Here is a 144179-nt window from a genome sequence, read left to right as displayed (position 1 = left end):
CCGAAATGCCCATGCACCTGGGCCTTGTGAGTGACGCGTGGCTACATCTGTGTCGACGCACCAGCGCGCTGGTGAAGGCCGCCCGCCGCACGGTGCACGAGAAGGGAAGTATGACGGTGATCGGCCAGTCTGAAGGTAACACGCGCGTGCACTTAGGCAAAAACCCAAGGTAAATATCCTCCCTGTGCGGCTGCTTGAACAGGCGAGTTGCATTTGACACGAAATTGACAAAAATATAATGCCCTAAAAGACCTTGGCTAACGGGTGGTATGTGCATTATGGAATTTCCATCGTCTTGCACATTTCCACGCTTGAACCGCTTGTTTTCGTTGGCAATTCCACGCTATTTACAACCCAATCGGAACGTCCACAAGGTTACTTTACTCAGCAAATCCCTGCTTTTTCGAAAATTTACGGCAATGTTGACATATGCGGCAACAGTTGCAGTGGAGGTACCGCATCTCTTCGACTATGGGCAGCTGCAGAAAAGTTGTATTTTCACTAGTTACTGTTTTTATTAAAATTCGACATACTTCACAGGATGCTCCAAAATTGAACAAACCCCTTCAAAATATACATTATCATCAACTTAACAAAACAAACGAAAGCCAAGAAACAAACCAGCAAAAAAAAACTGCGAGACAACAACGTGCACGAGTCTCTCTATTCTATTGATATAATGGAACGTGGAATGTCCGGTGTATAAACAAAAACGTAGGGCCTACTACAATCATGTAATATCATGCGGGTCAGTTAGCTCAAGGAAACATTTCACTTTAGTCTTAGGTAAATCTAATGATGAAATGCACTAGTCCCGCACACAATTTTTTGTGTAAGGAGCATGATTGTGAACCGGTCTGGTGTCAAGTTCACCCAGGATGTCAATTCGTCTGACCGCTTGTCGTCATAATCCCTTCCATCATGTTAGTTGTGACGGTACACATGTGGTATGCGAGCACGAGACGCGAACTAACTTGCCACTGGGGATAACTTTGCTGTTAGCATCATTCCTGTGCATTGCATTGGTTGGTAAAACGCTTCGAGAACATGAATATATTCTGTCAGACAAGATGTTGGACGTGATTTGCTGTAGACAGGGAGTAGAAGTGAACGCATCCCGCTAGTTTTGGAGACATCTGGAAATGATTGGTCTTTATAAGACTTCCTCTTCCTTGATAGTTAAAATCTTTCTACGAGATTGAGTTTTGTGACTTTAATTTGAAAATCACACATGCCCGCAGTGAAGCAAGCTGTTAGTAAGCACGTGTAATCGAAAAAGCAGCAGAAATCTGGTGTTGGCTTGACGAAGATTTTTTTGTATAATTTGTATATTTCTGTATAATCGTAATGACGGTAACAGTGATATAGTGATGATACTAGTACAGATAATGGTGCTGATAACATTTGAATAATGATAATAAAAATGGTAATAACATTGCCATCATCAGTATGGTTGGCACAATTATCATCATTATCTTCATCAATTGTTACATTGATCATTATTATTAGCAGTATAGTAGTAATAGACTTATCGACACCAACTATAACTGAAACTGACTGAAGACGTCATCCTTATCATCGAGGGACAGGGGACAGTATTACTGTGATGATAGTGGTGTTATTATTATTATATGATTATCATTATAGTCATTATCACCGTATTTCATAAGCAACATCATTACCATCATTACTCTGAACTTATGCTATCATTATCAAACAAACAAACAAACAAACAAACAAACGACACCTATGCCAGACTAGTAAAACATCCATCTTATATACAGAATGGCAAGTGGACCCTAATCGAAGAAAACAGGAACGATTGTATAGAAAGACAACCAAGAATTGTGTGTGTACGTGTGCTTGTGTTTTCGTGAATGTGAGATTTATGTGTTTCTGTGGGCTTGCACAAATGTTTTCTCAGCAAATGTATATTGACATCACTGCATTCTTGAAAGCACTTTCTACAATCACACAATTGACACTCTCACACAAGACACACACACCTACACGCACACACACACAGACACACACACATGTCCGTCTCTGAAATCGAAATTGAAAGAAATTTTTAAGACACGACATCTCAAATCCAAGAAAGAACGAGACAGAATACAACCTTTTTCATCCCCTGAAGAATATAAACAGAATCTTGTTCTGGTATTCTTTCTTTTCCTCTTCGTGTGATTCCAGAAAATGTGACTTGAGAGACAAAGAGAACTGAAAAAAGGGTATTAAAGTTCACGCATTTTGCCAATAGTATAGAAAGATGACGTTTTTCTTCTCGATGTCGTGGAGACGTGCCGTTCCTACAAGCTTCCATTTTCGTCTAGAAGAAAAAAAAATCAAAATGTTCAATTTTCGCCACATGAACAAAGACACATCTACTGAGATGTACGTTATTCACATTATGGGCAGGCATGATTTGATATTTGTTCTTCCACAATCACCATGATCACTTGTTTTCTCTAAATACTTAGATCTCCTTATATCGTTTGGATTGTTTTTTTGGGAATGGGGGGGGGGGGGGGCTACTTCGTCTCTGTTTCTGTCTTTTGCCAAAGGTTGATGTTGCTGTTTGTTGTTGTTGCTGTTTTTTGTTGTTGTTGTTGTTGTTGTTGTTGTTGTTGTTGTTGTTGTTGTTGTTGTTGTTGTTGTTGTTGTTGTTGTTGTCGTCGTCGTCGTCGTCGTCGTCGTCGTTGTTGTTGTTGTTGCTGCTGCTGCTGTCGGGAGTGAGGTTTTTGTTTTGTTCTGTTTTCTGCCAGCTGGTTTAGTATCCGTGTGTTTTTATCAAAGGTAGCCAACATTCAAAATACTTAGTATACTGCGCTCTGTGCAGGCGTGAAGCCGTCGAAAGCAACGAGTATATTCCACAGAGCAATGCATGTTCCCCAAGGAAATAAAATCAGGCATTCGGCCTCAACAATTCGACACCATGACTTTGATTGGCCGCAACCAAGTACGTAGAAACTGGAATGATGTACATACTCAAGGAATGTTATGTACATCAGTCTTACCTTATGAAGCACATAACATCAAAAATATGTTTATTATTGGCTATGATTAGACAAGACGAAAATAGACGAAAAATGCCACAGTGGTTACTGTTACACATTGCAAGCTCCTTGAATTTTGATAAAATTTCAATTGTAGACGTGGTTCCAAGAGCAGAAATGATGGTAAACATTAAGCAAAGTCTATAGTCTATTCTTGACGGAAACGAAAATACTTTACGAAATGCATTTTCATTGAGATGTTCCGAGTGACCTCCAATTGGATTTCTGTCGGATGTAAATGCAGAATTTAGCATCCAGTCTCATGACGTTAACCATGAGTTGGGCCTTAGGCCGACTCAAGCTACAAAGATGGTGCTTTTGTCTCAAACCAAACCGCCCTAAACCGTGTTTGCTAACTTAAGTATTGGCGAGTCAAAAATTCTGAAGACAAACAGAAAATTCAGGACACAGCTGCAGCGGTGGTAAAGAAGAAATCGGTAACATATAACTTATGACTTATGATGATAATAGCGAGCTTCAGATGTGCGACACGAACGCTAAGACGACGCAGCCTTCCCTGGTTGAACAATGGAAATAGCTGTCTCGCGCATGTGTAGAACATCATTTTTGTTCTCTCCAGTAGCGTTCGTGTCGCAGATCTAAAGTTCGCTAACAATGATGATGGCGACGACGTCGGTTATTATGGTAGTCATGCTCTGATTTAATTTCATATCTCAGAATTATAACTATTGCCACATAACTGACTGTCTACAAAGGAAATGACTTGAATTAACACGTAGCATATCGACCACTCATCAGCATTCTTTCCAGATATGATAATTATATTCAAGGAAACGGAATCTCATTCTGACTGCAGTGACGGCAATGATGACGGTTACGATTACGAAGAAGAGAATTATCTGCTTATTGTAACATGTTTCATGCATTTTCTCCACTAGCGTGGCATACATGCACTTTGATTAGTCTAAAAAAAGTAAACAAGAGAGAAAATCAATGACAGTGATGTAGACATTGTAACTGATAGTGAAAAATAGAGCAGGAGGATTAATTTCTTCAAATTTTTCTTCAGAGTAATCATCATAATCGCGTGCATTAAAGAGGAAATCCAGTCCAAATATAAGTTATTGCAACTGATTGACAAATTGCCCTACATCGACGTAAATAAGCACTGAATATAAGTATTATGAGGATTTGAGTCTCGGACGTAATAATTTGCGTTTGAATGAAAAACTGGAAATTTAAACATTTTATGTATCCAACTATATGGTAAGTCATGTAAGTTGTGAGGGGATGACATGCTCACTTTGCCATTTGCATTTTCATATTGACTTTTCGAGAAGTGTTTCAACCCAAAATAGCAAAACTTCAAAATGTCATAAATTCCTTATTTTTCATCCGATTTCGATCAAATTTATACCACTGAACTCGTATTTCATTATTTTACTCTTTCTTATCGGACTAATTCATATTTGGACCGGATTTCCCCTTTAATGAGCCGAATCTTTCAATTCCTTCTTGTCCCCATAATTCCCTTTTATTCTTCCGTTTCAATTGTCTCAATCTCCATCTAGATTATGTTGTCATCTTGCATTTTGTTTTCCGTTTCTCGCTCCCTCCCTCTTCTCTTCTCTTCTCTTCCCTCTCTCTTACTTTCTTTCTGTCTGTCTGTCTGTCTCTCTCTCTCTTTCTCTCTCTCTCTGAGTGTTTTTCTTCTCTTCCTGTCAAAGTTTCTCTCTCCTTTCCTACCTACCTCTTATTCATTCCACAAACACAGCGCGTAGCAACCTGAACTAAGCCAACCCGACCTCCTTTGTTTCCCCTCATTCTGGGAGGGAATATATCTTTTGTTCTTTACATAATTATTTCACTCCGTCCATGCCACCGGGCACACGGATATTTGTTAATGCATTGGTATGTTAAGTGGATACCTGCCCTGTTCGCAGCTGGTATAAATCATAAAGGTCCCAACATTGTTTCAATCGTGTTTTCCGACATGGGCAAGTGAAGTACGCTAGTGTTGTTTCTCTGTCTGTCCCCCTAATGATGATAGACCTTTGATATTAGACTGGCGATACAGACCCTGTTATTATTGTTATGATGTGAGTACTCAAAATTGAGCATTATGTTTCATACAAAAAGTAAGTCCATGTAATTTACTATGAAGTGATTTTATAAAGGAAGAACACTGTGGCCATGGAATAATTCTTCTCCACGGAGAGGCGATTTGAAGTGATCTCTTTATGCCAGAATTAAAGATAGTACACGTACTTAAAATTTTTAAGTACAAGTAGCTATGTCTTCATGCACGACCCGTGGCGTGGCTAACTGGTCGAGCAGAATAACCAATTACTCCGTCAGTTCGCTGCCCGTCAAAAGTTCGTGACAGCTATCGAGAGCCAATCGAGGCGGGCGAACGAGTGGCCACGGGCCATTCGTCCCCGTAGCAGCCGCTCCATTGGTCGATGGAGCAGGCAAGGGGAGCATGCGCGAATCTGATTGGTCGACGCGTGAGGCATAGCGAGTTTACGGCGCCCATCGGGGGGACTCCAAGTTATGGTGATACCACTTTACCAACGGGGTGATGGCCCATCCCTCCCCACGCTGGAAGACGTTACTGGATCGGCCCCTGCGCCTGACAGTTCAAAGGGATAATAACACTTGTTGCTCATATGAAACCACCCATGTACGTTCATATGGTGAATGCGCTCTTCATATATAAAGGATCTTGCTGGCCAGTCGCGAGTTCAGACTTACTTGACTATCATCCATCCCCACCACCAAACGCCTGTTCCTGGTCATCTTCCGCAAGGTGACCCAACCTCAGTTTCACCCTTGTGATGACGATTGCGCCGACTCATCCTTCCAATCATCTCCGATGAGTCAGATCTGCTCCACAAGTGACTCGGGCAGCAGCATCTCAACGACATCATCTTCCAGGGCGTCGCCACGCAACGTCGGATCCCTTTACGTCTTCCAGTCTATATTCCACATTTCATTCCAAAAAACATTCATCCAGATTGCAACAAAAATCTTCATTTAGACTACGAAGGTGTTTCTCGTTCCTTTAATGTGGTGTCGATAACCAGTCGTTTTGGTATAAGTCAGCTGCGAGAGTTTGAACTTTGCATTTGATTTCATCACATTTCCACTGAGGAGTTTGGATACCAACCACCACATTACTTCCATCATCCACCCCGCATCCCACACTCATCATGCCGCGCTCATTCCTCGTTCGCAGAGTATCCCGACCTGCAAAGGAAAAAACAGCAATGTGGGATTGTTTTGCGGCGGAGACAGCAATTCAGAGTAAGTGTTTTTAATTCCTCTACAATTCAGATGTTCTTCCAACACTAATACACGTATACCCCACCCCTCCCCTTCCGTGGTTGTAAATCCGACAAGGGGTTGCGATGCCAAATTCTGGAAATGAGTTTTGACAGGTAGTTCTGTTTATGAGATCTTTCGTACGAAGTTCGCATTTTTTTTTCCGGGGCACTCTCGTCACTCCTAGGCTTGGAAATAGCAAGGCATGAAAGTCTTCATTTTACACCAAACTTAAACAGGTTAAAAAAATGGTTCTGAGTCTCAAATGAGCCTGGCGTAACAGCACACCAAGAAAGTGTAATAATGAAAGTATTGAATACCGTCTCAGTATGCAACCGCATAGCAATAGTAAAAGAAGGCAGAACTTAAACAGAAAAACTCGTTCTAAATTTAGAATGAACTCTGAGATCAAATGGCTGCGTTTCCGAAAGGAAAACTTCAACTTTTCTCTCAATTATCGTCTAAAATTCAAAGTTTCACCTCCCAGATGGTGTACCTTTCCAAATTTGATCCGAAATTGCTTCTCGCTCCGTCTCTCCGAAGTGAAAACCCACTTACTCTGCTAATTAACTTCTTTTCTCGAAACTCATTCTGCCACAATGAGGGAAAACAAAAGGTAATCGACAAACAAAGATCATGTTCCCTTTTATTTTTTTTCCCCTCAAAAGTTCTTTCAAAATTGATGTAGTAGTTGGGCGAGTTCCGAAAGATCGACTTTTGCTGGATTCGACCAGAGATCAGGTCACACTAGAGAGAAAGTAGGCGGGGAGAGTTCGCCCCACGGGACGCGCGACAAGCCACCGACACGGCGAGCAGCCATGGTCACTGTTACCCAAGTCCACTCATCCAGAACAAAGGTCCAGACGGTCAGAGGTAACACGATGGCTAGCTTGTGGCCTTCACAATTTCTACCCGAGACATTCGGCCACGCGCCCGCATAGCTCGCCCGATTTCTGATAAACACAAGAGAGAAAGGGGAAAAAGAGAGGGGTAGGGGAGAGGTGGGGGACTGAGCTTTGCCGCATTTCATTGGTGTACAGACTGATCTCTTGTTATCTCTTTTACATCCCTGTCACAGCAAAAACACCCATTCACAGTAGATCTGCTTGTCTTTTTATCATTGTAATACAGTATATAGTGATACGGATAATAACGGTAGCAATAACAATGATGATAAATGATTACAACACTTATGATGGTAACCATAACAGTACAGTTGCAGTACCATAATTAAACAATTTTGGGGTAAGCAAATATAGGCTTACCACCCAATATACAGTATTAACAAACATGTAAAGGGAAAAAATAAAGGGTCTATGCAATTAATTAGAACTTACTACTCTTTTTAAAGATAGGTCCATTCATTATTAGTGTGTGGGGGTTTATTAAGTTAATAATAGACATGAACATAACATTTTGGGGGTTTGTGCTTTTATTTTTGGTTTATACATTTTCAAATGCATGCCCAATTTCAGTGATTACGATGTTGTTGAAAAGTTAAGTTTGAATTGCATAATAAAACGGTTCCCCATACAGGAGATAGAAATCGGAGTTAGACAGAGAGAAACATTAAGGTATAGAACTGACTAACTTTTATTTATGCAAAGCGACTAAAAAATAATAATAAATGCATTACTTTATGTTCACATGTCGGAGCAAGTGCTTCAGAAAGAAATGCTGAAGGGAGAAACTTGAACCATGAACTTTGGTATACGATTATAATTATATTCATCTAATTTGCGGCAAATGCATTTCACCGTGGAGTAGTGAATATTGCGAAATATACCAGTTGCTTGCTAGTAGCACCCTGGCCTGAATGCCACTCGTCTGCTCTTTGGACCTTATAGAACCAGATTGGCTCTATGCTCTTTTTAGCTCTTGCAAACCATCTCAGCAGCCGCAAGTCACGGGGTGGGTCGGGTTTCCAACCACTTTGATGCCGCGGCTAATCACGGCGACCTGAGGGCAGGGACCACTTCTTGTCTTTTCTAGAACCTGATGTCACAATTTCAACTACTGTTTTACAACCACCGCACCCTATACCCTCCACCCCCTCTCCGATACTCATCTCTCCCCCCCCCTCTCTCTCTCTATCTTCTCTTTCCCTATCTCCTCTCTGCCTATTTCTTTCTGTTCTCCCCATGCCTTTATCTTTTGTTTACTTTTCTTACTCTATATCTGTACATTTCTCTTTAAATCAGTCAATCTTCATATACATATCATAGACTTGTGATGGAACTTCTCTTCATTTTGCCCCATTTCCCAATATCATTTATATTAACAACGACGTTCTTCAATATATCCTGTTTTTTTTTAATCAATGTCAAAATATATAACTAATGAAAATAGTCTTTCTTCTACATGTTGGGGAATTTTTAATGTACTCAAGGACACGAAGAGGAAACTTATTTTTTCACTCTTCCAAATCAAGATCTTAACTTGTCTTTGTTTGAGGTTTTTTTTTTTTTCAAGAACGCTTTGTTGAAATAAAATTTCGTAAGAATGGGCAGATTGTGTAGAGTAATGAGGGCTATACCGCAGTTTACATTTGTCTCTTTTGTTATGGGCCTCCATGATTATTTACTAGGGTAGCGAGAGTCATTTGGCATCTCACGGTTCTAGAAATTCACCTCTGCGTTCGTAATGAGGAAATTAAGCGTCGTTATGTCGTTAACCACTTGGAAAGCACAAGTTTTGACGGCATTTTTTCCCACCGTATCCCGCGACGTTTCGGCTTTTTTTCTTGTCTCGCCGATTACCAGAACCACCTTCGAACAAGAGTATCTCGATTACGTCTTGTTAGCGGTCTCACCGGGAGCCGGTTCGTTTTGGGGCGAGCCCGAACGGGTGCACCTTTATGAACCTAATGAGTGCTTTGAAAAGTGAGAAAACTTCTCGTGTAATGAGCGATTACACCTTGGGCAAAAAGGAAAAGAAAGAAAAAAAAAAGGAAAGAAAGCGAGACATTCCAACACATTTGCGTCATAATCTCGTTTCTCCTTACTGTGTTTTGTTGTCATCATACAACTGCGACAGTTTTTCACCAGTCACTTACAAGAGCCAACCGGTGGCGCTCAACGTAACTCGATTACTCCATCCAGCTAGGTGGTCATGCACATTTACACCAGTCATTCTTGACTGTATAATTGTTTACTTGCAGTAGTTATTTCATTTTGCAAATCATAGATTCCAATCAAATGACTGTGTTCTCCATTAGTCAATTTTTCAACTTGCCTCTGTCATTGAACTCATCATTGTTTCTCAACGTAAATCGATAATCATCCGCCCATGGTAATGTGCTAAACTTATTTTCTTTCCCTTGAAAACGTCAGTATATTATATAATCGATAATGATTTTGCTATTTATGAAAACATAGATTAAGAGCTCCACAGACAGTCGCAAGAATGACAGCTAATTCCACATCTGTTTATGTTGTTCACTGTGTAGTCATCTTCACATGTGCAGTAAAGTCAGAACCGGAATATGCACGAAGTGCTTGTTGTACAGCGCTTGGGGATGTGTCTTTTTCGTATTTGATGATAGTCCTACCATCTCTTACGATCAAAACTTCTGTAATCATTATTTAATGGAGTGTTGTAAGAAGAGAAAAATGAAAGAATTCAAAGAACAAATGAAAAGTAAAACAAGGTTTTTAAGTATTTACTTTTGATGGAATATCATAAAGGAAATTTATGTCTCATTGTTTGAAAGTAGCAAAAAAAGCTGCTGAAAACTGCTTATCCAATGAAGGCGAGCCAATGAAGTAAAATGGAGTCAAAAGGGGCCTGAGCTTTCGATCCTAGCAGAATCTTCGTCAGAGGCAAAATGACCAATGATTGTTTGAAAGTGTGAAAGCATAGTCATGAAGTGTTTTCGCATTACTATTTGATAACATTTTTGAAGAAAGAACTATCCTATTAGAGTTGAGAGCAAAGTCTCGGCACCCTATTTATTCCCTTTGACCTGTCAAAATGAATTTACTCTCAATTGATTGATTCCTCGTTAGAGAAAGTGGAGCGAGAAGTGCGAAAGGAGTATTTTAGCACTTAACCTCCGCCCGTTTGGTGCACGGGCGTCAGATCTAGCACGCGGCGCCTGAATACAAAACAGGTGGAAAGGAATGTATTAGTTTCACTCGCGTCCTATGTTATTTCTTACTCAAGCGTCTCGGAGCGATCCCCCTTCGTGACATGTCTCGGGGCACCTGAGTCAAAGGACAGACACGGAAGCCCCTCCCTCCTAGCGTCTTTACAGGTTCATGACAAGTGTATTTGACCCGAGCTGAGGGGACGCATGGTCCCAGTGGAATACGGGGGGGGGGGGGGGGGGTAGAGTGGAGTGGACCGAGAGCGTCCGATACAGGGGACACATAAAGTACCACTGTCGAGCTTGTTCAGGGGAGGGAGGAGAACGGTTAAAGGAATGGTACAGTATTGGTGGAGATGAGAATTGGGCTTTTAACTTTTTGCGAGATACCAAGAAAACACTTATGATATAGTACAGAGCATACCATTTTAAGAGGAATTCAGAGTTTATTTGATGAAAATCGGGTTTGGAATGACTGAAACATCCAAAAATAAAGTAAAACAAAGCGATCGTAATGAAGTGTGGGTCCCACACTTTATTAGAATCGCTCTTTTTTGGATATCTCAGCCATTTCAAAACCAATTTTCATCAAATAAATGTTGGATTCCGCTCTTTCATATTTCATAAGAGGTTTCTCATTATCTCAGCAAACAATGTTAGAAACCTGTAATGAGATCTCAACCATAACTATACGATCCCTTTAAAAGGCGCAGTTCCAACTACCACCCTGTTTCCGTTGGCCAAGGTAGTGATGGAGTATATATTATAAGGAATAGAACAGAATTGTAGGAGATTCGTCAAATTTGGACACTGGAGTTTTGGCTTATTATAAAATCAACATGTTTTCCCCTGAATAGTGTTTATTAAATATCAAATGTAATGCAGGAGAGATAATGATACCATTTCAGCTCACATCAACTCTCCATTAGCATGTGCACAAAATATCATTTGAAAAGATTTGTTTATAAGTCGATAGTTTATTGCAACTACAACCGTTTCCCCTGTATAAGCTATATACCTGCCATTGATTATCGCTACACAACAAACCGTGATACACAGGAACAAGTTGTTGTTATTTATTCCATGTCAAATAAGAGATGTTATTATTGTATGTAAATGAGACGTAATCACCTCATCTAATTTGAATATGTTACTGAGTATCGTAACTCTGATAACTGTTTCGTGAAAACTTTGTAAGTTAAAGATTCAATAACTTTCTAAGTTTTAGGTGCGCGTCTGCTGAAACCTCTGCCATGCTGCTCATTTGATTTAGCTATTTATCAAAATCAGTTTGAGGATCGGCACTTTAAAAGATTTATCTCGGTAAATCGTGTGTGTCAGTTGGACGTGATCGCCGGCCTAACTCCGCCTCCTATCTTTTTCTTTAAGTTCAAACCTTGATTACTCCAGGTCGAAAATGCTTAACCCAGAAAGAATCGGGCTTGAAAGCACCGGGCCGTTGAGTTTAACATTAGGATCGGCACGTCCCTCTCTCTGGGTTTGCTTTTGGCTTCCTCTCAAGGCGTTTCTTGTTTATTGGAGAGCGTCTTACTTTGGGGGAAATTACTTTGTCTTATTTACTCTCTCGACGGGTGGCTAGGAAGGCTGAAAGGAATAAAGAAAAAAAAAGAACGAATCCAAAGCAAATGTTCGGCGTTTTATTACTGTGACAAAGGTATAAGGTATTTCGTCTAATGCCACAGGCGCCCTCCACATTTAAAACTGTCAGTAAACACTATGCTGTTTACCTGCTTGTGTTCAAATGTCAACCATTGCTCTCGTTTATAGTCTTATGTTATTAGCACGATGCGTTCATCACATTCTGCATAATTCATGTCCATAATTTGTACACCTATAGTGTACGACCAACTATGATAAGAGCAAGGTTTACATAGACAAATTCAAAGATTCACCCGACACATCAAACGTTAACAACGACGGCAAGTTGGAATCAGTGTTAATAATGACCTCTCTCAGTTCAACAACCTCGTAAATACAGCGATTCTTCACGATGCTCCAATGACCATGAAATAACCAAGGGGAGTTGCTTTATTGCCACCAAGTGCTGTTGAAGGAGAAAACACTGAATGGCACAATAAATGCGCATGCGCACCTGTCGTAACCACCGTCAGGCGCGCTGATGCCATCCCGACCACCAACCCCCCCCCCCCCCGCCAAAATAAGGAAGACATTGGATTGTAATGTTATAACTAACGCATGTGTAATCGTTCCTAGAAAGCAGACATTATCTGTCTTAAAGGGGAAGGCTAGTAACTGATCAGTGGGAATCAGTGGAAATGCTGGGAGATGATTGTTCCAATCCTTATGGGATTCATTCAAGAGTTCATTGTATATCTATTGTTGTGTGAAAATGATTTGCTTCAGAATGGTCTCATATTCAAGTTATGTGCAGTTTAATGCTTCCAGGTTAGCGTCCCTGGTCAGTGACGGAGCATTAATCTGCACATTACTTGAATATGAGACCGTTCTGAAGCAAATAATTTTCACACAACAATAGATATACAATGAACTCTTGAATGAATCCCATAAGGATTGGAACAATCATCTCCCAGCATTTCCACTGATTCCCACTGATCAGTTACTAGCCTTCCCCTTTAACGATCGCCATGAAGCTCGTGAATGCCTGAATAGTTAATCATCCCAAATGCACTGATTACTCATGAGAAAAGCCCTTCAACAATGCCTCACTGCTATCCAACATTGGGATGGAATTGAGTTTTGGGTCAGAGACTGTGAATCATAGGAACATAGTTTATATAAGCCATATATAACAATAATTAAACAGCGGAGTTGGTTGATGACCGAAAGCTCCTGCAATGGTTGATGTGGGGACGGTGTGCTAAGAGTGGTCGACGCGATGTCCGCATCCCTTGCCCTCTCTCCGTTTTCGTGGATACATGCAGCAGACAGGATTGGCTTCCAATTCCATTGTTGCAGTAGCAACTGTTGTAAGTTTTAAACGTGTCGACGAAACATTATTGGCATGGTTGCATGAATTCAGTGGGCAGGGGCCTACAGGGAGATATTCGAGCTTAACGCTCAGCTTCTAGGTGTAGTCAGTCAAACTTCTTTGTTGTAAATTCTTTAAAAGTGCATTGTTTCTTGCCATACAGAGGCATAGATGGTATATAAAAACACACTTTAAAAAGTACCTCTTTTATCTACTCGTTCTGAGCTCTAGTTGGTAGCCCTATCGCTCATGATGTTATGACAATTTAACCCTTTAGTATTCTCGCATACAGTGTGTTATCGTATTGATTATCCTGCGTGGATGTGAGAGCATAAAGGTTTTGGGGTTTGTGCATCAATTAACATGACAACACATAATGATATCAGCGTGAAAACACTATCTTCTTTCTAGAAAAAAAAACACAAATAAAAGATACATCATATTCTGTAGGAGCATATGGCACCGAGTGAATGATATATATGTTGCACAGAAATAAGTTCAAATATGACGCAAAAGTTACCATTCAGAACTGATCTCGAGGTGTGATAAGAGTTAACCAATGTGATCACGAACCTTACAACGGTCATTTCATGGGAGCAAAGGTTGTGCTCTATCTTTTGGAGTAAACTTTCATGTTAGTCTCTGTGCGCACTTTTATTCTGAGACGTCTCGAAGGCCTTAAAAAGACACGTGACCCCTCTTAACCAACCGCTTGTGAGTTGCATCTAACTGCATTTTGCGAGAGTGAAAAGAGAGGGCAAGATTCTACCACATGCATCTTTCGGCTTGGCAATCAGACAACATATTTCAGCCATCTGTTAAGACTAATGACTGTGCAGGGGTCTTAATTGGCGAGTGTCCTCCCTTAATGACACTCCCAACAGTAAGTTCCCCTCGTTCAAGAAGACAAAGGCTGGCCTCTATGTCTAACACCAGCCAAGAGACTCTTTGGCCGTGATTGTATGCAAATAGAAGTTCATTTACGCCATCCTGCTCTTCTTTGTGGTCGTCATTTAAGAGAAATGCACGCAATTACCATAGTTTATATTAAACGAAAGCAGCTAACACTGAAATGACGGAACAACGGGCGGAGTCTGACAAAGTTCTGGAATGACACTTCAGTAGGGAACCTTTCGAAATAACTATGAATCGCTTTTGTCGCTTGACTTCGATGTCGCATTTTGAATTCCTCTTCCGCTTGTTCATGAAATGCAATGCAGATATCTGTTCTCTGTACCCTTGTTGACCATGTTGACGTTACAAAAAAAGCCTTGTTCCTTTGAAGCCATTCGCAGCGTAAATCGGATCTTTTATTTTACCATGTTTATATACAGAAGTAGAATTTATTCGCAATGTGTCATTCGGAAAAGAATTCGACTGAATGCAGGCTCGAATTACTACAGAGATTGAAAACACTGTGTCAGAGACATTATAATGACATTATATTATGATGTTCAAGATTTTAATGGCAGGTGGAATGTGTGGCATATAATCACGAGCTCAAAGTAGAGGCAAATATTTTGAAGACTGGCTTGTGAAGTTGGGATATAGTTTGGTCTCAAGTTTGATTTGTGACTCTCCCTGATCACTGCCGATACTTTATTCTGTCTTCCGATGCCATTTTACAGAAATGACATGAATGAGGAAAGGTTTACAAATTAATGACGAATAGTACATTTCATCAACTCTCCTCAGTGGTATATGACTGGGGAGTCTTCTTCGTATCTCTGCAGATTAGCTCACTGTATCTGTTCTCATCTCTGTAACCTAATACGACTGGTGTTCATCGCTGCATAAGATGTAAGAGGAGACCCTAAGATTAGTTAACCCTTCACCATGAGTCACCAAGGGGGTAACGGCAGGGCTGGGGTTCCAAGGCAATAGGTGCTCATGGTTGAAACTAAATAGTCGCAATGTATATCTCAATGTTTCACTCGGGCTCGGGCGGTAGCATCGAAACACATTCTGAATTAGTTTGTGGATTTTAAGGCGCTGAGGAGATGCTCTTAGTATTGTCCAAGAGGAGAGTATAAAGAAAGACACGGGTGATAAAAACATACAGGGAATAATGATAACTGGGCATTGCGACAGAAATGTGGGGACGCTGAAGAGACTAACCTGGATGAAAAGACTTTTGTATTCATATATCATTATTCAAAAACGATTTCTGCCTCAGAATCATTGCTAAATCACGTGGTCTAGACCAGGAGCTATAACGAAAGTAAACTATTCGACATTAGACTTCCTTGACATGAAGAAAGAGATGACGAAGTCAACAAAAAAAGAAAGGAGTAAACTTTAAAACCTTGGATACGACTGCGGTGTCGTCATCCAAGCCTTTCATCAACCAAAGCTTTCTTGGAAGAACTTTAAATAAATGCGGAGGAGATTAGGAAGATGACACCAGGAGGAGCGGTTGCAGGTTGAAAGGCGGTGGTGCTCCCGTGGCATCAGGCCAAGATGATGATGCTGACTCGCTCTCTCAGACTGACGTTAACGTTGCCACTGGCAACCGCATCTTCTCTGACATGATGATGATGTATCAAGTGGGATTCCAAAAAGGAAGATGTTGCTCTAATTATTTTCAGTTCATAAACACATAAAAAAAAAATGCGGCCAGTTTTCATGCCACGTCTTCCCCTTATTGTAGTGCTGCCACAGGGAAATAGATACAGAGCGAAATGCCATGGGAGCCTTTTAAATCATCATACATTTCATAAGTTATCTCATTAACTTAGCGACGCTGGTGAGCAGTGTACAATATCTAATGGGGATGTAAAAATCTTATCGATGGGATGCTTGATTGGCTCTGCGGTGTCACGTGTTCATGAAAACATTAACAATATCAGTGACTTTTCTTTGATCATTCCTGTATGATGATAGTGCACAAGTCACTTTATGTTGTTGTTGTTGTTTTTTTTGGGGGGGGGTGGGTGGGGGTTGTGTGGTTCAATGCAAGATATCAAGGGAGGTCCTGCGTATTTCTTGTACTATATTTTGTCTGTTCGACATACTTTAATGGAGTAATATCTTTCCAGTGCTGTAATGATCTTGACTCACTGATTTAGGGAAGTGGGGGGGGGGGTGGACTCATCCACTACCTCTTTGCCCCCTTCGCATCTTTGAAAATCATTATAAGGTGCATGAAGTTTATTTGGGGGAAAAACAATATTTGCACGTACAATATACTAAGTCCAAACAAAGCCGACACTTGCACTCAGTGGCTAAAAAGAAAATCCTGTTTGAGCCGAAAGATGATCTCACAATAAGCTTACCAACACATAACGACTACGCCGTTTGGGCCAGAGAAGCGAAAAGGCATGTTGAAATATTTATATCCTATGAAAAGACTTGCATTAACCATTCTGTCCGCGAATGAATCATTTCTTTTTTCTTTTTATTCGTCCTGGGGATGGTAAGCGAAAGCTACCGTCGTGTGGGTTGGGTGATGGAATTCGTGACTGCGAGGTAACCGAACGAGGAGAGTGAAGAAGTCGTCAGAACGGCTCCATAAATTTAGTCTAAAATTCCTCCCAAATCCCTTCGCTGATGAGATCTTGGATTTGACTGACATTAGGGTCCTCTCCCTTCTTTTCTTTACTCTTCTATTCTCAACCCGTGTTTTTCCACCCATCACACTTTCTTTTTTTCTTTTGAGAGGACAGGACATTTACGAAAGTAAAAGCAACCACAAAACAACAAGAACTCTAGAAGGCTTTTCACTCGCTCAATCGAATCGTCTGCGGCGGCGCGGCAAAAAAACGGCCTGTTAGATTCCAACGCACTCTACTCTCAGGACGGGTGGCCGCGCTTGTGACCATATTTGGTCATTTGGTCGCGTGGCAAGTTGTCTGCTGAAGGGGGAGAAACACACAGCCACTGCACCGAGCGACTGATGCGCTCATCTCATCTCCTCGTTGCCGTTTTGATGGAGGGGAGCAGGCCGCCGACGGGTGGTGGCTGGTGGGGGAGGATGGACCGCCCGACCGATTGTCGTCACTCATCTCTCTCTGCTCACACATCTACCATTTATTCTTGTTGCAGTGTTTGTTTGTTTGTTTGTTTGTTTGTTTGTTTGTTTGTATGCTCATAAATCAATTATTATATTTGTCAAAAAATGATGGGGGAAAACGACGATAATAACGGTATGGCCAGAATCTTTGTCATGTACACGTAACTCGGCTTCATTTGAATTCCCGCAAAGGCGCAGAAGATATACGTACAGTATATAGTAATCGCTTCAGATATAACCTGTTGGAACGTCACAAAACTTTCGTGTTTGCCCTATTTCTCTTCTCATTTAAATGTGACTAGCTTTGAGCGTAGATGAGTCTGAAATTACACGTTTCTGACTTAACAAAACAAAATAAGGAATGGTTAGTTTGTAACTACAAGTTCGAAAGAGAATTTGGTTCCAGGTGTCGGTTTCAGGCAGCACCTGAACTAGGCTAAGCCCGGAAGCAAATCGAATCCCCCCTCTACAAAAGTAACTGCAGCTAGTTTGGTGAAGGTGTTGGTATATAGCTCTTCCATCACGCCTGAACCCCACCCCTCCCCTCCAATGCATTACTCTTATACTTCACATCATAGGGTAGATGCATACCGCCGTCCGCCTCCTTGTTTCATTCAGCCAATGTTTCGGCGGGTCTGCTCAGTGTGCATTTTTAGAGGATTTGCTTTATTTTCAGAGTTAGCAAATACCTTGCTGATGAATCGCTCTGCTTCCTCCAGTCCCAGAGCAACGATCAGAAATCCTCCTTCCTAAATACCAAACCAGTAAATCTGTCATGGCCCCTATCCGCGCTCTTCCGCAGCGTATTATTCCGAGAACGAAGACATTTGTATTTCGAAATCACCCATTTCGCCTCTCTTTTCCCCCCTTTTTTTCTGTTCCTTTTTCCCCTCCTTGATTCCACACAAACCGATACAAAGATGCTTGGAATAGGCGGACAAAATTGAGGTCGAAGTCATGAGACAAAAGGGGGAAGAGTATCGATTCGCCCAGCGACCCCTTTGGGGAGCGCAACTTCGTCATCACCTCGACAAAAGTTCGAGCTTCACCAGACCGCGCTATTGATTCAAGGCATGGAATCAAACTCTTCTGCCCTTTTGCAGCTCACTCTCCGCACCATGCAATGTGCGATGGTTTCAAGTCACGTCCGAGAGTCAGTGACCTCCCCCTATAGCATCATGTCGGCATAATGTCGTTTGAACAAGGCACTTGTTTTGACTATCTAACCAGACAATTCAGTGCAAAGTCGACAGTTTTCTTGAATTAACGGAAATGTTTTGAACTCTAAGTAGAATAGACAAGCGAAGAATTGTTCGCAGTGGCGATGTATGCCTATACGATTCTTGTCGATAATGTTTTTAACTTAGTTGGGGGGATTTGTCATTAGGTGTGCAGCGTTAACTATGAATTTTGTGCTGGAGCGGGGAAAGAAAAGTCGGGACCTGCCGACTGAACTTGATGAGCGTCCTTCCACGTTTTGACAAGAGCGCACGCGCCCGCTGTCAATCACGTCACATGACTTCCGGTCGCTATCCCGTGCTTCTCATCTCGATGGCTGTCAACGCGCACATCACGCCGTGAGACGGGCCGCACGCTTTCTTTTTTATTAACTAGCATGGTGGATTAGAAAAACAAGAACCAACCGGTGGTGAAGGTTCGGGTGGGGGTGGAGGTATGGACAAATATAAATTGAATTTGGATAGCAGAGATGCGACCACAGATACATATGGTCTGTCGCGTGGGTCCGGTAATTACGTTAGAATCAGATAAGTAGTCTTTGTCAAGACGTGTTCAGTAGTGGTCAACGTAGGTGCCCCCTGGTCATCTTGCTTGTAAACATAGGACTTGCGAAGCAAATCTGATCGCGATCATTAGTGTGTCTTTCCTCTTGATGTAGGCCTATCGGAATCTACACGATATGAAGCCTGGTATAAGGTGGGAAAGACATGCATCGCTGAGAGGTGTAGGATTGCTTTACCACTGTACTACCGGTAACTCGTTGGGTTTCGTGCGAGCAGAGATTGGGTGATTCGGGGGCCCCTTCGCCAGACGTCACTGCGTACGACAGGTGTTGGGCAGTGCCAGTGCTGCGATTTCTTTGGAAGAAACCCCGTAGGGAAACTCAAAATCAAGCCCATCTTTCACTGATTATGAGTTTGTCACGCAAGTTCAACAGAGCAACTCCCCTCCCTTCCTCCTCCCCTCCCCCCCCCCCCCCCCCCCCCACTGCAATTTCTGGTTCTCTGAGTCCAGGCAATAATTGTGGTGATGAATTAATTTTCCATGCTGAACATGGAGAAAATAATGTGATGTATATTTTGTCTGTAGCCACATCTCTGTGTTTGTCAGTGATTGTCGCTATTTCAGGAAATCTTCACTGTACTAGAATGAGGATGAAAGCAAGAAATAAATGTCTATAAAGAAGCTCGAATGTCATTCTTTTTAGATAGCATCGTTTACATTTTGGTTAAAGTACATTTAAAGAGACTGCAGTGAATCCAACAACGTCAATTACAGTGACTAAAATAAAACGTAAGTAAACTTCGCTAGTGAAGAAACCATTGAAGTGTAAATGATTGCATACTACAACTGTCATCACTTAAAATCTATCATAAAGAGTGAACCGTAGCAAATAACACCCCTTGATCAGTAGCACAACCTAAATCAAACCACGGAGCTACTATGATCAAATGGAGCTCGGTGCCCTCAACTCCTGCAAAACCAATTTCTGTCCTTCCGAGCAGGCGATATAAGCCAATTTTGTTCCGCCTGTGCGAGCGAGCGTTGCTAGGTCGAGTACGTGTGGGAGACGGAGGGCGGGAAATGCGACACGCGACAGTCGCATGGCGTTTGATTCGACCCATGGCAGGCACGCGCGCGAGCGTTGGTTACGCGGGTTTTCAAAATCAGATCAAATGCTACGATTATGAAGATACGAGTAAACTGTCGATATGGTGTTTACAGGACATATTCATACGAACGACAATCTCTGTCATTGGTCACTCCTATCACGTGAGGTCATCCAAGGTCAGTTTTCTTTGAATGAATAGGCTTTTAGTCATCTCACAAAGTTATCTTTTGATATTGTTGGCACAGAACAATAGTGTAGGAATCCTTATTCAACGAACGTTTATTCAACAACAAACGTATAGTCAATGGACATGAATCAAATTATGACTTGGGCAATTACATTGACCTTAATTGTAAAAACACACAAACACAACTACAAACAAACAAACAAAATAAAAGTACGATTATAACGTGTTTGTGAGGTTATCAAGACGCCTGAAGCCGCACAGACGTAGGCTATGCGGTATGTATAGCGTCTTTCTTCTATAACCTGAGGGCTTGCATACCACCTGTGAGGCGAACGAATTAGCGTGAGGTAGGGAGGGAGGGGGTAGGAGTGGCAAAGAAAACAGCGACAACCGAGGAAAAATTATGAATGAAAACCCAAACTGAAAGTCCGACGTGACCCCCGCGCGAGAGAGTGAAGCTAAATTCAGAGGTCACGGGGTCAGGCATGTCAAGCTAATCATGGACAAGTCAGGAACAAATTGAGGAGTGATGTTTAGAAAGGACGGCAGGCGAGGGGACTGTATTTACTACTAGTATTGCATCGGTGCTCGCCGAAGAAGAGCGGCATGAGAAGAGAGGGAAGGACAGAGAAGGGAGGAATGGATAAAGTGGCATAAAGGAAGAAAACAACTGACTGTAAGTTATAAAGGAAAAATCAAAAATAGAAATAAAAGAGATATGATGTCATAAATCTTATTAAAGTTTTTTTTTTTTTTTTTGTTGTTGTCATGATGATGGGGTGTAGAATGGCTGCAGTAATATCATATAATAAGTAGAACGATGCATGTACAAATTTCCAAGTCGGTACTATAATAAAGAATGTGTGTGGCAGCGCGTAGGTATATAACTAAGTATAGTAGCAGTAATAACATTTGTTGCTGTTGTAGGCAACCAAACACTCAATAAATTGACCAAGTAGTAACTATATCAAGACTGAAAGAAAAACCAGTGAAATATAGTACGATTAAAAGAAAAGTCCAGAAAAATAATTCAGCCCTTCTTCATCGGTTAAAAAAAAAAGAGAGAAAGAGAAAAGCAAAAACGAAGAGGAAGACTTGTGCCCGAAACCAGTTATCCCCAAATGATTCTTTCCAAAGTCAAGTGAGGACAGGCGTAACGCAATACGGTCAATAATCTCAAGATGGATTGTTTTCTGCGATGGTAATGGAGCAAAAAGAGAGAAAGCGGTATTTGGTGTCAGATGGAATTTTGAGTGATAAAGCCGATGACTTGCACGACACGAGTGAGCACTGGTGAAGCCAAGTGAAAGACTCCGGTAGTCTCAGTTCAAGTAGCTGGCTCGATGATACGCTTTGACTTCGCGGAGAAGCCTTGTCTGTCCTTTTGGAAAAGAAGACCACCACCACAAAAAAAAAAAAAAAAAAAGAACATAAACAAAAACCACCAAACAATCAAAGGTATTCTACTCTTAAGAGACGATAATCATCGAACACACACGACACAGGAACTTGCCGTTCAGTGGAAGCGATTACCGAGTATGAGTTGATAAAAGGTGATAATAGGATCAATAATTTTTCAGTAATACAGGCCTTACATTGAGAAACTTGCTGCATGCACGGAAACAAGTTCCTGAATATTTTCTCGGTCAGCAATCGTCACCTATCATTTTCACATCTTATACGGAGTATTAAACATGTATATTACAAATAGACTTTAGTTTCACTTTATTTAGTGACAGGAAAAAAAAACTGGACCCTGTTTCATAAAGCTGTTCGTAAAGTTACAAACAACTTACGAGCGACTGGTGATCAGTTCTGATGTGCTATACTTATCAGAATTTCCATAATTCAGCACAAGAACTGATCACCGTCGCTCGTAAGTTGTTCGTAACTTTACGAACAGCTTTATGAAACACCCCCTGTTTTTTTTTTAAATTATTATTGAGATATTTGCAATCGTAAACTGGTTCTAAAACCGTAATCAGTCTAAAAAATTGATTACCAAACCGTGCAAATGTTGACGGCGTACCAAAAAAAAAAAAAAAAGAAAAGAAAAAAGAAGCGTTTCCATTAGCCCTTGCTTACTGCGCTCTGTATCGTGCGCCTGTGCCACTCCTTGGCCGCCGAAAACTTTTTCATCTGTCACCAAGGGCGCTTATCTCATCAGTTCTCGAGGGGGCCAGCTCTCTCCATGTTTTAATTAATGGTCACATATGCATCCAAAGCCCCTGCCAAGACCGGCAGAGAAATGTTATCAATCAGATCAAATAAATATCACCACGTATTTTTAGTTCGAGGAGGAGGAGGGAGATTTCGCTCTTCTTGTGTTTCGAGCTAACCTTTGCTGACATTCAAAATAACGGCACCCGCAAAATCGCCACCCCCTGTCTCACTCAACCTTAAAAGAGAGTCCGGAGTATGGGGAGCTAGGGCATGAGGGGAGACACAAATGGGAAGGGAAGATGAGCGAAATGTGAAACCAAAGAGCCGCTTTCCGTCACAATGTTAAGATGATATCTGCGAGTTAAATGTGACGTGAAATGTATATGTGCGCCTGTCAGACAATCAACGAGTCTGTGTTTCCCAATCCACGCTTTCAATTTCGTATTAGGGGTTACGAAAAAAAAAAGAAGCAAGAAGAATCGCTGTCATGGCTTCAGTCACTTTTTACCATCCCCCCTCGCTGGGGAGAGATTGCTTACGTTAAAGAGAACACAGGTTAACGGCGAAAGAGAAGGGGAGATAGAGTGAGAAGGTGAGAGAGGAGGAGAGAGCCAGAGGAAGAGAGATGCAAAGTGAGTGTGTGTATATGTGCGTGTGGTTATGTTTTCATGGCACGTGGCTGTGAAGAAGCATGACCATATTTGGGTACAACCGGCGCGCGCCAGTGGTGGCTGAAAACCAGAGCTTCAAGTTAAGTCCTTGATCCGACGGCCGCGTTGTCTGCGCAACATATTTTCCGGCATCCTCCTAAATCGGGTCTTTTAACGTCTCTGCCATCATCCCCGTTTGAACTGTTGGCGACGCGGTGGTCATGATGACGTCTTCTCCTTCTCGTCTTACCCTAAATTGTGTCTTCTCCTTCCAAAGAAACATCGGCTCATTGTAATTTTTACTTTCTTTCCCCCGTTAAGATCAAGACAGTCTCGCCGATGGAAAATGTCTAGATGATAATTGCAAGCAGCTATCCCATAACTTTGTCTCTCTCTGTCTCTCTGTCCAAGTGCCTCCCCTTCTCGTAACTGTAACAACTTGTGTCTTTGTTGGCATTTTTACGAGGTCGGCCTGGTTCCAATCGGAAACGTTTCATTAAACTAATTCCAATCAGACATTTTGGACCTAATGACATCTACGTGCAGCCGAACCGCGCTCGATAATCATTTTGACACGCTTTTTTGCGCCACCGCTGGAACCCTGATGTAACTTGCATGTATTCTGTGGGACAATATTGTCTCTTGTACTTCGCGCGACCTTGCCCGCCAAATAAGTTACGGAATGGTGAGTGCCGGGGGACTGAGGCAGAAGTAAAATCAAAACAAGTAATTTTTCAAATGAATTGGCCATCCAGCCGCAAATCATGCTTCTTTATGCGTAAAACAGCTTTGACGTCCGTACAGTTCAAGTAATGTTCAAACATCACCATTACGAGCCTTTTCGCCCTCATGCAAATGTAGTACAACCCTTTTTAATCAGTCCCCTATCTGTAATCTATTAAGGAAAAATGCACTTTAAAAACGGACGTGTATGAAACAGGCAGCATTCAAAATGGATACATTTGACAAATCCGGCTGAAAATTTTCTTTTTGTCTCTGCCAATACATTTACGGAGTTATCATCTTTAGGACAAGAGGGCTATCCTTTTTCTTTCATGAATTGTTCTTTGTTAATTTTGTTTGGTGAGTCATCATCTTTTCGGTAGTGTACAAGAGGATTTAACTACCACAGATGCAAGCAGCTGCGATGACCCTCGTTCGCTTGCTTATGATAACCTGCGATCACGGACACTCGAATCACAATTTACTTTGCAATATTCTCAAATTCTGATGAAAGTCAAGCATTCACAAAGTTAAGGATTATGAGATTTCATGGCAGTTAATGTGAATGATTCTAAGACGTAAAAGCAACACAAGAAATACCAAAGCAACGCGTCGCGGAAGGTCTAATGTTCCATCTGTGACTGTCAGTCATCTGTAATATCATTTTTCAGCAGAATCGCGCATGAAGAGAAAACAGGCCAAAAACGGAAGCGTTTTACTTGAGAAAGAAAAATCGGCTAGATCATGTCTGCATTGCTGGCGTCTAACTTACCGGATGTTTTTTTCCAATATCTTGCTGTTAAAACCGAGTGTTACATCCCAAGACGGGACTAGTTTGTTTTATCCTCACGCTGTCGTGTCATGTATATATTCCTATATGCAATACACAAGGAGCAGGCACTACAACAAACGACTTGATATTATTTCACAAGCAAGACCTAACAAGTGGCGACAACCAACTAGCTTGCAGCATCAGTTGGTTGGAATGCCACGGCACGAGGCCCATCAGCCTGGTGTCTGCCACGGTGGACAGCGATGATAGCGATGGTGGGCGCTGGGGCCAACTGGGATAGAGACAGAGAACAATAGTCTCGCCTTTTTAGTCGCGTGCCGTCGCTTACGGCCAAACGCATGATTGTTATGATTTGAAAACCTTATTATGATATTAAATAGGATATATGTTTTTTTTCTTCCTTGACTCGTTAAAACGGAGACAAGTGAGTTGCGTGTTAATGAGAAACAGTTGTTCAAAAACCGGTCGTTACCAAAGATGTCGAGATGGTCGCCGATGTGGACTGTAAGACTAAGTAGACCATCTGAAGTCATGTATCTTTTCTGAGATGATGATGGATGTTTATCTCCTGTCTTTCTATTTCGGCCTCCCCTTGCTGGGTCCCCTCGGTTCGGCAATCAACCTTTCCAACAGCTGTGCGACTCGTATCGCATCTTCCCACTCGAAAGTCACGGGAGCTTGCGCAGTTGATTCCTTTGGTGACGTAAACCAGGCATCGTCGAGTATCAGCATGCAGTTCAATGATAGAAAGAGAGGTATAGAGTACTGAAAAGAACAACAACAACAATAACGGGAGGACCGAGCAGAGAGGAGAGAAGGGCAAACTCCTAACGAGCGACAGAACTCGTCGTCTTAACGAGATGGCAATGGGTAGTGGGTAGCTAATGATTGAACGTGTGTCCGACTCTCACTCCTTCGACAAGCTCCCTCTGTCGATGCCTACGTCATAGTCGCTTTTACTTACCAGATTTGCTTGAGGATGTGGGGGAATAATCGACGTCGACATCAGACACAGGGTTGCCGGCGGCATTGTGACGTAGGTACACCACTGCAACGTCACAGGTCTTAATGCAATAGCAATTATAGCCGTAGTATTAATACGATCGGCTGTGGTCCGTCATTGTTCTACAATCTCCCTGGGACATTCAAACGATCAATAATCATGTGTAGAATAATATAGCCATGGAGCTAGAAGAGATTAGCTCCATGATATAACCATGTGTGATAGATGAACGTAGATGGATATAGTTACAATGTATGCATAATAATGACAGGAGTAAACGATTAACTTAGTGAGAAAGTTATCAAGAAAATGTGCACAGCGTGCCCAGCATTTGTAAGTATAAAATCACAGAAATATACGTACCTTACAAGAACATTGAACTCTAGCAGACTATTTCTGGCGTTTAACTATTAAGGGAAGGGACAAACAAAACATGAATGCAATGGAATGACAGCATTTGTCGGAGGCATGAACCATTCTACAAAGCAAAATAACGTCGCCAACATTTGCTCCAGCTCTACTTTCTCTGACGCTTATTCAAAGCATTTCAGAAGGATGGATTTTTGTCCTTTAACTTGACGGATTCGAGATAGATACGTCAATATTTAAATCAGTAACCCAAAGCTCATACTAAAGTTGATAGGTCTGCATTTGTTCTTCTCATCTCTGTGAACAGAACGGGCAAAGTTTTGTGTCCTCATAGCGCTCTGGTCGTATGATCACCTTTCATCAGTTTGACGTAGAAATAAACAACCCTGTTGAAACGTTTCGTCCATTGTCGCTGGATGTTTAAGTTCTGGTAAAGTTTTTAGCCTAATATACAACATGTACATTGAAAAAAAAAAAAGTCGCATGAACTCACCGCCTCACTATTTTATTACCCTTCTGTCCCACCCCCCCCCCCGAATTTCTCTCTCTCCCTCTCTTTCAATAAGTCTCTCCCTCTTTCTCCTTTGCCTTCATTGGACGGATGAGTTGATATGTTATCGACACTCGTTCATTGATGCTGTCACACAGAAAGAAGAAAGCCGCCTTGTCACCTGGACAGTGGGAAGAGTTTACGGCCCTTTTGCCCAGGGCGACCCCTTAAGATACGGCGGGGGACGTCCCTTAACTCTGGACTGACGTGCTCCACTCGCGTGCCCCCGTTATCACCGTTATCTCCCCTCAGCCAATCACTGCGCAGAGATCATACGCCTTGTTTATTGCTAACGATGGAATGTCGAGTATTTCGGCTTATTCTTATTCTTCCCCATCCATTTTTTTTTTCTCTGTCTTTTTTTTTTTCGATCCGTCGTTGCCAGGGCTCCCACTTTGACCCCTAGTTCGCGAGCCGGGGAGTTTGTTTTCTGGGTGCGGTGTATTTGATTGATGCGCAGCGCCACGCTCCTGACAGCTGGCACGCGAGCTTGATTAACACCCGCGCGGTCCCGCTGCTACAACTCCGCCGACTCCCTCCCGTCATCAACCGAAGAACCGCCCACGGAGCAGCGAGAATTATACGGGCAAAATAGAAACTTTCGGGGTTGTCATGGCTTGTTTTCGCTCGTCTGATCAGAAACCTCGCCGTGACATTTGAGCATGATAGAATGCACAGTCCCGTTTCTTTCTCTCTCTCTCTCTCTATCTCAATGCAAGACGAAAAAGATTGGCTTACAAACAGCAAAACTCAATTTACTTGCACGCCGGATTTGCGGATATGTTAGACAAAAAAGTGTCATCGATATGCAGATTGAACATGATTAACATGAGTTACAAGCCTCATTCAATGGAATATATCCTATTCTGACGCCGTCACTTACCTACACAGATTTATAATCTCAATTGTCAAATTACAGCAACAAGCTGACTATATCAAAAGGCAATAAGTATTATCACAGTAAAGCTACTACGGAGGCTACTATTCACTTTGCCCAAAACATCCCTTTAAGTTCATCTGATCATGCTTTTCTTTGTATTTCCACTCAGCATTATGTCCAATCTTAAAATCGTACAGGTTTATCACATGCACGCAGCGTTACTCAACCTGGTTACATATGGGTGACGATGTCACTATATCACAACCTATGTTTAAAACTGATAGTCTTGTGCCTCAGTTTTCGGTTCAAAGGCATTGTTCTAGGACCAGATTTTCCAGGCATTGATGGACACATACGCCTCGGCTTATCATAACAGCTGAAGTTATGAGTGTCGGCGGCAGACATATTTTGAAGGTTACGACTTTGTATTGGAAGCAGACCCCAGGAGTCCAACTTTATGTAAACAAGGGCAAGTCACCAGCATATCGGCATGTGTTGCAGGTTTAACCTGCTATTGCGATCGAGAGCGATCAATGTTTCTGACTATTAACCGTCTCCCATTTCGATTCTTTTCTATTTCCAGGTTACTATGGTTACTCCAATGTCATTCAAATACCGTCTGCCACTCCCATCATGTCTGTGCCGTCGCCGCGGAGCCGACCTTTCCTCTTCCACGCTACCGCCGCGGTCCCTACTCAGACAACCAAACCGAGACAACGTAGAGGGCGCCCTAGGAATGATGCCTCTGCTGTCGGCAAAAAGCGGGCCCACTCCACTGCGATAACGACCCTCAACATCCCATCACCAGAGGGTCTGCTCAAGACAGTAGACTCGGCGCAAAGCGGACTCTTTATCCTCTCCAGTCTCGCAGAGAAAATGAACAACTCTGAGAGCCGATACCTTGACCAAGCACATGGACTCTTCTATCCCAGCGATCTCAGCGGACTAACCAGCCAATCATCCGTGCGACAGCCAAATGTCACGCTGAACTTCGGCGCGGTGTCGCTGACTGCCCAGGGCAGCAACGTCCAGCCTGCCGAAGGTTCGGTCCCATCGCGAGATGACCGCGCTACCACACCATCCAGTCCCATCAAGGCCACATCTCCCTCGAGTATGATCGTCGCTACTCAGATCGACAGCCAGCCTGTGAGTCCGATGTCGGCAGAGTCCAAAGCGAAGGCGACATCGCCGGTGATGGGGGCCACCATGATGCCAGGCCACTCCTGCCCAGAGTGTGGCAAGAGCTACAGCACCTCCAGCAACCTGGCGAGGCACAGGCAGACCCACCGGAGCGTGACCGACCAAAAGGCCCGGAAGTGCCCCCACTGTGACAAAGTCTACGTCTCGATGCCTGCCCTGAGCATGCACATCAGGTACTTGTCTCTTGTCAATGATGTGGTAAAAGATCAAAGCACAACAACAACAACATTACCTTGGAATAAAATCACACGGCACTTACGGGTATGGCTATCAAGAAAATCTTGAAATTGTGCAAGCGTCATGGGGAAGTCTAGGGCCAACAGGAGGGTCTCGAACCGGCATTTTCTCATCGTACTGGATTTGGGGTTATTTTCTAGACATATTATTAGTCACTGAAAGTGAAAAAGATATGACATATTCGTAAGCGTAAAATGCACTCCAGAATTTTAGCCTTACAATCTCAAAAAGGTAGCAATTCGTGGCAGACAATCAACAGGACAGTTCTCAATTTTGTTGTTGGAAATTTCATGGGCTGACTGGAAGACAGTTTTAGTCTCAAATATATTACAAACAAATTCAAAGCTACTTCTAATTCAGAGTTAATGGAGTACGATGGGTTTTTATGGGCGAGGGAAGATGGGGACTGTGAGGATAAGTGAAACCATAGTCTATTCATAGATATGAAACTGTTTCGCCATAAATATCCCGTGATTTGTGAACGAACGTCAGGTGTGGTTTAAGTTGCATAACCCATTGCTTCGTATAATGATGCATTATTTTCAGGAGATTAATTCATTTTCATTAACGCCAAAGATCATACGTCTTGCAAGCGCAAACTTGAGTAAATTGTAAATGAAGCTCCTTGAGAACCGGCAGGGTGACGAATATCCATGGAACAGAAGCGTCAAAGAAAATGTTGATAAAAACATTCACTTGATTTTAGGGTTTCAATTTCATACTTCAGAACATACTACACAGTCTGTGGAACACAAAATCAACAAACTGCTTCGCTGATATACTGAGTAACAAAATTAATCTTTAATGTTTTTATCTTCTCTTCACTTTTTTTTTTCAGGACTCACAAGCTTGGCTGCAAGTGTCACATATGCGGGAAGTGTTTCAGCCGTCCGTGGTTGCTACAGGGCCACATCCGGACGCACACGGGTGAGCGTCCTTTCGCCTGTCCCAAGTGCGGCAAGGCCTTCGCCGACAAGTCCAACCTGCGAGCGCACATCCAAACACACTCGACTGTCAAGCCGTACGTCTGCCAGAAGTGCAACAAGGCTTTCGCGCTGAAAAGTTACCTGTACAAGCATGTAGAGTCGGCATGCTACCGCGCAACCTAATGTGTGCCAACTAATGCATAATAAATGATACAATGTTTCTTTGCTGTTTCAAAATTCTCTCAATCAAACACACACACACACAAAACTATCTGACTACCACATCTCAAATTATAAACAAAGATCCAGTCATTGTACATTAGCATGATCTTCAGAGCTTCGTCGGAGCATGACAAAGGTGTCAAAACACATTTTGTCTATAATACGATTTCCTTGGACAAATCTTTAGCAGGTAATTGTGTACCTAAGGCCTAAATACAAAGTTGAGCAAGGCTATACCAGCCTGTGCTTGTCTTTTTCAAAGTGCATTTTGAACCATCTCGTAAGGTTTTCTAAATGATGAATGATAATTTTAGATTTCTTGGCGAAATTAAAAGTTGCTCACGTGTTTGTTTCGAAAGCACTGACTTTTGGGTTACCGCGTCAGGAAAAATCTGGGGAGAATCTCGCTGAATGCCCATACAAAACAATGACAATCACCAACGTTACATTCATAAATTTTAATCTTACTCAAAATCTCGATTCATTTTCCAAACATAGGTATATCATATCTCTCACACCAGTGATTATGGCTTTAAACATGTTAAAAGCTTTACTTTTTAAGCGCATTGCGGGAATTACATGGAGTATCAATTTCATATACATAGATAGCCTGGGCTGAGGAAAATATTGTTTGGGATTGGTAGTTTTGGGGGATCTTAATAATAATAATTATATAGATTTTGATTTTAGTTCTGAGGTGCTCTTTGTTCACTAAATGACAATAAGAACATCCAAGCAAAGCAAAACAAAGCTATTTTATATAAATTGTCGCTGTATCGCTCTGTCAAATATTGTTTCAAATCTTGTCAACTTGTCAAAACTTTAAAAACCATTTCCATGAATATCCATTGACGTTCCTACATATGAATTACTTTCCGTTGCGAGAGCCTATTCTTGCAACATATAAATAATAGCGAGCTTCTTTTGTAAATATTTCTGTAGATACTATTTATGTCTCATGATCGATTAATCAAAAATCGAAAACGCAACTGTATATTTTATGTATACCTGAAGTCATAGTCATGTTTACATGGAGTTAGTGTCTCATACATCTATGCGTGTCGTGAACGCGATTTTTGTTTTGTGTGGATTGTGATTCTAGATCTTTTGTTTTTAAAACTTGAATATTATGTCTTCTTTTTGAGATAAATGATCTGGAAAATAGCAATTGCCACAACGTCTTGCCGGCAAGAGTGCCTTATATGTACAGAACTATAGTTACAGTAAGAAAATGTAGAATAGATCGCGAGTGAATTTGTCGCAGTATGGTGATGTAATTCAACACGTACTATGCAATGAGTACGGTAGACATAGGAAATTATGTGTTTTGAAACTAAGGAGAAATTGATGGTCTTAGGGAGATTGTACCGATGACCACGGACAATTAAATGTATTCAAACGTTACTTATTATAGTCATTTTTACATCATCGCGGTTTGTGCGTGTCGGTGTGTGCTGCTGTGTGTGTGTGTGTGTGTGTGTGCATGTGCGCGTGTTCTTTCGAATAAATTATCAAAGTCGCTTACATTGTATAATTAACTAATACAACTCTTCTTTAATTTCACAATGCAGGAATGTAAAGCAAGTAGTAAATCATGCAAACCTTCACAAAGGACAACGGATACTATTTCCGTCTTTCGATGAAAAAAAGAAGAAGATAAGATCAATTATGGTCGTACCATGTTCTATAGTACTACAGCTACTGCAGCCTCAAAAGTTGTCTTGTACTTGCCTTCTTGGTACATCAAGTGCCTTTCTAGATTTTATTGGATTGATGAGTACGTGTGTGTATTTATATCATTGTATTTCTTGAACAATCAGCTTTAATATGATTATGTTCAGTGCCTTTTTCTACATTGTGTGGAATAAAAGAAATGTCTACCAGTAAACTTCGATCCCATGATACATGCATGGTATTTGACTATGTGTTGGTGTAGGAGAAAGAAAGACAGAGAGAGAAGGGGGGGGGGGAGAGTGAGGGAGGGGAGATGAGGACAATTAAATGGCCTACAGACGGATAATGGAGTTAGAACTTTGATATATACTCACCTTGAATATATCAGAGGAGATTATGGAATGACGTTACTTTAGGTTTAGGATACACTGTGGATTGGCGTGACACATGAATTATTGTTGTTGTTGCTGTTTTAATTTTGATATTGTCCTATCAGTTTTGTTCTTTCTCCCGCAGCCAGCACGGTTTGATTTTAATACGTAGTATTCAGGTTCAGGTTCAGGTTCAATGACATTTATTTTCAGCAAATATAAATGGAGTCAAAAGGGGCCTGAGCTTTCGTTCCTAGCAGAATCTTCGTCAGAGGCAAAAATACGTAATTTTTCCTCTGACGAAGATTCTGCCAGGATCGAAAGCTCAGGCCCCTTTTGACTCCATTTTACTCCATTGGCTTGCCGCTTTTGGATAAGCAGTTTTCAGCAGCATTTTGCTACAGCAAATATAAACATAAATAAGTACAAATAACATGAGATCAATTTGAAAACAAAATGCTTGGGGCACATCTCTATAAGTAAGAAAAAATTTTGAGATGAGTGTGCCTTTAACATAAGTGAATATGACATTTCATAGCATGCAATATGAGAAAATAGATAAATATTGATACAAGCGTAACCATAACACGCTTGAAAAAATTTCAGTGGCCTGGCGAGAGTGAAGAACAGCAGAGAGCCAAACAAATTGCAAAAATAGCTGTAATGAAGGGGAATTTTTCTCCAAAGAGAGAGAGAGAGAGAGAGAGAGAGAGGGAGAGAGAGAAAAAGTGTTCGACGTGAAGATGTGTCTGATGCCAAGAGATTGTCAGAGGTAAAGAGAGAAAACAAAGAAAAAGACAAAAACATGGAACAAGACAAAATGAAAACCATGACTCAAATATACTCAGTAGTCGAGTCACAGAAAAACAGACTTGACAGAAATTACAGAGAATTTGAATATATATATATATATATATGTATTATATACATATACATACATATATATATATATATATATATATATATATATATATATATATATATATATATATATACATGTATATATATACATGTATATATATACATGTATATATATACATATACATATATATATTTATACATATATATATTTATATGTACGTATACCCTTGTGTGTATGTTCTGCTTCAGAAACGGATTTTTAATCTAACATCACATCGCATCCTGGTCGCTGATGAAGAATGCGATAACTAACCTGTTTGGTGTCTTGTTTCAAAAACATGCGCTTTCCTCGCCAGGATAAAGCGTTTTAATGCCATTTTAGGTTTTAATCTCATATATATATATATATATATATATATGTATATATATATATATATATGAACTCTATATACAATAAAGTTATGTCTGCATTTGTTTATTATCTTTGAGAGAAGAAAAGGCACAGCAAACCTTCGACAACGACAACAAAAAATGAATATGAGATGACTGATACGAGCACTAAGACATTTCAGTTCATATTCTCTATACGTGAAACATTAAATTGCCAAACATCTCTGGAATCAAATATATCCTATCCGCAAATGATTCTAACCTTGATAAATTGTGGATGTGTGTGTGTGTGTGTGTGTGTGTGTGTGTGTGTGTGTGTGTGTGTGTGTGTGTGTGTGTATGAGTGTGCGCCTTCGCGTGTCCTTTATTCTCTTAATACGATTATGATGTTACTGAATGTTTCCTATGCGATCCGTTTTAAAAGTGGATTTTTTTTTTTCGTTCTATTCCACTAAAGATTTTGCAATATACATGTAGTTAAAATTTGTTTTTTCCTGCAACATGTATAGAATTGTACAATAGCAACAAGGGCAGGATTATTTTGTCTTTACAGTGTAGACAGTTCAATCCTGCCTTTACAATTTAGAAACGGATTACTTCTAGTGACCAAATCCAAAATTATCTTCAAGTACTTTATGCATTTGAATACTTTTTTCAACAAACTATATTATATTCATTATATATTACAATTATATTAATTGCATATTACCACCTATTTTTGATGATTTGTTCTAATTTCCATTCAATTTTCAATTGCCGTACTCAAATCATATGACAGAATAAAAACAAATGATAACTCTTATGTTTATTAGCATCAGTTTCGAGGTATCAATTTCAATTTTTTTTTTTCGGTGTTTAGCATTTTAGAGATCTCAATGGAAATGGCTAGGGATAAACTAAAAGCTTCCGTTGCGTAATTATGAGGAAGGTACATTCTTTTTTTTTTTTCTTCAGTGAGTCTATGTATTGAAACTTGAATGTTACAAATCCACCCTAGGGAAAGAGTTCCATATGTACCTCCCCCCCCCCCCCATAACGTAGGACTCCAGGGTCTGTGTTACCCTAGGAGTAGGACTGACTTTAGGACACCCAGATCAATCATCAATGTTACCCTAACCCTAACCCTAACCCTAACCCTAACCCTAACCCAACCTAAACTCCCACTAATAACCCTAACCCTAAAGCCACTTAAATGTAATCATTTTACGTAAATATTATACGTATCACTATTTTTTTTTTCTTCAGTTTTATGAGGGGTACATATGGAACTCTTGCCCACCCTAGCCTGTAATCATGTCGATATTTTCCTCTTTCATTCTTTGAGTGTTGAAATCGAGCAAAATGGCCAAAAAACTCCACTGGCCTCATCAGAGACCCAGATCGTCGGCGACCATCCGAACCGTCGTATCTGTCAGCGGTGTGCGAGAACACGTTTTCGAGAAAAACGCGTTTGAAGTTTGGGGGTCCTTTGAAGTCTAGTGTGAAGAAATTTCTTGCTTTTATTCCCGATCTTTTTATATGAAAAGAAAGGCAAATTCCAGACGATTCGTATAATATATGTATCTAAAATCATTTATGAATAAAACTAATGCTACGTTCACAAAAAGAAAGGCCTCCGCACAGGAAGAGTCGAAAAACAGGTATACGACGGTTCGGAGATCGCATTCTCAGTACGCGCGGTCATCCGAACTGACGTATCGGGGTGATACGTCAGTTTGCTGAACGCGCGTACCGAGACTGCGACCTCCGAACCGTCGTATCCTATTCTTATAACACGCGCGTCTATGCGGTATGCATAGCTCCATGGTATTTATCTATAAAACGAGTGATTTCGTGCATATTTTTGTGTGAATACAACTATGCAGTGTCATAATTTCATAAAATGTAGTACAAATACGTCCAAGGTCTAGTTTTGACATGCATGATGAAACACTGGTGGGGGAAGGGGGGGGGGGGGGGGTCCTCTGCAGATTCAGGCATCAGACGAGTGTTCCTTTGATGTAAAAAACAAACCAACAAACAAACAAACAATCAAAAAACCCACTCCATGTTTAGGACACATTATCTTTGATCAGTTTGGATCTAATTTGTATCAGGCAAAAAGTGGTTATACATATTGTATTGTGAAAGAGGTGGAGCTTATGAAATTATTGCTTTTTCATTGCAGCCTGCATCTTCTTTTTCCTCTCATTTCATCTTCTCATTGCTCTTCTCCACCTCTTCTCTTTCCCTTGCCACACTTTAACCCTCTCTCCTACTCTCCAATACTACAAACAAAAACCAAAATCACACATCCAAGCCTTGCTATTCTTTGTGATAATTCATGTCGCAATCATGACTGTAATGACCTAACTTTCATTCTTTGTAAGCTGCCATGATGGATACTGTACATTTGAACCCATGAATAAAGATTTTCTTTAACAGCTTTAATCCAGACCACATGCATGGCAGACATAATTCATGATCATTCTGTTGGATAAAACTCAATTATCAGCTTGCTCATCAGAAATAACAAGCAAAAAATTTACTTAGCCACACGTCTGTCTCATATTATTGTTGTTTTGTTTTTTTTTTTAAATACACTGTATATGATATACGTTCAGGACTCTGAAACAGATGCAAATTAATTTTCTACACAGAAACATCTACACACACAAACATGGATTGTACTTGTTCACACAAATGATAAAGGTGTATTGTCCTACAGACCCCTACAGACTTAAATGATATTCAAGTACATGTAGTACTATGAATATCATTTCACTTCCAATTAATATGCTGACATTTTAGTGTGCATAATATTATGATTTCCTCATGATATGAGATCCCAATACATAGAAGAAAAAAAACAAACAAACAAAGAAAGTGAGTCTTGACACAAGGCTGCATTAAAATGCAGCAATATTTATTTCAAAATCAATCAATATCTCACATCCAAAAAGAAAAGAAAAGGAATGAACATGTCCTTAAATACAATGGTCAAATTTCATTAAAAACTTTTACATTTACAGAATGATCAAGATGTCTGTGGTACTGTAAAATAAATATTGATTTAAATTCATTGATAATGAACATGTCCTTTAATGCAATGGTTACATTTCCTCGTAAATTTTTAAATGTACAAATCAAGATGTCTTTGGTAAAATAAATATTGATCTAAATTAATTGTTAAACTGATTTTAACATGAGAAAATTGTACACAATACAGTTTATATTGAAATACATTCTGAAACATTCATTAGATGGAAGTGGCTTAAAGCAGAGGGCCAACTTCCTCCTAATATTAGTGAATCTCTGATAACTCAGGTCTTAGGGCTAAAAAAAAAATCAGTATGATATGAGTTGTTATTATGTGCATGTTTGTGATTGTACAATGTACTTTCATTTCGATATAACAGTAATATCTACGCAATGGTCCTACAGAAATCAAATCACATTTGGAAGAGGAATAAAGCTGTTACATGTACATCTTTCACATGAAAAAATATGACAATTATTGTTAAAGAAATATCAAAGGTTATTACGATATCATAGCATATTTAATAGCTATAGAATAGACAAATTATAACATGGCGAATTGTGGTGGGGAGATAGTGCTGAGTGATAAATCATCAAAAATTTGAATACATAGACTAAATTGCTTTTGCATGCACAAAAAACTGTAGGCACCATAGGCAAGCAATAATTAGTGAGAAGTTGGTCAGAGCTGACATTTTGCTGGGATGGATTTGAGGGTGCTTCATTGTTCAATTCTGGTACAAAGTGTGTATTGGTATCTCTTGAATGCAGTCCATGTCCTTGGTGATGCCAACTGGAAATGAAGAAAACAAAAAGAAAAACAAGATACACATGGTGCATAAATATTACATTTGCATTATCATGTTTATTCAAAAACTGAATTTATCATTTCTTTGAAAGGACAAGATGTCATCCAGGTTACAACTCGTGGTGGATCCATGTGTGGACATATGGGCCCGAAGATGGTACAAATGAAACCATGGTTTAAACCATGGACAAAAACCATGGAGCGCCAAGTGTCGCATGGAATATTTCGCTACGAAATCAGTCAATTTGTCGATGAAATGATTATTTTGTAACGAAATGACAACATTTTGTAACTAAATGAACATTTCGTCCACGAAATGATAATTTCGTTAACGAAACGGTCAATTTGTCGACGAACGGACCAATTTCGTAACGAAATATTCCGTGCGACACTTGGCGCTCCATGGTTTTTGTCCATGGTTTAAACCATGGTTTCATTTGTACCACCTTCGTGAATTAGGGCCATAGGGTGTAAGATGCCCTTATCGTTTTTGTTTTTTTAAACAAAAAATCAACAGAAAAAAAAAACAAAAAACTGGAGGACGTGCGTGTGGTTCCCCCCCCCCCCACACACACACTTTACAGAATTCCTGGACCCACCCCTGACAACTGCAAAAAAAAAAATAATAATAATAGTACATATTAGCCAGGATGCTACATTCTATGCTTGTGTATAGTTGATGTCATTCTTTTTATTTGTTATTATATGACAGCAATAGCATCATGTAATCCGGGTTACTAATGCTTAATCCAACAATATTGAGTCAGCAATATCTGGCTGTGTTTCCCAATTAGATTAAGTGCTTTACAAACACTCACCAGTGAGAAGTTGGTCAGAGCTGACATTCTGCGGGATGGATATGACAGTGCTTCATTGTTCAATACTAGCATTGGTATCTCTTGAATGCAGTCCATGTCCTTGGTGATGCCAACTGGAAATGAAGAAAACAAAAAGAAAAACAAATACACATGGTGCACAAACATTTCATTTGTTTCCATCATATTTATTGAAAGATTGACTTCATAATTTCTTTGACTAAGATTAACCTTTTAATAGCACAATTTTCAGATAGCCCTTTGGAAATGTCCACAAACAAGAGTTTTTTTGCCCATCAGCAGAGATCGGACAGACTGGTGATCTGCATTAATGCGAAAGCAGTTAAACGGTACACGCATCCTCATTTGAGAATTGCTCATAGATTATCACTCTGCTTGGAAGGTCCAGGTACAATTGCCAGACAAGCTACATTCTCCAGTTGTGTGTTACCCATATCATTAATCTTGTTTGCTACAATATGACAAGAAGGATAACATGTCATCCAGATTGCAACAAGTGGTTAATTCATGTGGGGCACATCGGGTGTAAGATACCCTTTATTTTTGTCTTTTTTTTATCAAAAGAAATAAACAGAAAAACTGGAGGACATGCATGTCCCCCCCCCCCCCCAACTTTCACAGAATTCCTGGGCCCACCCCTGACAACTACAAAAAACACTGGTACATGGTAGCCAGGATTCTACATTCTTTGCTTGCGTGTAGTTAATGTCATCCTTTTTAATTGCTATTAAAGTGTATAAGACAGCAATAGCATCATTTAATCGTAATTACTAATGGATATCCCAACAAGATTAATGCAGCAATATCTGATTGGGTTTTCCAACAAGATTAAGGCTTTACAAATACTCACCAGTGAGAAGTTGGTCAGAGCTGACATTTTGCTGGGATGGGTCTGATGGTGCTTCGTTGTTCAATTCTGGTATTTGTATCTTGTGAATGCAGTCCATGTCCTTGGTGATGCCAACTGGAAATGAAGAAAACAAAAAGAAAAACAAAATACAAACGGTGCATAGATATTACATTTTTTTAAAATCAAATTTATTGAAAGATTGACTTAATCATTTCTTTCAAAGGACAAAATGTCATCCAGATTACAACCCATGGTGGATCCATGCGGGGACAAATGGGGTTTAAGATGCCCTTTTTTAAAACAAAAAAAAATCAACAGAGAAAAACTGGAGGATGTGTGTGTGGTCCCCACCCCCCCCCCCCCCAATTTGCAGAATTCCTGGACCCACCCCTGACAACTGCAAAAAATACTGGTACATGGTAGCCAGGATGCTACATTCTATGCTTGTGTATAGTTGATGTTATTCTTTTTATTTGCTATTATATGGCAACAATAGCATCATTTAATCCGGATTACTAATTGATATTCCAACAAGATTGATTCAGCAATATCTGGTTGGGTTTCCGAACAAGGTTAAGGCTGTACTAACACTCACCAGTGAGAAGTTAGTCAGAGCTGACATTCTGCTGGGGTGAATCTGATGGTGCTCCTTCATTGTTCAATACTAGCGCTGGTATCTCAGGAAGGCAGCTGGTGTCTTTTTTGATGCCAACTGTAAATGAGGAAAACAAAATATACATAACCCATGTCTATTTTATTGTTTCTATCAGATTTTTTTTAAAGAATGAATTTATCTTTTTTTTTAATATTAAGATTAACCTTTTAATACCACAATTTTCAGAAAGCCCTATTTGTCCACAAACAAGAGGGTTTTTTTGCCCATCAGCAGAGATCAGACAGACTGGTGATCTGCATTAATGCGAAAGCAGTCAAACGGTACATGCATCCTCATTTGAGAATTGCTCATAGATTATCACTCTGCTTGGAAGGTCCAGGTACAATTGCCAGACAAGCTACATTCTCCAGCTTTGTGTGTTAGCCATTTGTTACAATATGACAAGAAGGATAACATGTCATCCAGATTGCAACCAGTGGTTGATTCATGTGGGGCACATCAGGTGTAAGATACCCTTTATTTTTGTCTTTTTTTTTAAACAAAAGAAATGAATAGAAAAAAACTGGAGGACATGCGTGTGGTCACCACCCCCCCCCCCCCAACTTCACAGAATTCCCGGACCCACCCCTGACAACTGCAAAAAACACTGGTACATCGTTGCCAGGATACTACATTCTTTGCTTGTGTGTAGTTTATGTCATCCTTTTTAATTGCTATTAAAGTGTATAAGACAGCAATAGCATCATTTAAACTCAACTACTAATGGATATCCCAACAAGATTAATGCAGCAATATCTGGTTGGGTTTCCCAACAAGATTAAGGCTTTACAAACACTCACTAGTGAGAAGTTGGTCAGAGCTGACATTTTGCTGGGATGGATTTGATGGTGCTTCGTTGTTCAATTCTGGTATTGGTCTCGTGAATGCAGTACATGTCCATGGTGATGCCAACTGGAAATGAAGAAAACAAAAAGAAAAAGAAAATACATATGGTGCATAGATATGGTGCATTTCTTTGTAATCCAGATTACAACCCATGGTGGATCTGCGCAAGGACACATGGGGTTTAAGATGCCCTTTTTTTATAACAAAAAATAAACAGAGAGAAACTGGAGATGTGTGTGTGGTCCCCCCCCCCCCCCCAATTTGCAGAATTCCTGGACCCACCCCTGACAACTGCAAAAAATACTGGTACATGGTAGCCAACCATATCTGCTTGGGTTTCTGAACAAGATTAAGGCTTTACAAACACTCACCATTGAGAAGTTGGTCAGAGCTGACATTCTGCTGGGATGGATCTAACGGTGCTCCTTCACTGTTCAATGCTAGCTTTGGTATCTCTGGAATGTAGCTGATGTCCTTTTTGATGCCAACTGTAAATGAGGAAAACGAAATATACACAGTGCATATATCTTTCACTGTTGATATCATATTTTTTTATACGTTGAATTTACTTTTTAAAAAAAATTAAGATTAAACTTTTAATAACACATTTTTCAGATAGCCCTATGTAAATGTCCACAAACAAGAGTTTTTTTGCCCATCAGCAGAGATCGGACAGACTGGTGATCTGCATTAAATGCAAAAGCAGTCAAGCGGTACATGCATCCTCTTTCCACAGTCAATTGCATGTGCTTATGAAGAATACAAAAACATCATTGGAAGTGAGGCACAAAACTAGCATTTGCTAATAGGCTTACAAACTCTTTTGTTACTATAGGGCACCCGAATGGGGTCAGCAAGTCAACATTTTTTAAACTCAGCCTTGCTGGCTACACACATAGATCTTCAGTTTTGCAGCAAAACAAGGGCATTATGAAATTGGAAAAAGTAACTAACACAAAATACAAGCAGATGTGACACAGAAAAAGAAAAGATACTGATAGAAGGTCTAATCTGTTCATTAAAGTTTTTTTTTTTTTTTTTTTTTTTTTTTTTTGCAGGCATAACACTAATAAACATGAATTAAGGCTACACAAGTACACGCTCATGCCTTTATTTTGAAAACATGGTATACCAGGTTGTGCTGTATATGAGTTGACACCATGAAAACCTAATACATGTATACCAGGCACTACTTAAATGCATTCATGCAGTATGGAGTAAGCTACTTCTAACATTGCAGCACAGTTATGAGGTTACCTAGAGGCATTGAATAAACACACACACTGTATACTGTCCATACTTTTTACTACAAGTATGTATTCATTTGTGTGCGCTCAATCTTACCTAATTTCGCCAGGTAAATGTTGTCATCATCGTCATAATCAGAAGTATCATCTTCGTCACTGCTGTCTGCGGTGCTTGTGTTTCCATCATCGCTACTGCTTTCAGAATTCTCTCCCCCATACACAGCAGTAACTGTTCATTTCCACAGTTTCCTGTGCCATCGCATTGACACACGAACTCCAAGTCGTGGGAAGCTGCCCTTCCTGAATTTCAGCTGATCAACAGCTACGGTATTCCTCGTACCCATCTTTGTCCCAAAGGACTTCAACATCTGTTGGCATCCCTGAGGACAAAGACCTGTAACAAACAAAATCAAACACATTCACTACAAGTGTATTAAAAAATATGTTTAATTTTAGCAGAAATGTTTTACCTCAAGCCTATCTAGTGGTCTATTTATACTGATCATAAAAATGGAAAAGCGCAATTCAACTCATATTATAAACAGATAGAGGGCGAAGATTCCCTGTGCTTATGGCAAGTACTGCAAAACTACTCTCTAGAATGTGTGAGCACCTATAGCCTAGCTAGGCTAGATCTGACAAGTGGAACATTGCATTTAGACCTCAATTTATATATTTTAATTATAGTGGAACATCAGCGTATTACTATTAGATATCACAGGAGGGGCTTACTCAAGTACTGCCCTCTGGCCTGTTAACACACTAAAGCCTTCATTGCAGTGATTTCAATATTATGGAGACTTGGCACTCACAGCGACAGTAAAAATGCATGCGATAAAAACATATCGTACTCAGTACCGGTACCGTACAAAGCATTTGCAGTTGGCTAGATCTCTGAACAACACACATGTATTTATGGGCCAGCATGATTTAATCCTACTCCTTGAATCCTAGGAATACTAGTATCAGATAAATTTACAGACGTTGGTAAAATTATTCATTTTTACTATAGCCAGTATAGGCCCTTCTACTAGATCCTTGGCTTACATCAATTGGCAAATTCACATGAGATACATTACACTCAGATTTGGGTGTTTTTCTTTGTGTGTGTTTGCAAGCTTGGGGCTCAATCGGCCGTAGATAAAGAACCTATCATCAGAACTCTAGGGCCCTACACTCAATGATGAACCAGCGATTAGCGGCTCTAAATTGTTGGCTGTGACTACCTAACTTGTTAGACTCGTCTAGTATTCAGTAATCTCGTACTTTTTGTGGTAATTCCCAAACAACTCACCCTGAAGTGTTAACAGTTTGGCACTGTCCACATCCACTACGTATGAGGTCCATATATGGACCATAAGCACATAATAAAGCCAACTCAACGAGAACATTGTGAACGTTGTTTTTCTAGACTAAAGGGTCTATGATTTAAACCCTACTAACGTTAGGCCCCATATCCGGCCCTATATAGAGTATCCCTTTGTACCCACATATCTATCTATACACGGGACTACACCTAACAACAAAACGAAATAGTTTGGAAAACTCATGATAATCTGCGTATTTATCTTGACAAGTGACAATCTTACGGATAGAAATTGCTTGGGTCTGTTAATTTCATTTGAAATTGCATGATTTCATAGCTACACATTATAAAACTCACCGGTCCTGGGGAGGGTCCGGTTGACGCTCCATCGTCTGCTTCTGCCAGTTCTGGCGATACGACACCTTCTCTGAACGCGACTCGTAGATTCGCGCCCACCCGAACCGACGTATAGCGATACGTCGGTTCGGATGAACGCCTTCAGCCAATTCGCGTTCAGGCAAAATGACGTATATCAAATTTCTCTGTTAAAAACACAAAATCCGGCTTCAAAATTTTGTGAGTAGAAAGAGTGTGTGCTGGGCTTTCTTAAAACGGCAAAATCTGAAATTCGAAAAATTTACCAAATTTTGACATATACGACGGTTCGGATGGTCGCCGACGAGATGAATCAGGTTTTATAGATTCAGGATTGTTTGTTTGTTTGTTTATCGGTATGTTTTACTGATGGGAGATGTTTCGTTTAATTAGCATGCATACAACTTAAGATGACGCAATACAAGCATCAAAGCCCTTTTCTCTTATCACATTTTATTCAGTCATTTATTCATCTATTCACCCTATTTTTCGATGTTGTTTTCATTACAGTCGCACCATGATAAAGTGAGCGTTACAACATCTACATCAGCGCCCTCTTTAGTTGTAGCAATATCAACAAAAGAAAATGGCTACCACTCCGCGTGAGCGAAATTCTGCTGGCTGGCCCAGGGGCAGGTCGGTCTCAGATTCCGGCAACCAAAAGCTGAATGCTGGTGCTGTTCCTCGTGATCGTACTGCAATTTTGTAAGTGCCCTAATTATGATTACTGAGAGCAAACTAGATCATCCTTAAAAACCTGTAATATAGTAGCGTTCTTACTTCAAATCTCGGAGCTCGAGCCCGCGATGGGGAGTGCAGTCGTACAGGGAGATTGAGAGCCCGCTCCTTCAGGCTCTGAGCATAGGGATTTCACGTGCGTGCTGCCGTACGCTTCCCGGGAGCGTGTGTGCGTAATGAATGGAACATTTGGCGAAAGGGAAATTCGGTCACGCTTACCATGGTCTCGTAAGAGCCCCATCCGATAACACATAACGCATAACGCTATCCATGTTTATTGTTATTTGGTCTAGCATTACATATGGGCTTTTCAGTGTCAGTGCCGTGATCGTAATAAATGTGCAGAAAATCTATATTAATCATATGATATGTTAGCATGGTTAGGACCAAGTTAGGTCTAACGTTAACGTTAATAGGCTAATGTTTTTCGTTCGATTCTAACGTTCGAATGTTTTGGAATGCGTTCCAAAACATTTTCTTCGTTCATCATATTCATCAGAGCTTTATAGTGACATGAAATGATTAATGCTAACATTAAAAAAAAATCATTTTTGTAACTTTGTGTGCCCATGCCATGGCAATGTCACAATGAACATCCCACTTATATCTGTTGGGCAAGGGCAGGCCAGGGAGAATACGTAGATAACTAAAATACAAGGAATTCAATTATCGTAATCTATGATACCGGTAATCATTCAATAATCGGTATGCGATTTTTTGTTTAATTACGTCAAAAACTCACCGAAATCTGTGGCTGAAATCAGGTCTGTAAACGTCCTTATTGCTTCACTCCTCATCTGCGTGTTATTTGAATGGCATTCACTCTCGTATACTACAACGTAGGTAGTCGGAGGCGTACGTCTCCGACTATCTACGTTGTATAAATGAGACCCAACATTTCTGGTTAAAATAGAGTTTAGTATGTCTTGCAGAACTTTGCATTATGTCTCTGAAAGGGAACTTTTCCATCAATAATGACTCCGAGATCTTTTTCAATCCTGACATCTTCCAAGTTCCAATGGTCTATCTTCCATTTCATAAGTCCAATGGGGATTGTTTTTCCCTGCTGGAGTGTTTTAATACACTTTATGCATATTGATTCAATGGTACATTGTAGTTGCTAAACTCTATGTACGCTGTACATCATTTTGCTATATCTATAACAGGGCTCGACACTAACGGTGGCCCGGTGGCCCGGGGCCACCAAAAATGAAAGTCGGGCCACCAAATTTCAAAAAAACGCAAATTTGGTGGCACGCCTCGGGCCACCAAAATTTTTTGAAAAGTACGTACGTCAATTAATTCGTAACTTTTTGCGCCGGAAATTAGCAGTTATATTGTTTAAAGGATGCATGAAAAGGACTGAATGAGTGCCTGAGAGTGAGTGTTGTGAGTTTGTTGAGGCTTATTTATGAGTAGATATGTCCAACTTCCAATTCTTACTATGACTGGATAAAACTTAGATATCTGACTCATTAAAAAACAGGACTTTCATGTTTTTTTATTGGTTTTTTTTTTTCGGGGCCACCAAAATTTTTCTCTCGGGCCACCAAAAATTTGAAATCTGAGGATTTTGGTGGCCCCATCGGGCCAGCAAACAAAAAAGTTAGTGTCGAGCCCTGTCTATAAGATTGGCAAATTAACTGGGTAAATTATTTGTAAGGGACCTTTGTGTACACGCATGGTGTGGACATGCAGTCTAGCAATAGTATAATAGTAACGCTTTAATATTGAAACTCTTTTGCGAAAGATGTGCAGTCATTGTATGCACTGGTGCAGTGGTAGCAGTGTACAGTAGAGTTGTGTGAAACTGAAGTTGGGCAGTGGGTTACTTACAATCAAGAGCTTTGCAGCTTTGGCTTCTGACAATGAAGTGACAAAGATTTGTTTGTTTGTTTGTTTAACATTGGTTATTTTTCTTGGCATATTTACAGTGCAGTTGCACTTTTGATCATGCAAATGGGTTGGAATTTTGTATTGATGTGCTCTTTGGATCCTTTGTCTGATTGTGTAGCTTCACAGTTCTAATAGGGACTTTATGATTTGCATGTCCACATCCTGGACTGGGACATGTGACATCAGTTTAAACTTTGAGGCAGTGCGTATGCGTAGCAACTGTCCACACATTTTTTCCAAATCCAGAATGTGTTTTCTGTGATTTTCACATCATTCTCAATCTGCGATGGCAGCCTTATACTTTCCTGATTTTTTTTTTTTTCACCATGACATCCGCTTGCACCGACTTAAGAAATCGTTTCAATCACCTTTAATCTGCAAGAGTTCATCGTTCGAAAGGTGAATTTTAAAGAAGTACACTATATCCCAATCTTTAATTTATGTACAATTAAAATTATTTTGTCCTGCAGAATAATACATCAAATCATACATGTAGCACTTACAACTTGTATGTGACACAGGTGATAGATACAAGTTGTTCAAAGGGTAATTCATCTAGCCGATAAAGAGAAGATTTACCATTATTTTATTGTTACCATTGTTACAATTAGTATTGTTATTGTCATTCTGTTCTTAAAAAAAAAAAAAAAATGAGAGAGTTAACTTCTACCTATGCTTGTAATGACTCAACTCTTCTCCAGGTACCCTTTGACCAACTACACATTTGGGACTAAGGAGCCCCTGTATGAAAAGGACTCCAGTGTGCCGGCAAGGTTTCAGCGAATGCGGGATGAATTCCACAAGATTGGCACTCGGCGGTCGGTAGAGGGCGTCCTCATTGTCCATGAGCATGATCTTCCCCATGTACTTCTCCTGCAGCTCGGCACAACATTCTTCAAACTGTGAGTGACTTTCTGGCTCCTCCATATTTTCTGAAGTGCGCATACCCCAGTTCACTTTTTAGCACATATGTGAAAGAAATGTTTCCATCCATGACCATTTGTACTCTACATGACCATTGTACATGTTATTTTTTCTTGCAAAAACTGATGAAGTTTGTTTATATTTTTCTCCTGCCTGCGCTGTTGTACGTAGCCATGAAATTGTCTGTTGAGAATGAGAAGGTCGTTAAGTGGTCTTGAAAACTATGGGTTTAGCGGCAACTTAACGCCCTTATCATTCTCAACCGACGAAATTATGGTTGTCAGTGTCAGAAAGCCATTGTAGATAGTAACTCGCTCTCTTGCATCGGTTGTCCAATGTCTACTAAGTTTGTCTAAAGATGACATTTGGTATTCAGTACATGCTTGTGATGTTAGAGCAAAACCACATGGATTGTGGATTAAATGATGCTCCCAAATTTTATAGTCATCACAAGTTTGAGTCTTTGTTTACTTTTGGGTGTAGATTATGATTATTGTTTTTTATGGTGATGAAGTGGCTTAAATGTGATTAACACTCTGTTTTAAAAAAAAGAAAATGTGAAAGGCACACGAGGGAATTCTACATTGAAAGTGTTCCTTTGAATCAATAACATGTTAGCATGATTTGTTGCAAATATCTTTCCTCCAAGCATTTTACTGACCCACCATTATTGCCTTTTGATTGTATAAATTTCACTGCAGACCTGGGGGAGAGCTAGGAGCTGGTGAAGATGAGATAGAGGGACTGAAAAGGTTGATGACAGAGGTGAGATTTATTGTTGTATTATTGTCGTGAAACAAGTGATTCGTAGCACGCAGATGAGTCGTTAGTTCATGAAAAATTGTTTTCCTTTATAATACTGGCACCTTCTGTACATGTCTCCTGGTCATGCAAAAATCAAATCAGCAATAGCATGGGAACAGAATAATTGATTTGTTCAAAAAGATGATCTCTGTTTGGATAAAATAAAGTATGAAGTTGCATAGACGTATAATAATGATAAAGGAAAAGGAGTAGAACCATGTTTAGTGGGACCTAACATCTTGAGTACAGTGAAACCCCGTTATAACGAGGTCCGTGGGACCGGCGATATTACCTCGTTATAACCGGTTCCTCGTTATAACCGTACGCATCAAAAACAAAGAAAAACATAAGCACGACGTCATAATATACCCAACAATGAAAGTTAAGAACATCCTTTGCGTTGTTATTACACAATTATGGATCATTATTATCGAGAGAATAAAGGGAAATTATTTGTGAATTTGGCGAAAAAGTCGGGGTTGAAATAGGTTAATTCTTTATTTTTCTTCCGAAAATCTCTTCGCATAATAGTGCACGTTATGTTCTTGAGAAGTATAGGCCTATATTATATTAAAATCACATTGTATAAAATGCGTTGTGTACCGTAACTTGCGAGGTATTTTTACGCTGTTGGTGTCAAGCAGGAATGCGATAATTTCATGAATCATTTCGGCTGTATTCTTATACAATGTATGATCGTTGCGCCCGAAAGGATTAAAATGCGTTGTTTATTTTCTTCCGAAAATCTCTTCGCGTTTTGTACATCCGTTCTTGAAAAATAAGCGACATGATTGAATTTAGAATGTTGTGATCCTTTTTACGCAGATCTGTTCCTCATAGACCATTCTGAAAGAAAGAAAATCTTCATTGTGAATGCATTGTTAAAATTGTGATAATGAACAAACACAGATCTATTAAAATTGTTAAATGCGTTTGTTTCTTTTTCTGAACACCGACTAATTAACATGCGTTATTCAACTATTTTTACGCTACTGTCAACCGGCGAGATCGCGATGATTTCAGAGTAACATTCGTGCGTCGTTTAGCGTAACTTGCGGGGTATTTTTACGCTGTTGGTGCCCAGCGGGAATGCGATGATTTCATGAATCATTTCGGCTGTAATCTTATATAATGTATGTTCGTTGCATCCGAAGGGATTAAAGATGCGTTGTTCACTTTCTTCCGAAAATCTCTTCGCGTTTTGTACATCCGTGCTTGAAAAATAAGCGACAGGATTGAATTTAGAAAGTTGTGATCCTTTTTACGCGAATCTGTTACTCGTAGACCATTTTGAAAGAAAGAAAAATCTTCATTGTGAAATGCGTTGTTAAAATTGTGATAATGAACAAACCCAGATCTATTCAAATTGTTAAATACGTTTGTTTCTTCTTCTGAACACCGATTAAGTGGCTAAACATGCGTTATTCAACTATTTCTATGCTCCTGTCATCCGGCGAGATCGCGATGATTTTAGAGTAACATTCGTGCGTCGTTTACCGTAACTTGCGAGGTTATTTTACGCTGTTGGTGCCCAGCGGGAATGCGATTATTTCATGAATCATTTCGGCTGTAATCTCATACAATGTATTATCGTTGCGCCCGAAAGGATTAAAGATGCGTTCTTTATCATCTGCCGAAAATCCCTTCGCATTGTATACATCCGTTCTTTAAAAAAAAAAAAATTGCGACAGGATTGCGTTATTCAACTATTTTTACGCTACTGTCACCTGGCGAGATCGCGATTTCATTAATTATTTCGGCTATAATCATACACTCGTATTTGCTAACCATCAAAAGAACTGGAAGTCGGGACTACAAATGGAAAGGATATAAATGTTGAGTTGCACACGCATTCCAATTTCCATATTTGCCACGAGTGTCGCTACATGAAAAGTTTTTGAGTGCGTTATCTTTTTTCCCTTGTTGCGCTGTGGTCTGACCTATAACATTACGCACGCGTGTGATCTCGCGAAAAAGAAAATGAGTGATTATGTTTAATAATTTAGTAGGAACATCGAATGGTATTAATGTGTTTTTTGCGTGGTTTAGAAGAAAACATGGAAGGAACCGTTCTCTGCAAAACGGGAAAAAGACATGGATAGCGTGAATTCGATTTTCAATGTTTCATTTTGTCTCGTGTTTGAAAAGCGGCAAGTCAAGAAATGGTACCTCGTTATATCCGATTAAATTTCTTATGTTTTTCTTTATCATGATGCGCCGAAAATGTCCTCGTTATAACCGGAATCTCGTTATAACCGAACTCGTTATAACCGATTCGTTCTGTCATAGGTTTACACGCAAAGGAAAACGGGACCGACGCGATCACCTCATTATAAGCGGTTCCTCATTATAACCGAACTCGTTATAACGGGGTTTCACTGTACCAACTCAGATACAAAGTAGGAGTATGTGGAACAGTACTTGTACAGCAGGTGCAAGTGCATTTTCAAGTTGTCAATTTTCTTGCCAAGTTTTGGCAACAGGCGTATATTTGTGTTAAAACTGGGTGTGGATGTTTTGTGGTACCTTCATGTTGATGTGATAATGGAAGAAATTGGAAAGGTTTTAAATAGTTTTTTTTTTTTTTTTTTTTTTTTTTCCCCAACTGGTTCCCCAAACCAAAATCAAATGGACTGTTTTCAAGACAAAGTTATCTCCCTTATTTCAACTGAATTTTCACGAAGTTATCAATATTGATATTGCCAATCCCAAAGAACTCTTTCTTGACTAGTTATCCTCCTTGTGGAATGTCCCGACAGATCCTCGGCAGACAGGATGGGGTCCAGCAGGACTGGATGGTGGAAGATGTGATCGCCAACTGGTACAGGCCAAACTTTGAGCCCCCTCAGGTGAGATGGCAGTGACAGTGATGGAGACGTGGGGACCATCTACCCCCCCCCCCCCCCTCCCAAGAAAAGGTCACACATGCCCAGGCTGAAATGGTTTTGTCAGCTTACCTGGGCTACCAAAGGCCCAGTTGAATTATTATGATAACTCTCTGTCCGGCATCTGTTGTGCCTTGTCTGTCTTTTCGAGTCATTTTCATATTAGTGTAACACCATGTGTATTTGATGTTGATGTTCGATGGCGTATGTTGTTGGTGTTATGTGGATAATATATATTCTCGACAGCTCATTAGAAGAGACAGAGATTCAGATTGATATATCCGGTTTACTTTATTGCAATGGAATATTTGCTCCAAAGCCATATAGGAATATAATTATGATAAAGATTGTATGATGAATGTTCGATATAATAGATATTGGATATAACAGGTACTCTCCGTCTAATGGCCATTATCATTGTAGCATTTCTCACTTGGATAAACCCAACCAGGTAGAATCATCCCCTTTTTTTATTGGGGGAGGGGGGGGGGGGGGGGACTCCAGTTTGAGATTTTGACTGTACAATGTACCTAGAGTGTTGCTATTTTACTACGCTACTGACTTTTTCAGGAATGGACCAGTAAAACATGGAAAAACTGGGTACCTACTGGTCTGACAGACAGGTCGGACTAGTGTCCCTGTATTGAAAAAATGGGTTAGTGTGCATCCCTGCTTTTAGCACTGTAATTTTCACAGACATACATTGACAGGCGTGTAGTTACCAAATTTAAGAGACAAGAGTGTACAACTGTCCCATTTTATCACTAGAAGAGAAAGTAATGGCTTGTAAAATTTTAATGTGACTTTCCTGTGTAAATAGAATTACCATTGTAAATCTGGCTTAACCTTTTTTCCCCTCTCTTTTTCTCTTGTTTGGGAATGTTCAATGACAGTATCCATACATTCCAGCTCACATAACAAAACCCAAGGAACATAAACGACTGTATTTCGTGCAGCTAGCAGAAAAAGGTGAGAATGAAGACAAAGTATATCTATTTTCTTAAATTTCTTTCATTATTATGATAGTATATCTTTTTGCTTTGTCTCTTCAAATTTCAGAATAGACCAAGCCAGTGAAATACTGTATATGACATGTTTAATGGATGTGTGTTGACCAAGTGAATTTCATGCAAATAAATAAACGTAGTGACCATATGAGTGAATGAATGAATGACAAAGGTTAAGTGGGGATGAAATCAACCAAATATGGAAGCATTGACTAAATTCAGAAGATGAATAGTGGGGTCAAAATGGAGATGAAAAAAAAAAAAAAAAAATATATATATATATACAAGGCATATATACTTGCTATGGAAACATGCTAAAATAAAAGACAATAAGGAGAAAAATGTTACTGCTGTACAGCAGTGTGTGAAGCAGAATGATTGAAGTAGAGCCAAAGCAAAGATTTACATTTTGTTTTTGTGCATATGTATATGTTTAGATTTTAAAACTTGGCAATTGATAATATCCTGTATTATACAAGCTGGTATCGGGATCTGTTATATCTGCAAAGTGGGCTGCCTCTTATGATAAATTGCATATGGTTCAAAGAACAATACTTAGTAGAGGAAGTAAAAAAAGTCAAAATGAAGAAAATCATCAGAGATTAAGTGTTCTTTTGCCTCCCTTTTTACTGTGGATACATTTTAATCAATTATACTTCGCAATATCAATGTTATGTCATGTGTACCACTGGCGTAGCCAGGGGGGGGGGGGGCGATGGGGGCGGTCGCCCCCCCTAAGATTTGGACCGGGGATTTGGGAGGCGGAAAAAAAAATGCGTGTATACTGTATGCATGCACATGAAGCGGGTCTCCTTTGCAACCTTTCATCAAATAAGATATTTTTTTGAATATTTCACTCAAAGTGTGCACCAGATCGTTGAATTTCAATTCAAAATATGCAAAATCTCTCGTGCTTGGGAGGGGGTATCCCCCTCCCAAACCCTCCCCCTCTGTGCCTCTTTCCCTAGCTTAGTACACTTTTTAGATTTACAAAAAAAAAAAATGAATAATTCTGAGTGCACAAGACTTATCACTATATTCCGAAAACTCAAGGTTCCCTCATGTATAAGGGGAATTTCCCCTTTTAATCGACCCTTTCCTCCCTCAGCCCCCCCCCCCCCCCCATCAGTTTTTTTTTTTTTTTTTTTTTTTTTGTGATTTCCCAAATGTTGATTCCATCAAATATGCGTATACGAGATATCTCAATTTCAACCTTAAAAAGGCAAAAGCTCCATCGGAAGGGAAGGGTGGACCCACGCCTTCTCCCTGCTCGCCCACCCCTCCCCCCCCCCCCTTCCGCCATGCATAGAAGTAGACTGTGGCTATACCCAGATCGCTTTATTTCAATTCTAAAAACGCAAAAGCTCCGCGAGCGGGAGGGGGAATCCCCCTTCCCCTAGGCTCTACCTCACTAGACTTTATACATACACACAGATGGTGCACATTCGGAATAAGAGCTAAATTCCGTGATTTTAACACTTGATGAAAAAGTATTGCACCAAAAATTTGCACCAGATCGCTGAATTTCAGGTCTGAAAACGCAAAATCACCTTCGTGTGGGAGGGGATATGTCCCTATCTACACCCTCGTGTGCATGCTTTTTCTGTTTCATTGCTGAACTGCAGACAGCGTTCATGATATTCACTGTAAGAATTAATACACGAAGATTATTTAAATGATATACCATTTTATAGGCAAATTGTTCAATAATAATCTACACTAAAATATACTGCAACCTTAAACAAGTGGGACTGTTTCAACTCGTTAAAACACGCAAAAACATGCATTTATTGCACCATTTGCAACATCAAAATGCAAAAAGTTCTCACCGTGGGAGGGGGGACACCCCCCTCCCACACCCTCCCCTTCCCGCTCGCTCGCTCCGCTCGCTCGGGTTCAGTCGCGTTCATGATAATCAGTGAAAAGAATTAACACAAGAAGAGTATTTAAAATTGTACCATTTTATAGGCAAATTGTTCAATAGTAATCTACATCAAAATATACTGCTACCTTAAACAAGTGGGACTGTTTCTCGTCGATAAAACGCGCAAAAACATGCATCAAATTGCACCATTTACAACATCAAAATGCAAAAAGTTCTTACCGTGGGAGGGGGGACACCCCCCTCCCACACCCTCCCCTCCCCCCTCGCTCGCTCCGCTCGCTCGGGTTCAATCGCGTTCATGATATTCAGTGAAAAGAATTAACACAAGAAGTGTATTTAAATTGTACCATTTTAGTAGGCAAATTGTTCAATAATAATCTACATCAAAATATACTCCTACCTTAAACAATTTGGACTGTTTCTCGTCGATAAAACGCGCAAAAACATGCATCAAATTGCACCATTTACAACATCAAAATGCAAAAAGTTCTTACCGTGGGAGGGGGGACACCCCCCTCCCACACCTTCCCCTCCCACCTCGCTCGCTCCGCTCGCTCGGGTTCAGTCGCGTTCATGATATTCAGTGAAAAGAATTAATATAAGAAGTGTATCTGAATTATACCATTTTAAGGCAAATTGTTCAATAATAATCTACATCAAAATATACTCCTACCTTAAACAATTGGGACTGTTTCTCGTCGATAAAACGCGCAAAATCATGCATCAAATTGCACCACTTACAACATCAAAATGCAAAAAGTTCTTACCGTGGGAGGGGGGACACCCCCCTCCCACACCCTCCCCTCCCCCTCGCTCGCTCCGCTCGCTCGGGTTCAGTCGCGTTCATGATATTCAGTGAAAAGAATTAACACAAGAAGTGTATTTAAATTGTACCATTTTATAGGCATATTGTTCAATAATAATCTACATCAAAATATACTCCTACCTTAAACAAGTGGGACTGTTTCTCGTCGATAAAACGCGCAAAAACATGCATCAAATTGCACCATTTACAACATCAAAATGCAAAAAGTTCTTACCGTGGGAGGGGGGACATCCCCCTCCCACACCCTCCCCTCCCCCCTCGCTCGCTCCGCTCGCTCGGGTTCAGTCGCGTTCATGATATTCAGTGAAAAGAATTAATATAAGAAGTGTATTTAAATTATACCATTTTATAGGCAAATTGTTCAATAGTAATCTACATCAAAATATACTCCTACCTTAAACAAGTGGGACTGTTTCTCGTCGATAAAACGCGCAAAAACATGCCTCAAATTGCACCATTTACAACATCAAAATGCGAAAAGTTCTTACCGTGGGAGGGGGGACACCCCCCTCTCACACCCTCCCCTCCCCCCTCGCTCGCTCCGCTCGCGCTCGGGTTCAGTCGCGTTCATGATATTCAGTGAAAAAAATTAACACAAGAAGTGTATTTAAATTGTACCATTTTATAAGCAAATTGTTCAATAATAATCTACATCAAAACATACTCCTACCTTAAACAAGTGGGACTGTTTCTCGTCGATAAAACGCGCAAAAACATGCATCAAATTGCACCATTTACAATATCAAAATGCAATAAGTTCTTACCGTGGGAGGGGGGACACCCCCCTTCCACACCCTCCCCCCCTCGCTCGCTCCGCTCGCTCGGGCTCGGTCGCTTCGCTCCCTCGCAGACTAACCGCCCCCCCTAAGATCAAATCCTGGCTACGCCGTTGATGTGTACACTTGCTCTTTTGTAAATGATGTTATACAACAAAGGTTTGGGTAACAACAAACATTTTCGAAAGACTTGTAATGCTGGAAACAATTTGTGTTCCTCTGTCTTCTTGCACATCAGCCTTGTTTGCAGTACCAAGGAATTACAAGCTGGTTGCTGCACCTCTCTTTGAGCTGTACGACAATGCACCAGGCTACGGTCCAGTAATATCCAGTTTGCCACAACTTCTCAGCAGGTACAGTTAAAAAAAGGACAGTTGTATGCCTTGATTGCCTTTTTTATAATTTCCTTTTAGTCATTCAACATATAAGAAATATGGTACTTACTGAACCTATTGATTACTGTGCAGGCTAGTGGAATCAACACATTTACACAATTCAAAAACTTTAGACAAAGTCTTTTTCTCTATGAAATTCCTGTTTTGTAGGCAGTGCTACTATGCTGTTGATGTGTTAATATAGAACACCTTTTTTAAATAACTTTACTGAACCGTTGTAGTTGTTGTTTGTTTCTTTTACCAACTCATGTAAATACAGTCACGTATATGCACAACACTAACTACGAGCGAATGTTTGCTTGCTTCCTATTGCAGGTTCAACTTCATCTATCAATAGCAGGATGTGTATTCGAGTCCTGGGAGAATGTGAGCAAGGCAAATGCCTGGACTGCTAGAACATTGCCCAGCATGCTTTGCTGCTCTTGTGTCATTTTGTATGTAATGTTGACCCGTAGCCAGTGGAGGAACGGATGTCGATGTGGTGAGAGTTTTGCTGGAAATGTGAAGTTGTCTGCCAGGTGACCAGGGCGGGGGATCGTCGTTACTCGAAGGCAGCGACATGAGTGACCCCTGCAGATCGATGACATCACTTCCTGTGGGTACTGACACTCGTCTACCCACAAGAGTCATCAGCTGGTCATGCATAGCAACCATTTTTGTGCGTATGAGGTGGATCCCAATTCATTATCATGTGTGGCATCTCTGCTTCACCTAATTGTGATGGTGCACTTTCTTGCGCTTAAAAAAAGGGGGAAATTTGTGTGATGGGTAGCATCTTTTTTTTTTCCACTTGTAAATACACTCTGTAGTTAATATTTTGATGATTAGTTTCTTGTAAATATTGTACATAATTTGTAGATTCCTGAATAGCCAGCAGGCTTTTCACAAGTCATTGCACACCCCAAGTCACTATTAATGTTATTCACATTGAAGCTGAGATTAGTTATATTATGTTACTCTCTGTCATTGACAGCTGTGTTACAACTGAGTGGATATGAATTTCAAATGTGATGTCAGGGTTGGGATGATGAAAAGGAAGAACAATTTTTTATCTACACAGCAGTGAAGGAAGCAATATTAGGCACTATGATAGCGACAATTCTCTGATTTGATTGTAACAGATATTTTGCCATTAAAGCTATTTGAATGTTGGAAGGCTTTCCCTATTTGAAGAGTAAAAGAAGAACTTTAGCTGAAATGTCACACACAAAAGATCCCCCTGGAATTATTTTCCATGAGTTCGATACATTGCAAAAGAAATCACAAATCATCACTCATGTGCATACTTTTGACAAATGTATACAACTGTACAGGAGACTCCTGTTATAATGAAGTCCTCGGGACCGGCAGTTTTCTTTTGTTATATCGAAATTTTGTTATAACCGAACAAATTAACAATAAAAGTGCATAAAGTAGATAATGTGGAGGCCTGAATTTTTCTTCTTCGTAACCAGAATTTCGTTATAACCGTGTTATTTATAACGGGAGTACACTGTACTTGCATTGAGGGTGTGATATTCATTTTCTCTGTGCATTTTACTATCACCAATACAGACGTCAATATAAAATTTTGTCTGCATCCAATAACTATATGTTGTCTGGTGGTTATGACACGCCACCTTTTTCATTAGATTTAACAAAGCAGTTCTGTTAAAAGGGAATGTCCTTCTGGTAGAAAGTTGTTCAGCTGTAAGGTGGTGAAGTCAATTCAGGAGGTTGGTACAAGCCTATCTGACAAGTTTAAGATACAGTTTGTAGTGTTCTGGTGGATAATTCATCATGTGCATTGTCATATGGGAACTGCCATGTAGCCATCTCAATCACATTGCCATTAAAAGTGTATCTTGCTTTGTGTACATGTTCATTGTTTGTGGAAGCAAAAAGTCCTAAATATGAGTTTTTGTCATGTAGTTTTGGAAGTGATCACCTTTCTCTGGTTTAGTAGACAGAGCTATGTCATGGCGAAACATCCCTGTATACTGTACTAGTATTCGTTTTCTTGGATATAATGTGTTTTTCCAAGGCTCTGTGCAGTAGTTACTACTGAGCAGAGTCTTGGAAAAACACATTTTAATTCATGAAAACAAAAATGAGTGATATGTCATGCACGAAGAAACATTATATATGATATCTTTGTATTTGCATTCATGTGACCAAGTTAACAAGGGCAAGGGGCTCTCATCTTCTATGATGTCTTATCAATATATTCTAAATGGTAATCATCATCATATCGCTCATTATAGCTTACCGTAAAACCAGAAGATTTTGCATGCATGAAACTTTCACGAATTTTGCAAGGAGCCGGGATTTGTGGAAGAGTTAGTCTGCTCAAGGCACTGAATGCCAGTGACAATTTATAAAAGCTTCACGTTGCGAAAATGGCCGTCGACTCCAGTTTGCGGAAGTTTCATGCTGCGGATATTTCTGGATTTACAGTGTCCCCTATTTTCAGGCTTGTCTGCAAATTCAGACTTGTCCTGGAGGAAACATTCTCTATTAAAGACAGTGGAGACAGCACTAGTTATCCTCACCATGCATGTGTGCTCCTGTATTTCATGAAGTTCCCACAGACTTTGCTATCCTCGTCTCAGCCAGTACTGCGATATTACTATCTTGTTCACAACTCTCGTATGGATACATTTGTAAGAAGTTTTGGCATGGTACCCAATCGGTAAAGACAGAGTAAACAGTTTTGCATACTTACGTTCAGTGCCCTTTGCATAGCTGCCAAGTCTCACTGATTCTCCCCTGTGGGGGCGCTGTGGCATAGTGGATAAGACTCCAGACTCCCAATTGGAGGACGTGAGTTCAATTCTCACTGAGTGTTTACTTCCTTGGACAAGACATTTTTACCCACCATGTCCCTCTCGATCCAGGTTTATAAATGGGTACCTGGCAACGCTAGGGTAATAATAATGACAGAGCCCTCTGGTAGAGCAGTGGCAACACTGAAGAAACTACCCTCGATAAGTAAGACATTATTGTATTAATATCATTCTCCAGGAAGTTCCCTGAAAACTTGAGGAATCTCTTCATGTTGGGAGTTCTTTTTACCAATTGAGTTGCTGGTAAAGAAAGAGCATCTCCCCGTTCACTCCCTGGGACCTTCCTGATCGATTTTGATGTTGGTAGCCCTGTTTATTAAGTCATTCATTTTAGGATTTTGAAATCTGGAGAATAGATGTATGAGTATTAATTTGCTGAATTTGTTTACCTCTAGCTGTCTGAATGTTATTGATGTGATATACACAATGCATAAGAGTACCAAGTAGAGTAGATAGAAATGATTGATGTAAAGGACAGACCGCATGTAGAATAGGCTGCTTAGACCACATACAAAACAAAAGAATGAACAATGAATTTTCACCTTTAAAAGAGGTTTGCATGTTTGTGAATGTTTAATTCCAGCTCATACTCGGTTACACTAGAAGCTGTGTCTTGCTTTGTATGAAGGCATGAGACTTCCAGAAAGAATTAGTTTAGATTAAATGACAGAACTGAGGATACTGTCAAGTGAATTGAGTCAGTGACAGCTGCATGACCTGAATTGTAATGCCCTTATAGATAAGCCAGCAGTGTGTACTGCAAGAATGTATTACATTACACCTCATTCTTTGTGCTTTTTGTTCCAGATTGGAAGTTGATATTTTACAAGCTGATAAGTGTGAGTAAAGACATTTTTTTTTTTTCAACTTCCAATCCCGAAATATGCAGCAAATCGCTGTGATCCATAAGTTTGTGTCTCTTTTAGCATTGTAACACAGTGGTACTCTGAATTGCCAAGTTATCAATACAGTGTATAAACCAAGAACTTTCAGTGATGCAAAGATGCTTATTCTTAAAAAAAAAAACACCCTCTCACACATTGTATACTGCTGCATTCAGTGTACATGTCCTGTTACGTGGTGTACATGAATTGTTGAGATACATACCGGGGCAAATGCTTTCTATTGGCTGTCCTTATTTTTGAAAAGGATCAATCTTCCATCAGTCTATATTTTCTGATAATGGCTCTTACTTTCTTCTGATTCTAAATGTGTTGGCATGTGTTTAAGATTGAATACATATGCAAGCCACTTTTCAAATTTCTTTAATAGATATTTCCTTCTGGTCATTGATTTGTAACCATGGCTTATCATGCAATTAAATAATTGTTAATCATGATGCGACGTATGTTCTGCTTGACCCTTACGTTCTTTGTGTTTTTACCGCCCATCATTTCCAGAAATACAGTGATGTCAAATTATATAATGACTTTTAAGACTATTTGTGTCTTTATTGCTGAATTGTAGAATGTATACAATTATCCTCAGATATAGATACAATTGCAAAAAAAAAAAAAAAAAAATGGAAGAAGAAGAAGTGATTGCATTATTGAAACTGACACGGACCAAATTGCCATTTTGAAAATGAAACAGACAAAATTGTATCCATGTTACTCAATTATATGTACACATACATGTACTACAATACCATGGATGCTTCACATCCTGCACCCTATTAATTAAAGGTACTGTTTTCCATTGGGAGGAGTGATTTAAAAAATGTTTGAGATATCACATTTGATGCATATGTGTAAGTCGGTTTATCACAAAACATCCTACCATGTACAAGAATTGCAATTGTAAGCCTTAAATACATTGTATATGGAGATATCGCTATTTTTCTCAGTAAACCTTAACTGTAGACGGTTTAGTCTAGAAACATATCTATTATAACTATTGTTCACATTTTGTATATTTAACAATACTTAACATTAATTATACTGATTCAAACTTTTACATTAATTGTTTCTATCCCTCACTCACATGGATTTTTATATATCTGCAAATTTTAAATTATGCCTTTAAGGAGCACAGTATGCCATTGATTGCCTTTGAAATCTGAACATAATACATGTATTATGCTTGCCATTTTCTTCTGCATTTTAGTGGTGAAATACTTGTATGCTTTTTGCTCTAACCAGCCACATAATCATTGTTTGTATTTTTTTTTTTTTTTGCAAATTAGAAGCTTTCTTCAATTTGTTGTTTTGTAAACACACACAAACACATACATATATACTCACATATTTGAAGAATTTGATTGCAAAATTGGCTAAGTGCCATTTTTAAACATATCAAAGCAAGTCCATCATCAGATAGAACAAAATAAAACCTTTCCCCGGATACAACATGTACCTCACTAGTAACATTATAGTAGATACATGTATTCTTGAAGTTATGATTAAGAATATCCCATATTTTCTTATTATTTTTTAAGCAGGCTTAATTGCACGTATTATCTCAACTTGACAAGAATGGTGTTAACTTTTCTTGCGATCAAACTGTTGTACATGCATATATACAGAACTACAGAACAAAAATCAAGGGGGGGGGATGTTACATACTGTTGTTGCAATGTTTCGATGGAATAAACCAGTTCATAGTTCCAATTTGCTATGAGCAGAAAGAGGTCCTTCGTACCACAGGCGTGTTGGTTTTAAAATTCACCGGGATAAGCATCTGTGATGTAATGATTATTCATGTAATCCTTGTAAATGCTGCTTGACAGCACATCCACCTGACGGCAAGTGATATTTGGCAATATCAATAGAAAGAGATTCAATGCAAAAATAATAATGAAATGGATGCTTTCCTTACTGTTAATTGACGGATCATTCTAGTCATCTGGTCTACGCAAGTTCATTCTTTGTTAGAACAGGATTTATGAATCCATAAATCTTATTGTTACATAAAGCTTATGCATTATGTCGCTCTGAAATCGAGTCAAGTCCCCCTAACCGACAGAGAAAAAAAGGTCATTCGTACCAATGTGCCCATGAGCTAACTCCAAATTGGCTTATTACACCACCATTCTCTTTTACATCCATGCATTCATTGTCTGCGTCGAGTTACGTGCTGCCGTCGTGTGTCTCACGCGCGGCGTGCGTCGAAAAACTGTCCTGATCGGTGCAGCTGTCTCTCTCGTGTTGCCATGGTGATCTTGGTGCTTGTTTTGGCAGAACTTTAGATAGACAAAGCACGCCGTACTTGCGAGTATCAGGAGCACGCAGACGCCTGCACACACGCCTAGAGCGATTATCAGTCCGTCGCTAAATTGTGAAGCTTTCCCCGTATCCCCATTAGTGAAAGTGTCAGCTAGGATGGAACAAAAAGAAAGAAGAAAAGAAAATTATAGCAATGCGGTCGTAGGTCGACAATCGTCTAACCATAATTGTGCGGGTCTTCCTATTTTTCTCATGCATTACCTTTACGACAGTGCCCTATCTGATGTGCGTCCTGCATTTAATACATTGTACACGTATAACAACAAATGGTATATTGCGATTATAAATGGAGGAATATGAAGTACCCATCCAAATGCGTTATTGTAAACGAAATCAACAAGCAACACAAAACCAACAACGACAACAATGACCCGAAAAATTTAATTTTTCACGCAAGCAAGTGTCAACGAAAGGGGAGAACAATTCTTTTTCTCTGTAGATTGTAAACACTTTTCTTTCAAATAAACCAAACAGGGTATGTGCGGGTGCGTTTTTATTAACAGTTACCTCCGTTTGATTTGAAAGCACTCTAGAATGCGATGTAATTTTATCAATACCCGTGGAATAACTACGACCGGACGTGCGTTGCATTGCTCTACAGTGCGTATCAAAAAAGAAGAAGAAGAAGAAGAAAAAAAAAAATAAACCGCAACAAGATTTGATTTCAAATTTTTAAAGATTGTGTTAACTTAACACCAGCACAAGTCGAAACACTGGCCAAGTCGAAGAAAATTCTATCCCAGATGGATCTAAACATCTATGAATAAGTAGAAGTCGAAATTTACGTACGTCGAAGGATCTTTTCCCGTCATTTTGCATTAGCCTTAGGCGACATTGACTGCACATTACAGAAAGTGTCTGTTATGTTTGGGCGAACTTCACCTCAACAGGGGCGGATCCAGGAATTCCGTAAAGGGATGGAGCCCCCCCCCCCCCCCCCCCCCATTTTCATACCCCCGCCAAACGAAGTTTGAAGGGGGTATATAGGAATCAGCGGACGGTCGGGCGGTCGGGCGGTCGGTCGGGCGGTCGGTCGGGCGGTCGGTCGGGCGGTCGGTCCGTTGCAAATCTTGCGTCGCGAACTACTTCCTCAGTTTTCAACCGATTCTCATAAAACTTGGCACAGATGTGTGCCTTGGGTTGTAGATGTGCAAGACGTATTTTTTGACAGTACCCAAAAGTACGTTGCGATGGTAACGGCATATTATGGGCAAAAATGGGTACAAATCTTGCGTCGCGAACTCCTCCCACAGTTTTTGATCAATTTTTATGAAATTAGGTACAGATGTTCATCTGAATATGTTAATGTGCAAGACACATATTTCCGCAGTGGCAAAAAGTGCGTTGCCATGGTAACGGCATGTTATTGGTAAAATAGGGCAAAATGCTTCATGGCAAAACTGCTTCATCAGTGTTCTTCCAATTCTCATGGAATTCATATTGAATGTTTGTCTTAGGATATAGGTCAGCATGACACATTTCTTGACAGTGACAAAAAGTATGTTGCCATGGTAACAGCTCACATATTATGAGCCAAAATGATGGAAAATTTTGTGTTGCAAACTACTTCGTCAGTTTTTGCCCAATTTCCATGAAACTTGGTACAGATGTGTGCCTTTGGTTGTAGATGTGCAAGACGCATTTTTCGACAGTACCCGAAAGTACGTTGCCATGGTAACGGCATATTAATGGCAGAAGATCAAGGAAAGATCTTGCGGATTTAACTACTTCCTCAGTTTTTTTACCAAAGCTTATGAAATGTCGTTTGGCGGGGATATAACCAGTCGCTGTAGCGACATTTCTAGTTATGCCTCCGCCACGTAGTGGTGGCGGAGGCATTATGTTTTCGGGTTGTCCGTCCGTCCGTCCGTACGTCCGTCCGCTTTCGTTTACGCGATAACTTGAGTAATATTTACTGGAATTTTACCAAACTTGGTCCAAGTATGAAGTATGATGGGGCAATGATTTGATTAGATTTTAGGTGAAATCGGCTAAAGGTCAAAGGTCAAGGTCAAATCATGAAATTTATCCGTTTACGCGATAACTCAAGACTGTATGGAGCAAATTTCACCAAACTTTGTTGGAGGATGATGTATGATGGGACAATTACTTGATTAGTTTTTCAGTGAAACCGGACCGAGGTCAAAGGTCAAAGATCAAGGTCAAATCCTAAAATGTATCTGTTTACGTGATAACTCAAAACTGGATGAAGCAGCTTTCACCAAACTTGGTCCAAGGATGATGTATGATGGGACAATTAGTTGAGTAGATTTTAGCGACATTGACAAGAGGTCAAAGGTCAAAAGGTCAAGGTCAAATGCTAAAAATTTTGCTATTTCCCCATATCTATGCAATGCCCGCAGTTATTTTCTTGAAACTTAGTGTAGACATGTACTACTGCATAAAGATTCTCCAGAGAGAGTTTCATGTCATAAGGTCAAAGGTCAAAAGGTCAAAGGTTAGGTGAAAATGTTGCAATATCACTTTTCTCACAAATGGTTCAATGTATCTTCATGGAACTTGGTACATATGCATGTACTGACTGGCAGGGATTATCTAGGGAATTTAGGGGTCATGGGTCAATAGTCAGGGGTCAAAGGTCAAGATCAACTCCTCAAAATGTTACTATTTCCCTCATATACTAGTATATGCAATGATTGCATTATTAGTTTTAAAATTTAATATATGTACATGTATTACTTAATGGAGATTCTCTTGGAAATTTCCAGCCAGAAGGTCAAAGGTTAAGGGTCAAAGGTTAGGTTTAAATGAAAAAAAAAAAGATATATTTTGTACTGTAATTGCACTCTTTCTTCATACCTTGAAAATTATACTCAATGCATAAACTTATAATAAGGTCGGTCAGAAGTCAAGTAAAAATTTTCAATTCCCCAAATATGTGTACCTGCACTCTTTAATAGACAATTATAGCAAACCCAGTTCGTGGAAAGTGAACATTCAAGATATTTCCGATAAACCTGTTATTTCGATATTTTGCCAGTTATGTGAAACTGTCATCACACATTGTGAAGACATTGTACTATACACCTATTATGGGAGAATCATGCATTATGGCGGAGGCATCAGTCGCCGTAGCGACATTTCTAGTTTCTTTCTACTTCTTTTGTTTTTTTAACAAAAAATAACGAGGGGGCGCGCGCCCAGTGCGCCCCCCTCTGGATCCGCCACTGCCTATTATGATCCAGATTATTTCGGTACAGATGATGGTTAAAGGGACTGTACAGTACTGGTTGAGGTGGGGATTCATGTTTTGAACATTCCTAAGTGAGATAATGAGAAACCTGTTATGAAAGAGTATGTGATTTTAAGAAGGATTCAACGTATGTTTGATGAAAATCGGTTTTCAAATGGCCGAGATATCCCCCCCCCCAAAAAAAGTGATAATAATAAAAGGCGACAGGCCGCGCCTTTTATTAGGATCTCTTTGTTTCACCCTGTTTTTGGATATCTCAGCCATTTCAAAACCGATTTTCATCAAATAAACTTTTGATACCCCTTAGAATTGCATGCTCTTTGACATCTCATAGAGTGGTTTCTGAATATCTCGCAAAACGTTAAAAGCTAAATCCTCACCTCAACCAGAACTGTACACACCCTTTAAAGAACCTACGAGACCTCACCTAGCATTGTTTCGTCACTGCCATCATCACAGTTCTCCCATGTGTCATTAACAAGTTGTCTGTTGATACAGCGATCGTTGGAACACGAGAATTCATTCTCGGCACAGACTCCTTCGGTTGGAATTGAGAAACAAAATACAGAAATCTTTCCCCTGTAGAATCCACGTATGATATTCCATACATAAAGAACTTTTTCACTTTTTTCCCATACTCAATGCCAGGATCGTTTGTATTTTGTTTGTTTTACTGTTCAAGGAAGTTATGATTTTGTTGATGCTCCTTAACTCCATAGAAAGAACCCGCAACTCAAGTTTTGCCTTTTTTCTGTTCTTGCTGAGAGTTCTATAGCCATGTTGTTGCTATTATCTATCAATTTCTTTGTAAAAGAAGACACCCAACTTCTGTGGGGGTTTTTTCTCGCATATTTACGAATAACAATGATTTTGTGATCACTATAGCTTTCTCGGTTTCATAGGCAAAAACATAATGAAAAAGTATGCAGTGAAGCAGTGAAGTCATGGGTGAGTACGCAGTAGATTTGTACTTTAAAGAAGTTTTCTTGTAGGAGATGGGGCAGTCACATGGAGGTTTCAGCAATTACTGTTGGACTATGCAGATGAGTAATTAATTCCACATAATATACTCATAACCTTGACTCTCAGAAACTCTGTAGCCTCACTCTGCATTATCATCCTCAAGATAGAGTACTGAAGAGTTTGAAACAAAACTAGGATGCCTCACCCACATGGAAAGATGTAATCACCAGTGTGAATCCACGTGCGGTGTGATATTGATCTGTTGTGAGCATAAGAGTGACGGTAGATCCGCTGGAAGCGAGGTTGTCGATATTTTCCCCAGGGCCACAGTATTGAGTACCTGAAATTCAAAAACGTCACGCTCGCGATCGTTATGCATACAACATCCCAAGATAATGTGATGTTATTGTTTTGTATACTTCAAATAACAACTGTTAACATTATAACAGTTACTATAAAAAACGAATATTCCCAACACTCATTGTTACATTTTTTTTTTCCAAATCAAAGAGAAAACAGCTTATGATATATAGTTGCCAGTGGTCGCTATAATCAACGTGTTATCGCCGCCAGATGATTAGAAATGATATATTATGGGGGGGGGGGGTTTCATGTTACATAATATCCTTCCAAAATGTCATACCATTTTGAGCCATGTTGAAGGAAGAGTCGGCAACTCCGTCTAAAAACCAGAGAGCATCAAAGCAGATGCGGTCAAGGTCGCCCTCAACGTCAAAATCTGCAAATGTCAGAGCGAGTAACCGTGACTTGTTCGTCTGAATGGTGATTGAACACGCGACATCGTTCGGATAGCTGTCCGTCCTCTGCGATATTACGAGACTGGCGAAACCTGTCGAAGGTCCCACGAATATCACCCCGTTGCACTCTTCGAGCATATAAACTGGTGAGATGTAAAAGGCAACTTCGTCACTAATTCAACTTTATGTATGTAGCAGAGTTTTCTCTGTTCATTTTTGTTGCAAAAGTTTGATGCATTTTATTTTGTTACTCGTTCGAATACAACTTACTTGGAGTGATTTTTTGTCATTTAAAGATAAAAGTTTAAATCATCAAGTACAAATAGGCCTCCCCTTTATGGGATGATTTGACGGTTATGAGATATATACAGAAGTCATTGAGATATGCTTTACTTTAGGTCTACTTTTCTTTTGCCCCTCCCTCACAAAAAGACTTTTTAAAATAGATCCGCAGTATGTATTACATACATGAATGTTTGATCAGATAACAAATCGCTTTAATGAAGAGGTTTATTTTCATATCAATCACTCTCCTCATTCCTACACTTAACTTCATGTGTAGTGATGACCGTTAAATGACTCTTGTTCATTTCAAAGTCTTGCATCGTAAAATCGATCAGTTTTTGGTAAATGTGATTTTATCAACAACATGTAGAATATAGGACGAAGTGGTTGAATGGGACAAGCCTATTAAACTCATGGTTGCACAGAGTGGAAATGGCACTTTACGTTACACTTGAAATGGGCGGAATAGGAATGTTTTGATTCACACTGATTGGATATTTCCGCCATGCCATGTCAAGCTCCAGTGAACCACTGGATGGTGGATTCGTTGTTGTTGTTGTTGTTGTTGTTGTTGTTGTTGTTATGTTTAAGAAGCGCGTCATTCACATTTGAATATTTGCGCCTTTATCTGCGTAATATACATGTAATTAATTATAAGAATAATTTAAAAAAATTCACTAAAAAATGAATAAAATATACTTTAATGATAGAAAATACAAGCACCCTAGCCTTCAATCAAGGTGGGTACGAAGAGAATAAAGATAGGCGAGGAATTAGATATCCATGCACGAGAATTGTAATACTGCATGGATATCAAATTCCTCGCATAGAAGAAGGTGGTGTGGAATGCCTTGATTAAAGGCTAACGGCACTCAACGGATTGCTTGAGTTGTCTAACAACAACATAAACACTTTATTTTCAACAATGTAGCACTTAAAGAGGAAACTTCACTAGACTCATGTGCATTGTAATTTTCGAAATAGGAATGAACAACATTAAGTGCATGGACATATTATAGCATAAGTTTGGGATTTTTATTTTATCGTTTTATATCTTTTTATTCAATTATAGTTACTGTATCTATTCATCTGTTATTGTATTTGCAATGTCACTGTGATCATGCCGGAGAGACACTACAAAGATTAAAATCTGGATGATTTGATTGTGCAATAGTATCCTTGAAGTTATTGGAAGGGAAGATAAAGACAGATACGTTTACTACATGACTAACTTAAATGACAACAAAGTAAGAAATACAATAAAAAAAAATATGGCTGAATGTAAAGACATAACTGGTATTAACTGGTAGTGAGATACCATTATGCAGAGGGGTGAATATGCATGAATTTTCGTCAATGTAAATGCGATTCAATAATAATATGTCTAAAAAATTGTCCCATCTATCGTGTACTGATTTAAACATTGATAAACACAGTAATGTATTCATAGCAAGAAAGAAAAATCAGTAAGATAACTCACCCGCTGGAACTGTTGACAGCACACAGCTAAATAAATATTTTGAGAGTAGGCCCATTGAGAGGCAGAAGGCAGCAAAATGAGTATCCATGTTGCGTAGATGAGATAAAAAGATAAATATAAAACAAATATTCACTTTCCAAACGACTGTGTTCAATAGTTGTACATCACAAATGCAAGATTAGTATCCACGTTGCGTATAAGAAATGTTTGTGATATACAAACATCATTTTTCAGCCGGTAATGTCTGTTATTAGCGTTCATCACAACGACATATCCATCAAACCAACAATGCACATGTCAGTCGAGCAAATTTTCAAAATGATTTAATCGCGTCAGACGCAGCAAGCACGTCATCTGGTCATCTTGTTTCATCTCTCAGTGAGATGTCGGTGCAGCACCAATGAATGTTGATGAGGGAGGTGGAGTATGAATGAGCGAAACAATAATCACGAAGATGCACACAATGATGATACAATGGAGAGAAAGAAGAAGTGAGAGGGGAAGAAACAAGGACGAGAAAGGCAGAGCTTGAGCCTTGGAGAGATAGATAGAGAGAGAGGGGGAGAGGGAGGGAGAGAGAGCTTTCTTCTAGGAAATCAATTTTCGGCGCAAAACTCGTTTCTGCCATCCTGTTCTCTCTCTCTCTCTCTCTCTCTCTCTCTCTTTTCATCGATCGTGTTGTTGCACTGCTAGTTGCCTTTGCATAGCCCTATATCATGTGGGACAACGAGGTTTTATGAGCTTGCCTTTGATCTGTATAGTCTATTCTGATGACGAAATACTTCGTGATGATACGCACCACAGCGCACATTGGACATTGGAATAAAGAGATAAATGCATTTGAGTCAATGTTGTTGTTGCATATCCTTTACTATAGAAAGCTTTTGCTAAAGTGATGCTTTCATTACAACATTTAAATTGTAATAAAATGTGAACGCTTTGAAAATGAATTCCCTTGACAACCCTATCACAAAAGGATCCAGTTGCTTTTGTTGATTGTTTTTAATTAGAGCAATTTTTATTATCACGTTCTTAGGATACTCTACAAGAACAAAAAATACCTCAATGCCAATCTTTCTTCACTTATGCTTTTATTTCTTCTTTTCGCAATGGCTGAAACTAGGCCTACAGACTGTGGTGACTTTTGACGTCTGCCCTTGAACTTAACAAATCAGAAAATTGCTCAGATCTTGAAGACCTGCATTATTATTATCATCCTTATTTGGCCACTAGGATATATAATTGCAATGTACCATTATAGTCATACAAACAATGCATCAATTATGTATAAACATAAATAAGATTTTTTCCCGATCCATTGGATTATAATTCGAATTAAACTGTACACTATTTCAAGGATTGTTTAACAGCTGTGAATTAACGGTAGGCCTACTGAGTAAAATACAATTATGTATGATTTGAATACTAACTACCCAAGGCACAATCATTCAGAGAACAGCCAGAGCAGAGCGCCGATGTTTCCCCATCTGCAGGGGGACATTCATGAAGAAAATAGTCAGATAAAATGTCCGACAAGTCAATTATATCCGACAAGTTCAGAGAAATCAGCCAATCAGACTAAAGAATTTCTCAAAACTTGTCGGATATAATTGACTTGTCAGATATTTTATCCGACAAGTTCCTTTCATTAAATGCCCCCAGCATGGCTAGCCTGTCGCAGCTAAGTTCTAGTATGCATAACAGGCATTATGCATGATGCATCCGGCTTGCGTGTTTTTTTTAGACGGCACAGATTGGGTAACTAAAAATCTATCGGGGACCCTATTCCTAAACCTAACCCTAATCCTAATCCTAACCCTAACCATCAAACCCTAACCCCAACCCTAACCCTAACCCTAACCCCAAACCTAACCCTAACCCTAACCATAACCAAAAACCATAACCCAACGTTTTTCCCATAGGTTTAACACGCGCCATGCCCCAATCTGTGCCGTCTTAAAAAAAAAACGCATCCGCTTGGTGTTGCATGGCAATCAGTCAATTTCATTTCAATACTAGGGAGGAGATCATTCAAAGCGTACATATGGAAACAAACATAATGATTTGAATATATATATTTCTTCTATATAATAAAATTTGGGTAAAATTACATCAAATATAATTTGTAAAGTGGCTTATTTAATTAGTTTGAATATCAGAGCATCAGGGTACCTCAGAATAAACACCGCTGACTTTTATCCGCCGTTCAGTTAGAAATTTTCCCCCTTTTGTTTAATAGATTATTCTAGACGGCCATTTGTTTTCCTCGATAAGATCCTGTCGACGAGACGTAGAATGATGATGCTGGGCCAGGAAATGATTGCGTTCATCACGATATTTGTAGCAATATGTTCGTCATTTACGTCAGCAATAGAAGTTGGTAGGTATCTCTGTTTTTTTTCTAAGAAATGCAAAAGTTCATGAGCATTTTGTAGACATATTCACTAGTGGTATGAGCTCGGCGTATAAATCAACACTTCCGTTCTGTAGTCCCATGCATGTAAAATGATGTAGTCTTACACAGCACGCCACCTCTCTTATGTTTACTACTGCTACAATGCTATTGCTAGATCTAGTAGCCCAGTCGCTTGCTGTGACCTGTGCTTCTCACAGCGTCTGGTCGGGCTATAGCTAGTTACCTCTACGCCATTATGATTATAATTATAGTTATGTTGTATCAAGTGGCTTTCCATACTCTGATCGGTTTCCACGTGTTGTGCACGCTATGTGTTACGTGTGTGCAGTTGACTCGGTCACGGCCAATAAACTCTTGAACATCATATACCAAGATCGTCTGATGTTTCTCATTATTTACTGGCGTGGTGGCAGCGGTGGGATTTAGTGTGTGTACATTCATTTAGGGAGGACCCAGAACTATCCATGGAAACTAAGGAACAGATGCTATGTTCACTAGAAGAGGGAGCAGCACCAGTCCCACGAGAGTCACACTCAGAGCTACGCTCAGTAACCATGGTAACACTACTGGCCTCCGTACAGGGAAAAGCAGAGCTGGGCTCAGTGACAGGAGTAGCAGTGGGACGGTCAACCTCAGATCCACTACATGGAATGGTCAAAATACCGGAGGACTTACTCCTATGTGTAACTGGAAAATCGTCCAACCCATCACCCTTATCAACAAGGTCAAAGCCAGGATTGTCACCCTTAGACTGGGTACTAATGCCACATTCATCTTCCCTCTCATTCTCAGGAAAGCATTCACATGTAACAGACTGACATACTTCAGACTGACCACCAGTGTCACTTTCTTTCTCCATACTTTCGAGAAACCACTCACAACTACCATCGGGCTGATCCCCAACACATTGCTCATGTGCCTCACTCTCTTTGCACTTCCGGGCAGACATAGTAATCTGAGCATTGTCATGTTCAGACTCGATCGACTCAGGCTCATGTGACCGCTCATACCCACATGCACTAGTACTTGTTGCAGTTTTATTCATCTGCACAGGGATATCACACTCCCCATAACCTGTATGTTCAGATGTAGCCTCACGTACACACTCACACTCTGTCTCCATCTTCACTACATGGACAGTATCACTCATCACTGTGTGCACAGGCATATCAACACAACCTACGGTTACTGTCGAATCAGTGTATGTGAACACTTCTCCCATGTATACACATACAGTGTATGTTTATGGCCCTTTTTCCAGTATCTTATACCCATTAATTGTTGTAACAACGATATTATTAATTTTTGCTGTTTTTGTTACACGCTATTCCTCTTATTGCATAAGCTGATTCATTGTAAGTATGCGTTTGGCTTAAGTAGGAAAATAGGAGTGAGGCTTGACGTAAGTGTTGAGTGTTTATGATAGATGTACAGTGTATGTAGTAAGATAGGTACAGTTGTAGTCACACATGTATGTACTTCCATTAGGCGTGATGGAAGTATTCCTTGAGTTTTCTTTATAGGGGTACGTATTGAGGTAGGTAGGTATATGTACTTCCATTGCTTGTTGTGCAAAGTGCCAACCTGTTCTCAATATTTCGTTCATTGATTTTATTCTGTCAAAGTTTGGGGTTTAGTGTAACCTATTTATGCGTCACGCTGTGTGCTAAAGCAGTTATAAATGTGTCAATTATTTTGATGTTTGGTAAAGAGTGATTATTGATTAATGGAGGTGTTTTAATCAGAATAATTTTAGTACATGTATGTTAATCGTGTTTTGAGTGATGTTATACAAGCTAAATACTATGTGAGTAAGGTAGGCTTGATTATGTAATGTGTTTGTGATAGTGTATGTGCTAGTTGCATAATCAATCTTAATTTGTTTAATGTTATGTTGTCGATTGTTTTGTTCTGGATATGTGACCAACATCTATTTTTAGAGTTGGCCGCTATAGATAATAGTTGTGTAACAGCTATAAGTTCTTCAGTGAGAAGGATATTGATAGTTGTTTTGTTTATACATCGTATATGTGTATTTTTACAATACTGCAGAGATTTAAGGTGATTAAGTTTGATTAGCCCTAATTCAAAAATTAAACATAATTAAGACTTAAAACTTTCAGGATATGTAGCCCACATATATGAGAGATAGTGGAGATAAAATCATATGAAACCTTACATTTTTCACGTATATTTTAAACAATATGCCTTAAAAATTGGCCATTTTAGGACACCAAATTTGTGACATGATTAGTACCCCTAAGATCAAATGCATCATACTCAACTAAATTATATATTTCTATAAGTGTTTTTGACTGATCTTATTCCAGAACATGCCTATTTGGAATGACATGTAAAGAAAATCCTGTTAATAAACCTTTTTCATTCCTAAAATGCCATTATAAACAGTGCGTAACGCGTGTTACGCTTGGTGTCCACGCGACAACCGTTACACAGAGATCCTAGAAAAGGTTGATCGGAATTCTGAAAATCAATGCATTTTTGCTGTTTTAATGAGCTCAATGGGGGATGAAAAATATGTGACTTTTGTTCCAAAATATTTACATCTTTATGTCAAAATTAACAATGGTAAATCAGCAATTTTTTGGTGTCCAATGTAACCACCGTTACACATGAAGATTTGATCTTTTATTTTGTACATTTCCAATACTATTTACTGGCCTTTCTGATTTTTCTGAGTTCCTTTCCAGGATAGGTATCCAAAAGAAAAGAATATAAATTATATAAAATATTTGGGAAGAAACTATTTGCCTCTTTCTCTTTGGTGTCCAATCGCGACGCGCGTTGCGACACGCGTTATGCATATTTGGAAAATGCCTAAATAAGTACAAACAGTAAAATTCTGCACTGTTATCACAATACATTAGTTACATTATTAACAAATCAAGTTTATAAATATTTTGTGATCAACAATATGTGTTTAAAATTATTTTCAATATTCTATGTAACGGATGTTACATAGGACACCAAGCATTTTCAATAGATTTCCCTATAGGAATGTACACAAAATAACATTTTTCTGATTTAATTTTTTACAGAGCTTTTTTGTGCACTATCTTTCTGTACAACCCTGAATATCAAGAAGTCACTATTCATTAAAATGAAGCTTATTTTGAGGTCATTATAGTGGAATTTAATTTGTAGTACAATGTCACACTTTTGGTTGCAGTATTGTAAAAATACACATATGTTACATTGTTCAAAGTTAGGCCCTATGTGGTGTGAAGGATAGTGCTTGTGATTGTTGTTTTACTCATGCATGGCCTGACACCGTATTGTTGATCAAGGCTGTTTCAGAAACAGTAGTTTCGAGTAGATTTGGTACAAGGTAGTACATTGTATCATCATTTAAGTAATGAGAGGAAAGAAGAAAGGGATCACGCCATTATGATTATAATTATAGTTATGTTGTATCAAGTGGCTTTCCATACTCTGATCGGTTTCCACGTGTTGTGCACGCTATGTGTTACGTGTGTGCAGTTGACTCGGTCACGGCCAATAAACTCTTGAACATCATATACCAAGATCGTCTGATGTTTCTCATTATTTACTGGCGCTACCTCTACCTCTACCTCTAAACCTAACACGTTAGGACTAGAACTCCGTAGCATGAAGGAGTCTAGCTCTCTGACTGTGTATGTAGACTATAAATTTAGTGTAAGTTTATATTTCAGTCTTTTCACGGTATCAGACCCACCAATGGCCGTGTTAAAGACAATGTCATCAACTTCTTCACCATTTTAAGTATCAATGTTTAACCTTTTTTTTTTTTGCAAATTGTTGAAGAGATCTATATAATAGGGCCTAGTCTTAAATCACCGTTAGATATACATGTAGAATGATATGCATGATATTGCACAATGAGTGCAGTGCCAGTGACACCATTGTCGGCATTGAGGTACACACTGTACAATACCTCTAGGCTCTCTATGGTGGCACTAAACTACAGTGTATTGAGTATTGGGTCTCTTTACAAAGGCCAACTACAGTGTAGCTATCTCTCTAGCTACCTACCTAATAACACTGATCACTATGCTGAACTGAAGCTAATGCGGACGACCTTTTCACATGCACATGCAGTACCAAGCCATTTTGTTGGCTCGATGGTGATGATCAAGGAACTCAGGTATACTTGTTCCAAGTATTAAATTTACAGACACATTGAAAAAATCCAGATTTTGCCAACTGATCCTCTTTTTGTAGAGGCACAGGGGGTTAAGATCCTATAAATTGCACATGCACACAATGCAGATTTACATGTGTGACATACAATGTATTAAATGCACAATGTACATGTAATTCTGAGTTTTGTCCAGTGTTGAGACTTGAACTTTACCTGCAGTGTCAGCATATTTGCTTAGTCCTGTTTTACTGAGTACATGGTATTTACCAAAATTTAATAAAGTATTGCACTGAAGTACATTGTATAATGTACATCCTCCCCTTTTTATGACTTCAAAATGAAAAAAAAAAAAAAAGGAAGGAAGAAAGAAGCAACATACCAGATTCAAATAATATCAGTCACACTTGCTCATTCCATCAGTGGGACAGTCAGTCACAATATGATGCCAGCAGACTCCCATGCATGCTAAAATTATGTTATATACAGGAGCTTGCATGCATTCTCAATATGTACGAATTGTACTGTGGTTAGTTTGCGATACAGTGGGTTTAATAGTCCTGAAAAGGGCATTTTTTTTTTTTTTTGGGGGGGGGGGATTGCAAAGAACTGAGCAGGATGTTTAGCATTTCAAGCAGGTTGGTTGGCATACATGTATATGCGACTAGTGTACCCAAGTTCCAATTTTAATCTTGGGTCTTTCATGGGTATAAGTATCAAAATGAATGAGCTTACTTTGTAGTTCAATTCACAGCAGTATTTCTTGTATTCTTTATCTGCACTCCTTCTTTCCCCATGCAGCTTACCTGTACAACTCATGCAACACCACCATACAGGCTGCCATCACAGGTCTAGTGGAGCCTGACAGTAGCCTGAGCTACAGAAATAACCAAGACTGCAATGTAGTCTTGGCCACGGATCCGGGCAAGAAGTTGCTGCTGCAGTTCAACCGCTTTGTCCTTGAAGAGGAAGTCAATGGTGAGGAAGGAAGACCTCTCATTGTGGTAGATCCTTATAGCAGGACTCAACATTAGCAGTGGCCAGGTGGCCCAGGGCCCAGGGCCACTAAAATTTGATGTCAAGCCACCAAATTTCCAGAAAGTTTATCTTTTGGTGGCCGGATAGGATTGTGGTCATTGTGGTAGATCCTTATAGCAGGGCTTAACATTAGCAGTGGACCGGTGGCCCAGGGCCACTAAAATTTGATGTCAAGCCACCAAATTTCCCAAAAGTTTATCTTAAGGTGGTGGGATAGGACAGCTAAAATTCAAAATGAATATTTATAGTTCCCCTAATTTTTGGCCGCCAAAATTTCAGATTCAAAGATTATAGTGGCCAAAACAGGCCATCAGAGAAAAAGAAGTTTATGTTGAGCCCGGCTTATAAGACATATAGGCCTACATGTTGTCATACAATAAAGTCAAACACAATGCTCCAAAGAAGTTGAGAGATGTAATCATACATAAGAAGTAAAGTAAAAAATTCATAAACATGCCCAATATGAGTAAAGTACAACAGTTTTATAGCAGACTTAATCACTTATACCTGCTGTGTATTTCTTTATAGATGGTGTGATTTCATTCCTTCAATAGTTCATTCCATGTTGATGGATAAGAAAGTCTGATCATCCTTGCTTTGTCTGACTCCTGGGGTCCGTGTCATGAAGTCATCACAAAGAAGTCTTTACATAAATCTCAGAATGGCCAAAGTTGCTCATTGGATAAGCACTTTTCAGCAGCTTTTTTTGCTACATATGTAGCTATAAGACACTTTCAAATCCATTTCATGAAGTCTGTAATTAGTGTGCAAAGAAAAGTCTCTCATAAGTCTTTCCTGAAACGGACCCCATGGCTACATTACATAAAAAGTCACAATGATAGCAAGTTTTGCTGCAATGGCAAGTGTCATGGTGATGACAAGACTCCTGCTCCATGGTTGGCTGTTGCTACAAGAAGTTGCTTTTTTAACAAGAGTTGCATGTATTAACTGAGACCCTGTACATATTTTACGATTGTACATGTGTAGTATTTTGCAATTACGACTTGTAAGTCAATTTCAATAGTATCACTGAATTTCCACATTTGTGATTGTGCTTGTTTGAATGTATTTTATGTGACAACTAAGGAATCAGTGCTTATGAAAAAGCTACCATACAACCAATGGCTTAAAATCCCCTTCCTCCTCCCCCTCCCCCTTTCCCTCCCCCTCCCCTCCCCCTCCCCCCCCCCCAACTAGGCAATAAGGATAAAGTGCCTTTCCTAATGGCACAACCATAACAACCAGTGGGCTTGAACCAGGAATATCAAGATTGGGGATTGTTGTGTTATCCACTGAGCCACAGAATAGTTAGAATATTCTAGGCACAGTAGAGAGATATATTGTCAAGTGATGGTTTTGTGGTTTTGTGGTTTTAATTCAAATCATTGTATAGATGCATTGTCTTGTTGTAATCCAAGCCAAAGCAGATTGCCACCTCCAAAGTAGGAGTGCTTAAAGTGATGGCTGATCTAAATGTCCACATTTGCAGGAGCTTGTGTGGACAGCCTGCAGGTGTTTGATGGAGACACCGAGGCAGCCACACCCATAACTGGTGAACTGTGTGGCAGGCAGCGACTGGAAGATGTGGAATCCACAACCAGCAACGTGACATTTCTCTTCAGGACAGATGATGCAGGGGTAGCTCTGGGTTTTGGAATCCTCTACACAGTCTTTGAAGAGCGTGAGTGGAACAGACCCCGTCCTCTAACATGCTGTCTGCTTGTTCATATTTGGTGGCCTGCCAATTTGATTAATATCAAATTGCAGAATCTATAGATGGATATGATAAGAGAGATAAATATAAGGTTACTATACTTTCCAGTATGTCTAGTCAGCCTGTTGTACAATATGCCAAGTCTTCTGGAAGCAAAGCAATACTTTGACCTCAAGTGACATCTGACCTGTGCATGGGTCAGTCACAGAGTTAGTGTGGCAGTATGCACTTTTTTTGGTAGTTTTGACTCTGCTTTCTATTTTGTATTTTGCTGGTGGAACGTTAGACTCATGAATGGTTGGTTGAAGGTATTATGCCAATGTGGCAGTATTCAAACTTGCCAATTGCTGGGTAACACTTACGAAAAACCGCATACAATGTAAGTGACCAGTGTAGACAGATGACCACAGTAGATGGGGGAACTCTACACTGCAGTCTACAATTTTATGGTGTGATTATGTTGACAGGTCACCACTTAACCCTGTAGACAAATTGAATGCCAACTGTACTTGTATCATGGACAGTCTTCATCATCTCATTTTTTTTTTTCATAAACATGGACACAAAAAGACACTAAAGCATATATTTTAGGTACTTCATTAAACTGCACGAGATCATGGTGTTTTTTTTCCCATTCAGAAGATGTCCTCTACAATGCTAAAATGCATTTAGTTAGGAATTTACATTCTTTCCTGCATTTTTGTTGCCATGATTTGAATTCTGTTCTTCATAATGATTTTGATGTGTTATTAAAAGTAACAAGATCATTTTCAATAGCATAAATGTGCCAAATATGCTGTAGGCCTTGCCAAATCAAGCAGGCATGTGCAGATTGTTTGCTGAGTAGATATTAATGGGGTTAATTCAGCTGCTAGCCAGCAGTACTAGAACCTCCAAGACTGAACAACAAGATTTCAAATATATTCCTGTTGCTATTGCTTTTCCATATTTTTTTTTTTTTTTGATAGTGCCTTTGAAGCAAATATTTTGACGGAAAAATTATTGATTATAAAATCATGTCGCATGAACCCTTAAATCATTCTGGGAGTGGAAGATGATACTGTGTTCTGATTTTTCTTTCTCTTTTTTACCATGATCAGTCATTATCTCAAGCCATCACACAAATATCTTCTCAATCCTCTCCCTTGCCATTAAGATTTTTAGAGGATTTTAGATGCAGAAGAATTGGATATATATCTTTTGTTCGTTCATTTTTATGTTCAGCCCCATGCTCAGCTTCGCAGTTCCTGTGCAACACCAGTCGCTGCATTGATGTCAGCCTCATATGTGACACTGTCAACAACTGCGGTGACAACAGTGATGAAGACGGTTGTGAAGGTATGGTATGCTGCCTTAGGAACTATTTCAGTGAAGAATTCCCCTCCCCCCCCCCCCCCCCCCAAAAAAAAAAAAAAGAAAAAAAAGAAAAAAAAAGAAAGAGGATTGAGAAGTGCTAAGAATTTATCATTAGCCTTGTAAAACCATCTTTTGGTCACATGGTATTGCTCACATTCGTCCCACAAGTGTATAAAATGCAGTGCTAGTAAATACTAACACATCACTGTGAGGAGCACACATCTATTCAAATACAGATACCTGCACCAGTGAAAAGACATTTTTGGCAAAGGATACACTCTTTTTACCTAAGCTGTTGTATATGGCAACATTTCGTACAAGCTTGAGTGGTGTGTCTGTCTTTTAATGTTTTTCCTTGAACTTGGAAGTTAATTACTGACAGTTATGTGTTTGTTTGTCAAAATCCAAACCTGGTGATCTCACAGTTATTTTCATTATTTCATAAACATAGCCACATTTCTTCCACCCCACGGCCTTTGTAGCATCTGTGCATATCAATTTAAACCCCAGTCACAAGTGACATGCCCTGCCATAGCAAGGTGCAACTACTGCTATACTTTTCATGCTGTGGAGTTGGTGCCACAGTAGTTGTGATTGTTGCAAGCTGTACACTGTGATGAGCTTTGTGTGCAGTAGAGTACCGAAGTGATGCATGATGTCACAGTCTTTTCTTCAAGCATGGTTAGCAACCCTTGTGTTGACAGATATTTAGGCTATGTGAGGATGTTTAGAACCAGTTTCCATGGCAATGAATGGCTACGACATCACACTGTGGTACTCTATAGTGTCTCAAGACTTCCTCTCAGTGAATAGGAGTCAAATAGTGACACGAGTCTAACCATGCTTTTCACCCAACATTTGCCTCTGTGGTACCCAGCGTACATCGACACATACAGCGGGCTGACCCTGGGCCAGATCGTCCTCATCGCAATCGGCGGCATCATCGTCCTCGTCATCATCATCTACGGGGTGCGGGCAGTCTACCACAGGGTGCGCTCCAACAAGCTGATGGACCAGCTGAAGGAGGAGATGGACAGACCCAAGGTGGACAATGAGTACACAGAGAAGGATTTCTGGGGCAAGTGAGGGGGCAGAGGTGGGGGGGGGGGGTTATAGATATACTGAATTAGAGAGAAAGAACCTTAAAAAGATTGTGTGTCAGTATGCATGTGAATATATTATGTGTGTTTGTTGGATGAAAGGTTAAGCATGAAGACTACACAGAAGTCCAAATATATATATATATATATATATATATATATATATATATATATATATCTCCCAGGTAGAGCAGAAAGTGAGAGAGAGAGAGAGAGGGGGGGGGGAGGGGAGGGAAAGCAAGAAACAATGAAAATTTATATCCAAGTGGCTGATGCTGCAAACTTACAAACCAAGTACTTGCAAGTGTGTGAAATGTGCTTCTGTTACTGCATATGATGCACACCAGTGTATGGATTATGGATATAACACATTTTCACACCCAAATTCATCAGAGTTGCATTCGAATTAATAAAAAGGCATTAAAATTCAGGCAATATTGGTCACTGCTGTTGTCACATGGGTTAAAACAGAGTCAGATATAATCACACATGCCACTTACTGATCTAGTATCTCAACCAATCTGTAGTGTTTATTCGGACACAACAACCCTCAGGGCTTCACAACTTCAAAACATTGTTAACTTATATCTCATCAACTGAGTTCCACATTCATGTACACGAATTTTGATTCTCAAATCCATACACAAGTACCTTATTGGATATCTCAGGTTCCTGATATGAACCTGCTGTGATATCTTTACATCAATAACCACTCCGTCGCCCTTACTACTGTTACAACTGTTGCAGTACGTTTTTACACAACTTCTGCAACTCACCTTTCACTTAGGGCGAGTATGGGACCTAGCTAACTAACATGGGCTAGTATACTCATATTTAACACCATTTGATAACACTTGTAACACTTCCTCTAAAAAAAGGGAGGGGGGGGGGGGTAGAAATTATAATTGTAACTATGCACACAGGTAATCATTACTCCATTAGCATCTATATACCACCCCCACTTATATGGTCGTAGTGGTGCACATGAAGCGACTAAATATCCTCCTACTGATATATCATTAAGTGTTTAACTTCTAAGTAATCTGTGTTATCGAACAACAACAAAAAAATATATTCACTCAACCTTCTCCAAATGCTATGAAAAGAGCATCAAAATGGAGCATCAAATGCTCGAGCTCCCTATACACGGTCCCTCAAACAAACTTCCAGGTACATCACTCACAATTCGCCATAGGAAGGCACGTACGTGTAGGGGACATAAACTCAACAACCTCTTGCTGAGCTAATAATCATTCGGGCTTCTTAGCCCTTTATCTTGTCAGTCATGCACACAAAAAAGGAACACCTCATGGTCGCACCATGATGGTAAAAAAATTATATATTGTTGTCGTGTATCATAGGCACTAATGAACATATCACTCCTCTCCAAATTGCAACGTGGTGAGCCAACTCAAATATAATCGGGCGTATAACATTGCCAGGTAATTTGTTTGGCCACTGTTCCTAGTACATGAAATGTCCAATGTTCAATTGTCAGTGTACATCACCAATTTTGCTGGACGCGAAAAAGCATACAGAAGTGTCGACAGGCGCTAGGCGGATTGAAGAGCATAGTTTTGCCAACATTTAGCACATCCAGTGAACTAATTTTCCACTGGCCGGTATCGCAGTTGACAGCAGCCTTCACCGCATCTTGAATGACATTGCCGACTTTGGGGCGAAGTCCCGAAACCCAGTTGCCATCTAAATTATCAAAGCAGTATTATGAAACCTTACATACTATGGGCAGCTGATTTTTTTGGTGTACATAAATCTTGATGCTTAAATACTCAATTTCGTATATAACATCACAGTGTAACATGTACTCTAAACAGTACACATTAATGTATCAGTCTTATTCATACCTAACTTCAATAATATCATGTTGTTATAACGCTGTTTTCACCATCACGTTAGTGGTATTCAATCTCACACGGCATACATGACAAATAATGCGTTTCATGTCACATCATTATTGTTCCTGTATAAAAAAACAAAGAAATACACAAATAACCGAGAGTACTTACTGCTGGTTGGAGAGTATTCTTCTCCGTGGAGAGGAAAAAGAACCCTGGCTTCAAGTGGTCCAGACTGGCTTAAAAGGATTTATAACTGGCGAGGTTCTGCTACGACTCCTCCTTTCGACCACATCCCTGCTCAGTCTGTCACGCACTTAAAATGTTCTTAACCTATCATGTACAAAACTGCTACATAGAAACCCTTGACGGCTCGCCCACGGAATCTGGCACCTGTGGAAATTCCACCCTTTTGTCTCATCGCTTTTGTCTCATCGCATTCCCCACACAGCTGTCTGTAGTGGGTTATAGAAAACACACTCGTCATTTTGTTACGCACAAATCGCGCTTCATCACATTTCAACGCACTTATACTACACCAGCAATGGCAACTGTTCCTACTCTATTCACTGGTATATATTCTAATGAAATAGAAACAAAAAACCAAATACATTTCTCCTGTGACAGCTGTACTCTCATGGTTCATTCAAGGGTATCTCCAATAATATAGTCTTGCTAGTTATCAAATGCTTCACCCAGTTTTTCTGTCCGTATTCAAGATATTCACGTATACTCTACTCTACCAGCTGCTTGAATCGTGTACAAATAAAATGTGACATGTTATATGTTATCAAAGTGGAGTTATATGTGCCATTAGCAGCTATTAGCTAGTGTAAGGTAAAAATCCCTTTCCAAGATACATTAAATTTACATTTTCAAACAGATGAGTAATTACAAAGTATAAGCAACAATGAAAAACACTGCCCATATGTTGTAAATGTTTGCCTTTTAGTTATTGTGAACTTAAATTTCTTAACGTCCTTCACAGCAGTGCTGATGCGACTTTGAATGCATTGCACATTAATTTTTAACTTGGCCATCTTTTTTGCACATTTATTTGAGAAACTCATGAAATTGCATGCTGGTGATTTTGAATCGGTTGAACTAGTTACCTTTTTGAATGTTGATCTCGGTGGTCATTCAAATTCACTCAAACTTGAATGATCACATTGTTAGATAGAATGCAAATCTGATGAAATTGGGAGGGAAAACCTATAATGATACAAGGGGTAAATGGACATTGTATTAACACCTACATCTTCACACCTAAGAATGTGAATGAATGATGTTGTTCCAGTAAATTTGAACAGAGTCGTGGTTGATGAAAACTTGAATCGGCAATTTTTATTTATTTATTTATTTTTTATTATTATCCTTTTATTTGCCGGTGACAGTATGCTCTGTTGTTCCTCCAAGCAGAGTAGAACTAGGACAAGTATGGGACAAGGAGTGTGTGCGTAGGCTTTTTTTTTTCTTTGAATTTTGAAGAAGTTTGTTGTAGTCTCTTACAGACGTCAACTCTCTGTTGTACATCTTCCATCAATGTAATTCAAATTATCATGAGCACAATGTAGCATATTGAATAGTTATGGACTTTGCATCATACTACATGTATTGTATTCAGTACTGTCACACAATATTAGAGTACCTCTTGTGAAGTGTAGTCTGTACATTAATTGATATACATGTATGCTTTTTTTTTTTTTTCTCATCAGCTACTTAAATGAACGGGTCCGTTTGTGCGTTGTGTATGAATTTGCTCATAATTTTTTTTGTTATTTTAACCAGTACTTTCTGTTTCATTTATTCCTGGAATAATATTTCCTTTTGAGCGAAGAGAAATCCAGTCATAAGTTGTTTCAGCGAGTCCTGACATACTTCATCTTTCCCGAGTCTGCGTGTGTTTTGTGATAAAAGGTACTTGTTTACTAGAATTATTGAGACCAGTGTGTTGTAATATAGCAGTTGCATCTGTCCATTGTATATTTATGCTTATCATTGAAAACTATTCCAGTGTAGTTTGTGGAATCGAGATCTAGGAACAGAGGGAGATGTATAAAAGCAAAATAATTGAAAAGATCCTCACACCTGGAAGAGGAATATTTCAAATCCTGTAAAAGTGGATATATTTGCGCGACTAATTTTTCGCCCTCGGCGGGGTAAGAAGAGTTTCGCATGTTTTTAATTCCACTGAATCAAGTCATCAACTGCTGGAACGTAATATGGCAAACAAAAATATTCGCGTGCTTTTATTTTCACGCTAGTTTTGGGTTGCACGAAATGGGCGAAAATTTCCACTTTTACAGTATTGGAATATGATCGGGCAGTCAAATCTATTAAGGAACCATTTGTAATTATTGTTTTTCTGTTTTGTTTGTATGTTTTTATGTGTTATTTATTCCTTTATGACCACTTCTCTCAGAACATGGAAGTATTGTTATTCTTTGGGGTCATTCTGTAGAGTGAATGTGTACGTGGTATGTAAAAGGAATCCTCTTGATTGTTGAGCAAATCATAACTGACCATGAGTGAGCTGATTGCTCAATTATACAGTGTATCCATGATACCATCGTTATGCACACGGTGTAAGACTAGAACGAGACGAGTACACCTCCAGTATCAATACGAAAATGGGTGTCTCAAATGACATTGTTATGATTAACTTCTGACCTGAAGAACTGCAATATCAGAAGTGGCTATCGAAAGAGATGGGGAGCAGTGGGAACTAGAACGGAAATTTGGAAGGCAGATTTGACTCTCCTTCTTTTAATGTGGGTGTAACTTAGGGTGTTGTAAAGTGCACTACTGTCATAACAAACAGGCTTATAATGAAATTCTCTTTACAACGAATTCAAAATTCAGGTCCCAAAATTATCATCTATATCTCTTCACATGCTTGAACGTTTGGCTATAACGAAATTTCTTTAAGATGAAAGAAAACTGCCTGTCCCGAGGACTCATATATAAACAGGAGTTGCCTGTAACAATCTACAACCTGATTAAAGTGTGACTTTTTTTTCCTTTTTTGTTGACACCTATTACTAAAATGGATGATACTTTCAGGAATCAGTGAAGAGAAACAGAATTGTCTGGCGAGAGAGAAACAGGATGTTTTGCTCGTTGCAAACTTTTCTCTCTGTTCCTGTTGCTTTGTGAAACTAGTTCAGCTGACCTGGATTGCAGGGTTTTTTTTGATCAGTTCTCTCATATTAGAGATGTTTGGATCAAATTATCTCTTTATAACTGGAAAGAAAGAGGAGGAAGTGCAAATCCACGGAGGTGTTGTTTTTGTGCTGTTTCTACAAATTATGCATTATTTGTGACTTTTTATTTCATTTCATAATCACTGTTATTCTTTTGCCGAGCAATATTTAGGTATCAATTTACACATCAATGTTTGCTCTCATCCGTTTTTCATATCAGTCGAAAGTTTTGATTTCTGTGACCCACACTAGCAATTGCGCTAACAATAATTTTCACAGCTCATTTTCGATGTTTGGAATTGCAGTTTCGTATATTCTTGAAGTGATACTCTTTGCAAACAAAGTTGTTTCATATTCACTGTGTGCTTGCTGTCTGCAGCAACTTCAAAGCTATATTAAGGGTAGTCACAGATTGCCTTACTGTTTACCTGTGTCTTTCTTCCAGACATGGAAATGATGTATAGGAAAATTTGCCTTAAAGTGACAATAACAAAGAGATAGGAAATAATTTTGGTGTCGATGAAGTGTCACTAGTGTTCATGACATGATCTAACTGGGAAACATATGTAGGAATCTTTGTGTGATATGGTTATGATGGAGAAGAAAACATTTTTTCCATAAGACAAATTCTGGTGGTCTCCTATAAGCTCATGCTCTAGTTATAACTGACTCCTTTTAGATCAACATATCACACACACTCTCACACACACACACACACACACATACAGTACACACAAATGTTTCTAAATCTTTGTCAGATTTTTCTGTCTGTCTTCAGATGTAATTTGTGTGAGCACCTTTTCCCTGGAATGTTATGGTCACATGAAATTTGTTGCAATTTGGAGCATTTGTCAAGGGGACTTCTACGTGTATTAAGACAGCAAATTTAAGTTATGTGTATCAGACGTGATAGCAACTCATTTCCACCTCTTTCTGTTGTACCACATATCAGTAACCTGTTAGATGTGTGGCACAGACTCTTATAAAAATTTGTTTGTTTTGTTTTATGGGGGGGGGGGGGTGGGATTATTGTTTGTAGAGTGTTTTACGCTGAACCAGTAGGTTGAGTCCATTGAGGAGGCAATGGAAACTCTTCAGCGAGATTGGGGTAAAGTTTTGTGTGAAATTTATGTCTTTCAGTACCAAGTCTTTCTGTCAACTTCTGTAAATTATATATATTTTTTCTAGATGACAGAATGTTTGCTTGAATAAAGTATACACTGTTTAGAAATGCATTGCTGTGCAATTTGTGTTGATTTATAGTGTGATATTTACAACATTTTACTGAATGGCTACCTGAGCCTGTGGAAAATACATAATAATTTTCTACAGATTATGTCCAAAGATATACACAGAAATATTATCATGCTGATCAACACAACTGCCTTCTCTTTTCACCCATAAGATTTATGTATAATAATCATCATATTATGATTCAAATCATGTAAGCTTGAGATGTTTTAATAAACAACATCCCTACATTTCTATATATGCATATAAAAATTAACAAAACATTCTTATTAGAAAGCAAGATTTCGTCATCATTACGTCATAATTCCACACCTCTCATTCCTAGATATTCACGCATAAAGGCCACTGCACAATGACTTTCAGTCGTACGACTGACCGACTTTGGGTCCGAAATAAATTACAGTAGTCTCAGAATAAACATGCTTGTTTATTTCAGATCCTAAGTCGGTCGGTCGTGCGACCGAAAGTCGTAAAATATGCGGTGGCCTTAGAGGTGCATGGTCCCGGTGTTTTAGTCAAATGCGTACGCGGGCGCACGGCGCAAGTTTCCTATAGAGACCTACGCTATCGACTTCTCTTTGGCACTTACGCTTTGGCCCACTTTTCCCGAGTCCGAAGAAGTCCGATTCAGTGTAGTCAGTGGTCCGATCACAGTTCGGCTCATGATTCGGCTGAGGGGGATGACAGCTTCAGCAAACTGCTTTTGTGATGTCATAATAACAAGCACATAATATGCACGCACCCTGGCATTACTACAGACTGCGCGATGCGCAAAAAAGACAACAAAGGCAACGTTACTTAGCAACACCTACGCACTTTACTCTTGATGACAGCTCAACTTCGGTAATCTTCGTATCAATGCTAACGGTGATCGGCAGTATCATCAACAGCGCCATCTGCACTACCGGGACCTTGCCCCTTTAAAGTACCGTAACTATATTATGGAGCTTTAGATTTTAGACGCGCGGACGTTCAAAGGGGGAAAAAAAAAAAAACATGGTCTGAGCATGCGCAGAAGCGTGCGTCAAATTGACGTGCGCTTCTGCGCACGCTCAGACCATGTTTTTTACCCTTTGAACGTCCGCGCGTCTAAAATCCAAATAGTAGGGCAGATATGTAACAAAAATTGGTGGAAATGCTCACATCCGGCGGAAAATATGAAATTTTGCATATAGGGGTATTTTGGGGCGCTGATTTCAAATATTGCCGGATCCAAGAGATCTGACCACGGGGTCGGCCGCCATTTTGAATTCCAATATGGCCGCCATCACAAAACAAATTTAAAGATCCCTATCTTCAGTTCTGAATGACCTGTGGCACCAAAATTTGGAACATATGAGCGTTTTGACATATTGAATTTCATGACAGATTGATTGAAAGTGTCTGACAAGCATCGAATGGCCGCCATTTTGAATTCCAATATGGCCGCCTCGACGAAATATTCAAAATCCCTATCTCGATTTCTAAGTGGTGAGTGACGCTGAAATTAGGTGTAAACAAGTATTTTAACATACTGAGTTAAAATATCAACTCATGAGATGTGTCTGACAAACGCAATGCCTGCTATTTTGAATTCAAATGTGGCTACGAAGACAAACACCACAATTAACATTCATGAGCATGTCAAGAAGTGCAGCAAAAAGGAAGCATAATGCACTTTTCACTGACGTCACAATGTAAATACAGCACCGCGCACTCAATCAGTTACAAACGCGCGCTCAATAAGGTAGCCTAATTTACAAACCCGAGATAGAGATTTTCAACAGTCCAACATGGTAACTTTGTATAAATTAAAATTGGCTGCCGTGCAGCTTGTCAGACATATCAAATAAGTCTTTTATTGAAGTCATCATATCACCATGCTTTTATGTATCAAATTCCAATGGCTTATGTCATTCAGAACTGAAGATAGGGATCTTTGACGGCGGCCATATTGGAATTCAAAATGGCGGCCGACCCCATGGCCAGATCTCTTGGATCCGGCAATTTTTGAAATCAGCGCCCCAAAATACCCATGTATGCAAAATTTCATACTTTCCGCCGGATGTGAGCATCTTTTTCACATATCTGCCCCACTAAAAGCTCCCTGTTGTTATTGTAAACCGGACACGCAGTGCATCAGGGCGACGAGACAGCAGTGTTTTTGAGTCAGTTGTTCAAGTGGCAGCAGTAGCCATACCACATAATATGTAGCCCTATATAAACCTGGCCAAGAGGGTGAATTACTTACTGAATTAAAAAAAAACATACCGACTCAAATCAACAAACACTCAAACAATATCGGCTTTCAGTGTTTCAAAAAGAGAAAGAGATAAAGTTCATTGGAAAGTTAATTGTTGGCAGGTTGCCTTCATCTCGCTTCCCGGGCATGGCCGCCATCCCAGTCCACCTGGTAGTCGTACACCCGACGTTGTGTTTTCGGCACCTCGCCCAGCGTTGGGGGTGTTAAGGTGGATGGTGGCGGTACGATGGTGTCTTCATGGTAGATACCCCAAGAAGGTGGCTTAGTCTCGGCGTGCGGCAGAATGGCGTCTTCTTTGTACAGCTGGGGACGGTGATCGTACTCGGGGACCATAACGCCTTCCCGATAGAGAACAGGCCGGGTGGTATCGGGCGGAAGGATCAGCCCCTCTCGCCGGAGCTTCGGCCGCTCTCCTTTGTCCGATGGAAGCATCAGCCCCTCTCGGTGTAGTATCGGACGGTCTCCGGCATCGGGAGGTAGTATTAGACCTTCCTTGTAGAGACCCGGATGGGCGAACGGTGCCAAACTCGACGTCGAGTCCGCTAGCTCTCTCTTTCGTCGCCCTCGACGACTCCTTGCACCGCAACAACCGCAGCAGAGACATCCAGCATCCCCGTCGACATCATCGTCGTCTTCGTCAGCGTCCTCCTCTCCGGAAGGTTCACCATCCTTGTTCCTCCCACGAGCACGGTTGCCTGATTGTTTGCTGTAATTGAGCGAGCGACAACAGCACTTCGCCCTTAAGTCCCGGCAGCACCCGTGCCAGAGATTCCGGCAACACCCAAGCCTCCAGATCAGGTATCCCGGTCTCCATAGCAACCAGTAGAGGAACAGAGCGAGGAGGATGGCACCCAGTACGGCCATGATCACCCACAGTGGGAGGTACGACTGCGCCACGGTCTGATCAGTGTCTGGAATTAACAGAGACGATGACGGCGCTGATAGCAGTAGTCTATTATCAAATGATTACGTTTTTTTTGTACACAGTGCTCATGATAATCAAATATGATAACATTACCACATTTACTCATATCATGGAGGTAGAAAAGGTCTTTCTTTGTACCTCCATGCTCACATTAATGATGATGATGATGATGATGATGATAATGATAATAATAATAATAATAATAATAATAATGATAATAATAATAATAATAATAATAATAATAATAATAATAATAATAATAATAACAATAATAATAATAATAGGGAAACACGGACGGCGAAAAGGTGTTCATAGACGACTGACAACATAAATAATTTGTAGCAGTTGTAGTGGATGATTTGTTCGAGCTATTCAGTCCAGTATTAAGACAGTAGGATTAGGCCTTTCAACCAATTTCTCATTGGTTAACCCTGAAAGGGCCGGGGGGGGGGGGGTGGCGGAACCCGCCCCCCCCCCCCCCTCGACGTTTCGCGCTATAATTCTGTAACGCGAGAAGGCCTCGTCGCGAGGCTTCTTGACTTTCTTCGTTCAAGTCTCGCGCAACTTTTGAGACCAAATTTGCAACGTCCGCGCATACCTTTGCGAAGCCACGCCCATTTTTGTAACGGAATGTCGCCCCAAAACGGGCAAAATTTTGTGATTTTGTGTACATTTCCTATGGAAAACAGTGCTCTGTCATGAAAGTCATAAAAACCTGATTATTTTTACAATTAATCACTTTCATTGATTAATTTTGTGCTAATTATGGTAGAAAAGTGGTCAGTGACAATTTCCGATGAAAAAACAAAGAAAAAACAAAAGTTGAAAAACAAAGAAATACATAAGAAATTCTGAAAACAATAAAATACATAAGAATTGAAATGAGTTTTGGAAGCTTTTGTGATGTACAATTGTTGAATATGCTAAAACAGATTTACAGATCAAAAATTTGACTCTCAATGCTTTTAATTAGGCTAAAATATCACCTTGAGCTTAATTTCCATAATTAATTAATTAAAATTAGAAATTGATTGTTTCAAAAAATCTTATGACACAATCTTGTAGATTATGACGCGGGTCTCACGCATGCAAAATTTCATCGCGATCGCACCTCCGATGGCCGAGATCTCGGGGGGGGGGGGGGGGGGCGGAATCCATCCCCCCCCCCCCCCCCCCCCGGTCTGAGTATAGCCAAAAAAGCCCGGCCCCTTTAGGGTTAACCCTATAAAGCCCAAGGGGGGGGCACATTGTGCCCCCCTACCATCTTTTCGTTTGCCACTCCTACACCTTTTACTCGATTTCAACCAAATTTGGTGACTTTTCCTAAAATCTTATTGCGAACATTTTGATATATAATTTAGCTATGTTCGATATTGCTGGTTGCCATGTCAACCGTAAACTGACAACCATGTTCGTCAGATTTTGCATGATTTTCTGTTCAAATTTCAGTTAACAATATAATAATGGATGAAATGGGGGTTTTCTTGGCTATTATTTGCTGAAGGACCAAAATGTGAAGTTATTATGGTTGTGAATTAACCTGAAATGGTCTTCTTATTATTTCCTTTATTTTTTATATGACATAGGCATCAAATAATAGACATAATAGAAATAATCGAAAATACAGCATTTTCCAAAGACTACCCTTTTATTTTGTGTTATCTTCACACAAGCTTTGCCTGTAATATCATTTCTTCATCATATTATCAATCTGCAAACTCAAAATTTCAATATTTTGGAAATATGGAATATGATACCAATATATGAAGAGTTTGTTTGCAAAAACCGATAAGTCCATATTTGCCAAATGGAGATATTTGCGATTAAAGGTCAAGAAAAATAAAGAGAATAATAAGAAATTTTTTGCTTCTTTTGACCATAACTTAAAAAATATACCTTTATATGTAGTGACCAATATATCATTTAAGAGGTATTATTTTGTACTTTATGACAGAGATCGTCTTCAAAATCTTCAAAAATGGACTTATCGGTTTTTGCAAACAAACCCTTCATATGTACCCATTCCAAGCAATACATCATAGGTTTCATATATTTCTTTATATTGTATTGAATAGCGCCCCCACATGTTGACCTTGATAAATTTCAACAGTAACAAATAGTGAAGGTTGACTTGCTTTTCCTTTGTGGTAAATATGAAAATGATTGTTATGAAATAAAAACACATATACTTGGGATAAAGAAATAAAAAGAAAAAACATGATTTTAGTGTATTTCCTATGTATTTCTTTGTATTTTGGTTAATAGCGCCCTCAGTGGATGACCTTGGGAAATTTCAAATGTTGGGTCTTGTAGAGTATGAGTTGCTCTACCCATGTGCCAAATATGACGGTCATACATCATATAATAAAGAAGTTATATAGGGGGGGGGGGCACAATGTGCCCCCCCCCCCCTTGGGCCTGGAAGGGGTCAAAATAGCTTGGGCTTTATAGGGTTAAAGGAGATACTTGATGCTTCATGAATACAATACAAGACACAATGCCTTCTGTTCTGTCTGTTTGAAAAGAGATACAACTAAAAATTGATAATGAGTAGATACTAATAAATAATCATTGTCTGCAGTTCTTTCCCCAGAAAATTTTAACTTGCAAGTGAACAACATTGCCTGCTCATCAGTCTTTGATATGTAACGTAATCTGTGTTTACCGTTTTGTGTTACTATATACATAGTATGTATATAGTGCTTTACATTGTACCGTATATGGATTATCTTCCTTCCACCAAAAATCAAAAGACCGACCTGGACAATAGGCAGGTGCATCAATGAACTGATCTGAATTGTCACCACAGTTATTAGCCGTGTCGCATCGCACGGATCGGGGGACACATCGTCCGTTGTTGCATCTTAATTCCGTCACCTCGTCATCACACACACCTGCAAGATGATGAATGATAATGATGATAAAGGTGATGATAACGTGATGATGATGATGGTGACGACACTTCTACTACTACGATACAACTGCTACTACTACTACTACTACTACTACTACTACTACTAATAATAATAATAATACAAATACTACTACTACTACTATCACTGCTACTACTACTACTACTACTACACAACTACTTAAATGTTACTCACCTGCGACTGCTACTACTACGACTACGAATACTACTATTACTACTACTATTATGACTAGTATTAAAGCTTCTACTGCTATAGTACATGTATTTACTACTACTAATGAAAGTGATGGTTATTATCACTATTATGGTGATAACGATCATGGTAATTCCCCTCATCATCATACTAATCATAATCATTATACGATGACGATGATTAATAATACGGAATAAGATGTCTTATTTATCTGGAACAGCCTCCTCCGTGTTCACACTGTTCTGATAACGGTCATTTAGAATATGGGAGTAATATCAGCATATTTATTCAACAAAATCCGAATTCTGTCAGACATTTTGCTTCATAATAACTTTGCTTTCAGCAATCATAACAACGAATGACATCAGCTCGTGTCTCTCGTGTACTCATGTTTCGGCAACAGACTCAAACAATTTATTTGCTACAGGATAGATATGAGACGAATGACTGGGGTAACTGTGAACAGAATAATCATGCTCTACTTTGTATCATACTCTTTGTCCGTCAGACTTATAATGATGTACGTGCGCTTTTCATACCCGCGTTGGCAATTTATATTGTCTGCAAACTTTGCTAGCATAAATAGAGGAAGTCATAAAGGATTAAACCTCCTCAGCAAAATGTCGGATGTATCCATGGTAAACGCAAGCATGTCATAAGCAGACGGTCATTAATGAATGATAATCATGAACTCTGAGTGGCACTGGGGTTGTTTGGGAGGGATAGCTGCCTCTTGCACGACTATGACTGAAAAAAAGAAGAAAACCTTTCCATGAACGACAGATAAAGGCCATAAGGCACAAGAAAAGAGGTTTTGGGAGCTCCCAAGTGGGATGTTATACGATGCCCATTTATACAAATATAATAATCCATAGCGACAGTATAGAATACCTGCCAAATGATGAAAAGATGAAACTGTGAAAATTGTCATAAATTTGCACCCTGATCTCCCTTAAACAACAACAGCGACGACGACAACAAAAACGACGACGACGACAACAACACCAAGAACAACAACAACACAACAACAACAACAACAACCCATGAACACATAATATGAAACTGTGGAGTCACATAGACCCTACTTACTCATAATAATAGCACTAACTATGGGGGAGGAGGGCATGGTGCCCATTTGTACAAATTGAGATCCTATCGTCCTAGGGATTCTACCTGCCAAGTTTGGTGAAAATCTGTCGTGGGGTTTACAAGAAGACGCTGAAAATGTTTTTAAGAAAGTTTACCTACGACGGACGACTTTCGACGGACGATGAATGATAGCAAAAGTGCACTTGCACCTTTGACTCCGGCAAGCTAAAAAGATACCCCCCCCCCCCACACACACACACACACTTACATACTGCATCACGGGCTCGTACCATTATCGAAGGATGAATACAGCAACGTAAATTGCGCCGTCGCCGAGTCGTTGAGGAGAAAATACAGAGTAAGAAACTGGCCGCTGGACTCGAAGCTGGACGGGACGTCGGAGCCACAGTACCGACCGATCAAGTCGTCGCTCTCGAGATCGTCCCCGTCCCAGATAATGAGCGACGACCGACGACACCCTTGTCCGTCAGGTAGGGCGGGGTTGTTCTCGTCATCTGTTTGAATAACAATATCGATGAATAGGTTTGAGTTATCAAAAAGCTGTAGGTACTTATTCTAGGCATGCGGACGGATTGAGGGATTTCAGTTGTCTTCCCACCTCCTGGATTCTGACTTGTCAAAGGAGTTAGAACCAAGATTATCACTTTACATGGATATGTTGTTTTCTTCCCCTTCCACGTGACCATATCCTTCCTCTTAACTTTAGTTGGGCCGTTTTGTATTCTTCTCTATATACCCGACTTCATGAGCACGTGAGCAATTTAGTGATTATCAACGTCGCTATAAATTGTGTTTTAAAGGCAGGCTAGTTTCAGTAGTATTGATATACGTCGCTGAATTTTTGTAATGCGCAAATCTCTTGTACCGGCCACGCTGTAGTATATACGTGACCACTTCAGGAAGCACTAAAATGTTTATGAAGAAGCTACCATGGGACGGACGGAAGGATACAAATTCCTTCCGAAGAACTATATGCAATGATGACAGAGTGTCTTGCCTATAGGGCCACAGCCGCTGCAGGCAGGGGATCGAACCAGGGACCTCACTCCGTGACGACTTCGAGTCCGAACATTATCCACTGAGCCACCTCGTGTGAAAATGATGGTCGGGACCTTTTATGCTCGGTTCCTCTTTGTCAATCTGACTACAGAATGATTGAGTCAGAAAGGATATACTTCAGTGACCAAGACTAGGAGATCGGACAGAAAGAGTGACACGCCGCATTTCAGGGCAATTAATACCATTCCCGAGCGGCTTGAATTAAAGTCATGCACTAACGTTTCTCTTCGGAGCATCGACTTACAAACTAAGCCACAGGAAAGATAACACCTTCTGCAAGACAGCCTCAGGAAGCTGTCTTCAAACTCCCTTGTTTCAATTACCGGTCAACATAGCCGATAATCAGGTCAAAATTCATAAATCAACCGCATTTTTGTATCTATATTCATCTACATGGACCGCAGCAGGATCTTGCATGAACAAGATTTTCCACAAGTTTAACTTAGGGAAGGACGTATCTATAATTCCCTTGATACAGAGCTATGTGCTATTAATGTTTATAAATATTTTTTCTTGCATATTTGTTTTTTGTTTTGTGTTTTGTGTGGTTTTTTTTTGGGGGGGGGTTGGAGGGGGTCACATTAAACTTTTGACATATTAAGCCTATATTCTACAAAATGAGCGAATTGCCAATCATGGGAGAAAACATAAAGTTTCAGATACTTTTTTTTAGCTATTAGCCTCCGTGAGTGAGATCGCATCTTTTTGTAAGATTTTGATCTGTACTGAGATAGACCAATAGAAAAAGAAAGCAGTCACACGATAAATTAGTGACAAATTCACAACGTCTCAACTCCTTTTTAATGTCGTTGGTATTATTCATCACTCCTTGCCCTCCAGGAAAGCATATCAAATAATATAAAATAATTTGATTTGAGTAGATATCGAGTGCTGTTATGTTTATCTAACTGTTATTGTCCGCTTATGCAAGATGAAATACATATGTTTTGTAAGGGTCTCTTTTTGATGTTGGTGCGTCAAGGAGAAATTTTGGCTTGGTAGAAATAAAATGTACCAATCGATTTTCTTCGCGTAAATATCAGCGTTATCATTTCTCCTTTTCTCAGTTGCTGGTGAAACAAAATCATGTAAAACCTATATTTTTAGTCAACATGGTAAATGCAGCTCCAATGAGTTTCTTGATGAACACTTTGATAACGGAGGCATTGGAAAAAGATTTTTTTTTTTAAATGGTGAAATGGACGTGTGTTGCCCAAGTTGCAAGCCAAAATCCCTACTGGACATAATCAAAGAATGTTATCACCCAAAATTTGAAAGTATATGTACTGAAATTGATCATAGGAGGCTATCGTCCTGTCAAAGAATACACCTGACTCTGATAATGTGACGTTTGAGGGCTGTGGCAGGTCAAAAATCTTGGAGAAGGAAAAGCGGTCGAGTGGCATGGCCTACATTTTTTGACATCGTGATGGAGCCCCATGAATCGCGGACGAGGCGGGCCTTTCAAAGGACATACCCTCGATCATGAACGGCTCCACGAAGTCGACGGCGAGTTGCTGGTTCGATTTGAGAGCCTGGACAACGATGAGACAGTCAACCGGCCCGGTGATGTTGGCAGATTCGTCGGCCGACGTCGTGACGAAACTGGCGTCCTCCTTCTGGAGACTTGTGTCGCAGAAGTCCGTGAAGACGACTGCACACAGAACCCGACATCGATATCATTATTAATTGTTATTTTTTTAATTGATTTTTTTTTAAATTCTCATCAGCAACACAAAACGCATTGTTTATTAGCCATTTATGAGAAAATTATATAAAATAGAACAAAACAAACGAAATACAATATTAGAAATTCAATCATAGACTGCTTGTAGTATGAATTACGGAAGTGGAGGGGTCTACTAAAAAGCTTGGCTTGTAAGCTATGGAACCATCCTGAGAGAATAATGGAAAAAATATAACACTTCATTAACGAACTAAGAAAGCAACATGTTCATCACGACGAAAATGATCATTATATGGCCATTATGAATGCGATCGTTATGAATACCTTGTGAAACTAACACACAACGATTGTATCATTATCGGCGTAGAATATACTATGGAGAAATGAAAGATCTTTTTCTCCTTTGCTAAATAACCTCCTTGTGAGCGTAACTTAAGCTTATACATGCAATGTATCTTGAGTGCTGTGAGTCTTTTTACTGTTGTACGTTATAGCATCATAATGTGTCTTGGGTCGTAACAAAAGCGTAACGCAGTTAACTTTGTTCATTTGCTTTGTCATGTTTGTCGTGTAGACTCTGCCTTGTACTCCTTTTTCCACACATTTTCGCTTCCTGAGATGGAGCCTTTGATGACTAATTGAAAGTAAATAATATGATATAAACATTGAAAAAAGTAGAAACTAAATCTCTTAATGAATTAAATGAATGACTGATTGAATATTGGTATCGGTCATAATACGTGCATACAAATTTAGAAACCCGATTCTCATTGTAGTATCACCATGATCACAATGAGGACAACATATACTTTTAAGTGGATCGAAGAAGTATAGTTGACCAAGAATACAAAGGCTCAAGGGTCTGACGGGGCACAGGGCACATGATGTTTACAGAAAAATCAAATAAATGTACAGATGTGATCTCTCCTTCTTTTTGCGTTGATTTCTTTCTCTCCTTCTGCTTGTTCTCATTGCTATTTTAGCATTATGATTTATCATTGGTAGTATTGTTATCATTTCTCCTCCTCCTCCTCCTCCTCCTCTTCTTATTCTCACTATTGTTCTTCCTATCATCATCATCATTATCATCATCATTCATATCATGTTTTCATCTTCTCCAGAAAATGTAACATTAATATATTCCTATATGGTATATTTCATATAGATTTTATGAAACTGGTAATGGATACTTTAACAGAGACCGTGAAATGCTTAAATTGGGGATTGTGTTGAAATTTGATTGAAGAATGACAAAGATATTCATGTATTCATTTTCTTGTATTCATTCGTTTTTGTTGTACTTTCTAAAACAACAACTTAATGATCGGATTATCCATCTGTCAACGTTCTCTTACAAAAGAAAACAACAACAACAGATCAATCTTCTAATAATATTGCGTTTCCTTCATAGCACGTTTGTGGAAAAGATATTTTTTTAGGGGGTTGTTTATTTTGTTAGTGCAGTAAGTGTTTGGTAATATGGCGATATTGTTTGTATCTTTGGACGAAATCCCATTACTCATGTTAATCACTCAAAAAAAAAATGATATTGCGCACTCCGCGTAGATTAACATCAACGTTTAAATCCGATTTCCCCCTATCTATATCTTGTTACTTTGTTTATTCTATGTTCGAAGCAATATATCAGCGTTACTACAAGCAACTAGGACGAAATAGCATTCCTTCGTCGCTCAGTGTAGACAGACCGGAAGGAGGGTACTTTATAGCTGAAGTCAAGATAATAATGTCCCATTAATTTATGACTGAGCAAACGTCAGTACTGCATGTATTGGCACGCAGGGAAAATATCAGATTAAAGCAAGTTTTACCTCGCGTTTGTGCTTGTAACTGAAGATAGCGCCTTTTAAAAAAAAAATAGATAAATGAATTATATATATATATATATATACATATATATAGTATATATATATATCTTCAATAATGATAGTAAAGATAATGATGATAACAATAATACTACATTAAAATAGAAAAAAAGTAAAATAAACAGGTGCTCATGAACTCGAAGGTAAGATAGAGAAATGGGAAATAATCCATGCGATTGCGACATAAACCATGAGATAACGTTATAAAAGATACAATAAATTCTTAAGATTGACGAAAGAAGGATCATGAAAATATTGCTCATTTTTGCGATTATCTTTTATCATGTCTCCTACGATATTCTGAAACCTCTGTAGATTTTGCACGTGATGCACCATATTTCTGTATGAAGTAGGTTAAGAGTGTGACGACGTTAAAACATCGACATAAATAATGTTACCTGTATTTGTCTATACTTACTCGTTCCTGTGCTGCCGCTTGCTGGTTTGTCGACAAAACCCAACAGCAGAACTGCTATGTAGACCAACCCATTCATTCTCAGGCTCTTACGCAGTCTTATCTAGCATGCAAGCATTCATCAAGAGAAAAATTAGAACATTAATATTATGATCTCCTACTTGAATGATGAAGAATTAATTTTTGTCGGTCGTTTCTTATCATGCGCCCCTATGTTCTGCATCATCCCAGAGATATCATGATTAGCACCTGTTTCCCCCAATACCACACCAGTCTTCCATCAGCTGGATTGGAGTCCAGAATCCACCACTGTGCTCAATATTGGTCCTTGTTCGAAACCCTTGGGGACGTGCAGTAAATGCTTGAATCAGAACATCACGTCAAAATGGCTGCGTTGAGCTTTACTTGAACCTTAATTCGGGCAGCCTGCATGCGTCTCTAAGTTAACTCTCAGACACCTTTGCAAAGATGAGACTCATAAATACGCGTGTGTGGTGTGTCAGTGTATTGAAGCAGCTGTAACCACAGTACCGAGCGTCCATTTTGCTCGACTATAGCTAAAGCAGCTGAAAAAAAAAGGGAGAAAAAAAAGACATATGCTTTCATACGATCACGGACGCATATTTGATCGCAATTAAAAGCCAAACACGCTCCCCGCTCGCCTTGACGGCTCATTCCACGGTGGACCATGGTCGGTTGCCATGGAAACCCGGAACGCTCAGATATCAGATTCACAGAGGCAAGAGCGAAGCATCACCGTCATGATCGCAAACAACTTGCGTGCACCAAGAGTATTGTATATTGCATATGTATAAATACATATTAATATACGTACACAATACTCTCTCTCCCTCCCTCTCTCTCTCTCTATTACACACACACATATTTATAGACAGATTTGTTTTTGTTGTTTTCTAGTGTTATGTTGAAAACCTTTTTGAGAATTAGTATGTGTTGTTTCTGATCGCGTGAATGGCCCTTTTCTGTTTCATACAGTGAAATAATGTTTGTATCATGCAAATTGCACACAGTGAGTGGGAGGTTGAACTAAATTCATCGCGATATGAAAGCGTCACCTTTTTGTAAGCCTCTGCCTGACGACGTCTATGAAAAAAAAAAAAAAACAACAACAACAGTGTAGTGTTCAACCACTCTTTGGTTTCCATAAACTCTTTACTTGTATTTCTGTGTGTCACACCGATGCCTGCATACTTCATAGTATTGTTGGAGATGAGAAATGGGCTTTTAACTTCTTGCGAGATATCAAGAAACCACTTATGAAACCATATAATTCTAGAAGGAATTTGAAAATCGGTTTCGGAATGGCTGAGACATCCAAAAACAAAGAAAAACAAAGTGATTGTAATAAAAGGTGAGTCCCATCTTTTATTAGGATCGCTCTATGTTGGATATCTCGGCAATTTCAAAACCAATCTTTTATCAAATAAACGTTGAATTTCTCTTGGATTTATGTTCTTTCACAAAGGTTTCTCATTATCTTACCAAAAAAAAAAAAAAAATGTTAGAAACCTGAAGTTAGGTCCCAATCAAAACTATAATCCCTTTAACGACCGCTGCAACGAATTCAACCTGACAGACATTGCTATTGCGATGTACTCTGTAACCATAAAAATTTATATTTGCTTTTTTTTTTCGTAAATTAAAGTCGATAATGGTTTCTGTAAACTGACTAAACTTCATAATCTCCCATATATCCCTGAACTGCCTTTATCTTCACTAGCCACTTAAAATGCAGTGAAAGCACAGTAAAATCATAATTATTATTGTAATGACTGTTTGTTGCTTTGTACAATTGAAATAGATATCTTATTCATTTTGTCGTTGATAACTGGTATGATACAGTTAGGAAAAAAGATATAGTTAGGAAAAAAGAACCGTAAGATTTCATGTTGCTAAAATTGTTGAAAAGAATGAAACGAAACGTATACGCTCATCAGTATGTCGAATATCTTTAGCTTTTATTTACCACATGAATAATGATTTGAATTCATTTACCTGGCAAAAGACAATTCAAATGTTAATCCATGCTCATGACATTGTTGCAATACATAAAGGACATAAGGTAGATAACTACGCGATCAGATTTTATTAATGTGCGATTAAATTATAAGTGGACGAAAGCGCAATGGAGAAGTGGTATTATGTGCCAGTGTTTGAACTAAAGCACTGACACATTTACCCCATGTCAGTCATATACCATAATAATATGACACAAATCATATACCAGATCTGTTTTTACACCATTCTTCAATTGGCATGTTTGCCTGTACATCAGTCATGATGTACATGGTATATGGTCAGATGGACAGATTATTGATAATAATGATGTTCAAGGCCTCGAATTAATAAGGAACTCGCAATAGACAGGGGGCGCTAATATACACAAGGTTTGCCATTATTAACGTACGCTGCAATTACAGTAGGCCTATTTCGGGCAGTAGTCAGGAAACAACAACTAGTTGTGGGTATTTGCCCAGCAAACTCTACATAATGCGAGTTTCAGCCACATTGTAAAACCTCATTAAGAAAAAAAAAAAGGTGGGAGAAGACAGTGTGTGAGCGAGAGAGGACGAAACAGGGGACTTATTGAGTTTTGATATCACTGTTAATTAACATGAAAATACCTTGAATACAGTGGTACATCTTTATCCTTCTCGACTGTAACTTTGACAACCAAAGAGACAGCAACAACAACCAACCCCTCTGTATTTTGTATTTAGTCTTAAACACAATAATTATGATATCGATACTTTATTCGTTATACTACATAGATGATTGTATCAATACTAGTTTTCATTAATGCAGGTTTTTCTAACAGTTTTCGCTTTTTTTTTTTGGTTCACTCACCAGAAGTATAGTAGGTAAGCAGTCATTTATCGCCGATTTGAAGAGAGCATCTGTCGTTTGAATGCATCAATTAACATTAATGTCTTAAAGATTGGATGATCCTCGCCCTATTACAGCACTCTACCTCACTCATCCAGCATTGTCCAGCTCAACTTGAAAGTGATGCAATTGCACCTTTACTTACTCTCTAATGTTTCTGGCAGTAATAATGTATTGTATAGGCCTACTTCCTGCTGAAATCCCGAATATGGTGATAACATTCTATGCGCCTAACGACAATAATAATGTTAAGAACTATGTAGTATTGAGTGTGTCGACATTTCTACAACAGCTTGTTGTCTTTATAAACTACCCTACACTGCAAAAAGTCCGGTGTTGAATATGAAACACCGAGCTGATTTTAAATTTCCGGTGCTCATTCATGGTGTTAGAGTAACACCTCCGCGTGTCATTTCAAAATATAAAATTGTTTTTTTGATAGTTTCTTAGTTACTGAATTTCTTGTTAATTCTGAACTTCAACAAGACGATGAAGAATTTTCCGATAAAGTACTTGATTTTTGAAAAAAAATGTGTAAACACATTTACACCACAGTAACACCAGTTGGTGTGGTCTCCTACTGAAGCTGGACGGGTGTTGCACCATTGAAATTAACACCACCAATATCAAATCAACACCATGCGGTGTCATTAATGAATTAACTCTAGCGCAGTGTCAAAAATATCACCAACTACAGTGTCAAATTAACACCACGAAGTGCCAGGTGAACACTTTTTAACACCGTCACAATACATTTTCTACACCTGTGGGTGTGGTCCTCTATTGAAGATTGATCGGTGTTAGATTTAACACCCATGGTGTTAAATCTAACACCGATGTTTTTACAGCGTATAAAGACATTTGCTATAAAGTCCTAGGGTCATCTCTGCTATATAAGCCAGTTCGGAGTTAGCTCATGGGCACATTGGAACGAATGATTTTTTTTTTTCTCAGTCGGTTAGTGGCACTTCACTCGTTTTCAGAGTGACATAATGCATAAGCTTTACGTAACAATAAGTATGGGATTCATCAATCCTGTTCAAACAAAGAATGAACTTGTGGAGACCAGATGACCAAAATGATCCGTCAATCAACACTTAGGAAAGCATCCATTTCATTATTTTGCATTGAATGTATAAACAATCTCTTTCTATTGATATTGCCAAATACCACTTTTGCTGTAAGGTACCACGTGGATGTGCTGGCAAGCAGCATTTACAAGGATTATGCATGAATAATCATTACATCACAGATGCCTACTCCAGTGAATTTAAAAACCAACATGCCTGTTGGTACGGCTGACCTCTTTTCTGATCATGCGCAAAGTGGAACTCCGCGAACTGGCTTATAGGCTTGTCTCATGCTGGATGAGCGCTAAACTCTTACCCGTACATCTATCGTAATTTTCATTGCTCAAAAACCAATCGAACCAAACCAGAAAGCCGAACATTAACTGGGTCATTCTTCCTGACAATGGAAATGCAATGTCGGATACAAAAGCCTTGCTTATTGAAACCAGGAAACAAAACAAGTATATAAGTGATACAAACCACTCGAATGGTGATGAACTTGCATCAGACTTTCCAACTTCATTGTCTGTCTTACACTTAGTTGCTATTTTCTGTTCACTCATAAACACTTCTAAATCGGAAGGTATAGCTATAAATAGTATATCGGTCTTAAAGGCATGATTTACCATTTTCAGATGAAACAAAAACCCAGCATCAATGCTTCAAAATAGCTCTATATGTGAGTTAGGGATAGAAACAACTAATGTAAAAGTTTGAACCAGTATAATCGATGTAAGTATTGTTAAATATACAAAATGTGAACAATAGTTATAATGCAAATGATTCCAGACTAAACTGTCTACAGTTATGGTTTGATGAGAAAACTAGTGATAATCAATCTCCTTATATTTTAGGCTTTATTGCAAAAATTTTATACGGTAGGATGTTTTGTGATACAAGTGACTGACACATATGCATCAAAAGTGATATCCTGAACGTTTTTTCCAATCACTGCTCCCAAAGGTAAATAAGACTTTTAATAAGATGAAGAACCTCCCCTTCCTCTATCTCTCTCCCTTGATTTCTCTCTCCCTCTCTATACCCTGTCTGTCTGACCGCCTTACTTCACTGCAAAAAGTCCGGTGTTAGATATGAAACACCGAGCTGGTGTTAAATTTTCGGGGCTCATTTGTGGTGTTAGATCAACACCTCCGGGTGTCACTTCAAAATATGAAATTGTTTTTTGAATAGTTTCTTAGTTACTGTTTTTCTTGTTGATTTTGAACTTCAACAAGACGATCAAGAATTTTCCGATAAACTACTTTTTTTTTCACCAAAATATCACCAGTTGGTGTGGTCTCCTATTGAAGCTGGGCGGGTGTTATACCATTGACATTAACACCAGCAATATCAAATTAGCACCATGCGGTGTCATTGTTGAATTAACACCACCACAGTGTCAAAAATATCACCAGCTGCAGTGTCAAATTAACACCATCAAGTGCCAGGTGAACACTTTTCAACACCATCACAACATACTTTCTACACCTGTGGGTGTGGTCATCTATATTGACACTTGATCGGTGTTAGATTTTAACATCCGTGGTGTTAAATCTAACACCGATGTTTTTACAGTGTTCTCTCTCCTTTCCCGCAGTGATATCGTTGGTATACGTTCATGGAGACAATATCAATTATTCCCGATTCCATTCATTTCAATATTCAACAGAACTCAAAACAAAGAAATTACATTGATGATACGGTACACATTGTCAACACAAATGACAATTGACAATTGCTTATATCCATATAGGATTGCAGGTCAATCTTGTTGCACGTGAAAAATGGAGACAGACCCACTGAAAAGCAGAGTTTTGTAAATTGCGGACCCATCTCAGAAAATCTATGGAAGAAAATTTTAAGCGTAAAATGGAACGCAGGCCCGTAGCCAGGATTTTTCAAGGGGGGGTGCGGTCACTAAAAAAACGGACCTTCGGTACCAATACCAATGATGACACACACACACACACACACACACACGCTATTATATGTATATATATATATATTTTTTTTTTTTTTCTTTGGACGACCGAACTACAAAAGTTGTATAAGAATTTGCGCGCGAAGCGCGCCGCAAATTGTGAATTTTGACTGTTTTAATGACGTTTTAAAGTCTCGAGGAAATTTGTATTTTTGTCTGTTGCATGCAATCGCGTTACGGTATTTCATCTAGGAAATAGTAAAAACTCATTTTGCCAGGAAGTTGCAAAGTTTAATAATTGTGTTCGAGACTCTGCGCGCGTAGCGCGCCGCAAAATTGAGAATAGTGATTTTCCTGGTGTTGTTTTAACTTTTATTTTTTCTATTGTATTACCCGCGTTAGCAGGCCTGAAGCCTGGTATGCGAGTTTGTCAAAAACGAAAATAAATAAGAAAATTTTTAAAACAAAATGAATTGTAAATGTGAACCATTTATATTTTGCCTCCTTGTGGTAGGATATTTCCAGCATTTCCGAACTTTCAAATAATCATTTTAGATTAATAATATTAAAGGTAGTAGATCCGATTCGCAAACATCTCCAATATCAGTCAAATGTCATATTAACCATCATGCTAAGAAGGTTTTCTTTGTGAAATTTGGAGGTCAGTGAAATTCAAAAATTAAACATCCGTTAGCCATTGGAAGAAGTTGAGTGCAAATTCAGACCTCAGGCTTAGTGCTCAGATGTTTTCCTATTTGATTTGATCTGTCTTACTGTGCACACTAAGATACATACTGGAATGATTATTTCTTATCTATTAAATTATAGTAGGTTATTTGGTTACTAGCTGTCTCTGGGCATTTTCGAATTGGGCTGCAAACAGTGGCGTATCTAGGGAAAACGGCGCCCGGGGCAAGCACGAAAATTGCGCCCCTAATTTCTGAAAAAAAGTGTTCAACCCCTACCCCATCCCGGTAGGGACTTTAAACAAAGTCCGCATGATGCTTTTTCAAGCACTTAAAAGGGATCTTTTTGAGGGTGATTTAAATGTAATGAATTTTGATAGATTTTGGCGAGCGAGCGCAGCGAGCGAGCCGAAAATTTTTGTATTTCAGCTTACAAAACATGGAATTTTTGTCATTTTTTGCTTACCAAATCTTACAATTCTAATCAAGATATAGTGACAGCCTTATAGATATCGATTTATACCAAAAGAACTGAGGACTTAAAAAAGTACTCTAAATTAGTGCGCGCGAGTGTGCTGAAATTTGTAAATGTCCTCGTCATCATCACGTATTGTTCTTATATTTTTTTTATATAAATTTTGGCGAGCGAGCGCAGCGAGCGAGCCGAAAATTTTTGTATTTCAGCTTACAAAACATGGAATTCTTGTCATTTTTAGCTTATTAAATCTCACAATTATAGTGACGACCTTATAGATAACGATTTATTACCAACAAACTGAGGACTTGAAAAAATACTCTAAATTAGTACGAGCGAGTGAGCCGAAATTTGTATATTTCTGCGTCATCATTACGTTTTTGTTTTTTCTTATCTTTTTTTATTTTTTTCTTGCGCCCCCCTTCCCCGTATGTTCGAAACCGTTGGCGTCCTCTTTTGATCCAATCGGCGATCGCTTCAGAACGAATGAAATTGCAGTCGCTGCTCCGTGTAACATTTTTCCTGCTAAATATAAAATGACATGAGTGAACACAATAGACATTATCATTTTGTCCGCGTCATCGTCACGTTTTGTTCTGATCTTCTTCTCTTTTTTTAAACAAATTTTGGCGAGCGAGCGCAGCGAGCGAGCAGAAAATTTTTGTATTTCAGCTTACAAATCATGAAACTCTTGTCATTTTTTGCTTATTAAATCTCACAATTCTAATCAAAATATAGTGACGGCCTTATAGATAACGATTTATACCAACAAACTGAGGACTTGAAAAAATACTCTAAATTAGTACGAGCGAGTGAGCCAAAATTTGTATATTTCCGCGTCATCATTACGTTTTGTTCTTATCTTGTTTGATTTGTTATTGTTTTTTTGCGCCCCCCCCCCCGTATGTTCGAAACCGTTGACGCCCTCTTTTGATCCAATGGGCGATCGCTTCAGAAGGAATGAAATTGCAGCCGCTGCTCCGTGAAACATTTTGCCTGCTAAATATAAAATGACATGTGTGAACACAATAGAGACTGCCATTTTGTCATCATCACGTTTTGTTCTTACCTTCTTTTTTATACAAATTTTGGCGAGCGAGCGCAGCGAGCGAGCCGAAAATTTTTGTATTTCAGCTCACAGAACATAGAATGTTTGTGTGAACACAATAAACATTGTCGTTTTGTCCGCGTCATCATCATGTTTTGTTTTTATCTTGTTTGATTTGGTTTTCTCCCCCCCCCCCCCCCTTACCATTCTCCCTCCCCCTTCCGGGCGAGTTTTTTTTTTTTTCTTCTTCTTCTTCTTCTTTTTCTTTTCTTTTTTTCTTCTTCTTCTTCGTTTTTTTTTTTTTTCGTTTTTTTTGCGCCCCCAAGGAGTGGCGCCCGGGGCACGTGCCCCCCTTGCCCCCCCCCCCCTAGATACGCCACTGGCTGCAAAGAGATCCACTACCTTTAAGTTAGAAGAGAGATAAGTAAATAATGATAAAATAAACAAACAAAAAAGAATGAGTTTCTTTTGTAATACTATCTGACAAACTTTTTACTTTACCATTTTACTTCATAGCTCAGCACTTTCCATTCTCTCTCATACCCTCTTACCCATTACATTTAAATGAAATACAACTAAAATGAGTTTGCGTGCCTGCATAATACTCTTTGGAAATTATAAGTGAAATTTTTTTTAGGTTTTGGCTCACTTTAAAAATGAGAACCAATAGAACTGTCACAACATGAGAAAATGTATAAGTAATAATCAACACTACATTTCCGAATTTGGCCTGCAAAGAAATCCGCTACCTGTAAGTTAGAAAAGAGATTGGTAAATAATGATAAAATAAAAAAGAAAGAAAAGAATGAGTTTCTACCGCTGTATCCAGAACAGAGCCTGAAACGGTGCAGGCTCAAGAAATCGTTTGTACTGTAATACGTCTTGAAGTACTGTGTGATACTGTTGACTCAGACTTCTACAAAGCTGTAAGTGAGAATTGTAATCCAATCCGACTCATTTTGTCTCTCCTGATCGTTCGTAAGAAATGCTAATTCATGACCACCATTTCACAATTTGATTGGAGCATGCATTCATAATGGAAAACAGTTGACATAATAATCTATCCCCAGGCATTATCATGCCAACATGTACTTATATACATGTACTATATCTTTGTGAGACGTAGATATAAAATGTCTCAGGTTTCCGATTATAGTTATAATTTCGAGGAAATTTCTTTAATTCTTATCATAATAAAAACATTATACGTAAACTTGAGGCTATTAGATTTTCATCCACTTACCTCTGTTCCTGTGAAAAAATGCAAGTGTCAACCTCAATGTCATCCACGAATCGCACGTACTCGGGCGGCCAGTGGAAAAAAAAAAAAACACCGGTCACACGCGCCAAGGGCCATGGCATGCAGTGCCAATATAATAATAGCTCGCACAAATTGATACATAACATTTGTGTTTGTGTGCATGGGGACGATCCGATGGTTCATACAACAAAAGGGTTTCGTACAATTATTTTTAACATTGTTAAACGTACTCTTCCACATTTACGTAGCATAATAATGTGTCTTTATATTTATTTGGATTGTTATCTTGAGAATTGCTAAAAACCGTTATTATGAAAAAGTGGACCTTTCAGAATTTGGGGGGGTGCGTACGCACCCGACGCACCCCCCCTGGCTACGGGCCTGGAACGCATAAGTAGGGCATCGACAATACAAATACAATAGTGCTTAAACTGTTAATACAACAGACATAAAAGTGAAACAGGACGACAACAATGTCCACAAGCTGAAGAAAGTGATTCTGAAAGAGATATAAACTCTCCAGTTATCCATGAAATTTGTCCACTTATTCCAATTTGATTTCTCGCTGACTACCACCACCATGACTACGTCTGAGATCTGACACTGAATTCGACTTCGAGGCGCGGTCGCAAGTCCAAATCCGCCGACACAGCCCACGGGATCGCAGCGGGCATAACCAGCCGCAGTCCCCGCAACTCCGGTGTCGGAGACAACCACAGAGCCACACCAGGTAGCCCGGCCGCCAGCAGCACCAGTAGGTGAGAAAGAGGAGGGGCAGGGCGAGTACAGCGGCCACGTAGACCAAAGGTCGAAGGTCAGGGGTCGTGTATATCACTGCCGAGTAAAAAATAAAGAAATAGTTATTCATAAAGTTGGTGTTTCTTCATGCATGATCCTTGCCTTTGAAGCTGCTTTTCGTTCTTCTATTATCTTTATGATAATATCAATCATATAAAACAGTCCCAAATGACAATTTATTTCTTCTCATCTCTGTTTTCTTCTTATTGTCATTATGACAATAATGTATACCTCAAAATGATCCCCACATAGTCCCTTGCCTCCTCCTTTATCCTCTTCATCCCATCTTATATTTCAATGATAAGATGCACTCCATGTGAGAAGCATAGCAGCGTGGTAGAGAACTTGACATTTTGAGCATGTTGCAAACTCTGAATGTGAGAGTATACAAGACAGTGTATTGCGGAGATTGTTGGATGTGCGTGTATGGAGCGCATATCATGAGAGGGAGCGCAATATTTTGCGACATAATCAATTCCAAAGAGATTATTCCCGTTGTGCTGCTTACCTGCGATGTTCAGTCTCGTGTTTTGCGCACAAATTTTAAAAGTCCTTTGATATTTCTCAAGTTTTGCACAAGTTTTTGACATGTTCGATAACATTCCATTTTAAGCATGTTGCCAACTCTCGGGGATGTTTCATAGCATATGTTACTGGCTTTCAGAGGATGTTGGACAAGTTAGTATTCGAACATTTTGCAGCGACATGCTCAACCAAACCCTTCAAGGACCACCCTAGAAGTAAAACAGAAAAATCTTTGTTCTGCGAAAAGTCAAAAGACGTCTTTCATGACGCTCTAGTCTTTCACTCTTCTCCTTGTTGCTCCCTTTATCCGTTGACCTAAAATGACAATTTTATTCACTCGCGTGTTCATCTCCTTCACCGATCTCTTTCTAGTCTCTAAACTAGCTTTTTATTTGAGACTTCACATCTATATAAGTCCATGCCGCCACCCTCTTCATGTTTCCAGTTTATCACAGGGTCAAAGTTTCTGTATCTATGTACGCATTAATGCTTGAACACCTTTTCATAGCTATGATAATGGCAAAATGCATGCGTGGCTTAATTTACAGATTAAACAACATTTTGTGGTCTGGTCTTATCATATTATTCAAACTCATTTAAGGGAGATTTTCAACACTTGTTTTATTTTCAGCCTTGCATTCTTTGTCTGTCTGTCTGTCTGTCTTGCAAAATGATGGGCGGAGGCGCTGCTATACCTGGACAGTCGACGTCGGTTTGGTCGCTGTAGTCTTCGTTGCCGCAGTTGCTGATTCCCTGGTTGTCGCACGTCACTGCGCTGTTGATGCATCGACGTGTTGTAGTACATGTAAACGAGGAGCAAGATGTGTCTAGATGAGAAAGAAAAAACACACAACAACAACAAGGGTAGTGAGTCTAGGGAATGTGTGTCAGAAGATGGTAGCTGAGACGCAGAACAGCGTTAGAATGATACGCAGCATAATACGGTATACTGTATACTGCAATATTGTTTTTGTGAATTGTGGCTCAACTAAAACAAATAAGATTCTTATTCTTTAGAAGTATCGTGTGATGATACCCCATTTGAATCCCCTATTTTTCAATAACAATGAACGCTGAAAATCATTGCTATCAATACTTTTCAGACTGCTGCTTTCATGCAAACATGGCAAAGATACATATTCCATCGTTTTCCTAAAACTTTCGATTTTATTTTCACTATAACTCCGCAGTTCATTCATACCCAACGCGTCAGTGGTTTGGTTTCACAATTAACAGTACTTTATATCATCACATGCATCATCATCAAAACAATTATTGGATGGAAAATGATCACGTGACTACCATCGGAAAATGCCGTAAAGACAGCTTGGAAGTCGACAACGCTCTGGGATCCCGACGCTTTGGTTTGCATCGTTAGGCTGCTCCCCGAAGACAGAGTCAGCGCTGGTCTGTCCGTGCCGCATAGCGTGCTACCAAGCTGGCTAGACGATGTGCTGTCCCCATCGAAAAAAGTGACGCTGGCGTGTGTACAGGCAGTGTTGTCCATACTGTACCTAGAAAGTGAAGTTGTAGATTTAACTTGTTTGTATGCATGTATGTAGGCCTATATGTAGGTTTGTGTGCGTGTATGTGTATGTATGTATAATGTAGTCGTAAATATGTATGCATTATGTATGTATAAGTATATTTCACGACATGTGTACGGATGGCGTTTCAGCCGATGGCAATTGAGAACAACTGAGAACCTTCTTTTTTGTTGTTTGTTTGTTCCCAACATCGCTCACACGCCTGACATTGCTATCAGCCCGAAGAAAAACATTTGCCTTTCCAGAAGATGTACGCTTAGAAAAAAGCACAAACGTAATAATTAAGACGTTTACTCAGGGACAGTAATGTGTGCAAAGAGACCGAAAGGGGAAAAATGTCCACGGGACATTATAATTATTAGATGATTAATTTACATCTGAATGTCGCAACGTATCAGTCATGAGATATATAGTAACCGTTGTCCGATTAGCTAAAACTTCGGCTGATGTATTGCTTTCATTTAATCGCGTTTCTCTTTACGTCAAACCTATCATTCCCCGAAGAGATTAAAATGACCTTTAACGTTTTCTGCACAACTCCCGGAATGAACTTGGTCGCACCGCTGAATCGAATTTATGTAACTACATAATCTGTTATATGACATTGGTGAGTCACATGAGTGAAGCTGCGTCCCGCCAAAGTGAAGAAGACAGGACAATCCTGACCAATCACGCGCTGCCATGGCATCGAGACAAACTTTCACATGTTTTTGCTTTGGAGGTTTTCTTTTTGTTTTTGTTTTGTTTTTTACCAGACACACATCGTGGTCCGTCGGGATCCAGGGTCGGAATCTTGTGATCAACTCCGGGAATCCACTCGTGATTTACCGCCAAAAGAATCATCTTGCCCTTGCCATAAACCAGAGATATTGTCTTGCCATAAACCAGAGATAATGTGTGTCACCATTGAAATTACTGAATATATAAATGTATTCTTCGTGTCTACTTGACGATCATAAAATCTAACATGGTTGCCCTGAAAGATAACTAAATAATTTGATTTGACTCCATCGCTGGATAAATTTGATGTAACTTGATTTAAAAAGAGTAACTTTATCAGTTAGGAAGCAACGAAAGAAAACTTAGCCAGGAGGGGTATACAAAGTTTAGCATTCTGTCACTTCTGTTTTTTTTTTTCATTCTTTTACGCCTGAGTGGATGAATACGATGTCGATGACGTGTCTTGGCATGTGTGCCTGTGATGTGGACGTGATGATTATCACAATGGATATTGAATTCAGACTGCTTTTTATTTCATTTCCAGTGCTGCCAGATAGTGATAAGCGCGTTTTTTCTCCTTTGACTTTATTTATTAAAGGCAAAAATAAAATCAGTCACATTTCAATCAATTTGGCACAATGGCGAGGGGTTAATGAATAAGCAAATGAAGGGATGAATCAGACCAGAACCGCAGCATCAAACCTTGTTCTACGTGACGTATACTCTTTCTAGCGCCGATGCAGTAAAATACTCAGCAGCACGGCTCGTTTTCTTTATTTGATATCAGTAACCATGTTTGTTTTTTGTTCAGCTCGTTTTCATGAAAAGAACTGGAGGAAATTATCTGCTGTCTGCTTTTCCAACCAAAATCATAGGCCTCAATGTCGAGATGAAATTATTAAGATGACAATGTTCAATCTATCAAACAAATGAGAAAAAAAAATGCATATATAAATGCATCATCAAAATATATAGTCAACATATCATATACATGACGTGTATAAGACATTAAGATGAAAACTTTGTCACTTTACAGAGCTGTGAAGAGGTGATTAAACGGTAGGTTTTCTGTTTTATTGTTTTCATTCTGTCAGAGTGACACTGGTGTATCATCATGTACCTGTTTCTCATTCTCACTGTACAAATTAATTGATGGTGAGTAATCTTTCCACACAGATATAAAGTCAATTTTGATAATATCAGTGCATGTTAGCGTAAAAGATACACGGAAATAGCATACTTGCTCCCAGTAGAATGAAAATCTATAACCTGCTAAGTTATGTAAGGACCTGTTGCCTAACCTTCGACTGACATCGAACCACCGGAAGTCCACCATGACCCGAGTGTAGGGGTCAACAGCCTGCATAAGGTAGGTGCAATCGATTGTGACATTATAGAGATCCAGGGCTAGCTGGTCGCTGTGAGATTCCAGGACCTTACTGTACTGATCCGTCCCTGCCTCCGTCACTAGGCAGGTGCCATCGTCAGATAAGAGGTAATCTGCAGACAAGGTAAAAAAAATGAAAAAAAAAAATGAAGCGATCATTAAAGTGCCGCTCTCAACCATGTTCAAATTGGCCATTATAAGTAGGATGAAATTAGACAAACATAATCGAACAGAAGATACCTGAAAGTACAGGTATCTTCATCACATGTTTCCTCAATGGCAGTCAGGACTATAGGGGCAAACACATCCACGCGGAATGTGTATACAAATATTCACAATTATGATGATAGGTCCATGTCCTTACTCGATAATGATATATAATGTAGTCAAGCCCTCCCCCTGTGCAACACAAAAACCCAATTTATATGAATTCATTTAATAAAAAACGCCACCCCCCCCCCAAAAAAAAAAAAAAAAGAAGAAGGAAGAAGTGAAATCTGTATGTAGTCCAGTGGCAATAAATGGCAATAGGCACAATGCTTGTAGTTTAGGGTAGGCAGGCCATTTTGGTGACAATGATAATATGGACTATATCTCATTGTCTTAACTACTGACCAAAAACTCCGCAGCCGACGAAAACTTCACCCTGCCCAAGTTTTCATCTCTGGAGAATTTTAGATAAAGAGAGCTGCTGTGGCTCAGTGGATATGACCACGGACTATCGATCACGACGTCTCATGGTTCGAGTCCCGTGGCTGTAACGGTTGCCCATGATAGGACTATAGACCAGGGAGATGGTATGGCATGTTATACTCATAGCCTACAAAGTCTTTCGGAGGGGACTGAATGCCGTCAATCCCTTGCTAGACGGCTTACTTATAAGATTTCATTCCTTCCCTATATACCAGTCAGGTTAAACAAATAATTTCGGATCAAAATCAAACGAGTTGATAGTCATCCCGCATACGAGTTAGTGGTCTTTCACTGCTTCAAACACCGTGTCAAACCATAGCCTTGTATACAAGGATTGAACCAACGCCCTTCTTGACACCATGTGTCCCCCCCCCCAAAAAAAAAAAAGAGAGAAAAATTAAAAGAAACCCAGAAAGCCACCCCCAAAAAAGCCTGTTTGCCTTGTACTGATGGTACAACTTGTCAGGAAACCTTTTTTTTTTTTTTTTTTTTTGGAGGGGGGGGGGGTCATGAAACTTTTAGAGCTATGTGCAGAATGTAAGTAAGAATATGAAATTGAGTGCATTCATTATTAGACATTCTCGGTAAGGCTGCAGATAAGGAAAGTCTCCTCGAGATGTTTCATCTTGTTAACAAACCTTACAAATCATGTTTTAGCTGCGTGTTCAAGATTTCAGAATTGGATTATCTTTGCTTTTGGACACTTTTCCTTGCAGTGCTAATGAAGGAAAAGGAATACTTTCATTTCTCACGACGGACTCCTTTTTCTATCAGTGTTGTGGAGCTGAAGTTACCTCTTACAAGAGAATAAAACTACATTGTATTAGAGTATTACTTGTGAAAATGATCTAATGTCTGTCGTGTCTATTACAGTTAATGACCTTATTCTCAAAGGGAAGATGAATATTTAATTCCCTTTTCAATCTCAGTAGGCATCCTTATACAATATGCATAATGCAGTCTGAAACTGCTGGTGGGAAGTGAATAGTGTATAAATGTAACAAAAGATATCGATAAGAACAAATCCTGAAAGCATTACCAACTGATTACCTGTCAAAATATCTGGTTGGTTGTCAGTGTCCGGGACAGTTCCCCTCGTCAAACATAGGTCACCTCCTCTGGGCTGAACGAAAATTACGAAGACACAAGGAATAATCAAACTAGTTTTTATCATCGTAACCGGGTATCTTCTGTCTTTAACGTCCAGGAGCAATATTTTCTACAGTACAATATTTCTCACTCAGTACTTCGTTTTGAAATCATAGGTGTTTGATTGCATGAGATTATCTTCTTTTTTCTCTTTTCGTGTCTCTTTTGTGGTGTGTGTTTCGGGCAGAGCCCTGAACAAAAACTAGGTGCTAGGCAACTCCAACTGAACGATTCGGAATGTGTAGACTTTGACTCCCTCTCCCCCTCCCTCCCTCTCCCTCTTTCTTTCTCTCTTCTCTCTCTCTCTCTCTCTCTCTCTCTCTCTCTCTCTCTCTCTCTCTGTGTCTCTCTGCCTCCTATAAACAACGAACTTTGTCTCTATGTTTACATTCGAAACACGTGACTGAACACGTGACTGAAGACAATCACTGCAGACGCTGCACACGACACACATGCACTCACGCACATGAACATTATTTTGATTAAGATACCTGGATATCCATGTTGATTATGATAGAGTATTGCATCATATGCATATAGGCATAATTCAGTCCTCCCTTCCCCCCCCCCCTCTCTCTCTCTAATCCATATATTTGAAGGGGCAAACCTGATATAATAGCATGAAAAGTAAGTGCAAATAACTAATATGTTACATTCATTTTTTTGGATTTGGATTAAGGCAGAGAGTTTATTTCATATATTTTGATGACGATGATAGTGGTTCCCCTTGATTTACAAAGAAAAGTCTCTTCATTGTTAGTAAGTGCTCTTTCTGAGGGACTAAGTTCGTCATATAATAATGAGTATCCTGCCATTTTATTTGGAGAAAAAAAGTGTTTCTGTATAGAAAAATCCATTGTCTTGGTTCATGATTTTTCTCTAAAGAGTCCAAAAGGTTCGCATTTACAAACAAAAGATTGCATAATGTACAATTTCACCTTTCATTGCCGAAATCCCAGTGTCATGAAAGACGGACAGATATCAAAGGAGCAAAAACACGTTGAGATGAAGAAAACAGCAAAAGAACAAGACAGAGGAAGAAGAAAAACAGAAAGTAGAAGAACATAAAGTACATGTAGAAGAAGAAGACGGAGAAGAATAAGAAGGAGAAGAAGAGGAGGAGGAGGAAGAAGAAGAAGAAGAATTAGAAGAAGATAGAAGAAGAAAAGGAATCAGAAAAACGAAAAGCGGGGGAAGAAAGGGAAGAAGAGAAAGAATGAAAGTTTCAGATGGGCACTTTCCTAACAGCCTGGACATGAAGGCAGCGGCAGCCTTACTTCTTGAACTTCTGATTCGTCCATTTTACCTTCCTTTGGTCTTATGATCTCTAAACTGTGTACACAATCTCGTTGCTTATATAGCTAAGGGAATTACCAAAATGTATACCCCTGTATATACTTCGTCTCAACGAATTAACTCAGGCATAATATGTCAGAGATGAATGAAAGGTCGAAAGCATGCTGTGAAACAAAGCAAGCCCCTTATACTTGAGCGTGTGAAAAATCCATAAATCAGAGAAGTTCCATTAGCGGGCTCACAACGTCCATCAGCGCGACAAGGTGCTAATCAATTTACAAGGGAAATTATTCATTAAAAGAACGAATTGCTGAAAAACTTGTCAGTAGTAGTACTTTTGCCACGAATTCATCGATTCACGGCAACAGCCCCGTTCGCAGCTAGTCTGACTGTCAAATCCCTAGACTAGAATTTGCGGCCGGGTTAATTGGAATCGTCGACTGGGTTTAATCATTACAATAATGATATTAGTGTCTCACGAATGTAAGCACAAATAACCAGCCAGCAACGAATATCTCGTGTTGCTCACTGTGTCGACAGGCAATGAGAACAGTAAAGTTGTTACGGATATTCAAAGAACGTCATCTCCTTTGACATGATCAGTTTGTGATCTTCTGTACAGCATGATATTCTTTCAAAGTATGTCGTCTCGAGTTTAAAGAAATATTTCTCTTGGAAACACTAATTCGCTAGAAATCTTATAAATGAGACGCAGAAGCCCCTATAGTTTGTGTTTGACGATAGCATTTTGGAGTATTTATGAGCTTATTTTGAAACAAAATGAAACCAGTAATGGTAAAGGAAGCTGCTCTTGAAAACACGTGTTTATGAGAGTAATTAGAATAGAATCGAAATACAATGTTATAAAAAAAAAAACGTAGAAGAACGTTAGGAAAGAATGAACAAATATTACCAAATGGTTTGTTAAATATTGATTATATTATTTTGACTGCGCATTTTGAACAGATTCCTGAATCAATCCTCAGAAAAGGCAAAGAAAAAAATATTATACTCATGAAAACATAACATTTGGTTGCAGGAATAAATAATTAAAGACAAGAGTAAACTTCTATGAAGTAAAACAAAACAGGAGCTCAGTGAAATAGATGGGATAAATGTAATGACCACTTGAATGCCGCATAAGTGAAATGTTTATACAACTATGATATTTGGACTCACTATATGTCACTAATTTGTCCGTGTTAATCTTCTGTAGTTCTCTGTCAGTGGTGTTTGTGACTTCGTTGAAGATGCATTTACAAACTATAATATCAATCCACATCATCCAAATTCGAGTCAACAATTCCACAGATGTCTATAATGAAGGATCATAGCTTGTTGTCATTGGGTGTAAATGCAGACTGCTCCTTGAAATTATGAAAGGCATACGTATGAAGAAAAATAATGATGATATATATTTTTTTAATAACATTTGTTTCAATCTTGACAAGAGCTTTGAAGTGGCAGACTACGGGGATTAGGCCAAGGGGGTGCCCCTCAAACAGGGCGTGACGGTCAAAAGGGGTGTAGGTTACTTACTCACATCCCACCCTCCTCCGATCATCTCCTGTTGATAGCGATCCAGTAAGACACAACCACCATGCGCAGATGATTATAATTATTATTATTATTAGGTGGGGAGGAGGCAGAGCTACTCTCTATGCCCGTAAGCCCTGAATTTCACGTCTCATTTATCTTAAGGTTTCAATTTGTTATTATGCTAGAAAACCTCTTATAGGACCCTATAGTAATTCACCTTATTTCAACAAGTTGCCAGTATTTCTGCCAGAGAAAAGGCATACACTCAAACTGACCCTATAATGCTCAAGCCCCTCCTAATATCCCCTTCCCTCTTTTCGTAAGGCCTTGTCTTTGATACACACCTCGATCGCGTTGAGTAAAAGACGATGAAAGCAGATAACAAAATCTGTCTATAAGACTAGCTTTAGGATTATTTTTCTGTAAGAGTTTGGAACAGCTGAACAGAGAAAACGATCTTGTCACCTAGACAGATGTGCTAAATACGTAAGACTAAAGCACCAATAAGGGGTCATTAACCAACCTAATATGAATAAACATTATTTGTAATGATTAGTCAGTTACCACAACTTAGATTAAAAGCGTGAATTCCTAAGAAAACAGAAAAACACAAATCTCCCACAACACTTGTGTAATAATAGACTCTGTAATTGTACACTTTCGACTACTAAGTATAATTACGTTATTTGAATTTTCAAAGAGATATTTCTCATTTTCAAGACTAGGCGAACAATAAGATACCGCGGGACTCTTCCTTTAAATGTCATGATCATAGACCAACGTATGGACAGTAAGGGATGGAGTTATTGATCATGGTGGCGATATTGATACGTCTTGGTGAAATTCTGTTTGGCCCCAATGAAGTTGCAGTAGATTCTAAAAGACGAATAAAGATATCTAGATTCTTAGGTATTGCAAGGCTACCATCAGCTTCAGGCTGGCCTCTCTGCAAACCGCATGTTGCCTCTGTATCCGCCATATCGGGTTTTGCTTACAGACGACAGTGAAAAAAAAATAATGAAAAAGACAAAATCTGTAATTGTAAACGAGGTGAAGGGTACCATGGAAGATGAACGGCGCATCAGAGACCGTCTTTACGGCTGCCTCGTGTCATAAAGCAGTATTTCAATTATATCTTAAATGAGAAAATTGTGAAACTCCAAACCTCTTCGTGAATTCACCTAAAAGTGACATCGGCTGTAACAACAAACTCAAACTAGAAAAGCGATGATACGCAACAGTATTATACCGATCATGTTTATGGCTGATAATTTGTTTTAAAAAATAGCAATAAACTAATGCCATTTTCAAACAGTGGGTGTTCTTTTATTCAATTCAGACAAAGCTAAAAGTAATCGAGTGAAGATTTACCCTGGTTATTATAAGAGAATGACGAGGTGAAGACATCGTCACGTCCTACAATATACACATGGGGTTGCAACTAATGTCATTGTTACGTGAAAATGTTGTGATATATAACTCTCTTAATATTTAGATTTGATTTTGATGAAATTCCTACTGCCCTGTTCATCTGATTTTTCTTCTGTTTTTCAAAGGAAGTAGCTCTCATTGAGAGCAGCGATTTAGAAAACGTTCGAATGATCACATTCGATCATGATGTGAAATTACACACGCCGAGGATAGTGCCCCACTAGTTGTGGGTTAGACCACACTTCTTTATTCCCCGAAGGCTCGTTATTTCGAGGGTTTGTTAATCCAAAAATGAAATAAAGTTCGTTATACCAAAGGTTCGTTAGTACGCACCTGCTTTCATTTTCGGATTAACAAACATATTTGATTTTCGCATGAACGAACCTTCAGAATGACTAGTAACGAATCTTCGTAATAACGTCATAAAAGTTCTGATTAACGAGGTATGGGGAATGCGAATGTTTCAGAATAACAAACCTTAGGAATTATGAACCTCCAGAATAACGAATCTTCAGAATAACGAACCTTTGGAATAACGAACATCGCCCCTAGTTGTCATCCATCCGCACTTTCGCCTTCTCGCTTCTTTGATCTTTTTTTCCTTGTTTTTCTCTACGTTTTTAGAAACGACGAGATGTATCTCCCGTCATGCACGCAAGAGTTCAGTGACCCGTTCAATCTCTTATCCTGAGGCGAATCCATGCATCGATGCTGCGTAATCAGTGGTCACCTTCAAGGTGGGACACCTGTATGATATACAGACACAGCCGCGGAGGGACAGTCAGACAGATGCACACACCTACACGCTCACGCACACACGAACATACACACACACACACACACACACACACACACACACAGAACTCACGCATATATACACACACACGGACATGACTTAATTTAAATCGACATGTATTGGCATGCTACAAGAATGAGCTTTGCATACCCCTTGATCGATTGTGACAGCATGAACTTCTTGCTTCCACTATATAGATTGAGAATCACATCAGCAATCTACCTGACTTCCTCAGTGAATCTTTGAGAGTAACTTAATTAGTCTCAGGAACATTACGACTTGTTGCTTATCAAAATCCATTAAAAAGCATATAAGGTAGTCTGGTTTCCTTTCAAGACATGTATTCCGAATTTAATAAGACTATCATCCCGATGTAGTATATTAAGAGGTAGAAAGGACTTACATTGCTTACTTTCGAAATCACTACAAACATTTCGGGTAAAAATGTATTTCACGTTCAGGTTGACTTGCATGAATAAACAATAGCAAAATCGAACACACAGGACAGCGAAAATTAGACTTAGATGTATTATGAGAGTTAAGGAATTATATTTAAAGTGTGGCATATTTTTGGCCAGGGCAGAGATATCAACCACAATCATGATTAGGCGAAGAGTTAAATGGCCACTTTTGTCCCCAATTCGATTATAATTCTTTAACTCTTTAACGTGTATTCAACATTAAGAAAGAATATCGCTTAGATAAACTTTTTTTTTTCTCAGATGTGATAATAATTCAGCAAATATAGAGTTGTAAACAGGGGGTGTAAAAAGGTTTCGATTTATCACAAATATATATTATTCTACGGGATTTGAGTGTACAAATCAAATAAAGCATTGCTACATGTCATTACGGCCTTCTTTAATTTACAAGGTTATTGTGACTAATATACTTCTGTATCGCGAAAACATTTCAAACTTCAAAATTCAAGAAATCGAATTTTTCTATCCGGTTCTGGAACTTGTTCTGTCGGTTTATTGTTATCCCTCTCACAAAAGTAATATCTGAGCGCAGAGTGCAGGTCCCCTTCAATCCTGCTCGAAATTGACTTATAAACGTACAGATGTATAATTACAGCGGGTGATCCATCATAACACCATTCCACCAAACAGGTGTATGGCTTGTATTTCACCACTGGGGTGCTTGTCAGGAATTGTATCGGGTCAACTTTGAAGGGGAAAATTACCATTGATGACGTTCTTCTCTTATATTTTTCTTTTTCCCGCTCGCAACGGTCATCGGCTGAGCGGACTGTTCACTTCCCAACACCCAGAAGCACAGCTGTCAACATCCTCTCCTCCGGGAAGGAAGCCTTTAATGGACGCCTTGATATGATTATCCTAACAAATCGCTTTGGGGGAAAGAAAGATTAAAAAGCAATCATATTTCCTTATAAGCGTTCGACGACTTCATAAGTCGCTGCACACGATAACAGTTACTGACGCTGACCCATCAATTTTACAACATGATTAATCACACGGAGCGGCGCTATTGAAGCGATCAGCAGAAACACGAGCAGCATGGTAGCTTTTGAGAAGACAAATGAAAGTGATAAACTTAAAAAAACCCAACAGAATTGATGCTCTTGATGCCATTAACGCTATTAAGGAGATAATAATCGCTTAAAGGCATAATTTACAATTTGCATATGAAATAAGAACCCAGCATTAGTGCTTTAGAATAGTTCTAAAAATGTGAGTTATTATAGGAATAGAAACAACCACTGTAAAAAACTGAATCAGTAAAATCAATGTTAAGTATTGTTAGATATACAAAATGTGAACAAGTACTATAGTTATAATGGAAATGTTTCCAGACTAAACCGTCTACAGTTACGGTTTATTGAGAAAGATACTGATATCTCCTTATATTTTATGCTTTGTTTAAAAAAAAAAAGAATATATATATATATATATATAAGGTAGGATGTTTTGTGGTACAACAGACCTACACAGACCTTCATATATCTTGAACATTTTTTTAAACCACTGCTCCCAAAGGTAAACAGGGCCTTTAAATGATACATATATTGACATGGGCATAAAGCATACTACACAGGGAAAAATTAAATAATATAAAATTCTAGAAAGAAGGAAATATAGATAAGACAACCTCATTAGTCTGGCCCACTGTTTTTGCGGAACTACCTACTTAACACATCAGAATGACTCTGTCAGATTTCTATAAGACTTGTGATGTCTTTCTTTCTCTCTCTCTCTCTCTCTCTCTCTCTCTTACTCGATTATACGGCTTGAAGTATCCCTGATTTTACTGATAACTTTGTTTGTATTCATGCTATACGTAAACATGGACAGAAAGTTCTTCCATTTTTTTTTTCATGAGTGAAGGGTTTCATAATGACTTATGACAATCTGTCCATGATTGAGTGTAAAATACACATATAAAATGATAATGAAACTATTCCTTGACGATCTTAACGCGACGCGGCATTGAAAAAGGCGCAAAACCTTTGTAGCATTCTGAATGTTCGATGAATTTTCAAGAGTGATTTTCAAGGGTTTGCGAGAGTTTTTTGTTTGTTTTTAAGCATGAGTTGCTGTGCTATATTCACAATGCTAACATTCTTAATAGAGATATAAACAGATGAAAGTACTTGAAACTAATCACTTTGCTCTGTGGTTTAGACATGGTGTTAGATATGTTTCCTTTACTTCGATTCAACAACAACTGGATATCCAGAGGACTTTAGTTGGCCTAAAATAGAGGTTTCAATACCGCATCGGACAAAAGGATATCAAGGCGTCTTAAGCAGTGATCTTGAAGGAAGAATGAAACATAATATGGCATAGAGTTTCAGTTTCTCTGAATTTCGGTCGTCTCAAATTAACCCACATACATATTGTAGCACCCATTTTCGAAGCAGAAATTTGTGCTGGCTGCTACACCAAGGAGATAGTTATTACTGTCCCTCCTACACTCAAAATGATGAGATCTACGGGTCTATACGCAACACATAATTGCAGGAATCAAATTTTGAAGTATGTATAAAACACATTCTGTTTGCTCTCAATTTGGCCCCAAATGTTACTTTCAGCGTCAGAAAAAAACAAACCATTATCTCCTTTGTCTTGGTATTGATGGTATTGTTGTCAATCACTTTCAACACAATTTGCCGTAACCAAATGGGGGCCATTGAAAGGACTGCAGTAAGTGTATGTTTTGACAATTGAAAAAAAAAAGGCGTTTGTGAAATTTTGTTCCCAATGTAAAATTCATGTTTATGGAAATTTTGTGTGTAATCAGTTATAGGCGTCTTAGTTTCTTCGCTAGTACATATTTGAAAATGGTTTAGCTTTATTGTATGATTCTTATAGATTCCTTTTAGTTGTCATTATGCATTCACCCACTTATATGTTGCTCTTCATTCGTCAGTAGGCCTGTTATGTGGTAAAAAGAGAGAAAGATAAATGTGAATAAATAAACTTTATCCATTCAGCAGAAGTAACAGCCAATATAGGCATGTATGATCTGATTTTGAATTTTTTGAATCACTCCACTTTTCAAATTCATTGTCTTTAGCATCTCCTGCGTTATTTTGGTGATTAAGTATCAGATATATCTAGAAATCGTAGAAATGTATACTTTTTTCAGCCTGTTTGTTAATATTTTTGCTTATCGGTCCGAAGCAACATTAAATTTATCCTAGAGTAGGTCTACATGTGTGCAATTCCGGCTAGCGTCACGTCAGAGTAAAATCATTATGTTAATTGCCATTCACATTAGAATGTGTAACCCTTCTATACATGCAAATCCCTATACATACATTACCTCTTAAACAAAGGGAATGAAATTAATATATATATATAAATATATAAATATATATATATATATATATATATATATATATATATATATATATATATATATATATATATATACATATATGGCTTGTGTGAAGGCAGCAATATTATCAGGACACATTGAAAGTTTGAGGAAAATCGGACAATCCGTTCAGAAGTTTTCAAAGTTTTCATGGTTTTGGTGCTGCTATCGATGGATGAAAAGATTATAGTACAGATCGAGATGTGTCATATTTATGGAGAACGATATGAAGAAAATAGAAATAGAATTTCACAAAATTTCAGTTTCACTGAAATTCCACATGTTCATTCCCCTTTAAGTTCATGAAATCTTCTTTACTTTGTAAACAGTTTAGAATGTTGATTTTGGTTTCAATTCTGATGGATTATAAAATATTTTTTGCCACATGAAAATCTTCATGGGCAAGTAATGACTCTTTCACAAATACGTTGCTTTATTGAAGACACATTATAGCTTGAGTTTGACGGACGACAGGAAGGATGGGTGGGGGGTGGGTGGGATGGAATCTAAATTTGGTCTATAGATATCAATGAAGTTTTGTTCTACTGACTTTGAGTCATTTCAATTCAATTTAGCTTAAATCCTGGTGGCCCGAACGGGCCACAAAGACCATTTTTTTTTTTTGTGGCCCGAAAAAATAAATAAAAATCACTAAATATCAAATCATTTGATTGAACATTCAAACAATTATAAATCTTAATAAATGTGTGAAAATTGACTGATATCATAAATAGCTTCAAATACAACGTACTCTGACTAGGAAGTAAGAAGAAAACATCGAATAGTAATTATGATTTGATAATGTTTAAAAAAATTAAAACCAAGATTATTGTGTTAGAATTAGCAGGTATGACGAAGGGCTTCAAATACTACCTACTTTGACTTGTATACTAAGTCTAACATATCAAAATATGAACTTAGGAATAAACATTTTAACATATTAATAAAGTGATTATATTCAACATCGTGGTACACCTACTTCTATTTTTGGATAGACAAAATTTGGGAGTGAAATTTGGCCGTGAGAAAAGAAAAAAGTTTTGGCCGAAAAGAAAAAAGCTTGAGCTTGGCTATGAAGACAAGGGGCGATCTGGGGCAACGCTTGTAATAGTGCCGTAAATTAAATACATTCAGCTACTGAGCCATATAATTACTACAAATTGTTTGGGCCCTATATTGGGTCACCAAAAACATGTTGTTTCTTGACTAATGGTGGTCCAATACCTATTTCTAGTGGCCCCTTGCTGCCACCGCTTATGTCGAGCCTTGTATGATATATGTATATACGTATACATGTATATGCATATACATATACATGTATATGCATATACATATGTATATACATGTATATATATATATATATATATAATCTTTTCAGGGCACAGTCATCAGTCAAGAATCAACTTGAGCTTAGCTGTCATGACTGTTCTAAAAATGCTCTTAAGTCACAGACTAGCATATACACAGACATTTTCTTAGTTTTCTACTTTTTGTTATGATAATTCAACATTTCTATAAGACACCAGCCTCAGGTATGATCTTCGATTTACGATTTTGTAGCTATCATCTTTGGAATGACGCTAAACAGTCTGCAAATCTCTCTCGTATACCGGTGCTTTTTTATCTCTTTTAAACTCCTGTAAATCAAATACGAACTTCCGCCATTAAACTTCCGCCGTCTCTCGACGAAATGTCACTCCTAATTAAAGGTAACGATGGCCGACATAATGCTGTAAATGTTTTGTCTGTGACCACGGAACTGAGAATCTTTATGGACGCATGCGAACCATATATAGGGACATCAAGGTTTTTGAAGAGATGAAGCGATTTCAGAACTCAGATGAAAAATGGATCTCACAAGGTATGCAACGGAAGGTCGCTATTCAGTATTCAATCTTAGGTTAAGAGCGCAAGGTTAGGAGTTCATTTTCCTTTCACAAGCAACAACTTCAGAAAGTTTTTTTTTTTTTTTAAGTTAAGTACAATTTAATTCATCCGTCTACTCGCCCTCAGAAATTATTTGAATAGATAGAGAGATAAATCCAATAAATGAGATGATATCCAAGATCAATTAAAACTGAGAATAAAGGGTTTGCAACTTAAGTGCTTGACGTGAACACAGACAACAAATTAATGAAAGATTAGACAAGATTGGACACAATAGAATTAAAGTGCTAGAATTAGTTTAAAACTATTTGGAAGACTAGATTAGCACTTCATAGAACATTGCTCCTCATGGCATGTCAAACAATATTGGTTTTGTCTAAGTGAACACGTAGGGCTCTTGGATTTATTTTATAATGATAATTATGATTATTGTTGAAATAACAATAATAATAACAACGATAATGATAACAATAACACAATATGGGATATTGTTATCCTTATGGCTATTCTTTATTTTATTTATAAAAAAAGATCTCTATTTCTACGATATAATCTATAGGGACTCATTCAACCAAAGGAACCGATCTTACTTATAAGAGTTATCACTTCAAACTCCTATTCGCTATGGGATTAAAGATTTTGCTTGCGTCATTCGTTTGATAGTATAACCTTGTGTATGATAGTTACCTGCTCATATATCATTGCCTTTACTTTTGTATTAATTTTCTGTGTTCTGAACTAAATTCTTAGGACAAATGTGAGAACTGATCATATTCAAATAAAACTCGTTTCTTTCATGGTTCTACTGCTCCTACGTTTAATGAAAAAAAAAAAACACCTCTTCATGACGCTTCCCTGTACTTGTCAAAGCGGAATCCATTCCACGTTGCAGTTCGATTGAATGAAAAAAGAGTAAAACTAAATAGACAAAATGATAAAAGTCAAATGAAACGACAAGACAAAGGAGTGAGTAGATAGTGCCGATAGTGGCATTTGAATTTTAACATATTTCATTGATATAAAAGTGACATCGGGGCACTCCCACAATTATTGTATGAAAATTATCCAAAACGATGGTGATGTCCTTGCTTCGATAATTGATTGATTTTGCACCATTTATTTTTTTTTTTCCATTTTATCAATTCATAATTTGGTAACCACAATCTCCTTCTTGAGAAAACGGCAACAATGCTCTAGATCATTAAAACTCCGAATCAACTCTTTATGAGGGCTACAAGTTGTTGCTTCGTAACTTTGTCTGTTTGTGTCAAAACTGGAAATCTAATGAATATTAGTTTATAATAGGTGAACGGGATACAACATCATCTAACTTATTCACTCTTTATCTGTGTCGCACAATCAAGATTCTTTGGAACAGTTATCGCGGGCATTGAATTGACACGTAAGTTTGAAAATCACAATGATCAACATATCACAGATATATTTTTTCCTCCTTATAGGACTATTGGCTGAGAAATACATGAATTGTTACAGTTTTCCACAATTTTCTATCCTGTAGCATGTTGAAACTTGAAAGTGTTTTAAACATGTTCATTCATTGAGGACAAAGGGTCAAGTGCTAAAAAGCAATATAACAATTATATCCATACTAATTGTTTTCCTCGAAAACAATGCATGTATTCAAAAGCTTTTAAAGATAGATCATTCTGTTCTTATCTATATATTTATCTTTAACATTGATACAGTATCGGCAAATGTGACTTTTGAAATAAAATTCGACTTGAATTGACAAAAAAAAAAAAAACCCCAACAACAAACAAACCTGTCTTGGTGTGACGTCATAGCAGTTGACTCTTTCTAACCATCAATCCGTCAATGTTTTTTTTCTTTCTTTTTTTAAAGGGAGATATCATTCACATATCTTTTGAATTGCAAGGAGCGAAGCAGGCTGTAATCAAACAAAACAATGGCTGGTCTCTCGACAGTATCAAGATTATCGTGATACCATAAACTGATTGAATTCATTAAAGGGGATGGCTAGTAACTGATCAGTGGGAATCAGTGGGAATGCTGAAGGATGATTGTTCCAATTCTTGTGGGATTCATTTAAGAGTACATTATAAATCTATTGTTGTGTGAAAATTATATGCTTCAGAATGGTCTCATACTCGAGTAATGTGCAGTTTAATGGTTCCAGGCTAGCATGCCTGTACAGTGACGGGGCATTAAACTGCACATTACTTGAATATGAGACTGTTCTGAAGCAAATAATTTTCACACAAGGAACTGTACAGGCATGCTAGCCTGGAACCATTAAACTGCACATTACTTGAATATGAGACCATTCTGAAGCAAATAATTTTCACACAACAATAGATTTATAATGTACTCTTCAATGAATCCCACAAGAATTGGAAAATCATCTCCCAGCATTCCCACTGATTCCCAATGATCAGTTACTAACCATCCCGTTTAAAGACGATTATTTTCTTTTCAGTATACAAAATGATGTGTAGAAATAAAGAACAAAAATTCAGGAAAATAATCAGTTACATGAGTCAGGGTTACAAGTGAATATTTTGTGATTCTTCTAATAAAACGGGCCAATTAAAAAGTTTGACCGTGCAAGGAGGGGTGGGACGGCAGGTGAAGTGGAACACGACGACAGTGGTTCCTGAGATATCGTAAGGTCTCACAACATGTTTACTCTACATAATTACTCATTCTCGTGACAGGTATACACTCACAGTGAGGGGGGAAAGAGAAGACAAAAGGATCGTTTATGTAAGCTGATGAAAAAATGAATAAAGATATGGATGTCGACACCTCGCCTATAATTTAGTTAATCCCTGCAAACAAGACATCGGTCATGCTGAGAGTATGATGTCGCCTCTCTGATGAGCAAGCTTCCGACATGGTCCTGTTGTTGACTGGTGGCAATATCCTACTGCTGCTGCTGCTGCTGCTGCTCACCATTCGACCCATTCATCTCTGCCCCATCCTCACCACCTTCACCTCCGACCACTCCCTTCCCCCTTATTCACCATTATCATCTCCTACTCCCGATCTCTGACCAACACTCAATTCAAGTCGAATCGTTTATTCATCTCATTTTCTGATAAAACAATACAACAGTATTGAATTTTATAATACAATAAAAACATAATCAATTACATATAATTGTGAAAACGAAAAAAAAAGACAACTTGAACACTGCAAAAACATCGGTGTTAGATTTAACACCTTGAGTGTTAAATCTAACACCGATAAAGTTTCAATAGAGGACCACACCCACAGGTGTAGAAAGTATATTGTGATGGTGTTGAAAAGTGTTCACCTGTCACGTCGTGGTGTTAATTTGACACTATACCTAGGGATATTTTTGACACTGCGCTGGTGTTAATAAAAAAAAAAAAATGACACCGCATGGTGTGGATTTGATATAGCTGTTGTTCATTTCAATTTTATAACACCCGCCCAGCTTCAATAGGAGACCACACCAACTGGTGTTACCGTGGTGTAAATGTGTTTACACTTTTATTTTTAAAAAACCAAGTACGTTATCGAAAAATTCTTGATCGTCTTGTTGAAGTTCAAAATCAACAAGAAGAAAAGTAACTAACAAACTATTCAAAATTCAATTTTATATTTTGAAATGACACCCTGAGGTGTTAATCTAACACCATAAATGAGCACCGGAAATTTAACACCGGCTCGGTGTTTCATTTGTTAGAACACCGGACTTTTTGCAGTGAATAAAGCCAGAAAGGCCTTGTACAGTAATTTCCCTTTAATACGTAAAGGCACGAAATAATTGACTAGAGTACAAAGTGTAAACATTGGCAGCAACTTTCATTTACCTCAACATGTCTTTCTCTCATACGTCGTGTCTTTAATTTAAATTTAAATTCATTAATCATGAGATCAAAACGTTCATTTACCTCAACGTTCTCATCGAACTTTTTTTTTTGTTCAAAATATGTTTCCTGTATTAAAGTCTACCTTCACAACCTCTCTGAATAACTTTCATATATAGGACAACGAGCAACGTAACCAATAATTACTGTGGCCTTTTTGACTGGTGCGAGGGAGCGACAAGCGAAAGGGAACCATGCAGTCAGCCCATCAAGATAAACGTTCACTTACGAATTGAGTTCATGGCTAAAAGCGGAAAACTGTCATCAGAGTTTAGAGGGAAGCGGAGGCTCTAGTACCAGATTGTGGAGCCCACTGGTTTTTTGTTGTTGTTTTGTTTTGTTTTTGTTTTTTAAATGAGTGACGTCACAGGTCGCTGACTTACCCTGCGTCTCATCGTCATTTCGAAGGCGCCTGCTCTAATGGACACGTCACCAGCGGGCGTTCAGGGGATGAAGCGCCAAATTCAATTAGGAGAGCTGAACTCTAAATCGTGTTGAAATCTGCGAGGCGACTATAGGTTCGTGTGTTTTGTCATGTTTGAACAAACGGTACGATCTTCCGGATTGTTTTGAATAGGGATCCAAGAAACGCCAAAAGACGACGTTCATTCAAGTTCACGTTGTCAAATTTTCATTACTTACAACAAGTTCAACAGGGTTTTGGGTTGTGTAGAATAATACTGAGTAAAACAAATTAATCTTATGTCGCACATTACACTTGCGTTTCAAAGCTGTTTACAAATACCATGCTGCCCTAATCAGTGGCGATGTGTGTGTGTGTGTGTGTGTGTGTGTGTGTTGGGGATGGGAGGGAGGAAAATCTTATACTATTGGGTCATTCGGTCATACATATATCCTTTTGCATACAAGAACAGACGATTTCTCGTGACCAGGGAAGACAAAATGATGTTTCAGAAGTTTTCTTTCTGTTTCCATTCTTGAAGGACCAATAAGAAATCACAATGATATCATCTGGTCTTAACACTGCACTTCATCGTCTCTAAGTACGCAAACTTTGATTTCAAGTCAGATTTGTTAGGATTGTTTATAACAACGAGCAGACCTCAAGATGTGTAGTCTGACAGCATGAAAAAAAAAAAACCGCTTCCACTTTCATGTTAAAAAACGAATATGTTTTGAATTCGAAACTATGAAAACAAAAGTAAGTAGGTCTACTTCACTGAGATAAAGTGCATGGTCGTAACAACCTTTTGAATGTATAGTGAATGCAATGTAATCTCGCATCCTAACATAGTGAATTTGGAAGACACTATGGAATCTTGAAGTTTTAAATGTTTTTATCAAATATCAAGCAAATTGGTAGCAAATACGAGCACAACTACATGGGAGCCAAAGAGGCGGTGGTATAGGCCTCTCTCCATACCGCACAACTACCATCGGTTTGTATACAAAAAGAAAAAGATCTATGACGATTATCAAAAATCATCTTTTGGCCGCTGATTTAGCAACTGTGATCTCTTTTTCTCTAGAAGTCGTCTTTGCCAGGACATTATAAAAGAATATAATAATTTGATGAGAAGAATACACCCTAATCATATTGATTTCAAGTCAAACGACGAAAATTGCTTTAAAGATTTTTGTCCAAGTCAATTGACTTGTGAACTGATGACACAGTTATTGACAATAGCACAATGCCACTAGAATATCATTAAAGATTAATGTGAGTGGGCCTACATGGGAAGGTTTGAAATTTTACAACTTTCTCATTATTATTATTACCATTATTATTGTTATTATTATTATTATTATTTGTTAGGTTTGCTTCTGATGAAACCATCCAGTTTGTTATATTGGTGATTAGTACTATTCTGTACTAAAGCCAGCCTAACCGTAGCGTGGAATCGCACTTTAAAGGGACTATATAGTTTTGGTTGAGATGGGGATTCAGGTTTTAACTTTTGATGAGATAATTAGAAACCACTTATATAAAATATGAAAGAGCATACAATTCCAAATGGAATTCCAAGTTCATTTGATGAAAATTCGTTTTAAAAAATGGCTGAGATATCTAATAACAAGGTCAAACAAAGTGATGATGATGATGATGTTGATGATGATTATGATGATGATGATGATAATAATAATAATGAATAATAATAATAATAATAATAATAATGGTAATAATAATGAATAGTAATAATAATGATAATAATAATAATGATAATAATAATAATTATAGTGATAATGATGATATTACTACTACTACTACGACTACTTCTACTAATAATGATAATAACTGCATTTATATGGCGCTTTACGGGTGTTTCTAAGATCACTGGTGCTATTTATACAAGAAAACTAGGAATAATACAATAACATGAGGACAATGCTAAACCAAAATGACAGTAAGGAAAAGAAGAAAAACAGTACATGTGATATACAGTGATACAATCATTAATAACTGACTGTGTGCGCCCCCAGAAAAAAAAAATATTAGGACATGTTTGTTTCTGGATATCTCAGCCATTTCAAAAGCGATTTCAATCAAATAAACATTGATTTCCTCATAGAATTGTATGCTCTTTAATATTTCATATAAAAAGTTTCCAATTACCTTGAAAAAAGTAAAAAAAATCTGAATTCCCATCTCCACCAAAACTATACTATCCCTTTAAACTCGTCTGATGAGGATAAGAGAAGATTGGGAAAAAGATTAAAAGGGGAATTCGCGTAATGCTTGGCAAGCATCTCAAGTGTTCAATCTGAAGCGGTTTGTCTTACTGTCCAAACAAATTACCTTACCTAACGGACACTGGTCATTCGTATTCTTTTTTTATGATAGAGGGGTACTGGGGAAAAAGTAATGGATCAGTAAAGGGTCATCTTATATAACGCTATATGGGATGGCACGTTCACATTTAAAACGCCAATACATGTTTGTTGGCCTCGCCGCTAATATGAACTGTACAAGATATCATTCATTTTGAATTCGCCTGAGGGTCAGAAGTCTGACCTTATGCATCAAAATGATTTGAAGGAAGACTTCAAGGCCCATCATTATCGTATCTCTCGTATAAACAAGGTAGTTGTTCGTCGAAAAACAGGACGACATATTTCAGTGTTCATTGCCATCCCCTGAAAACAAAAATCTGAAGGCGATTCAAGAGAGGGTTTTGATGAACATTACATACGAAAACAAATGTGTCACTTAGTGTACATTGATAAAAAAATGAAACCTGCCCCACCCCCAAGAAAGAGACAATACAGAAGTATAGACTCCTACTCCCAGTCAGTTTAGCACGTCATCTGGCACAAGTTTACAAGTGTCACCCCTGGTGTCACTCAATTGGCAGCGAAATAGACTTATACTGCTCAAAGGTGGTAGCCGTATTTCGCAGACATCATGCAGCGCCAGAGAGTAATAGAGACATAAAATGCCAATGAGATATTACACGATAGGCTCACCATTACATTTAAGTCTTTTGGTTATTCATTCAACACTTATCATGCGGACAAGACCCTCATCGCTTTTGGCCTTGTGCAATCTTCAGTGAAATGCAATAATAATAATGCAAGGGTAGCTTGAGATGAAATTTGATACGATATGCCATTTTGTGACGTAATTTGGCGTAACTTGAATGACTGACAGGAAAGCCCATGGGGAGGGGGGCTCTGAGAATGATTTCAACACATTGTGATCCATACATGCATTAGTTGGAGCATAGGACTCTAAGTTTGAGATCACTACACTGTTTATCGTATTTTTGTTGGTTTTTTTTTTTTTTCGTTTCTCCATTCACCACTTTAAAGGGAGGATATAGTTTTGGTTGAGATGGGGCTTAAGGGTTCCAACTTTTTTTTGTGAGAAAATGAGAAACCTTTTATGAAATACGAAAGAGTATATTCAATTGTAAGAAGAATTCAAAATTCATACCATGAAAATTGGATTAAAAATGACTGGGACATCAAAAAAGAAAGAGGTCCTGCAAATAGTGGAACCCACCTTTTATTATGGCTACACTTTGTTTTACTTTTTTTTTAATAGCTCAACCATTTCAAAACCGATTTTCATCGAATAAACTTTGAATTCCTCTTAGAATTGTATGATCTCTCATATTTCACAAGTGGTTTGTAATTATCTCGCAAAAAGTTAAATAAAAGTTTTATGAGTCCCCCATCTCAACCAAAACTATACCATCGCTTTAAGGCATATGTTTTCAGATTATTAAGAACGCCAGGTGATAAATATACTGGCTACATAGGCTGACGGACAAAAATTGCTGCTGCAGAAAACAGAAAAGGATATATACATTGTGTCGATATCTAAAGTTTACAGGGAAGTTTCCCTGCTTGCAGGTTGACTTCAATTCACAATACAAATAAACAGAACAGTAGAAGTTTCATATTAAAGAGAAAAAGAGAAATTTAGATGAAGTTTGAAGCTTTATATTCTCACAAAATAGTGTTAAACGACTTACAAACAATAACGTGCATATAAACGTGCATATTAAATAAACCTTATTCGCACACTACCACGTTTGTTTGATTTACACTGTGTGTGTGTGTGTGTGTTTTATATTTTTCATGAACGTTACTTTAATCATATTCAGTTCACATACAGTACTGGTTGAGGTGGGGATTCATGTTTTGAACATTCCTAAGTGAGATAATGAAAAGCCTCTTATGAAATATGAAAGAGCATGTAATTTTAAGAAGGATTCAACGTTTATTTGATGAAAATTGGTTTTCAAATGGCTGAGATATCCAAAAAAGCGCTAATAATAAAAGGCGACATGCCCCAACTTTATTAGGATCACTTTGTTTCACCTTGTTTTTGGATATCTCAGCCATTTCAAAACCGATTTTCATCGAATAAACTTTTGATACCACTTAGAACTGCATCCTCTTTGACATCTCATATGGTTTGTGAATATCTCGCAAAACGCTAAAAGCTAAATCCTCACCTCGACCAGAACTGTACACACCCTTTAAAAGTAACTGAAAGGGCGTTGACCTGTCTCATACCAACTGATGATATTGCAGCGGTCATCGTCATACCAGCATTACGCAGCGTGTCCTGTCACAGTGTCATTGACTAGCTGCCAGCAAGTGCCAATAATGATCTTGGTAATGTTGTTATTACATCCAGTCTTAGTACACGGATTAAAGATATCGTCGCTTTTCACTGATAGATAATCGAGACTGTTACTAACAGAATTCAGAGCTTCCACACTGTGGAAGTTGTCATTCAAATTCAAACTTTTTTTTTTTTTTTTTTTTTTTTTTTTTAGGCAACAGAATCATACAAAAAGTAGTGAGTAATATTAGACATACATTTGAATTATACACAAGAATTATCATTATCGTAATTGGCGTTACCGTTACCTACATACATGTATACATCACTAAATAAAATACTCGCTGGATTTGGAAGATTTGTAAATACATACAGAAGAAAGTGAGAAAGAAAGAAAGAAAGAGTATCAGCAATATTGTGTTATACACCGGATAGACACATAAGAACCATCAATAAGTCGGAAACACACATACACACACGCGCACACACACGCACAAATGCGAGCATGCCATTGGGGTGTGGGAGCCGGATAGAGAAGCAGATTGCAGCATTAGGAAATAGATTCAAAAGGAGCGAAGGTCGATGTTCGTGTATCATAGAGTTGCTGTACGTGTTGTCAGTAGGATTGTCTGCTTGTCTACTGGCGGGAAAAGCTACTCGTAGCAATTCCCACACTTATCCAACTGAGTCATTTTTTTCTTTGTTGGACGATACTAGCCAATAGAATACACTTTTTTTTTATCTAGTGATTGTTTGATCACTTCCTCTTATTGACAATTCACTTCCTGTTTCATCCAAGTGATACATCTTTAAGGGAACTACACTTTAGTTCTGATTGTGTTGACTTTTCCTTTGTTGTGGTTCGTTGTCCTGTTGTGAGTTCGGCAATGTCGCTGAACTTTCCTAGATGTATAAAGGGTATACCGCAATATCAATGTTTTAATGCCACTAAATACGACAAAGACATCCCCGCCTGTTCGAGTTTGGTATACGTTGAAACAGTTTTATTGAGAATGGAAAATCATTTACACGAAGTTCCTCTTATTTTAACAACATAGTAGACAGATAACGTTACATTCAATAAATACTGATGGAAGGCTTAAGAAATGCATGAATTACAATTTTCCTGTTAAACGAGTATAGTAACCTGTAAAATGAAATGCCATGATTAATGAATTTAGCTGATGATGATCTGTACAATGCATTGCAAAAAGGGCCTTGCACCTGACGGAAAATTTAATCCCGTTATTAAGATTCAGCCTTGTCATATCTGGCAACGAAATACGATGATCACATTACATTTGAAAACTTTGTCTTTAATACTGTCTGAGAAAATTGAATTTACAACAGGTGATCAATATTATTGCTACTATACACTGTGTAATCTTTGGCATCCACAATTTCTCACAGAGTTACAACATTGAACAAGCCAGTAAGCAGATCCTTCCGATTCTTGAAGGTCTAATGAGCAAAGTAATCATCGGAATAAAACTTCGATTTCAGTCTTCCTTCATTTCAGCCTGCAACACTCATCAATATCTTCAATCGCGCGAAAAGATCCGACAAAACCCATTAAAATCTATATTACTTCTTACACGTACTTCCTAGGTTTTCTTACTGATATTCAACAACCGTGGTAGAAGGAACTTGCCGTCTTAGCATTTTTTTAACGCTTTTGTGACAAGAAAGATAATGAAAGCTATCTCTTTAGTTGTAGAGAATCATAAGGGAGAGTTTTTAAAATCTCAATAAGGCTTGTAGACACATTACTTTACTAATACTGCATATTATTGTGATTCAACTTTATATATACAGTACAATGTTTGTTTCAGAACTGTTTTTCACTCTTACACATTCGTAAAAGGCAAACAAGGGGACAATGTAAAAAAAAGGAGAAAAGTTCTGAAGTTTTATCACGGCAACTTCTTTTTCAAGCGTTTGAGCAATGATGTTAGTTCCATTCAGCCTACTTGATTTGCATCGATTTGATTTACTGTCGTCGTTGGAAAAAGTATGTGCGTTTGGTTGCAAACAGTTTGATGCTACAACTTACGTAGCTGTGTCACGGTCTAGGTTGCACTTCCTCTTCCGGGTCAGCCCACATTATACGTCCCCAGCAGTGGGAAATGGTGTCACGAGATGTCACCCATCTCGGCAAAGCACGTCTCCTTTACTCTGATGATCATCAGTACGTACCTCATTGTAACTCGAGATTCAACGTAGGACGTTACGTACCGTCTTGTCTGCCAATCGCGCGTGCTGGCTGCAGAACTTCCTGCGAAATATTGGGAAGTCGCATTCCCCTTTGACAGCACCTGTTTTGTTGCTGCTGTTGCTGCCATTCATTACAGTTGCTGTTGTCACTGATGTTGTTGCCGCTGCTTTTATCAGGGAGGTGGGAGACACACCTCCCTGCTTTTGTCGTCTACTTTTGATGTCAGCCGCTGGACTGTGGCGCCATTTTCGGGGTTTCTCTCTTGCTGGTGTTATTGGTGCTTGCATTGTGCGCCATGCGCTGATTGGATATGATCCTGCGCATGAATTTGGCCGGTTGGTCGATGTCGGCGAAACGACAACCCATGATGCACTTGAGGACTCCTGGATTGAGAAGGGCGGAAGAGGTGGAGGAGGAGGAAGAAGAGAGATAAAGAGATGGGGGAGAAGGAAGTGAAGGAGACAAAAAGTTGGATTAGCACTTTAATGTAACTTCTCAATCATTCAAAATGACGTCACGCATTGGCACGAAAGCAATTGACACGCCATAATACATGATAATAATATTTTCTTAATACAGCGGATTTCCTTTATGATACTGATCAATGCGCTGCAGGGAGCTTATAGTCAAATTCATAGTCATGGCTAGTAGTCATTATAATGAAAAGTTATCGTCAAACAGAGTTCAACCATATTTCCAGCAAAATGAAAGACACTTGACTTACCTCTTCCGGAAAGCAGGAAAAACAATATTACCTTTAACCGTAAAGTATATTTCGTGGAATTATCTTTATATTTTCTTTATATTATTGTCCTGCAGTGATGTCACAAATTAGTTACTGTCTTCTCATCCAGCAATGGAGGCACTGAAACTTTTTGATTTCATAATGTATCAACAGATTTTCCGATCTTTCCTTAAACTTAACGAAAGTTCTTCCAATATTGCTGCATTCACTCAATCCACATACATTTAGGTGAACTATCCTTTAAAATTCTTTCTGAAAATTGACACTGAGGGTGATAAGCGGTGTTCCTTTGGAATATTGATTGACCACAAAATGAGACAGTAGGTTCACTGGCCTTTCTTTGTACACTTGGTATCTGGAGCACCGTTGCATTCAAGCGCGCCGGAACACTTCTGGTTTTGAGGGGGCAAAATCTCAACGGGGGCACATTATGTGACGATGTGAGATCCTCGACGCGGTAGCGAAGCGAGTGAGCGGGGGGGGGGGGGGGGGGTGGGGGTGGAAAGGGGGATCCCCCCCCCCCCCTCCACTGTAGGGAGCTTTTGTAAAACAGGGTACAAAAGTCGCGTTTATATACCATTTAAAAGCAAATTTCTAAGGAATTAAACATAGTGAAAAATAATCAGAGCGAAGGACTATGATTATTACATACGGTCGAGTACATAAAAGTGATTGTGTGAGATCCTCGGCGAGGGAGCGAAGCGACCGAGCGGGGGGAGGGTGTGGGAGGGGGATACCCCCTCCCACGGTAGGGACTTTTTGTAAAAACAGAGTATAAAAGTCGCGTTTATAGAGAATTTAAAACAAATTCTAGGGAATTAACATATTGAAAAAATCAGTTGGAAGGAACCATGATCATAACATACGGGAGTACATTAAAATTGTGATGGTGCGAGGTCCTCGGCGAGGTCCCACGGTAGGGACTTTTTGTAAAAACAGAATATAAAAGTCGCGTTTATAGAACATTTAAAAGCAAATTTCTAGGGAATTAACATATTGAAAAAATCAGTTGGAAGGACTATGATCTTACGGGGGTATATTATGTGATGGTGTGAGATCCTCGTCGAGGGAGCGAAGCGACCGAATGGGGGAGGGTGTGGGAGGGGGATACCCCCTCCCACGTTAGGGTCTTTTTGTAAACACAGAGTATATAAGTCGCGTTTATAGAACATTTAAAAGCAAATTTCTAGGGAATTAACATATTGAAAAAATCAGTTGGAAGGACTATGATCTTAACATACGGGGGTATATTATGTGATGGTGTGAGATCCTCGTCAAGGAGCGAAGCGACCGAGCGGGGAGGGTGTGGGAGGGGGATACCCCCTCCCACGGTAGGGATTTTTTGTAAAACAGAGTATAAAAATCGCTTTTATAGAGCATTTCAAATTAAATTTCTGAGGAATTAAACATAGTAAAAGAAATCACTGCAAAGGACTATGATAATAACTTATGAAAACTTTTCATTTTACTATAAGTACGGGCAGAACGAGCGAGCCACTTTTACTTTGCAATATATCTGAAATGTACTCATTAAAAGCTTAAACGTGATCGCATCGTTCGAACAATAAAAAATATTCTTATACTGCTAGAAAGCAAAGAAGAAAATGAAATGTGTAAGGTTTACTAAAGGTATGTTTCAGCGGGCACACTCGAGGACACGAGGCTACCATTTATACACTAAATTTACTCATAAGTTACTACATGTATTAGTGTATAGATACAATAATGTATGTTGTTAGTGTATTATAATCTTCGCCCCGTGAGGGGCGAAAATTTTTGGATATTCAGTTATGAAATTACAACATTTAGACAAGAAATATGCCTTTATTGTTCATTTTGGTCTTTAAATCAGTGATTAATTATTTGTTACAGGGGGCACTTTGTGGGGGGGGGGGGGGCAAAAACTCGTTTTGCCCCCTCCCCCCCAACATTTTGTTTCGGGGGGGGGGGGGGGCAAGTGCCACCCCTGCCCCCCCCCCCCCCCCCCCCCCCCGCTTCCGGCGCCCTTGGTTGCATTCATCCATGCATTGGAGAGCGCAATTTATAACTTGAACCAAAGATGTACTTGGTTGAACCGTGGGGAAAGTGTAGCATTTGTGAGGAATATTTAGGAGCAGATCGACATAAGCAATGGAAAACCGATATTCATACTTTATATCTCTTAGAAAAAGACAATTGGGCGACATCAGCAGTCAGTTCATTTTGTTTTACGTCGTATCAACCAACTCTTGAAAATTACTTGATGACACAACAACTCATACATTAAGGTATATTGCAAAATAAAATCAAAACAAACATTGTGAAATGGAAGACCATTGTTGCTTCTCTCATTAGGCCCACAAACATCGATACACAATACAAGGATTTCGGCAGATACAGCAAGCTGTGTCCCCTGCGCACTCAAAGCACTTTGAAATGGAGGACGGCAATTTGTGAGGACGGATTTGAAGTACAAGACATGGCATATGGTGAGCTGTGTCTTGTTTTATTACGAATGGACGTGTTTTTGACGAGACAAAAATACGCTCTCCGTCTGATACAAGACTAGCGTTCTCCGCAGCTTGGTAAGACAATGACCCACAGTAATCAAGACTCCACATCTATCGAAAAAGTTCATGCCATGCAAGCTATAACTGTCGACAACCACACCGTGACCGCCGAGTTGACAGCAAATGAAACGTAGCTGAGCTCCCCCTTCTCCCATTTATTCTGAATATAATGATGCATGGCAGTGGGTCATTCCAATAAAAGAAAGAGAAATAACGCTCTCTTTTCGAGGAAATAGCTAAAGGCAAATTTTGTGTCCGCCAAGAAAATTTCGATTCAATTTTTGGACCTGACGGCATCGGCTTGGCATCGAGGTGGTCATTTCACGCTTCCATCATCCTTGATCTAGTTATTTTTGCTCTATTTCTCTCTTTCTTTCTGCTTCTGTTTCATTTTTTCCCCTTTTTGCCATACAATGATATTGCCTTCATACTGGTCCAAAGGGGAAGGGGGTGATCGGTGACGAGGGAGGTGTTGCGGTGTACAGAATGTCAGCCCCACCCTAGCCTAATATTTCAGCCTTAATAATATTGTGCTGATCTGTCTTCATTTACCACTAACAAGATAACACCATGATTTATATCATGTAACATGACTTGCTATTTGTATTTTATGATAAATGCCAAATAGATGATAATGATAATAATAATGATGATGATGATGATGATAATAATAATAATAATAACAATAATAATAATAATAATAATAATAATAATGATAACAATAACAAGACACAGCAATAATTATAATCATCATCATCATCAGCATCGATCATCTCCTCGTCATTCCTACTGATTTTGCACTACAGTATTTTGATTTAAGCTTGGCACATATCGAAGACTTGCCACACACTTCAAGCACTGCATTCCCCCACCCTACAAATGCACTTTTCATGCAGTCATAAAAGTTTTGATAGTTTCAATCGTAATCAATCGCACGCTTCTTAATTGTCTATTGCCTTTAGGAACCCCACGAGTATTGCTTAGAGTCAATTGGAATGCCAGGAATGCATAGGCCTATATAATACGTATATATATTCATATAATTACCTTCTTTTACTGCACTTGCTCTCCACTGCTTAAAGTGCAGTCAACTTTACGAGCCCTAACAGGCAAAGTATTTCCCTATACATTTTATACACTGCAGATATAACTTTTCCACCCATTCCCCTTCCATCCATCCATCCATCCCCTCCAAAAAAAAAAAAGTAGATAAAAATAGATTGGTTTTTGATAATAGGAAAATAATTTTGTTTATAGGAATCCGTTCTGAGAGGTCGGTCGGAAATTTCTCGACATCCGATGTGAGCCATAAAGATTGCATATTTTACGTGCAATACCGCAAAACTTTCCTTTTTTTTAGACGAAGATGATTACTGTCAGTAGACGAAACAAGGGCACCCAATTCGATGATGAAATATGGAAACGATTTCGTGACATCATTTTGGTTCTGTTGTTATTTTTTTCCCCTCCCATCAATCAAGTGATAGCAGTAAATAGTGCTTTTGTGAGATCTCTGCCCAAATACTGCACGCGAGTATTTCCAGATTTGGAATGCAGCAACTATAGAAGGGGTTGCTTTGTTCGAAGAGGCTGGATCATTGTCAAAGGTAACCCGGGGTTGTTTTCACTCTCGAGCCCTCCCCAACCCCATCCAACCCATATTTTCCTTGATATTCGATGCTTCCAAGATGTTTACAAAAATTCGAATACGAGCAGGTGACTATGCCGATTGGGGATTACTCAAACTACTCGACTATTTGTCGTGTTCTTAATCATTTCTTCATTTCTTGTCCTATCAGAGGTGAGCAGTTGAAGATTATAAGAGCAGAGTTGGGCATCACGGAACATTCTATTATTTAAACAGATGATGGTTGCAAATGAAGAGGGGGGTCTCCAGGGGTACCACGCTTCCTAAACTTGACTTTGAGTAACCCGATTTAACTTCCCACGGGCGACAAGGCATTTTTGATTGATATCCCGCATGGCGGGTCCGTGTGCGTGCGCATGTGTGCGCGCGCACATTTTTCTCCAAAATGTTTGAACCAGTCATACAAGTATGAAAAACATTAATATGACAAAGTTGACAACAATAACATTACCGAATACTACAGTAAGTAGTACCAACATTTTTGACAAGCAACGAATTCCATGCCATACACATTCTGTGTCTTGGGAGATGTGCTAAGGCAATATAGCATTGATGTAGGCCTATATAAAGGCCATCATTTTGAGGAGAGTCACGAAAAACTATTCCACCAAACAAATATTAATATGATTCACGCATTGCACTTACGCCTGTAACAGATGAGCCTATGAGTAAAACATTACACTACACAAGTGACGTCACTGACACGCAACCAGTGTTACCCACTGGCATCCATCCATGTTGGTATACATAAATGACATGAACTGATATTTTCAGTGGTATCATTGCTACTCCAGAGTATCATGCCATTATCATTTTCCAGGTATCATACTCATTACATCTGGGTCAAAGAGACAATGGATTAAAATATTGTCCCAGGGGGGATTTCATCAAGCGTTTTGTCAGATTTCTTTTTCTGACATATTTGCTGTCAGCCAATAAGATGCAAGGATTTCAGTAGCCTCTAACAATTTGTCGGATAAAATATGTGACAAAATCTGATGAAATGTCCCGAGGACCTCATGTTAAAGAACCTTTATAGAACCTTATCCTTTTTGTTCGCGTATTCTAAATTAATTGAATTTCTATCGAGATACCCCCCCCCCCCTCCTCCCATCTACATCCCATTTCCTGTTCTGGAAATATTGTGAAAGGAAACCAACGGCGTCTTTTGTGCCTACTTGGTGCAATGGCCCATATAGATACAGCGGTCACACCTTGCAACAGAAAAGACCCCTTGCTCAGATCACTTTGTCTTGCCAAAGATACTAGGATAAATAGAGAATATATGCAGAAACCCCCCCCCCCCCCCCCCACACACACACACAGAATCATAAATTGTAAATATCAACCTTGAACTCCTTTTGCCGTATACCAACGTTGTATACCAGCCATGGTGAAAGCAATCGATTAGGTTCGTTTTAAGCTCGTATTGCTGATCAAGACATCATCTGGTGACAACAACCACATCAGCTTGTTAAAAAGCTTGATGTGGTCGAGTGGGACCTATAGGTTGGATCCGTTGAAAATCCTCCCTTTACCAAATGGGTTTTTAAAAAAAGTCCTGTAAGTGGTAAAAACGATAATTGAACTGACCTCTGTCATTATGCCTCTATACCATTTTGTGCCCTGTCATTTTCACTTCAGGCATTTTTTACCTCTAGTATTTCCACACGCTGCACAGATCGCTCTGCATTCTCACATAGGAACGAATAAACCACATAGTGCCAACTTTCGGGTCGCGAATCCTGTTTCCGATTTAGTTTCGTGCACATTCCATTATGATACCATTTTTATTCTCAAAACTGTGCGTGTGTGTGTTGTGTGTGTGAAGGTGTCTTATGTGGCGTCAATGAATGTCTTGAAATCGCAGGACGGGATTCGAAACTCCCAAGTCTGGCTGTAGATCGAATTACTGTCGTGTAGAGTCCAGGGCCCTTCTACACAGCCCAGTTTGTGGTTACTGCGGCGAACGAGTTCTCGATTTCGAGATTTTTCAATCTTATATGGCAGCATGGTGATGTTCGTTTTTCTGAAGGTTCTTCAATCCGAAAGTTAAATAGGGTTCGTTATTCCGAAATTTGTTGATCTGAAAATGAAATATAAAGGTCTGTAAATCCGATGGCTCGTTAATCCGAAAATTGGAGGATTTGTGGAGGTTATTTTTTCACTTTCAGTCATTGGTTAATGTTGGCGTTCAAATTAGGATGTGGCAAGAAGAAATAAGCTATAGAAAGCACAGGTTGACACACGTGTTAAAAAGGTGTATGTGTATGGAAAAGAAAGAGAGAAAGAGAGAGAGAGGGGGAGAGAGAGAAGGAG

At 39.0% G+C, this 144179-nt stretch overlaps 6 protein-coding genes and 1 pseudogene across 6 annotated transcripts in view; 3 read left to right on the top strand and 4 right to left on the bottom strand.

The window, feature by feature from the left end:
* The first annotated feature begins 6008 nt into the window (after positions 1–6008).
* Positions 6009–30488, top strand: LOC140233036 (uncharacterized). Its single transcript, XM_072313144.1, has 3 exons — positions 6009–6323; positions 28164–28953; positions 29856–30488. The coding sequence occupies exons 1-3, from the start codon at positions 6230–6232 to the stop codon at positions 30124–30126; spliced, it is 1155 nt and encodes a 384-aa protein (XP_072169245.1). The 5' UTR covers positions 6009–6229; the 3' UTR covers positions 30127–30488.
* Positions 30489–39557: 9069 nt separating this feature from the next.
* LOC140233173 (uncharacterized) lies at positions 39558–43499 on the bottom strand (annotated as a pseudogene).
* A 487-nt stretch (positions 43500–43986) lies between these two features.
* On the top strand, positions 43987–59792 carry LOC140233542 (cleavage and polyadenylation specificity factor subunit 5-like). The gene is made up of 7 exons (XM_072313663.1): positions 43987–44107; positions 46738–46938; positions 47662–47725; positions 50524–50613; positions 51543–51618; positions 55382–55496; positions 55854–59792. The coding sequence occupies exons 1-7, from the start codon at positions 43989–43991 to the stop codon at positions 55873–55875; spliced, it is 687 nt and encodes a 228-aa protein (XP_072169764.1). The 5' UTR covers positions 43987–43988; the 3' UTR covers positions 55876–59792.
* A 10765-nt stretch (positions 59793–70557) lies between these two features.
* LOC140233487 (neuropilin and tolloid-like protein 2) lies at positions 70558–80038 on the top strand. Its single transcript, XM_072313603.1, has 5 exons — positions 70558–70667; positions 75646–75822; positions 77372–77563; positions 78821–78934; positions 79830–80038. The coding sequence occupies exons 1-5, from the start codon at positions 70583–70585 to the stop codon at positions 80036–80038; spliced, it is 777 nt and encodes a 258-aa protein (XP_072169704.1). The 5' UTR covers positions 70558–70582.
* Positions 80039–88712: 8674 nt separating this feature from the next.
* LOC140233240 (uncharacterized) lies at positions 88713–98887 on the bottom strand. Its single transcript, XM_072313351.1, has 5 exons — positions 98812–98887; positions 96301–96477; positions 94034–94258; positions 92289–92423; positions 88713–89515 (listed from the first exon to the last, which is right to left on the bottom strand). The coding sequence occupies exons 1-5, from the start codon at positions 98885–98887 to the stop codon at positions 88713–88715; spliced, it is 1416 nt and encodes a 471-aa protein (XP_072169452.1).
* Positions 98888–108720: 9833 nt separating this feature from the next.
* On the bottom strand, positions 108721–115498 carry LOC140233239 (uncharacterized). The gene is made up of 6 exons (XM_072313350.1): positions 115487–115498; positions 114897–114969; positions 113068–113266; positions 110802–111013; positions 110195–110326; positions 108721–109010 (listed from the first exon to the last, which is right to left on the bottom strand). Exons 1-6 carry the CDS (start codon positions 115496–115498, stop codon positions 108721–108723), a joined length of 918 nt encoding a protein of 305 aa, XP_072169451.1.
* A 20297-nt stretch (positions 115499–135795) lies between these two features.
* The window catches only part of LOC140233085 (alpha-1A adrenergic receptor-like), a 14926-nt gene continuing 6542 nt past the window's right edge, over positions 135796–144179 (bottom strand). The window contains exon 2 of the mRNA XM_072313198.1: positions 135796–137301. Within this exon, the coding sequence (XP_072169299.1) occupies positions 137141–137301 (161 nt within the window). The 3' untranslated portion in view covers positions 135796–137140. The remainder of the gene's footprint in view (positions 137302–144179) is intronic.

Source organism: Diadema setosum, chromosome 9 (assembly GCF_964275005.1).
Source record: "Diadema setosum chromosome 9, eeDiaSeto1, whole genome shotgun sequence".
NCBI classification, from domain to species: Eukaryota; Metazoa; Echinodermata; class Echinoidea; order Diadematoida; family Diadematidae; genus Diadema; species Diadema setosum.
This window is presented reverse-complemented; position numbering and strand designations above follow the sequence as displayed.

Coding starts and splice junctions, on each gene's coding strand:
- LOC140233240 (XM_072313351.1), bottom strand. CDS start 98,887: ATGAATGGGTTGGTCTACATAGCAGTTCTGCTGTTGGGTTTTGTCGAC. Junction 92,424..94,033: donor GTATTCATCCTTCGATAATG/GTACGAGCCCGT, acceptor ATCATCTTGCAG/GTGTGTGTGATGACGAGGTG. Junction 89,516..92,288: donor TGCACCTGCCTATTGTCCAG/GTCGGTCTTTTG, acceptor TGTTAATTCCAG/ACACTGATCAGACCGTGGCG.
- LOC140233487 (XM_072313603.1), top strand. CDS start 70,583: ATGATGATGCTGGGCCAGGAAATGATTGCGTTCATCACGATATTTGTA. Junction 70,668..75,645: donor TACGTCAGCAATAGAAGTTG/GTAGGTATCTCT, acceptor TTCCCCATGCAG/CTTACCTGTACAACTCATGC. Junction 75,823..77,371: donor CCTTGAAGAGGAAGTCAATG/GTGAGGAAGGAA, acceptor CCACATTTGCAG/GAGCTTGTGTGGACAGCCTG.
- LOC140233036 (XM_072313144.1), top strand. CDS start 6,230: ATGCCGCGCTCATTCCTCGTTCGCAGAGTATCCCGACCTGCAAAGGAA. Junction 6,324..28,163: donor GGCGGAGACAGCAATTCAGA/GTAAGTGTTTTT, acceptor TTCTATTTCCAG/GTTACTATGGTTACTCCAAT. Junction 28,954..29,855: donor GCCCTGAGCATGCACATCAG/GTACTTGTCTCT, acceptor TTTTTTTTTCAG/GACTCACAAGCTTGGCTGCA.
- LOC140233542 (XM_072313663.1), top strand. CDS start 43,989: ATGGCTACCACTCCGCGTGAGCGAAATTCTGCTGGCTGGCCCAGGGGC. Junction 46,939..47,661: donor GGCACAACATTCTTCAAACT/GTGAGTGACTTT, acceptor ATTTCACTGCAG/ACCTGGGGGAGAGCTAGGAG. Junction 50,614..51,542: donor CAAACTTTGAGCCCCCTCAG/GTGAGATGGCAG, acceptor GTTCAATGACAG/TATCCATACATTCCAGCTCA.
- LOC140233239 (XM_072313350.1), bottom strand. Junction 111,014..113,067: donor TGGTTCGATGTCAGTCGAAG/GTTAGGCAACAG, acceptor TTCACTTTCTAG/GTACAGTATGGACAACACTG. Junction 110,327..110,801: donor CTTTACGGCATTTTCCGATG/GTAGTCACGTGA, acceptor TTTCTCATCTAG/ACACATCTTGCTCCTCGTTT.